We start from the raw sequence: 144,179 nt of genomic DNA on the forward strand, positions 1-144,179 counted from the left end.
CTTATATGCCTGTCATTGCAGGAAGTCATCTCTTCTGAAATCAAATCTGTGACTTAATTCTTTCTAAAAAAATATTTTGACTACTACAAATAATCAGGAAAAAAATGTCTTTAATCATAGCAAAGGGGCCCAATTAGCTTTCAAAATAGAATTTGTCACCCTGATGAGCTAATGTTACCAAATGAGGCATCATTTTCACAAAATGTTTAAAATTAAGGGGAAATAAAAATTGTATGAAGCAATTTAACCTGAATTATTAATTAAATGTAGTAATTTAATAAGCAAGAATGTTAAAAAAATTTTAAGAATTACTCCAAATGCTGGAAAATATTAGCAATATAACATAGAATAACAGATGTAGGAAACCAGAGAGAAAATTGATTAAAACTATTAAATAAACTAATTTCTAAGTTAATAATTATGTTGATAAATAAATTAGTTGTATGGATTTATTCTACTCATATATCATGTTAATAAAGTTTAATTTATCCTTTCTTCATACTTCCAACTTGTGATTAAAAATACATTAATACTCCCTTTTAAAAATTCATGTATAGTTTTATACTGCAGGGAGAAATTTCTAGAAGCTTCTATCCAAGGTGAGTTCCCATATAAATGGATAAGAGATGTTAAATAAGTCAATGTAAACAAGTAATACATGAAATGGTTTTATTTTAAAGGTTGTTTTATCTGATCAGAAATGTTAAACTTATAACTTATTTAGTTAAAATATTAAAACATTAGGAGGCAGAAACATTAAGGTATAAGTAACAATAGAAAGATAGTTTATATCGTTTTTATCGGAGACAAAAAAATCCAAATGTAAGATGTATTAACTTAGACCAAGTCTACATGTAGTTAAAGGTTATATGTCTACCATTGTAGCCTGGCCACAAATACAGAGGGAACAGTTGTACTGAAGCAAACATACCCCACTTGGCCAATTATGAGTTTAGCATAATGATAGCTGTAGAGTATCTAGTACCTGCTGAGATCAGAGCTTTATATTATTTTAATTAGTGTGACTTGCTCTATCATGTTCAAGGTTCAAATAAGGTCAAATCTCCTTTAATAACCATGTTAATCACTTGGTGCTTACTTGCCCAGATGTTCAGGAAGTCTGTTTTCTCTCTTGGGTGCCTCTACCAGGAACACCAAAGGGTTATTACACAGTCCAGCCGGGCCAGTCCTGCTTCCAAACGTCTTGCCAACAGAATCTGGAGAATCTGTTTAGTCTACTGATGGATCTTATTTTCTGAGGTTGTTGTTTCTTTGAATGCCCCTGGTTTATGCTTACATGTTGAGCCGCAGCTCCCCAAAGCACAGATTCCTTGCCAGGATAAGCCATGCACTCTGCTGGAACCAGCTTTCAGTAATGGAGACCCTGATTTTGGGCCTTGGAGTCCAGGCCAGTTTGTTCTTTCCTTCTTGGCAAGATTCCCCTTGCAGACAATCTCAACCCCTTCAAGAGAATCAGAAGCCCCAAAGGATAGGAATTGTAAGTCTCTCTGTGTTCCCCCAAGCTCCCGGTTCCCTTTGCAAATTTGCCCACCTTCTCCTCAAAACTTACCACTCCAGCTTATCAGGGAGTAATGGAAGGAGCCTACTTTGATAGGTCAAAAACAAAACAATTCCAACCAAAAATAAAAATCAAAATGAAGGAGCAGTTCTTCCTTAAACCAGGAAAATATGCTTCAGATTTTCTTGCTGGGTGAGAGGTGACCGACATTATTTAAATGGCAATATCTCTAGGTAAATTTTTCAACTCCAATCAGTAAAAACATATTCCAGTTTATCACTCTACTCCTTCTTGTACTAACCTTACTTTCTTCGAAGCTTGTGAGTAAATTATCTCTATTTTTGGATGAAAGAACTTTTTAAATACCACTCCATAACACGTTGACAAAGAATGAGGCCACCCTTATAGCTTTTTCTCAATGTTATTTTTATTTATCTATTTGTTTGTTTTTACATATGCATATAAAAGTATATATTCTTTTTTTTACGTTCTCTTCCATTATAGGTTATTACAAGATATTGAGTATAGTTCCCTGTGCTATACAGTAGGTCTTTGTTGGTTATCTATTTTATATACAGTAGTGTGTATATTTTAATCCCAAACTCCTAATTTATCCCTCCCCCCCTTTCCCCTTTAGTAACCATAAGTTTGTGTTCTATGTCTGTGAATCTATTTCTGTTTTGTAAATAAGTTCATTTGTATCACTTTTTTAGATTCCACATATAAGCGATATCATATGATATTTATCTTTCTCGGTCTGGCTTACTTCACTTAGTATGATCATCTCTAGGTCCATCCATGTTGCCACTCCATAACATATTGACAAAGAATAGGGCCACACTTACAGCTTGAAAATATATATATTTCATAGTATATACAGCCAAGAAATAACTCTTAATTTTCTATTTCTCCAAATTTAACTTCCTGTATTTTTGATATCCTTACCCAACTTCAAAGGCTCTCTCCTTGGAAGAAAATTATGAACCAAATCTAAGTTATCTGACTAAAATACAGCAAGAAATAATTTGAATTTGTTACAGATGGGTTACAATTTGATTATTTCCCTCATGTTCATCAAACTTCGGCAGTTTGACCATAATCAGATATAGACTTTCTATCTGAATCAAATGAAACCAAACAACCAAAAAAACCTCTTTAGTTTAGTTATCTTTCAATCAGTTTTTGAATATGATGTTTTTAGATTCTGTGTCTTTATGGTAGAGGCATTTAGATGTACTTTCTTAAAAACACATGTGTGGTTTTTATTCTTCTCTTAATACTCATGCTTGTACTATTTAATATCAGAGCTGGAATTTATTTTCTTCTATACCTTTCAACTTAAAGTCTTATTTTTGGGAACAAAGACTTTCTATTTCTGGTCATTTGTGGGGTCTCCTTTTGAATTTCAAGAGTTAAACATTGTTTGAAATTCACTTAAAAATTTTTTTTCTCAGTCAGATCTAGATGTCTCCAGATTTTGATGTAATATAAAAGATTGAAATACCACACGTGTAATTTTGATTACTTTATATTCAGTTTCCAGTGATTTGTTAAGTAGAATTAATAAATTGAAAAGTTTTGTAGAAGTTCATAAAAAACCACTCAGGGTAAAACCTCTGACACTGATAACTAAGTTTATCCTGACCAAGTTCTTTCGAAATATTTAGAAGTTCATTTTCAAGGTCAGAACCCCACGTATATGGTACTCTCAGACATTGACTTCTGTTGGATTTTATGTCAGAGTTAGCCCATTTGCAACACTCCATCTAGCGTGGAGGAAAGAAGATCCTCTGCATTAATTAGGACTTTTTTGCAAGTGACAGAAAAATACCTCTAACTAACTTAGACAATGAAGGGGGTTTATTGGCTCATGTAATTAAAAGTCTCAAAATAGATAGCCTTCAGACAAGGTTTGAACACACACTTCAATCTCTTCAAGAAGGATAACATCTCTGGTTCTCCAGGGTATCTTACCATCCTTCATTGTGCCCAGCAGCTCCAATGGCAAAATGATGGCAGCATTCTAAGACCTCACATTTTCATATCATACCGTATGGCATAGCTTCACAAGCCTTGGGATTTACCATCTCTTTGACCGAAATTGTTTAACTTGCCCATCCCTGAACCAATCTCTGTGGCCAAGAGAATGGAAGACGTCCATAATCTTAAATTAATCAGCCACCACCCCCTTCCCAGAGATGAGATGGATCCGTTGGGCAGGGGTGAAATTCCTGCTATACCGTGCTGGCAGGAAATTGGGATCATGGATATAGAAGAGGCAACCATCAGGTACCCATGACACTCTTCCTCTCCATGCTCTTTTCTTTCCCATTGCCTTTTAGTAGGAGACACATGAATGTAGGAAAATCTACCCAAGGTGTCGGCAGCTTATCTGACTGCTTTCAGATGGGTGTCCTCCAGGGTAACCTGTCATCTCTTTCCACAAGGCAAAAAAAAAAATGTTCGTACTCCTTCTTGTTGATGTAATTTATTCAGCCATCAGTTCATTATTTTCTTCATTCATTTGCTTACTCAATATATATTTATGTGTCAGGTGTTGTGTTTTTCTTTCCATCTCTTCTTTTAGGACTGAGTGAAGGTGCTGGGCCTGGTTGAAGGAGTTAAACCCAGGTAAAGCCAGTGTACTCAGAGGTGATTAGAGCAGAGGGGACAATGTTTGAGTCATCTTCTTTCCTAATACGCAGGCCTCCAAGAGCTTTGTTTCATGAGTTTATAACCCCACTCCCACTCTTACCTAAAAACGCCTGGAGATTTCAAGGATTGTTAATTAACTACTCAAAGATAATCCTTGGAAAACTCCTATTTTCAAACCAAGTATCTTTTAATGGTATTTTAAAATTCTCTTCTTAGATAACAAAGGCAATCACTGCCATTTATTGAACGCCTTTGAGGCAGTACTTATTCATTTTACTTACATTATTTTATTAAATCTTTACAACAGACCACATTATTTTATTAAATCTTTACAACAGACCTCCAAGGTAGGAATTATAATTTTACCCACAAAAAAATGAAGGCATAGAGAGGCCAAGTAAATTTCTCAAGGTGGAGAGTGACAGAACCAGGATGTAAAACTGGATCTGTCCAAGGCCAAAGCCAGTATTTCTTCCATGGGTTTCTCACCCCCATAGGTACACCACACCCTGTTAGTAAACATCAAGTCTTATTTTCATTATTAAGTCACCCTCAACCTCATCTATCGTATCAGTGTCTATTCAGTTCAATTCAGTAAGTCATTCTAAAACTGATATCTGGACCTGGAATGGACCTACGAGAACATGCAATAGAATTGCATTTTCCAGAACTCAGGTTTCCAGACTCCCAACCCAGAGTTCTTTTCTGGATCCCACAAAGGAGATGACACAGACTCCTCTTAAGCTTACACTCTAGTCGGAGAACAAGACTTACAGAAGACAACTTTACCTTGGTTGTCAAAGCAAATTGTACAAATACAGTAGAACATCAAATGGAATGCCATCAACAGTAAGAACTACAGGAGGAACCCCGAGTGCGCTCTGTTTCCGTGATCTCTTTTACTTTTCACAGTTATTGGGAGAAATCATCTTTCGCCTTGCCTCATTGCTCCACATGGAGGAAATCCCATCAGAATGACATGTCTGCATTAGAATAGAGTTATCTGACTGGTGGATAGCCAGGATCCTACAGATAATGGTGCAAGTTCCTTGACTGGGTAAAATTAATCTATTTAAAATCTGCAAGGCTACAACCACTGGCGATTCATCCTCTTCCCTCTCTGCCAGACCAGTGCCAGGCAGTGACCCCAGATAAGTTCATCTGCTCAGGTGGTTGGCACCATACTTCAGGTGATGGCGTGGGCACAGATGATTCACCAGCCCTGCCCTTTTGGCCACAGGCTTAAATCCATGTTCTCCAATCTGCTGCCACTTTCATCTCTATCTTTCTCCTGTGTCTTATTTTTCAGTTGCTCCAGAATTCCACAGGGGAAGAAAGCGGTGTTATTATTTACTGATCTCTTAAAACTCCCTAAATATAAAGCATCCACTTTCTTCTTCATTTAAAACCCAGCAACAATCATGGCTTATTCCTGAGTCAAAGGAACTCAACATAAACCTTCTTTATTAATACTATTTTAGTTTGCATTATAAATGCTCAGCAATGATTTGCCAAGATCTACCTTTTAAAAACATGTGGCTGCTTTTCCTCGGGCTCGTGGCTGTTTATTTGACTGTAGTAGGGGTCTGTGGTGGCCTATATCACAGCCCCCCACCCCTCTGATTTCAGCCACAGCAGAGGTGGAGGGTTGCTTGTGAGCTCAGACCATCCCACCTCAGGCAGATGCCCTGTATCGCTCCTTTTTCAACCTCAGAGCCCTCTCCCAAGCTAGGAGGCTCCTCACGCAACCTGCAAGCAGAGTCTGGAATTGTGGAGAGTCAGTGTTTGCAGGGGCAACCCTCAGGCAATGAAGGAGAGGAGTCCGTGAGTGAATAAATGCTCCAGATGCCTGTCGTTTGCATGGACAATTCTGGGAGGCATTGGGAACACTTCTCAGGAGGTCCCAGTGGAACTGAATGCCTTTTTCCCACAGAAGTGATGGATTATACACCCTTTCATTAGCATTTCCTCTTTCCTCTCTCTGCTGTCTCACTCCTGCTTCCAGGGATTACCTGTCAATTAAACCACCTGCAGTCAAATTCTGGCTGTGCCTCTGGGGAGACCCAACATGAAGCAATGAGAAAAGAGGACATAATCTGTCCAGGAGGAGCAGACTTCTCCCCCCTTGCGGTAGACGATCCCCCCCAGCCTACCCGCTACACAAAACACACACCAACACACATCACCCCATGTGTGTACATACACACTCAGGGATAGGTGTGCACACACACAGAGACATACACAGAGACACACATACACAGACACACACTGTGACACAAACACATACACAGACACATATACACACAGAGACAGACACACACACAGACACACACCCAGAGCAGGCCCCGGTCATTGTCTCAGGTCAGGTTTTGTGTCACTACCTAAGGATAAAAAGAGAGATCATCTCACCATCAAAACCATGCCTCTGAATGCTGGCCTTCCTTCACAGCCTGGGCTTGTCTAGCTTTCTTCTTGATTTGTCTTGTTCACTACAACCAAGCAACTTGTTTGAGTGCAAGACAACATCTTATAACACTGAGAAAATGTCAAGGTCTTATTTGAGCTGAATTACAATACAGTTTCAAGTTCCTGTGATGGCTTATCCTTACTTGGAACAGTTAAACTATATATACATACATACATACATACATATATATATATATATATATATATATATATATATATATATATATAAGTTTATATGTATTTGCTATCGTTTGCCCATTTTAGCCGATAGGCCTTTTCTTTTAGATCCTGACTCCTAAGTTTTTCCTAGACCACCTGCGTTCTTTTGTTTGGGTTATTGCTATTGAGTTCCCCTTGGGGTTTTTGGAGGAATACAGTTTTCTTTCTACTTGGGTTCCAGGACTATTTCTTGAGGTGCAGGATAAAACAATTACTTTGGAAGCAGCTTCCCACACAGTCTTTCCTGCTGTCTCACTGTAGCCGCAGCCTAGAATCCTATTCCTTTTGTATCCCCATAGATGGGTTTTTCTCTTAGAGTCTCCGTATTTGGGGTCCTGTGACAGGTTGGGGTCCCCAGAAGCATACACTGAAATTACCATACAATACATTTTGAAGGGAATGTTCCCAACATCAACAGCTGGGGTAGGAGTAAGGAACAGGAGCAAAACTGGACAGAGGGAGAAGATGGGGTGCAGCACAGGTGCAACAAGGCCTTACCCCACAAAGAGTCCTGAAACTAGGAAGCCTCTTTGGGGTCCTTCTGAGTTGCAGCGAAAAGCTGGCCTTCAAGATATGGAAGCAACCTAAGGGTTCATCAAGAGATGAACGGATAAAGAAGATGTGGCACATATATATACACAGTGGAATACTACTCAGCCCCGCAATAGAATGAAATTTTGCCATTTGCAGCAACATGGATGGATTTGGAGGGTATCACGCTTAGTGAAATAAGTCAAACAGAGAAAGACAACTACTGTATGTTATCACTTATTTGTAGAATCTAAAAAATAAAACAAACTAGTGAATATAACAAAAAAGAAACAGACACAGATACAGAGAACAAACTAGTGGTTACCAGTGGGGAGAAGGAAGCAGGGAGGGGCAAGATAGGGGTAGAGGATTAAGAGATACAAAGTACTATGTATAAAGTAAATAAACTAGGATATATTGTACAGCACAGGAAATATAGCCATTATTTTATAACTTTAAAATGGAGTATAACCTTTAAAATTGTGATTCACTATGCTGTTCACCTGAAACTAATATAATATTGTAAATCAACTATATCTCAATTAAAAAAAAAAAAGCTGGCCTTGATTACCTCCTTGGGGACCAGTCCTTGGATGCTGGCTGCTCTGGGAAGAGATAGTGACCTTGGGCGTGGAAGGGTGACTCAGGCCAGGCAATTCCTAAAGAGAACTGACAGCTGAGGGCTGTTGGCTGCCAACATTCCCAGCAGCTGAAGAAATAGATCCTTCAGCACCAAAGGAATGGGGTAGGGATCTGGGAAGCACAGTGCAACATCCACGCTTCCTCAACCCTTCTCTCCTTATTCCTTCACGAGTCATCCCTCATCCTCTAAGTCCCTGGCACTCAGCTCTGTCTAGAAACCTTCTGGGTGAAAATCAAAGATCTAACAATGTCTTAAAAAACAACAACAAAAAGCCCTATAAAAATTGTGGCACAAGGTGGTCCAATTTCTTAAAAAGGAAAAATTGAAACATCAAATCTTTTTTTTTTTTTTTTGTAAATGAAGGTTTATGTTTCAAAATATATTTCTGAAACCTAAGACCTTCTTTTCCAGATACACTAAACTTTGTGAATTCTGTAGGAAATGGAAACTTTGTTTTAAAAATAAACGTTGAAGCAATTTAAAAATAAAGAAGACCTTCCTTTTGAAATGATGCTAAAAGTTAAGCAAGCCCAGGGGCACTATGAACCAAACTTCCTAAGAGTTTAACATTTGAAAAGATTGCAATAACAGATGTCCTAGAGTATGTGGCAGGATTCTTCAGTAGTTTAGGGAATACCGAGCAGACGACTGGTTAGAAATTTACACGTTTTTTTTTTCCTGAATTTAAAATACATTCTAAGGTCCTTCAGACATTATAAAATCACGTGCAAGTCCATTTGGAGGTTCGAACAACTCAGTATTAAGTCACTGTTACGACCTGAGTTGTATACTCCCCCAACCCCCCAAAATAAGATATATTGAAATGCTAATCCCCAGTACCTTAGAATGCAATTTTATTTGGAGATAGGATCTTTATGGAGCTAATCAAGTTAAAACGAGGTAATTAGGGTGGTCCCTAATCCCACACTCTTGGTGTCCTCATGAAATGTGGATCTTTGGACACAGAGACAAGACACATGTAGAAGGAAGACAATGTGAAGACACGGGAAGAAAGCCATCTGCAGCCAAGGAACGCCTGAGGCACCCAGAAGCCAGGAGGGAGGACACGGAACAGATTCTCCCTCACAGCCTTCAGAGGGAACCAACCCAGCAGACACCGTGATCTCAGACTTCAAGCCGCCAGAACTGAGACAATGAATTTCTATTGTTTAAGCCTCTCAATGGTGGTACTTGATTACTGTAGCCCCAGGAAGCCACTCTGACCGCACCTTCTTCATTCAGCTCACGCTGTCGTCCATGAAGGCAGCAGAAGTTAGGTGGACTTGATCTCTGTTCAATCATTCGGGCAAGTTACTTAATTTTCTGAGCCTATTTTCTCATACGTAAAATAAGAACATTAATAATACCGACTATATTCTTTTGAGAATTAAGCAAGCTAAAATAGATAAGACCCTTCTTTTCTAGGTGCATATAAATTCAAGAGCACCACATACAGCCCATTGACCATCTTCCAACAAATGTTTATAAGTCTAGTGGTGGGTAGTCTGACTCTTGTAATTTTTACGCCCCTTGGAAATTCAAGCTCAGCATCACGTCTTCTGTCCATTAGTGCCCATTGTTAATATTGCTGTTACTTCTTCTTATTAATTTTCAATGATCAAAGCTATAAAGTCTCCTGGAACAGAACAATGAATTATCTGTATGTACTGAGGAAGTCATAAACCAGAAAGACAACCTTAGAGCAAGCACCCAGCCTTTCTTGACATGCCACTGTGAATCAGTCTGGGGACACCATAGACTAATTAGCATTACGAGTCATGGTCAAGGAGTCACCCAGCCAGAGAGCAGCTTCCAGTCTCATTTTAGGCAGAAATGTACACGGGGCTGGGTCTTAGTTCTCCCCAACCAGGGATTGAACCCGCGGCCCCTGCAGTAGGAGTGCAGAGTTTTAACCACTGGACCACCAGGAAAGTCCCTCCATACATTTTTTTTTTTTTAAATGCACAACGTGAAAGTTGCTAGTTAAGTTTTTTTTTTTTTAATTTTTATTTATTTATTTATTTATTTATGGCTGTGTTGGGTCTTCGTTTCTGCGCGAGGGCTTTCCCTAGTTGCGGCAAGCGGGGGCCACTCTTCATCGCGGTGCGCGGGCCTCTCACTATCGTGGCCTCTTGTTGCAGAGCACAGGCTCCAGACGCGCAGGCTCAGTAGTTGTGGCTCACGGGCCCAGTTGCTTCGCGGCATGTGGGATCTTCCCAGACCAGGGCTCGAACCCGTGTCCCCTGCATTGGCAAGCAGACTCTCCACCACTGCGCCACCAGGGAAGTCCCCCTCCATACATTTTTTAACCAGATAATCACCCTTGGTTTGTATGGCACAGACTCTTTCAAATAATACCCCAATCTTACAAAACTACATATAGATGATCTTTGGACTATTGTTTAGATTTGACTATCTGAATTATCTTCTTGCATTGATAGAGATAAGTAAATGTTGATTAAATCACAAGATACCATTTCACACCTATTAGGATGGCTATAATAAAAAAAAATATGGGAAATAGCAAGTGTTGGTGAGGATATGGAGATATTGGAACCCTTGTGCATTGCTGGTAGAAATGTACAGGTGCAGTGCTGTGGAAAGCAGTTTGGTAGTTTCTCAAAAGAGTTTAACATAGAATTGCTGTATGACCCAACAAATCCACTCCTAGGTATTTTCCCAAAAGAATTGAAAGCAGGGACTCAGACAGGTACATGTGCACGAATCTTCACTGCAGCATCATTCACAGCAGCCAAAGGGATGGAAACAACCCAAGTGTACATCAACAGATGAGTGGGTAACAAAATGCCGTATAGGCATACAATGGAATATTTGTAAAAAGAAATGAAGTTCTTAATTATTAGAGAAATGCAGATCAAAACTACAATGAGGTATCAACTCACACCAGTTACAATGGGCATCATCAGAAAATCTACGAACAACAAATGCTGGAGAGGGTGTGGAGAAAAGTGCAACCCTCTTGCACTGTTGGTGGGAATGTAAATTGATACAGCCACTATGGAGAACAGTATGGAGGTTCCTTAAAAAACTAAAAATAGAATTACCATATGACCCAGCAATCCCACCATTGGGCATATACCCTGAGAAAACCATAGTTCAAAACGAGACATGTACCACAGTGTTCATTGCAGCACTATTTACAATAGCCAGGTCATGGAAGCAACCTAAATGCCCATCGACAGATGAATGGATAAAGAAGATGTGGTGCATATATACAATGGAATATTACTCAGCCATGAAAAGGAACAAAACTGGGTCATTTGTAGAGATGTGGATGGATCTAGAGACTGTCATTCAGAGTGAAGTAAGTCAGAAAGAGAAAAAGAAATATCATGTATTGAAGCGTATATGTGGAACCTAGAAAAATGGTACAGATGAACCAGTTTTCAGGGTAGAAATTGAGACACAGATGTAGAGAACAAATGTATGGACACCAAGGGGGGAAAGTGGCATGGGGGAGGAAGGTGGTGGTGTGATGAATTGGGAGATTGGGATTGACATATATACACTAATATGTATAAAATGGATAACTAATAAGAACCTGCTGTATAAAAAAAAAAATAAAATTCAAAAATTCAAAAAAAAAAAAAAAAGAAATGAAGTTCTGATACATGTTACAACATGGATAAACCTTGAAAAGGTTATAGTATGTGAAATAAGCCAGACACAAAAGGACAAATATGTGACTCCATTTACATGAAATATTGAGAATAGGCAAATTCGTAGGCTCAAAAAGTAGATTAGAGGTTACCAGGGGCAGGGGGTGGGAGATAAAGGGAGTTAATTGCTTAATGGGTACCAGAGTTTCTATCTGGAGTGACAGTGTTAATAGATAGTGGTGATGGTTGCACAACACTGTACATGTAATTAATGTCACTGAATTACACACTTAAAAATAGCAAATCTTATGTTGTATACGTTATACTTTACTACAATAAAATAAAAAGAAAGAAAGGTCAATTACATAACCATTCTACTCTTTTCATGTGAAACCAGGGGCTCTATACACATTGATGATCCTATTTCATCCTCACACAACGTTATGAGGCAAGGATCACTGTCTCCATCTGACAACTAAGAAAACTAAGGCTCAGAGAGGGGCTCGTGGCCAAATAGCTACTACCTGAAGAGCTGGGACTGCACTGAAGTCTGAGGGCTTCCTTGGCGCTAAGTAGATGAGACATAAATTTTTCTACCTATGATCTATCAAGAGGCCCAAACATAAACATCCATTCCTTCTTCACAGTATCAGATCCAGGTTAGTAGTGGAGACAGTCCCTTTGGGCCCCATAAAGAAGCACTTCCTGCCTCTGAAGGTAAATTGAGCAGTTTTCTCAAATCCGGTTGATTATTTGTAAAGATAAGGTTTGCCTTGAAAGTGTCACTGGAATCTTTTATGTATTTGTGATCTCAGTTGTCTGGAAGACAGCCAAGGATCCAGAAGTGAGGAAAAATCACCTGCTAACAACCTATAGGAGAGCAGAAATGAAGGAAATTATGTTCAGCTGGCTATTATGCTGAGGCTGCAGCCTTTTTGCATATTTTTGCAAAGCCTTCTCTTACCCCAGCTTCCAATCTGCAGCTTTAGCAGAGAGGAGCTGGCGTGGGGAGGGGAAAGAGACAGTGTTTCCAAAGAGAATCGAAGGGGCTTTCCTGGTGGGCCAGCAGTTAAGACTCTGCGCTCCCAGTGCAGGAGGCCCAGGTTCGATCCCTGGTCAGGGAACTAGATCCCGCCTGCCACAACTAAAAATCCCGTGCGCTGCGACGAAGATCCCACGTGCCCCAACTAAGACCCGGTGCAGGCAAATAAGTAAATAAATATTAAAAAAAAAAAGAGGATTGCAAATGACTCTGAAGAAGAGAATCTCCCCTTCCTGGTGAGGTGGACATCCTCACTGCTCCCTCCCATGTCTGGTCCTTTCATCTTTGTCTCCTTCTTGACTCCTCTTTATCTATTGGAATTTTAGGTGTTGGTGATGCTCAGGATTCTGTCCTTCCAACTTCTCTTTCCATATTATACCCTTGCCCTGAACGACCCATACACACACATGGCTTCAGCTATGCCTGGTCCCTGATGACATCTGCTTCAGCCCTGTTGGTTCTCCTGAAATTGGGACCCTTGTATCCATTACACATCTCCAACTGGATGTCCCTAACTGTATTTATACACTTCCTCTGAAACCTCAGTTTCTGTTGGAATGACAGCACGAAACAACCCGTCACCCAAACCAGAAACCTGGGAACCCTTCCAGACTCTCTTCTCCTCTCTCTTCTTTTCCTTCATGCTCCTTAGTTTTTCTGTCTTATCAACTCTATCTCCTGTAGGTAGTTAATCCACTCCCTCTTTTCCACCCCACAGTGGTTTTTTTTGTTTGTTTAAAGTCTTTATTGGAGTATAATTGGTTTATAATGTTGTCTTAGTTTCTGCTGTATAACAAAGTGAATCAGCTATACGTATACATATATCCCCATATCCCCTCCCTCTTACGTCTCCCTCCCACCCTCCCTATCCCACTCCTCTAGGTAGTCACAAAGCACCAAGCTGATCTCCCTGTGCTATGCGGCTGCTTCCCACTAGCTATTTTACATTTGGTAGTATATATAAGTCTATGCCACTCTCTCACTTCGTCCCAGTTTCCCCTTCCCTGTCCCTGTGTCCTCAAGTCCATTCTCTACTTCTGCATCTTTATTCCTGTCCTGCCCCTAGGTTCATCAGAACCACCGTTTTTGTTTTTGTTTTTTTAAGATTCCATATATGTGTGTTAGCATATGGTATTTGTTTTTCTCTTTCTGACTTACTTCACTCTGTATGACAGACTCTAGGTCCATCCACTTCACTACAAATAATTCATTTTCGTTACCTTTTCTGGCTGAGTAATATTCCATTGTATATATGTGCCACATCTTCTTTATCCATTTACCTGTCAATGGACACTTAGGTTGCTTCCATGTCCTGGCTATTGTAAATAGTGCTGCAGTGAACACTGTGGTACGTGACTCTTTTTGAATTATCGTTTTCTCAGGGTATATGCCGAGTAGTGGGATTGCTGGGTCGTATGGTAGTTCTATTTTCAGTTTTTTTTTTTTTAACATCTTTATTGGAGTATAATTGCTTTACAATGGTGTGTTAGTTTCTGCTTAATAACAAAGTGAATCAGTTATGCATATACATATGTTGCCATATATTTTCAGTTTTTTAAGGAACCTCCATACTGTTCTCCAGGGTGGCTGTATCAATTTACATTCCCACCAATAGTGCAAGAGGGTTCCCTTTTCTCCACACCCTCTCCAGCATTTATTGTTTGTAGATTTTTTGATGATGGCCATTCTGACTGGTGTGAAGTGATGCCTCATTGTAGTTTTGATTTGCATTTCTCTAATGATTAGTGATGCTGAGCATCCTTTCATGTGTTTGTTGGCCATCTGTATGTCTTCTTTGGAGAAATGTCTGTTTAGGTCTTCTGCCCATTTTTGGATTGGGTTGTTTGTTTTTTTGATATTGAGCTGTATGAGCTGCTTGTAGATTTTGGAGATTAATCCTTTGTCAGTTGCTTCATTTGCAAATATTTTCTCCCATTCTGAGGGTTGTCTTTTCATCTTGTGTATGGTTTCCTTTGCTGTGCAAAAGATTTTAAGTTTCATTAGGTCCCATTTGTTTACTTTTATTTTTATTTCCATTTCTCTAGGAGGTGGGTCAAAAAGGATCTTGCTGTGATTTATGTCATGGAGTGTTCTGCCTATGTTTTCCTCTAAGAGTTTTATAGTGTCTGGTCTTACATTTAGGTCTTTAATTCATTTTGAGTTTATTTTTGTGTATGGTGTTATGGAGTGTTCTAATTTCATTCTTTTACATGTGGCTGTCCAGTTTTCCCAGCACCACTTACTGAAGTGGCTGTATTTTCTCTATTGTATATTCTTGCTTCCTTTATCAAAGATAAGGTGACCATATGTGCGTGGGTTTATATCTGGGCTTTCTATCCTGTTCCATGGATCTATATTTCTGTTTTTGTGCCCATACCATGCAGTCTTGATTACTGTAGCTTTGTAGTATAGTCTGAAGTCAGGGAGCCTGATTCCTCCAGCTCCATTTTTCGTTCTCAAGATTGCTTTGGGGATTCGGGGTTTTTTGTGTTTCCATACCAATTGCACAGTTTTTTTTGTTGTAGTTCTGTGAAAAATGCCATTGGTAGTTTGATAGGGATTGCATTGAATCTGTAGACTGCTTTGGGTAGTATAGTCATTTTCACAATGTTGATTCTTCCAATCCAAGAACATGGTATATCTCTCCATCTGTTTGTATCATCTTTAATTTCTTTAATCAGTGTCTTATAGTTTTCTGCATACAGGTCTTTTGTCTCCTTAGGTAGGTTTATCCCTAGATATTTTATCCTTTTTGTTGCAATGGTAAATGGGAGTGTTTCCTTAATCTCCCTATCAGATTTTTCTTCATTAGTGTATAGGAATGCAAGAGATTTCTGTGCATTAATTTTGTATCCTGCAAATTTACCAAATTCATTGATTAGCTCTAGCAGTTTTCTGGTAGCATCTTTAGGATTCTCTATGTATAGTATATGTCATCTGCAAAACAATGACAGCTTTACTTCTTCTTTTCCGATTTGTATTCCTTTTATTTCTTTTTCTTCTCTGATTGCTGTGGCTAAAACTTCCAAAACTATGTTGAATAATAGTGGTGAGAGTGGGCATCCCTGTCTTCTTCCTGATTTTAGAGGAAATAGTTTCAGTTTTTCATCATTGAGAATGATGTTAGCTGTGGGTTTGTCATATATGGCCTTATTATGTTGAGGTAACTTCTCTCTATGCCTACTTTCTGGAGAGTTTTTATCATAAATGGGTGCTGAATTTTGTTGAAAGCTTTTTCTGCATCTATTGAGATGATCATGTGGTTTTTCTCCTTCAATTTGTTAATATGGTGTATCACATTGATTGATTTGCATATATTGAAGAATCCTTGCATTCCTGGGATAAACCCCATTTGCTCATGGTGTATGATCCTTTGAATGTGTTGTTGGATTCTGTTTGCTAGTATTTTGTTGAGGATTTTTGCATCTATGTTCATCAGTGATATTGGTGTGTAGTTTGCTTTTTTTGTGACATCTTTGTCTGGTTTTGGTATCAGGGTGATGGTGACCTCGTAGAATGAGTTTGGGAGTGTTCCACCCTCTGCTCTATTTTGGAAGAGTTTGAGAAGGATAGGTGTTAGCTCTTCTCTAAATGTTTGATAGAATTCTCCTGTGAAGCCATCTGGTCCTGGGCTTTTGTCTGTTGGAAGATTTTTAATCACAGTGTCAATTTCAGTGTTTTTGATGGGTCTGTTTATATTTTCTATTTCTTCCTGGTTCAGTCTGGGAAGTTTGTGCTTTTCTAAGAATTTGTCCATTTCTGCCAGATTGTCCATTTTATTGGCATATAGTTGCTTGTAGTAATCTCTCACGATCCTGTGTATTTCTGCAGTGTCAGTTGTTACTTCTCCTTTTTCATTTCTGATTCTGTTGATTTGAGTCTTCTCCCTTTTTTCTTGATGAGTCTGGCTATTGGTTTATCAATTTTGTTTGTCTTCTCAAAGAACCAGCTTTTAGTTTTATTATTAATCTTTGCTATTGTTTCCTTCATTTCTTTTTCATTTATTTCTGATCTGATCTTTATGATTTCTTTCTTTCTGCTAATTTTAGTTTTTTTTTGTTCTTCTTTCTCTAATTGCTTTAGGTGTAAGGCTAGGTTGTTTATTTGAGATGTTTCTTGTTTCTTGAGGTAGGATTGTATTGCTATAAACTTCCTTCTTAGAACTGCTTTTGCTGCATCCCATAGGTTTTAGGTCATCATATTTTCATTGTTATTCGTTTGTAGGTATTTTTTGATTTCCTCTTTGATTTCTTCAGTGACCTCTTGCTTATTTAGTAGTGTATTGTTTAGCCTCCATGTGTTTGTATTTTTTACAGTTTTTTTCCTGTAATTGATATCTAGTCTCATAGCATTGTGGTTGGAAAAGATACTTGATACGATTTCAGTTTTCTTAAATTTACCAAGGCTTGATTTGTGACCTAAGATTTGATCTATCCTGGAGAATGTTCCATGAGCACTTGAGAAGAAAGTGTATTCTGTTGTTTTTGGATAGAATGTCCTATAAATATCAATTAAGTCCATCTTGTTTAATGTGTCATTAAAGCTTGTGTTTCCTTATTTATTTTCATTTTGGATCACCTGTCCATTGGTGAAAGTGGGGTGTTAACGTCCCCTACTATGATTGTGTTACTGTTGATTTCCCCTTTTACAGTTGTTAGCATTTGCCTTATGTACTGTGGTGCTCCTATGTTGAGTGCATAAATATTTACAATTGTTATATCTTCTTCTTGGATTGATCCCTTGATCATTATGTAGTGTCCTTCTTTGTCTCTTGTAATAGTCTTTATTTTAAAGTCTATTTTATCTGATACGAGAATTGCTACTCCAGCTTTCTTTTGATTTCCATTTGCATGGAATACCTTTTTCCATCCCTTCACTTTCAGTCTGTATGTGTCCCTAGGTCTGCTATGGGTTTCTTGTTGACAGCATATATACAGGTCTTGTTTTTGTATCCATTCAGCCAGTTTATGTCTTTTGGTTGGAGCATTTAATCCATTTACATTTAAGGTAATTATTGACATGTATATTCCTATTACCATTTCTTAATTGTTTTGGGTTTGTTTTTGTAGGTCTTTTCCTTGTCTTGTGTCTCCCACTTAGAGAAGTTCCTTTAGCATTTGTTGTAAAGCTGGTTTTGTGGTGCTGAATTCTCTTAGCTTTTGCTTGTCTGTAAAGATTTTAATTTCTCCACCGAATCTGAATGAGATCCGTGCTGGGTAGAGTAATCTTGGTTGTAGTTGTTTCCCTTTCATCACTTTAAATATATCCTGCCACTCCCTTCTGGCTTTCAGAGTTTCTGCTGAAAGATCGGCTGTTAACCTTATGGGTATTCCCTTGTATGTTATTTGTTGCTTTTCCCTTGCTGCTTTTAATATTTTTTCTTGGTATTTAATTTTTGATAGTTTGATTAATATGTGTCTTGGCATGTTTCTCCTTGGATTTATCCTGTATGGGACTCTCTGTGCTTCCCAGACTTCCTGACTATTTCCTTTCTCATGTTAGGGAAGTTTTCAACTATAATCTCTTCAAATATTTTCTCAGTCCCTTTCTTTTTCTCTTCTTCTTCTGGGATCCCTATAATTCGAATGTTGTTGCATTTAATGTTGTCCCAGAGGTCTCTGAGACTGTCCTCAATTCTTTTCATTCTTTTTTTTTTATTCTGCTCTGTGGTAGTTATTTCCACTATTTTATCTTCCAGCTCACTTATCTGTTCTTCTGCCTCAGTTATTCTGCTATTGATTCCTTCTAGAGAATTTTTAATTTCATTTATTGGGTTGTTCATCATTGTTTGTTTGCTCTTTAGTTCTTCTACGTCCTTGTTAAATATTTCTTGTATTTCCTCCATTCTAGTTCCAAGATTTTGGATCATCTTTACTCTCATTTCTCTGAATTCTTTTTCAGGTTGACTGCCTGTTTCCTCTTCATTTGTTTGGTCTGGAGGGTTTTTACCTTGCTCCTTCATCTGTTGTGTGTTTCTCTGTCTTCTCATTTTGCTTAACTTACTGTGTTTGGGGTCTCCTTTTTGCAGGCTGCAGGTTTGTAGTTCCCATTGTTTTTTTGTGTCTGCCCCCATTGGGTAAGTTTGGTTCAGTGGGTTGTGTAGGCTTCCTGGTGGAGGGGACTGGTGACTGTGTTCTGGTGGGTGGGGCTGGATCTCGTCTTTCTGGTGGGCAGAGCTGTGTCCAGTGGTGTGCTTTATGTTGTCTGTGAACTTAGTATGATTTTAGGCAGCCTCTCTGCTAATAGGTGGGGTTGTGTTCCTGTCTTCCTAGTTGTTTGGCATGGGGCGTCCAGCCCTTGGAGCTTGCTGGCCGTTGGGTGGAGCTGCGTCTTAGCGTTGAGACAGAGATCTCTAGGAGAGCTCTCGCTGATTGATATTACGTGGAGCTGGGAGGTCTCTGGTGGTCCAATGTCCTGAACTCGGCTCTTCCACCTCAGGGGCTCAGGCCTGACACCAGGCTGGAGCACCAAGACCCTGTCAGACACACGGCCAGGTATGTTGGGATTTTCTTGCCTTTTGGGAAGTCTGAGGTCTTCTGCTAGCATTCAGTAGGTGTTCTGTAGGAGCTGTTCCACGTGTAGATGTATTTTTGATGTATTTGTGGGGAGGAAGGTGATCTCCACGTCTTACTCCTCTGCCATCTTGAAGGTCCCCTCCACCCCGCAGTGTTTTGCTTAATTCCTCCTTATCAACACCTGCCAGGACCATCCTGTATTTGACTCCCTACCTCCCGTCTTATTCCTTTGCAATCTGCCCTCCAGGGAGTGATTAAACAAACAAACAAAACCATAGTTGGTCATATTTTTCTTCTGCCTAGAAGCTTTCAATGGCTAATGTTTGCTTGCAAAATAAATTTTAAACATCCAGACTTGGCATGGCCGACAAATTCATTCGTGTTCCTTACAGCCTTGTCTCAGGCCACTTTCCTACACACACCCCGAGATGTAGTTCACTTGGTCTACTTGTAATTCCAAAAATGTGCCATGGTTTACCTTGCCTTTGTGCTCAGGTATATACTGTTTCCTCCACCTAGAGCATCCATCCACTCCCTCATCCTCCACCTCTCTGCATAACCCTTATGTGTTCTTAGGGACTTAGGTAGACTGTCATCTTCTCTTAGAAGCATGTCCTGACTGCCCTGAGCTGACTTGGAGGCTTCTTTTTTATAGACTCCCCTTATCAGCCTGTCTCAATATTGATTTTCTCATATGGTACCCTTACCAGGCTAATTATCATAGGTAGGATCTGGGTCCAGCACGTGTGTGATACATAGGAGGGATAAAAGGTATGTTGAATGAAAGCTCCCTGCCTGAAAAATTATTCCTTCTCAGCCCAAATCATAGGGGGTTGATAGATAACTCCTCCCAGCATTGACAGTAATGCTCTGAGGGCTCCCTGAGACTCCAGGGTTGGAGAGAAAAGACCAGTTATTTGAGACCTGGAAGCCAGAGCCTGTTAGACAGACATTAAAGACATAAAAAGAACAGTAATGATAATGAAACTGGATTATTCGGTGTGGCTACTTGTCAGGGAAACTGGTAGACATCTCTTGTTGGTGACTTCTGGCAATGCTTTCCCTTTCTTTTTTCTTTTTTTTTTTTTTTTTGAATATTTAAGACATGTTTATTTCCATATCTTCATTTCCCACTGTAATACATTGCTTCTCCACTTAATATATCAATTTTGTATATATACTGCCTTACTTTGGTCAACTATATAACTATACTTCAGACTGTAGACCTCAATAGAACCTTAAAAATCTAAACACAAATTCTACCTCTAACCACCAAGACTTTGGGGATTAAAATAACTGATAGACCATCATTTTTTATTTACATCAGTTCAGTTTATACATGTTTAACTTATTCTAATGACTGTTTCCAATGTGAAAACCAAGTTTAAAATAACTTGATCACCTTGTTTCAAACACAGCTGTTCACATACCATACTCCAGCTCCACCCATGTAAGTCAATCCTTTATCAGAGATGAAAGCTACTTAGCATAAATTCAGTGAAGTTGAGCCTTTCACAAACAGCATGAAAATATGGGTTGAAGAAAACTTTCCAGGATGCTACTATAAGTAGCTTTTTTTCTGCAGTATTAACACAGTGAAATAAAATATTAAATTTATTTAAAATATAGATATGAGATTGTTCCATTCTGTCCAAACCTATTAAATACCTTCCAAAAGTTTTGTAATTCAGTCCTAGAAATTCTTGGAGCTGTGAGCATTTCCTGTTCAGAAATGTTACCTCTATAAAAGCTCCCAGGAAATTTCAGAAAAATATAATCTTCTAATTTAAAAGTTGATCGATTTGCCAAATGATGCAGCCACGTTTGCTTCTCTAAAAGCTTCTGATAAGGTCGGATGTGCGTGACAGACTCTAGCTGTATCTTCACAGGATGCTCCATATTCCAGTGCAAGAGCAGCTTCATTTATCATTTCACCAGCAGCTGGTCCTAGAATATGTGCTCCCAATACTCTGTCCGTTGATTTCTGCCCAAGTATCTTCACCATGCCATCTGTGTTAGCGTTTGTCTTAGCTCTGCTGTTAGCAGCAAATGGGAATTTCCCAACTTTGTACTCAATACCCACTTCTTTCAACTGCTCTTCTGATTTGCCAACCCAAGCAACTTCAGGGTGTGTGTAAATCACCGATGGTACACAGTTGTAGTCAATGTGCACAGTGCCACCAGCCATCCCTTCAGCACAGATAATGCCTTCATCCTCTGCTTTGAGAGCCAGCATTGGACCAGCAACCACATCGCCGATTGCAGAGATATTTGGAATTTTAGTTTGGAATCTGGTATTTACTGGAATGCTACCTCTAGGATCCAGCTCAATTCCAAGCTCCTCTAGTCCCAAATTCTTAGTAAAGCGTCGTCGACCAATGCAAACCAGGAGTACATCACAAGTGATAACTTCAGCTTTACCACCGGAAGCAGCTTCAATAGAAACATCAAATTTTCCATCTGACTTCTTAGTAGCACCAGTAACTTTGGTATTCAATTTAAATTTAAATCCTTGTTTCTGAAGGATGCGTTGTAAGTTTTTAGATATCTCCATATCAATTCCAATTCCACCAACATGACCCAAAAACTCAACTGCTGTCACGTCTGCACCAAGTCTTTGCCAAACTGAGCCCAATTCTACATCTATTACTCCTGCACCAATGACAACCATCTTTTCTGGAACTTTTTTTAAAGACAAAGCACCTGTAGATGACACTACTGTATCTTCATCAATCGTAATTCCAGGAAAAGGAGTGACTTCTGAACCTGTGGCTATAAGAATGTTCTTTGTATCAATAACTTGGGTGCTGCCATCGGCTTTCATAGCGGTGACCTGATTTTTCCCAGTTATCTTTCCATATCCGTTTACATGGGCAACCTGATTCTGTTTGAACAAGTGGGCAATTCCACCTGTTAAAGCTTTTACTGCATTACTCTTCTGCTCCATCATCTTCTCTAAATTCAAGCGAACTTCAGACATTTCAATTCCTCTAGATGCAAAATCTTTTCCATGGACCATATGGTAATAATGAGAGTTATTCAATAAAGCCTTAGAAGGAATACAACCAACAATGTTCAAGCATGTTCCACCGAGTGTTTCATTTTTCTCAACGCACACTGCCTTGAAGCCTAACTGGGCAGCTTTAATAGCAGCAACATATCCTCCAGGACCAGAACCTATCACTGTTACATCAGCATCAATTGGTTGATCTGCATAAGTTCTTAGTGGCACCGCAGAAACTCCTTGCAGACCATGAGATGTTCGATTGAAATGGCCTCTCTTAGCCAAGGAACAGTACACACGACTCCAGCTCTGCATCTTGCCGCTGGACTTTCCTTTCCCCCAAAGCTTTCACCTCCGCTAAGCGTCTCTGCCGCCTCGCCAAGGTCTCCTCACTTTCTTTTAATAAGAGTACCTTGGTACTACCTCCTCCACCAACCCAATCCCTGTGTTACAGGCGGGGCTGATCCCAGGCTCCCACGCCATTGGTCGGCACGTGACTTGGGCCTGTCCAGTCAGAACATCCCATTCCCTTTCCCTGATCAATTGGTTCAGAGATAGGTGCATGACCCGAGCCAGACCAATGACACTAAACACAGGACTTTCTCTGGAGCTAAATAGAGACAGATTTTTTTTGTTGTTTGGTGGAAATATAAGGTAGATGTATAAGCCTGCAGTGACTGGTTGCCAGCTTGGGCTTCATATGGGAAAAGACTTGAGAATGAAGGAAGAGTTGAGAGGCAGAAAACTAGATTGCTGCTGCTGATGTTTGACTGCCCAATCCAACCTTGCATTAAGCCAGGCCTGTTTTGTTTTGTTCTTCCGGTTACGTGATAAAATAATTTCCCCTTTTTGAGTAAGGTGATTCAGTTTTGGTCTCTGTTGCTTGCAACCAAAAGATGTTTATTAGCACTGAAATCAGGGTAGTCAGCAAATCTAGAGAGAAAATGTGAATACAGAGGACTCTGGCTCTGTGGTCATAGGAAAAGGACGTGTTTCCTTTCATCCAAGTCATTTTACCCAGTGACCCTCTAGGCATGTAGCGGAGGAAAGAGTACCCTGGAGGGAGTGGTGGGTCTCAAACTATGGCCCAACTAGATGGGATACATCTTTTTCCCCTTTCATTTGTACTTGTCAAAAAAAAATGTTTTTCAAAATTTATTTTGTTTTATACTTATTTTTAATTACTAAGCAAACATGAATACATTTTTTTCTTATAGAAATTAAAATATTTTAGAAAATGCAGAATGTCTTCTGACTTTTACTTGACCACTCCCCTCCAGAGGCTACCCTGTATTCGGCTTATATCCTTTAAACCGTATAACTCAATATAGACACACATAAGAACATAGAGGTTTCTTCTGCACGGTGGCTATGTGGGGATGGTGGCTGTGATTGTGTAGATTCTGCTCACAAATGCACTTAAGAGTGAAGTTGCATTAAAAAATCCCACCTACAGGGCTTCCTTGGTGGCGCAGTGGTTGAGAATCTGCCTGCCAATGCAGGGGACACGGGTTCGAGCCCTGGCCTGGGAAAATCCCACATGCCACGGAGCAACTAGGCCCGTGAGCCACAGCTACTGAGCCTGCGCGTCTGGAGCCTGTGCCCTGCAACGGGAGGGGCCGCGATAGTGAAAGGCCCGCGCACCGCGATGAAGAATGGCCCCCGCTCGCCGCGACTAGAGAAAGCCCTCGCACAGAAACGAAGACCCAACACAGCCAAATAAATAAATAAATAAAATTTATTAAAAAAAAAAAAAATCCCACCTACAGAAAACACCTCCCTCTAATTGTCATCCAACCCCAGGAATATCTGAAACTGCCCCCTCCTGTAAATCCCTTTTATGTATTTAAGAAGCTTTTCTAAAAGATTCTTTTTAATCTGCTATTAAAAATTTTTCTGGAAAGAAGAGAATGAGTTAAACTATATTTTTTGTCATTTTTTTCTCACTCATTTTGTAAAAATTACACACGAACACATGCTTAATGTAAAAGATTAAAAATATAAAATAAATGGAGAGTGGAATAAAAGGGAAAATCTGCCCTTATCTCACGATCTCCTCACCATTCCCCTCCCCCCTCATTATATTGTGTGTTTTCTGGTCCTTCTTCTCTGCATTTTCATTTTATACACATAGAGCAGCAATGTATTTTAGAAAACTTTTCTGTGTCCGTGTTTTAAGATTAAAAGGTTAAGTTATAAAAAACAGAGTATATGCCTTTAGGTAATGAGACACAGAATGGACAAGTTTGATGGGGGAGGGGGAGGCAGGAAATCTAGTACAATAACCCTGTATAGGGAGGTTGGGCTGCTGGGGTGTTGAGAGTTTGTATGGGACGAAGCACTTAGTGAGGTCGTTTCAAAAGTAAACCTGACTGACTGCCCAATTTTTCCATCCTTGTTTCTCAAATCTTGGGGCTGGGAGGTTAGTTGTATTTCTGGCAATAATCGGACTTTAATCTATTCTTTTTTTTTAATTTGTTTATTTTATTTATTTATTTTTGGTTGTGTTGGGTCTTCATTGCTGCACACAGGCTTTCTCTAGTTGTGGCGAGCAGGGGCTACCGTTCCTTGCAGTGCGCGGGCTTCTCATTGTGGTGGCTTTTCTTGTTGTGGAGCATGGGCTCTAGGTGTGTGGACTTCAGTAGTTGTGGCACGTGGGCTCAGTAGTTGCGGCACACGGGCTTAGTTGCTCTGTGGCATGTGGGATCTTCCCGGACCAGGGCTCGAACCCCTGTCCCCTGCATTGGCAGGCAGATTCTTAACCACTGCGCCACCAGGGAAGTCCAATTTTTTCTATTCTTAATTGCTACTTAAAGCTCAGTATTTTTTTAAAAGCATAATATCTATCCTTTCCTTTTTCAGGTGAATCAAGTTGATTATCTTTTTTTTTCTTTTTTATGTACCAATTTCAAGTATGGCTAGCTTGAGATGGATGGTCTTTGATGAATGATTCTTGTTTTGAGTTTTGTTTTTTAACTGGTAGAAATTTCCTCTTCCTCATCCTCTCCTTCCTCTTTCTTCATTAGTCTTCCTTCTCTTCCCGTATTCAACATGTATTTTTTTTTAGGGGGTAGGGGATGAATTTTCTTTATTTCCATTTTGGACTCTCATTCAATCCAGGCTCAGCCTTATCTAACATGCTAACTATTTTACACTGAGGCTTAGAGAATGCTGATCACACTTCCAAAATATTTGAGCACATAGACATTTGGTGTGATATAAACATACCCCCAGGATGACTGACACTACTGCCCTCTTCCCTGAGAAACAATGTAATGCCATGGGGAAAATCATGGGCTGGGAGTCAGACAGGCCTGGGTGTGTGTCCAGGTGCTGCCCACACTTGTTTCAGGATCTCCAGGAGGTACCTGACAAAGTCTCAGTGTTTTCTTCCATGAAACAGGAAAATGCTTCACTGGGGTATTTCCTTTATTAAATAAAATAATATGTGCAAACCACTGATTCAATACACAAGTGCTATTTTTCCATCCTAACATTTTGACTTAGAGAAGAGTCCAACAGAAATTTCACACCATCCATTTAGTTTACCGGGACAGAGGAGGAGAGAGTGATACAAGTAGAAGGTCTGTCTAAAAGGAAACACTGTATTATATTTCTCTTTTATTCACTCAGAAACCTGAGCTTGCCTGACCTAGTGCAGGGAGAAAAGGAAGCACTAGAAATACGATTCCTGTTTCACAGACAAGGGATGATAGAATATATGGTAAATGATTCTGTTTGTTTACTAAAGACATAACCACAATTTCATAATAGTAACAAGCTACCTTCCTGAGCTTCAGTGAATTTCATTTTGAAATCCTTCTTTCATTTTCCTGTTTGTATACCAGGAAGTGTGTGTTGTGAATAAGCCCAAACTAGCTTAAGCTAACACACACACACACACACACACACACACACACACACACACACTCATATTGACTTATTTTCCTGGAAAGAATAGGGGTGGGCTCAAGCACTATTAGATTTGGGGTTTCTCCCCACTGGCTCTTTCCTGAGCTGTATTGGTCTGCTTGCTGGCTTCTAAGAGAGAGTTGATCTGGACTCAGCAAACTTTAGGCTTAGATCATCCTAACTCAGCTTCCTTCTTAGGATACAGATATAAAATGCTGGGGATAGACTCCTATTGTGTCTTCCTGGATCATGTGACTGCCCTTGACCCAGTACCCAGTGACTGGGTGGGGGCATAGGATGTTCTAATTGGCAGGTTGGGTCCTGTACTTCTGTGGCCAGAGTGGATAAGGTTTGGTGACCAGTAGTTCGGCCAGGAACACACAGAATGGAGAGGGGCCCTTTCCCAAAGTCACAGTTTGGTTTTCCCCAGTTCTAATTAAAGCGGTTTGTACCCAGGTGTGATAAAGCAGGTACTCACCTGACCTTTAGTTAATGCTTTGATACTTCCACAATTTATACTAGTTTGAGAAATATGCTCTTAAGCAAGGTATGACCATATAATGAATACTAGAGTGGTGTAGTTTCTATGCAGAAACTACATAGGAAGTATATAAAACAGATAACATGTAAAACATATAAAAGGTTTTTTATTTGTGTATGAATCCTAGAAGTGTTCACAAGATCATTAGAAATTCAGCGTAAATAAAAATAAACTAGCAAGATGCAAGTAAACAATCTTCTCCAGTATTTTTTTTTTAATCGGCTGTTATGGCATGGCCTTACTTCATTAAAAATTTCTAGACTAAAAACTGTGTTTACTAAGATAAATATAAATGATAAAGGTTTTCAAGAGCTGAAGGAGCAACAGAGAAAAACCAAAATGACTTCTCTGTTTTGACTTTGACCATAATTCTAAATTCTGTGCACCTGATGCTTCTACCTTTAAGAAGGTGAAAAGAGGAAAAGAAAGGATGGAAAACTGGAGGGGAGAGAAGGAAGAGAGTGGAGAGGAGGGTATTCCAGATTAATTTTTACCTTCTCAAAAGTGGGATAGTGAAATCAAAAAACACAGGTCCTGGGGCAGATGTTATTGTGTTTTGCACACCAGCTTGCTCACCCCTCGTCTGAGGCACGTTTACTCAAAGCCCTTCCTCACTCTAAGCCTACGTGCTGCCTAACATTGCTGACCCCACTCTCAGCTCTGGGGATGGGCCATGACTAACTTGAGCCAGAATGTTTTATCTCCCAACACGTAAGGGCTGTTTTAGAGGTAGCGATGGAAATTAATCCAATCATGGCCAACACGATGCAAGATGATGTTCCTAGGATTTCTGAAAAGGATAGTCATTCTTTCTGGGCTTGATTTGGTGATTTGAGGAAGAGCTGCTTAGGGCTGGGGTAGCCATGGAAGATGAAGTCAACCCATGAAGGAAGACAGTTCCGGAGAGGCAGAAAAACTGAGGAGCCTGCCGACACATGTGTCTGGAGGAAGCTGCACCAGAAGCCAGCTCTACCTGTAGAACTTCAATTATATGACTGAATAAATGCTGTTCTTTGTGTAAATTAGTTTGAGTTGGGTTTCATTTCCATTGAAAATGAAAATGATCTTAATTGGTTTTCTTGGAAGTGCATGAATATCATTCTTCTTTATGTCTCTTCCCCCACTGGGTCCAGCATGATGCTTTTGCATACAGTAGGTGCTCACTGAATGAATGAATGAATGCAGTGGAAGCCTCTCTGGGTTGGAAGTTAAGACCTGATCGTCTAATCCTACTGTATGTAATAAAAAAAATGTGTGACTAAGCATACATCACCCACCTATTTGTATCCCATGTTCCATTTGAGATGTGAAGGGATTGGACCAGTTCCCATACAGTTGGCCCTCAGTATCTGTGGGTTTCACTACTGTGGATTCAACCAATCTCGGACACTGAGCGCTGACTGTATTCATTATACTACATCATTTTATATAAGGCCCTTGAGTATCCTTGGATTTTGGTGTCCACAGGGGCTGCTGGAACCAATCCCCCGCAGATATTGAGGAATGACTGTATTCTAGGCTGATATTATGCTACTTCTTTCTAATGTGGCATGCATTACTGATAGTTTACATCCTGGGTCTGTCTTGATTTTGTTTGGTCAGTACTTTTGCTGTGCTGGTTAAATATTTTAAATCTCTCTCCACTCAAACATATTAAGTCAACAAACATTTATTGAGTGTCTGCTACCCGTCAGGCACTGTATTGGGCACTGGGTTACAGTGGAGAGTGAAATGACATGGTCTGTTGTTTTCATGCATCTTTCTTACAGTCCAGTGCTGTGCCAATGAAACAGGAAGGAAGAGGCAGGGCACAACCTTTAAAAGAATGACGTAGCCATAGGACATGACAAAAACTGGTTAGAACCAACTAGGTCCAAGATGGCAGAAGATTCGACTTCCACTAGACCTTGAGCCTCATTATACGCTCACTGTAACATATTAGCATCTAAATGACACACCCACCAGCACCATGACAGTTCTGAGGCTAACCATAAAAGGCCAAAAAGTGGGAGGTAGCCCGATTCCTGGAAATCTCCACCCCTTCCCCTGGAAGAGTTGGAGTAATCCTCCCACTCATTAGCCTATGAAATTATCCAGCCCATAAATACTAACCATGCCATATTTCGGGGCCTCTCACCTTCTGAGGTGGCCCACACTCTGTCTGTGAAGTGTCTTTCTCTCTAAATCTACTTCTTACCTATCACTTTGTCTCTTACTGAATTCTTTGTGCCATGAGACATTAAGAACCTGAGCTTGCTTAAGTCCTGAGACCAGGTGCGTGATGGCAGTTAAAAGACTATGGGTTCAAGTCCCAATCTGAGTTCTGTGGTTTCACCAACTGCAGTAGCTGCCAACCAGAGGTGGCTATCGAGCACTTGACAGGTGGTTAGTCCAAATTGAGATGTGCTGTAAGTACAGAATAAACACCAGGTTAGAAAGAGTAACCCCAAAGAATATCTGATTAATTATTTTTTATATTGATTACAAGTTGAAATGATAATATTTGAGATAGATTGAGTTACATAAAATATACTACTAAAATTAATTTGGCTTGTTTTCTTTGTACTTTTTCATGTGGTTACCAGAAAAGTTTAAATTACATACGTGGTTCCTATTACATCTTCAGTGGCTGGTGCTTGTCTAGAGCAGGAGACTCGTGATTCTCAAATTTTATGGTTTTCTATGAATCCTTGGAAAATCTTGTTAAAATGCAGATGTGGTTCAAGCAGTTCTGGGGTGGGCCCTGAGATTCTGCATTTTTGTACAAGCAACCAGGTGACACTGATGCTGCCTTCCATAGAGAACACGCTGAGTAGACTAGATTTGAAGACTTACAAAATGGTAAGTTAAATGTGGATCGAAATATATGATTGAGGAAAAAAATATATAGGAATGAACTGGTTGCAGAAAGAATGACTATTAAGATAAACTAAATATCACAGAAGCAAGAACTGAAATAAGTGTAGTGTGAGGACAGTTTCTCAGTCAAACTTTTAAAAAATAGTTTGATGTCTTGTGAGAGATTTAAATGCACTGCAAATACCATCAGTGGTGTATGTACTCCTCTACACTTATGCATGAGTGTGCCATATTCAATAGTCAAATTCAGCAAATGTGTATTGAGCTCACTTGGTGCAGGTATTATATCTATCAGCACGTTGGGTAGACCTTACGGAATAAAAAGAAGAAGATGTGGTTCTTCTTCTCAAACAGCTAGCTCATCATGGGGTTTGAGAAAGAGATAAACACAACTGACCTAATACAGCACGAGAAGCACTAAGCTCACGGTAGTGCAATATGGTGTTTTTGTTTCCTTTCACCTTTCTACCAGTAACACGCTCTGATTTCCCTGTGGGACATCTACACCCACCGCCCAACACTTTCCCTCGTGCTTCTGAGATGTGGATTGCTGACCTCCATCCTTGGACTCCAGGCTGGAGCAGGTGAGTCAGGTCTGGACAGACAGAGTATACTGTTGTGGACATAAATTGAGCAAGGAGGGACATATAATGCCTCAAGAGGAAATGAGATTTCTGGGAGGAATGTTGGAATTTCCAGTGGGAGAGGAGTCCGCCATAACCTCCAGCCATCTTGCTGCCCCGGGGGTGGGGAAGCCAGGATGATGCAAACACTGTCACCAGGGAAGTAGATCTGAGGAATGGAGAAAGTCAAAACTACTCTTTCTGATCCTTTTGAGCTCTGTGTCAAGCTGTCCCTGAAGGCCGATGTACACCCTTTAATTTGTAAGCCATTAAACTCCAATTGCTTAAGCAAGTTTAATTTGCATTTTCTATTGCTTGTAACCCAAGGAGACCTAACTGATAAACCAATAGCATGAACAATGCAGAGAGAATGGGACAAGTAATTTTGCTTGGGATCTTCCCAGAGCACTTGACATTGAGTTGAATGCCTTAAATAACAAAGCAAGATATAATGGACGTTTGGGTGATAGGACTGTGTTCCTTGTTATAATATTTATGGATTCTGCAAATTGGGCAGGATTTCTAAAAATGCCAGGTCAAGTCCATGTGATACAAGAATATATTCCTAGTTTCTGGGAGAGGCTCTCTGGAGTCGCAAAATTATTTTCCTGCCAAAAATATCAGCCAGTTCCTCACTAGGGCTTAAATGTCACCTCTCAGAGTTGTCTCACTTGACCTCCCTATGCAAAATTGTCTTTGTTCCTCTTTTCTCCTAGTTATCCTGTTTAAATGTCCGAAGAGCACCTCCAACTCTGGAACTATCTTTTTATTTATTTATTATAATGATCTTAGAGCACAAGCTTCTTGAAGGTCAGGACCATTTCTGGCTCAGTAAGTGCTGTACTTGCGACAACTAGCACAGTGCCTGTCCTCTGGTGGCACTTAAATATCTGTTGAATTAATGTTCAGTTAATTAGAGCATCGAATCCAGGTTTGGTTTCCAAATATTTTATAATGATGGAGAGAAATTATAGCAGGTCCAGAGAAAAGAAACAAAAAGGATTCAGGGAGTGAGAAGTAAGTTCAGTAAGGAATGCTAAAAGGAATTAAGACAGATAGTTCCCGAGAAGAGAAGTCTTAGGGGTTATTTACTTATTTCACAATTATAGGAAGGCTCTTTATCAGAAAAATATAGAACAGTTTGTATTGCCAAAAACTCTCTATTGCCTTTTACATTCTTCTTTCTTTTTTTTTTTTTTTAAAGCTTTGATGTTCTTAAGGTTTTTTTTTTAGTTTTATTTAATTAATTAATTTATTTTTGGCTGTGTTGGGTCTTCGTTGCTGTGCGTGGGCTTTCTCTAGTTGCGGTGTGTGGGGGCTACTCTTCACTGTGGTACATGGGCTTCTCATTGTGGTGGCTTCCCTTGTTGTGGAGCACGGTCTCGAGGTGCGTGGGCTTCAGTAGTTGTGGCACGCGGGCTCTAGAGCTCAGGCTCAGTAGTTGTGGCACATGGGCTTAGTTGCTCCGTGGCATGTGAGATCCTCCCAGACCAGGGCTTGAACCTATGTCCCCTGCATTGGCAGGCAGATTCTTAACCACTGCACCACCAGGGAAGCCCCCTTTCTTCCTTCTTGATGCCAGCGTGTGGTTGTAATGGCTGGAGCTCTAGCAGCTATTTTATGACCTTGAATATGGACCTTGAACATGGTCCTTGAATATGGACCTTGAATATGGTCACATATGAAGAAGCCACACACTGAGAATAGCAGAGCAGAAAGAGAGAAACATCTTGGGTCCCTGATGATTTCATGGAGTTGTTGTTCTAGCCTTGGACTACCTCGTTCCATACTCCTTTTATGTGGAATAAACACCTTTGCATGGTCTAGGTGCTATTATTTTGCATTCTCAGGTACATGCAGCCAAAATTAATTCTAGCTGATACTCTAGGTTATCTCTTTTTAATCAAATATGTTGAGTCTCTGTTCCAGTACATCTTTGAAGAATAATAGAAAACCAACTATTCTGGAGAGTTTAATATAACTGCCTGAATTCAGAGTTTTTTTACAGATATAAAATGGATAGGAGAGTTATATGAATTGATAAATTACAGAGAAGGTTTAATAAAAATAATATAAAAACTAAGTATTCAGAGACTAATACATAAAACAGCAAACAAGCCCAACAATGGATTTGAAGAGACTTTTAGACACATAAGTATGTGTAGCTAATTAATGTTCACTGCCTTAACTGGAAGTTATCATTAATCAAAATGAACCAGGAATGAAAAAGTATGTGTGGTTACTTTAAAAAGCCAATTAATTTTAGGCTATTTTAATGGAATTCTGACAGGTAAGGACTTGGAATGGATTCTTTCAATATATTTTACAATTGTCAGGCCCTTGTTAAAGTTTAGGTATTCTATTTTGTCCTCCAAATGACGAAGAAAGGAGAAGAATAATAAAAATGACTAAAGGGATAGAAGATAGGTCATTTGGAAAAGAGTTAAAAAAAAAAAAAGATAGTCTAGCCTGGAAAAGAAAAAGTAAAAGTGGAATTTAAAGTATTTCATTAATATGAAGGGTTACTAAAAGGAGGTGGGTCGGTTCTTAATCACTAAAGTGGAACAAAATTAAATTACCTTAAATTGAAGAAAGAACACATCGCTAGAGTGTTTATGGAATCCAGTGTCATTGAAAGACATTGAGTTTGAGAATCTCAATCCCTAGAGATCTTTAGTGGATGTGAGGGTATCCCACTGTGATGTCTCACCCCATGATCAACATGTGCATCCCTCCTGAAGTTGATACCTGTGTTGCAAAGAACTTCCTAGAAGGACCGCAGGATTTGGATATACAAGATCTCTTAGAATTCTCCTGATTCTTTCCTTGAAATTTAGTAATTGGAAAATTTCTTAAAATACATTCCAGTTTCTTTTTTTTTTAAACAAAAGGATAATGGCAAACACTGTTGAGTGTCCATTTGTAGCAGATTCTGTTGATGCCCTGAACATATCCCCTCGGCATTCACACGTCCAGGATTTGCTGATGGCACCTGTGAATCTCCATCTCAGGGCTTTCTCCCTACCAGAGGGTAAGGCAGTAATTTGTCCCTATTGGGGCTGATACATAACCCAGGCACAGTTCTGCCAATCCTGCCTACTAAGTCTTGCTAGCACTACAACCTGAGGCCCCACAGATTATCGGCTTTGCCTTCATGGAATCTTGTGTAACACTGATCTGCAACCTAGAAACTCATTTTCCTGCAGAGTAGCAGCAATGAGCATGTGACTATAGGATCCATGGGTATTACCATATACATGCCGCCTGATAGAACTCTTAAAGGTCTCCTAAAGGCCCAGCTAAGGAGTCAGCTTGTAGATGATGCTCTTTTGGGGTGGGGCCCTGTACTTCAAAATATGGCATAGGCTTTGAACCAAAGGTCAAATGATGCTCTGTTCCCAGTTGCTAGAACATCCTCTCCCAGCCATAGTGGATGATCTATGGTTGAGCTAAGCTTATCAGGGTATTTTCATTTGCTAGTGATTGGTTTAGGGGAAGTGGGCTGAATACCTCTTGGGAAGATGCAGTTCCATAATAAACACATACTGACATGTCGGAGAAGCCAATTTTCCCTTCTGGCTTTGGATGTAGTATTGTGTAAAGACAACGTTTGGAGCAGCTGCAGCCACTCTGTAACCAGGAAGAGAGAGAACATGAAGACTGAGAATGGCAGAGTAAAGAGATAGAAGGAGCTAGGTTCTGATGACACCAGTGAGCCCTTTGAAGAAACCCTAGAATTGCCTTCCTCTGGACATTTCACATGAGATAACAGATGGTTTTATTGTTTAAGCCACTTCTAGTCAGAGGTGGGTAATTTCCAGTGATACCCACGGTGGACACTTCTGAATTGGGCTTCCCACATTTATTCCTTCCCATGGCTGCTTCTGTGTTGATGGTGTCCACCTTCCACTAGAAAGGCCAAAAATGCTGACATTTCCTGGTTTCTCTTGCAACTAGGAAATGACGTGACCCAATTCTGGCCAATAGGACTTGAGGAGCAGTCAGTTGTTAGCTTTCTGAGAAAGGGTTTCCTCCTTGATAAGAAGTGGCATTTAGGAAACATGCCCCTATTCTTTGGCCAGATGCTGTTGTGTCTTCATGTGACACTTGAAACTGTGGCAGCCATCCGTGAATATGATGGTCTAAGGATAAAGCCAGAGTGAAAGATGTAAAAGCTGAGGTCCTCAGTGACCTAGCAGAGTCCCTGGACCAATCTTGGACTTGTCCTGCCTCTTGAGTTATCTTTAAGTGAGGTAAATAAATGTCATAATTTAAGTTGGTTTTTGTTGGATGTTCTGCTCCTTGAGGCCAGCGCCATCTTAACTCAAAAATATAGTATAGTATGCTACTTCAATCACAGTCTTCCCTTCCCAATCCACCAGAAATGAAAGAACAAAAAGTTTCTGTTAAACTTTTAAACATCAGCTGGTCCTGGTTTTACCTTATAATGATTATGGAAAATGCTAGTAGTACATAGTTTGCTATAGAAGCACAAACTATTTCTATGACCCTTCACATGAGACAGATCATTAGGTATTCATGAAAATTACAAAGATATCTCCTCTCAATAGACCTGTAATTAGGAGAAATAACAAAACTGTAAAAGGAAGTGTTGGATGTTTTCATTCAGTTGGCCATTATAGTTTCTGAATTGAGTTTTTCTAAAAAGAAGGAAAATGCAGCCAAATTCCATAATTCCCTCAAAAGCTCTAAGTAAAAATATACTGAAATCCTGAATAAAAGAAAAGCAACTGTGCATATATTATTTTATTTTAAAAACAGGACATCTTAGAGACTGGAAATATTACATTTCTGTTTACCCTAAGCAAACAAGATGGGAATTTAGAGTTTTGAGTCCAAGGAGTATTTTCCTTTAAAAATATATATCATACACACACACACACACACACACACACACACACACACACTAGTAATACAGAAAGAGATAATGAAGATGTTAAGATGTTGCTGGAATTCTACTAGTCTACTTTATGCTTATTGATGGAAAAAAAGATTCCTCCCTTGTAAATTACTTATTTTGCTAGAGGCTTTTCCTGGTTCTGGAACTACCACTTTTAAGGTATACTTCCCTCAGCATGCAGAATGGTGGCGGTCTTTTCAGGTAAGAAATTCTGCATTCCATTTATCTTCAGGGTGTTAACCTTTGACAGAGCTTTGACAGACTAGCGAGCAAATGAACCTATTTTTCTAGCAGAAGAGCAGGTTGCCTGAATCAGGTATCCTTTCCTTTAGGTAGTTAAACTGGCCTGGGGCCCAAGGTGAGGGAGATTTCTTTGCTCTCAGCCTCATCACTACACCCAGCTCAAGTTCAGGCGGCTTCACGGATTTTGAGATTCTCTTGGGAAGCGAGCCCCTGCTTTAGCCTGAGGCTGGCTCATGAACGTCACCTTTCACCTACTTAAAGACAAGTTTTGCATAGCATCGAGGTTTACTATTCAAGTAGCTATTTCTAGCTCCTTCATTACTTCAAAACAAAATAAAACCCTCCAAATGTTTTATTTCCTGTGGTATCAAATCTGACTTAATGTAACTTTGTCCACAGACCAACTAAATAATATGTTGGATTAAAGAAAAAAAAAAAAAGCTCAACACCACTGCTGCTTGGGTAATGAAAGCCATCTTTCTTACAGTGTATTGTACTTGCTGTTTTAGTCATTTATGTTTTGGTTCGTTTGCTTGCAGTAAGGCAGTCTACCTGCACTCTATGTTTTTTTTCCTTTTTGTAGTGTCTAAAGTGAAATATAATGGCAAACTTTAAAATACAGAAACACTTTTAGCTTCATAAAAAGAACGTCCAAAGACAATAATTTGGGGTCAACTTTATCAGTTGAAAACAAATCTCAATCTGGTATAATTAGTGAGTGCACTGAGGGGAGATGGGTTATTTGCTGGGTTCGGTGAGGCCAAAACAAGAGACAATAAAGAAACATGCTTTGAATTTTTGAGACCCTCTCGCTTCAGACATTTCCAAAAATCATTTTATTTTACAAAATTTGACAAATTTGTGCAAGAACGAAACAAGTAATCCAGTTAAGAATGAAAATAATAACGCGCATTTTTTTCCCTGATCTATATTAAGATTTATGCATTACAGCAGTATCTGCGTTTTGTAGTTCTTTTTTCGGGGAACAAGGCGGGGGTCTTTTTTCTCCGGAACTGCCCTCCTGCAGACCCGGCCGGCCCCGCCCCATCTCCGCCCATGTTGCGGCCGCACAGACTGGCTCTCCTCCCCCGGCCGCAGTGGTCCAGTCCCTCCCCGCCGACCTGTCCCCGCCCCGCGCCGGCTGCGGCTGGGTCGCGTCCGCCCCGGCTCGGGCGAATGACCCATAGTAACCCCGCCCCGCCCCCGGCCGCCCGCGCCGCGCTCCCGGCCGGAATTCGATAGGCCCAGCCCCGCACGCGCCACCGCCCGCGGGCCAATGGGCGGCTGCCTCTCTGCATATGCAACGAGCGCCGGCCGGGGGCGCGCGTCCTGGGCGGTTCGGCTCAACAGACGCTGGCCTGCCGGCGCTGGGCCGCTACGCTGCGCTTGTTGCGAGTGCTGGGGCTGAGACCAGGCGGCGCGGCAGCTGACTGGGCAGCCGACCGCCGCCCTCTCGCAGTGAGACCGCGGCGGCTGCGTCAGGGTCCCCAGGAGGCGGACCGGGGCGTGAATGCTCTGGCGGCGCAGCCAGGCCTGCATGGGCCGGAGGAACCGGAGCTCCGGCGTCGCGGTGAGTGCGGCGCCCGTGGTGGGAGCGGCGGGGCCGTGTTGGCGGCGGGGCCTCCGCGTGCGGCCGGGCTGGGCCCGAGGGCGGCCCGGGCCTGGGGGAGGGACGCGGCCGGCCTGGAGGCCCCGGCTCCTCGACGTGGCCGCCGAGCCCGGCGCCGAGGGTGTGCGCGCTGGCGGTGCGGGCTCTGGGGCCGGCCCGCGGCGTGTGTGGGAGGCGCGGCCGTGGGGTCCGGGAAGCGGGTGAGGTGGGGCCCGGGCCGAAAGGGCCCACGTGAGCTGGGGGAACCGCAGCCAGAGCGGCCTCGCTGTCCGGGGGAGGAAGGATGCGCGGGGTCTCTCCCGGCGCTTTGGGGGCGGGGTGGGCTGGGGGATTGGCCACTTTCACTAGCCCGGCTCTGACGCCGTCGCTGGGAGGAAACTGAGCCCTGCGGTTTCGGAAACCCACACTGGGGGGGTGGGTTGCTGCGGGGTGTGAGGAGAAATTGGGGGTGTGAGATGGGTCGACCTTGGTATTTGTTCTGGCCACGATCGGTGGTGATGGGGCGGGGATGAATACTGTTGTTTTGGGGTTGGGAGTTGAAGGTTTATTTTCCCTAGGTGCGTTTTAATTATACAGCAGCAGTGGAACGTGTAATACCGAGAGAGTACTCACTACCAGCAGCCCAGTGGGGTAGGGATGATCCGGCCCGTTTCACAGGTGAGGAACCCGAGGCCCAGAGACATAGAACTGGTTTGTCCAGGCTGGATTTAGAAAATGTGCTCGAAGCTATTGTGTATATGGCTCTTCAAAAAAAGGGTAGAACAATGTCTTTGAAATTATATGGACGTTAGAGAGAGAATAGGCCTCGTGAAAGTGATTATAGTCGAATAAGATGACAAACAGCTGACACTTATTGAGTCTTTATAACATTGCAGGCGTTGTGCTAAGAGCTTTCTGTATAGCATCTCTGAAACTGTTAACAACCCGCTAGGGGGGCGGTTATTCCCATTTTACAGCTGGAGAAACTGCTGTTTGGATATATTAACTTGCCCCCAGATCACAGCAAGTAAGAGGAGAAGCTGGGATTCAGATCCGCCTGTCTGAAAATACAGAGCTTTCACATCTAAGCGCTATAGTATGCTGCCACTCCTTGGTGGCTGGCTGAATAGTTGTCACCGTGGATTTTTGTTTGAGTGGCCAGGAGAGCTGTAGTTTGATGATAACCTTTTTTGTTTCCCCAGATTAGTTCCGAGAGTTGAAGGGTGCTGCTGAGTTGCTCCTGAAAGTGTATTAGTAGGTTATTACAGGGAGGAGGAGGTGTCACCCGGGAGTGTGCCGCACAGACTTTATTCTTTTGTGTTCTGGCGTCTTCCCATGCACTTCTCACTCTTGGGGATGAGTAAGGCTTCTTTAGTCACTCTGGCATTTTCCCTTTAGACTTTTCCTGGTTTCTCTCTTTTTCTATAGAAAGAGTTGGTTCTGTAGGATGGCAGTGTTGGGTGTAGAGCAGAGATCCACTGGATGAATGGGTCACCTAGTGTCTTTGGGTCTCAGTTACTGGGTTTGTAATATGTTTGCGCTGGTTGATTTAAAGCTGAAATATTCTGAGTCATGTCCTTGAAGGAAAGAAGGAAGGAAGGAGGGATGGGGAGAATCAATCCCTGTCTGGTTTGGGAAGTCAGATCTTAAAGCCCCAACATTTTTCTCATTGCTTATGTGCTCCTCTGCTGTGTGGTTCTGCTTAAATTAACCACTCCTCTTTCAATTAATTGCTCACTTAGAGCCTTTAATTCCTATTCTATGTCAGGCACCATGTAAAGTGCTGGGAATGCAGCAGTGAACAGAATTGGTGTGAGCTTTGCCTTTATGGAAGAAACAAACATGAAGCAAATCTCATACAAATAATATATAATTACAAATTATGATATGTGTAATGTGTAATGAAGGACAAGTAGTGTGTGAACGAATATTATATAGAGGATTGTGATTTAGATGGAAATCTGGTCTAGGGAGATTTTTTTGTTTTTCCCTTTAGATGGTGGGTGACCAATAGTGCTTGTTGAGTAGACTGGGTACTATATATATATTTTTAAACTTTTTATTTTGGGATGATTTGAGAGTTACAGAAAAGTTGCAAATACGGAATATTCCTGTATACCATAACCCAGCTCCGCTGCTCTTATATTAACACGTCACATAACCTTGGTGCATTTGTCAAAACAAGAAATTGATATTATCCTCTTAACTAAACTGTAGACTTTATTCAGATATCACCAATTTTTCCACTAATGCCCTTTTTTCTGTTCCAGGATTGAGTCCATGATACCAGCTGGCATTTTGGATTCATGTTATTTTAGTCTTCTCTAATATTAAATACTAATTTTAAAATTTACCTTTTATGAGTTTACTTCTAATAATTTGTAAGAGTGGTATGGAACACTAAGAAAATAAATACACGAATATGTAAAGTAAATATATTATATGTCATTTTCCAGCGATTCCAGTTTTGTTTAAATTAAGATTGCCCAGTTATCAGTACGGTAGAAAGAAAATTGATCAGACTTAAAATTCAGGATCTGGAAAGGGAACATTTTCACTGGCATCTCTTTATCTCTGAAATTCCTTTTATTTAATTTTACTTATTTCTCTTTCTTTTTTTTTGACAGATTATATTCCATTGTAGGTTATTACAAGATATTGGGTATAATTCCCTGTGTTATACAGTACATCCTTGTTGCTTATCTATTTTACGTATAGTAGTTTGTATCTGTCAATCCCGTACTACTAATTTGTCCCTCCCCTCCTCCCTCTCCCCTTTGGTGACCATGTTTGTTTTCTGTGTCTGTGAGTCTGTTTCTGTTTTGTATACATACTCATTTGTATTATTTTTTAGATTCCACATACAAGTGATATCATATAGTATTTGTCTTTTTCTGTCTGACTTGTTTCACTAAGCTTAATATTCTCTAGGTCCATCCATGTTGCTGCAAATGGCAATATTTCATTATTTTTTATGGCTGAGTAATATTATAAACATACACACGCATATACACATCACATCTTTTTAAGCCAGTCGTCTGTTGATGGGCACTTGTGTTGCTTCCATGTCTTGGCCATTGTAAATATGCTGCTAATATACATGTACCCAAATGTTCATTTTGAATTAGACTTTTCATCCTTTCTGGAGTGGAATTGCTGGATCATATGGTGATTCTATTTTTAGTCTTTTAAAGTACCTGAATACTGTTTCCCATAGTGGCTACACCAAATTACATTCCCACCAACAGTGTAGGAGGGTTCCCTTTTCTCTTTCAGCATTTATTATATGTAGACTTTTGATGGTAGCCATTCTGACAGGTGTGAGGTGATACCTCACTGTGGTTTGTTTGGATTTGTATTTCTCTAATAATTAGTGATGTTGAGGATCTTTTCATGTGCCTGTTAGCTATCTGTATGTCTTCTTTGGAGAAATGTCTGTTTAGGTCTTCTGCCCACTTTCTGATTGGGTGGTTTGAGTTTTTTTTGATATTGAGTTGTATGAGCTGTTTGTATAGTTTGAATATTAACCCTTTGTCAATTGCATCATTTGCAAATATTTCATAGGTTGTCTTTTCATTTTGTTTATGGTTTCTTTTGCTGTGTAAAACTTATAAGTTTGATTAGGTCTCATTTGTTTATTTTTGCTTTTATTTCATTTCCCTTGGGAGACTGATTTAAGAAAATATTGCTACGATTTACGTGGAAGAATGTTTTGCCTATGTTCTTTTCTAGGAGTTTTATGGTGTCATGTTTTATATTCAGGTCTTTAAACCATTTGGAGTTTGTTTTTGTATATGGTTTGAGGGAATGTTCAGATTTTGTTGTTTTACATGTAGCTGTCTAGCTTTCCCAACACCACTTTTTGAAGAGACTGTATTTTCTTCTGGGGAGATTTTTGAATTGATATGGTGAGATACTACTAGATGACGATCTTGCATTCTGAGGCTGTAATTAAATGTACATAGAGCAAGAGTTTGAGAACTTTTGAGCAACAATATTCTTTTAATTTCAATGTCTGTTTCTACCCAGAATGTCACTCCAGCTCACATTGCAAGATATGAAAATGAGAGAGGGCATTTTTTCAGGAAGTCATTCTCCCTGCCTTTAGGGTACTTAAAGCTTAAATATTCCTGTAATACTTTCCCCTTTCAGATGAACAGTTGGGAAGCAAGAAACTTATGTGAGATTTGGACTTGAGGATGGGATTTGGATGTTTTCAGGAAAGCTAGGCCAAAAAAAGTTCACAGTTTTTTCTAACTTTAGATAAGTAGTATTATAATTATCAAAAGTATCCGGTGTAGCTTACACTTTACAGAGTGACTTAACTTAAAATTCTCACCTCTTAGGAGACAAATGATGACATGATTTGGGAAATATAAACCATTAAATGTGTGACTATTTCAGTTGAACATGTATTAAGCCAATACAAATAGCTCATTGCAGTACATTTACTGAATGCCGTGTGCATGCAAAGTACTGTGCTAGGTGTACAATGTGGAATAAATAAAAAGATGAACTTGTAAAGTCCTTGCTTTCAAGGAGATTTCAATTTAATGAATACTAATACTCAGATTAAAGTTTTTTTCCTTTTTGAAGTACTATCATTTTAGCTTATTTGATCCTCTTAAGAGCCTTATATCATTAGCAGAAATATTGAGAAAATGGAGATTTAGAAGCAAAATTGCCAGACCTGGTGATTAATAGTAGTATATGGGTTGGGAGAAGGAGATGTTGAGTGATTACTCATTTACCATTTTGACGCTACCAGTGTAGAGATTGCCAGTGGAGAGAGTAGAAAGAGAACAGGAAGAGGCCAGGGATGGAGCTGGGTATAGGAGGCTGAGCTTGCAAAGGACACAGGAGTAGTGGCCAGGGAGGTGAGAGGACAGCCAGAAGCATGTGTCCCTGCTGCCAAGCGGAAAGCTGTCAATACTGTGGAATGCCCCTGTGAGGAAAATTGAGCACCATCTGTTGTATTTAGCAACTCGGAGGTCATGGGTGACCTTGGCAGGAGATACTGATGTGGTGGTAGGGATGGGATGGGGAGCAGAAATAAGTAGAAGGTGGGGAAAATGGAGACAGCAAGAATAGGAAACTGCTTCCACGAGTTTTGATTTTTAGCATATTTAAATGCTGATGGGAGGGTGTCTGTTGAGAGGGGGAGGTCGAATATAGATGAGAAAAGTGTTACTTGTTTGTGCAAAGTTCGTGAGAAGATGGGAGGGCGTGGGATCCAAAGCAAGTGAGTCCTGTGCCTTAGCTGGGAGGAGGGACACCTCTTCTATAGTAACAGAAGATGGGCCTGTAACCACCTGACAGGAGTCAGTACCATATTATGGAGCCCTGAGCAATTTCCAGAAAATTGCCAAGAACTGTTGAATTCCTAAAAATCAGCCCAATTTTTGCTGACTCATGACGTAGTCTTTTTAGAAAACCTCACTACAAAGCATTGTGTGAAATTGATTTGACATGTGACTTAATCTTGATTTTTATCCACCTTAATATGGTATATACTTTCATCTGACTTTTGATTATAGTTTGTTTCTTTTCTGAAGAAGGGGACAATATAAACATTAAATCTTGTGATTTCTTCCCTACGTGCTATTTTTAGTTTCATAATAGTTTTCACACTGCTTCTGTTTTCCTGACATTTTAAATGACTAAATTCTTTCTATTTAAAATTTTAACTTCTGTTTTTATTGAAATATGTTTACTTCTCATGTTTCCCATTTGGAGGAATAAAGAATTATTGGATGATTCAGTGAGCTTAATGGATCTGCTAATTTTTTTTTTTTTTTTTTTTTTTTTTGGATCTGCTAATTTTTATTTTGAACTGAAGATACCTAAGAGTAACCAATGTTTTGGATAAATTGCCTCCAACTATAGTTCCCTATTTGTTTGTGAAGGTATTACGAGGATATATAGGGGCAATGATTTATTCACTTAAATATTTCTTTAGTATGTATCTTGCAAGACACTGGGAATTTGAAAATGATTAAGAGATCGTCCCTGGGCTTCTCTGGCAGCGCAGTGGTTAAGAATCCGCCTGCCAGTGCAGGGGACACGGGTTCGAGCCCTGGTCCGGGAAGATCCCACATGCCGCGGAGCAACTAAGCCTGTGCGCCACAACTACTGAGCCTGTGCTCTAGAGCCCACGAGCCACAACAACTGAGCCCGTGCACCTAGAACCCGTGCTCCACAACAGAGAGAGCCACCGCAATGAGAAGTCCACGCACTGCAACGAAGAGTAGCCCCCGCTCGCTGCAACTAGAGAAAGCCCGCGTGCAGCAATGAAGAATAAATTAAAAAATTTATTTATAAATAAATAAATAATTTAAAAAAGAAAAAAAAAAGAGATCGTCCCTGCTCTCGAAGAACTCAGGATTCATGAAAGGAAAGTATGAACATTATATGGTGTCAAGGAAGAAGGTATAAGAATAGATGCGTTACTGTGTGGTATAGCTCAGGGCAGGAGCTATACCGCAGCTCCTGTCTGGTATAGCTCAGACAGAACAGGGCAGGAAAAAGGGGAGACTTTACGGTGGAGGTGGTAGCCCAGTTTTCTACGACAAACTGGACTTTTTGCCAAGTGAGCAAGGGAGACGGAATAGAATGTTGCACCTTGAATCTGTACCAGGTGTGTGTGTACACAGATATGTACACATTGGAGATGGTATAACAATACTAAAGAATGTTGTTAGAAAATAAAAACCTTATCTTGCTATAAAAAGCTTCCCATTTGTCCGTCATGTCACGGTCAGCTTTTCTATCCCTTATTTAATTTGGAAAGTAATCACACTTAGATAATATTTTTCTGATAAAAAGCCTGGTTTTTCTTTTTCTATACTAATGGTCTTTGGAATAAAGATGATAGCCAATACCTTTACAATATTTCCTCTGGCCAGGTGCTGTTATGATTTTCTTCTCAATTTTATGAGATAGGTTTTTTATCATTCTTACTTCACACATGAGGAAATTGAGGCACAGGGAGCTTAAATGACTTACCCAAGTGTGTGCTGTACCTCATCCCAGGTAGTTAGGTTCCAGAGTCCAAGGCCCAGGCGCTGCACCTCCTCTGTGGGGTGACAGCTTGGTTTGAAGTTCATATATACCTCTGAAGGCATGATTATACCTGGAAGGGAGCTGTGATGACAGTTTATTTTTATGACACATAACTTACCTCTCCCCGCCCCCCACAAAAAAAAAGCCCTGTTTTTACAGAGGAGAATGTGAGGAGTAACAAACTAAATTGAGAGAATTTAACTAAAATTTTCTTCTTGTACTTGAACGTAAATACATCAGGATACATTCTCCTTTAACATTCTTACATAGGAATCATTAACATTGCCCTTTTAGCATTTTTCGGATCAGGAATATAAAGCAATTTTGGGTTCTGTAATCTGCTAATTCCATTTTTTTCCTTTTCTTTCTTTAAAAAAAAAAGAAAGGAGACTTGCTTTCTGTATGTCTGAGAAATATTTCGTAATATTTGATCCATTTAAAGAAACCCACTTCCTTCCCTCAAATCCTCCAGTTAACCACTGATCTGAATTTGGTGTTCGTTATTCATATCCATTGCTCTGCAATTTTACTACACATGGATGTATCCCTAAACAATGTACAGTATTGTTTTATGTATTTTTAAACTTGATATAGATGGCATTGTATGTATTCTTATGCAGCATCCTTTTTTTTCAGTCAATATCACTTAATCTATGTGGTTTCATCAGTTGAGTTTCATCACTGTGGGTACATCTCAGTTTAGCTAATTTACTTTAAACTTGTTTTACTTTCATTTTTATTTCTTTTTTTGTTCTTAGTAGATAATTTTGCAGATATATATCTAATATTGTTTCATTTTAAATTCCATAAATGACTGTAGGGATAATTCACATGTGTCCTTCCTTTTGGGAAATTTTTATAAATCTACTTTTGATTTAGCCAATTCTGTATTTGAGTGCTTGTTTAAGAATTTTCCTCTAAAATGTGCCTTTTTCCATTGTAATTTTGGTGGGTAGGGACATGGACTTGGAGTTAAGTTTTCTTGGAATTGAATTCTGGCTTATTGTGTGATCTTGGGCAGCTTATTTAACCTCTCTGTGCCTCAATTTCTTCTATAAAAAACAGATAATAAGAAAATCTGCTATATATTGTTAGGATTTATATGAGATAAGTTCCTGGCACATAGTCAGCACTCAGTAAATATTAACTATTTTAAATTTATTTATTTTTAGAATATACATTATTTTCTAAGTTCGTCCACTCACTCTTTGTTATTGCCTTACCTTTTGAAGCAGCGTTACCATCCTTACATAGACAAATACACTTAAAGGAAATGTCTAATGTGTTGTAACCTCTGGTTAATGGAGATTGGGAAGAGATATTGTAAGTACTAAACTGTAAACTGAGGGACATTAAGTAGATGTTGTTATACTTTAACGTCAATAATTCAGGATTTACCTTGTGCTTTAGTTTTCTGGAAGTGTATATATAAAGCACCTTGAAAGTAGGTTGACATGGTGTACTTCTCAGTCAGATAACTTAAGAATCTCCTTATTAGTTTTAAACATCTTTTGAATATGACCTTGATAATGGTTCAGGTAGCATTTCTAAAAATACTGTCTTAGGTCATCAACTTTGTGTTGAGTGGCGAAGGAATCATTGCCATATATGTGTGTAAAACTTGCTGTGTAAATTTGACCTGATTCCTTAACCTTTCTCAGCCTTCCATTTCAATTTCTGTAACATAAAGATGTTCTTACTTTGCAGGGTTATCACGAGGATTGAGGGAGATGACAGATAGTAGTTTAGGGTACACGGTTGACCCGTATGTTAGTTGTTAGTTATTTCTCTGCCTCCCTCTGTCTTCTCTTTTTTTCCTGTTTTCTTTCTTCTCTATCCTTCCTTTTTTCCTCTTCCCTCCTTTCTCTGTCCTTTCATTGATATATAAAAATCTGCACATATTTAATGTATACAGTTTGAGTTTGGACATGCATACACCTGTGTAGCCATCACCACAATCAGGGTAATAGACATATCGATCACCTCCAAAAGTTTCCTGTGCCTCTTTGTTTCTCGTTTTTGTTGCATTTTGATTTTTTCTGTCCTTCAGAAGCAGTCTTCTGGTAAGAAGTAACAAGGTATTCTGAGTCCAGCATGTGAGCAAACCCATCATATAAGTAACAAGCATACATCACTTAAAGGGGACTAAGGAATACTAATTCCTGAAGGAAGAGAGTGTGCAAACTGTCTGAAGATACATAAAGGATGTGGTTAATGTTGAGTGAGCCGTACAGAGGGCAGAGAGGTCATACTGGCCAGGGTAGCCAAGGGAAAGGTCAGCTGAGCAAGCGAGGCATAGATTGGATTTGAAAAAATAATTGAGTTTGAGGTAGACGAACTCAAATGGGGATGTCCAAGGGCAGTTTGGGGAAGAGCAAGATTGACAAATAAAATTGAGGCATCACCTGTTCTGGGGGACTAGAGAAGCTGTGAGGATAAGTCACATCCCTGTGGAGAAGCAAAAACACCAGAGACTTAGAGGACAAAGACAATTAAAGACCTTGCCTAAGACTCATTTATTTATTGATTCCTTCAACTCAGGAAGTACAGTTGACCCCTGAACAACATGGGTTTGAACTGTGCGGGTCCACTTACTTGTGAATTTTTTTTTTTTCCCCCCACTAAATGTGTACTACAGCACTACACAATCCAAAGTTTGTTGAATCCCTGGATGTGGAACTGTGGGTATAGAGGACTGACTATAAAATTATATCCGGATTTTTGACTGTGTGGAAGGTTGGCGCTCCTAAACCCCGTGTTCAAGGGTCAGCTGTAATTGTTGAATGAATGGAAGGTAGTAGGAATAGGAAGGGACACTGTGCAGCCAGCAAGTGAAGGGAACCATGTGGGCTCTGAGTTGTTACAGGAGGAGCATTTAGGGTCTGGCCCGAGTTGTTTCTTACCCTGCTGCTTGACTGTCAGCGCGGCACTCCCCATGCCATTTAGCCTTTGTGGAGCTCAGTTTCCTTGTCTGTAAACCTTTCTTGCTCAGCACTGTTGTGAGCTGCCTCTCCATCAGTGCTCTTTTTCTTTTACCTCCCTTTCCACCTCTTCCTTTTTCTTGGTTTAGGACTTTTTCTATTCCTGCCACGTTTCTTTCTTAGGCTTCTTTGAAACTTTATCAGTTAGCTTTGTGTGTTTCCCCCCTGTGTTTATTTATGTGTTTACTACTTGTAATTCACTGGGGTATTTGCATGGGTTTTATTAGATACTAACTACACTGACTGCTGCATAGATGTAACCTTTTGAATATTATTTTCTAAATTGGTATTGTAGGCATAAAACAGTTCATTTTTCTGCATTGCTGTTTCTGGGTTATAAAATACTCAGTTATCACTTTGGCCAGAATTAGGAAAAGTTCCTACTTCAACCAGAGAAGTTTCTTATTTTTACTTATTTTACTTTCATCAGGATTGAAGTGATCCTCATTCTGGACCCTGACTTTGGCTTTTTTTTTACTGTAACATTAAAACAATCAGAAATCTTTCTCTTCTCTTTGGAAACTGACTTGATCTCTGAACTTATTACCTCCTGTTTGGGGGAAGCTTGGGGTAGTCGAGTTCTTTCTAAAATGAAGTAAGGAGTTTATTTTAGTTCCATGGAAAACCAGAATGAACCAGAATGAATTAATCTTAGAACTGTACTTGACATTAATTGCAATTATACCACATGGACCATAATACACGGAATTATTATTTTTTACATATTCACAGTGAATACTTCCGTAAGTCATTTTCCTTTTGTACTGAAACTTTCCATATTGCTAGTGTGTTAGAGTCTAGGAATTTGTATTCATCATTGACTTTGAAACTAGGCCTGACTTCTAGCCTGATGCCTGTTTAGACTCTCCTGCATAGTATTCTCCTTAGAAATTCAAAATGTTTATTTGTAAGTCACTTTCTGAGGCATAAAAAGAATACCTGTTTTCTCCAACATCTTGAGGTGGGGGGGTTGTGAGAGGTAGTAGCTGGTTGGGAGTGAGGTGTGAGGTCAGAGAGGGGAGCTCATGGGACCCCAAGTATAAGGAGTGAGATTGGCGTGGTAGAGGGGAGTGATGCAGGGCTTGAGCTTTATGACCACATTGGCACTTGAATTCCCAAATCTAACTCCACCTTATTCTAGTTTTGCAACTACAGCAGATTACCTCCAAGTGTCAGTTTCTTTAAGATAAGGAAGGTCTCTGTCTTGCAGTGTATGTGTGCTCCGGGGTGTGCATGCAAGTCATCTCTGCAGTGCTGGAAGAAGACGTTAGAATTTTTTAAAAAAATGTCCATATTTTCTGCATGATTTGTGGTGTTTATAGTATGCTAGAACAATAACACATACGCACAATGTTAAAGGTACACGTTTGGAATGCCAGCAGTTTTACCAAAAGGCGCTTGTTGTGATCCTTAAAGTTTAGAGACCATGAGCAAGTAGATAAAAGCTAGGCCCATGCTTGGAGGCTTATTAGTTTGGGGGCAGCATTATATATAGATGAATTGGGGATGGGGTTGAAGAACATGGATTATTTGGTTCTGGGAAAAGAAGGGTATCAGATTTAGGGAGCATGTCTCTGCAAGTTCATTTGAAAAATGGTAGACATAGTAAATCTGGCATGGGTAACGATTTGAGTTGCTTTGTGAAAGTTTTAAACTGTATATTCTTACATTATCTCAGTGTTAGAAGATTACATGGTAGAAATTTGGATGGGACATAACCCAGAAAAGTGAGTCAGTGTTAGGGAATTGCTCTTTTTTTTTTTTTTTTTTTAAATAATGTGAGTTGTTTGTTTGTTTGTTTTTTAATTTTTATTTATTTATTTATTTATTTATTTTTGGCTGTGTTGGGTCTTCGTTTCTGTGTGAGGGCTTTCTCTAGTTGCGGCAAGTGGGGGCCACTCTTCATCGCGGTGCGCGGGCCTCTCACTGTTGCGGCCTCTCTTGTTGCGGAGCACAGGCTCCAGACGCGCAGGCTCAGTAGTTGTGGCTCACGGGCCTAGTTGCTCCGTGGCATGTGGGATCTTCCCAGACCAGGGCTCAAACCCGTATCCCCTGCATCGACAGGCAGATTCTCAACCACTGCGCCACCAAGGAAGCCCCGGGAATTGCTCTTGATATGCATGGGTAGTTTACCCACAGAAAACTGAGAGCTGGCTGTATGTATGTCTAATTCAATGTTTGTTTATATTGTATGATGCCAGAGGACAGGCTTGTTAACTATAGGTGATTAATTACAGTTTTGTGTTTCATGTTATTAATTTCAAATTGCTTTATGAAATAAATGTATTTGCTATCTTTTCTTTTTAGATAAGTCTAAAACATAATGTGTTTCTTTTGGGCTCCTTTAAGGGAAAGTAGCTGTTTAACGTAGAAAGTAAGCGTCTCTGAGGACGGGGATATTTGTTTGTTACTCACTGATGCACATCCAGTGCCCAGCATATAGAAGATACTCATATTTGTTGATAGAATCAATCTTTGCATCCCTGTCACCTAGCACAACAATGAACATGAGATACTCAGTAAATGTTTATTAAATTGAGTTGAAAGATTTGAACATAATACCAGAAAAGTTTTGGAAGGCCAAAAACCTGCCATCAAAATGACCATATACGTTTATTAGTGGGAGCTCAGGAATTCTGAAAGAGTAGACTTGCTTTTGATATGCATTTAAATAGCTCACTGGTTGAGTAATAGGTATAGATATAATTTAAAAGTTATGTGATAAAGAAAGCAAGAAAGTGTGATGGATGGTCTTTGGGCCAGGCCAGCTGCTTGTTGTACTTTAATATCATAACCACTTGTAGCCTTTGGCACTCCTGACAATGCCCTCATTGACCCTTACGTCTGCCTTTGGCTTCTAGGACATGCTCTTGGTTTCCTTACCCTTCTAGCTGGCTTTTATAATAACTGTCTTTAATCCTTTTATCTTATAACTGAGTATACTATTTTTGAGGGATTCCATGGTTTCAACTCTAATATGCTTAGAGTCAGTGATGATTCTAAAATCTACATCTTCAGTTCTGTCTGGAGCACCAGTCTTGTATTTCTGACAATATTGTGAATATCTTTTCTGGCCATTTCCACAGACTTAATATCCTACCCTGTGCTCATGTACTCATATGTATCTGTTCTTCTTCCTGTATTCTTCACATCTATTGCAAGTCATCCAATATTCTAGAAGTGTTGACTTTAATCTTCAAAGATCAATCTTCACATCTCACCACATCCTATTGGTTTTACCTCAGAAAGTCTCTCCAGTTGGTCCTCCTACTTCTCTATCTGCTGCCCTAAACCCTGGACCTCATCATCCTTTGCTTGGGCTATTGTAATAACTATATACCAGGAATCTTTTGTGGTTTGTTTTCTTTGTTGACCCAAGTAGTCATTCTGAAAAAATAAATCTGGTCAAGTGCCTTGCTTATTAAAACCTGTCTCTGCAACATATTTCTCTATTCCATTTTCATTTCTAACTTCTCTCAATTTCTTATGTACCAACTATCTCAAGCTACTTGTGATTCCTTATTCTCTGCCCCTTCATGCCTCTGTGTGTTAGGCAGGAGTGGAGGGAGAAATTGGAGCGCAGAGGGATTGATTTAGCTCTTGTCTGTGGGACCAAGGAGGACTTCACAGAGGCTTCAACTGAATCTTAAAGAATGAGTTTACTTTGGCAGTCCTTTTAGCTTCTTTTAATTCTATCAAATTCTTTTAATTCAATCCCAGTTCCAGGTTCTAGAGAGAATATTATTGAACCAGCACATCACTACTTTCGTTACAGGCCTCACTGGTCATAGGCTCCTGGATCCCTGTGGATGCCTGTGTTTGCCATAGTCACCGGGGGTAGAGATGGGCGTGAAGTGGCATAGTTCAAACGAAACCAGTGCTTCTCTTCCCAACAGAGTTGTAGGCCAGGCAGTGTGGGCTGTGTAGGCTACCGTGGTAGCACTGGAGATGGTTTTATAATGAGAAAAAAGACTTAGGAACAAATCCTTTTTGGGACATGGGAGCTGTGGAAGAGAGGTATTGCTAGGCTGATTGTTTCAGGGATGTGTTCCCCATCTTTCTAGGACTCACATTCAGCCATTGGCTCAATTCTGGTTTTACTTTGATGCTGTTTAATTTATTGAATAATCTATCCTTCGCTCATTGATCTGAAACGCCCCATCATTAAGTGTAAATGTCCCATGACTATTTCTGGTTTTTACAATTCTGTACCAGAACAGTTAGTGTTAGTTTTGGCATCTAATAGGCTGGTATGCACTAAGTATTCTTTTTCTCAAATTTTCTTAGCTAATCTTAAAATGTTTTCTTCTAGATAAACTTTGGAACTAGTATATCAACTAACCATCCAAAATTGACAAAGTCCTAGTAGGATTTTGATTGGGATTGTATTTGGTTTATAGGTTAATTTTGGTGGAGTTATAGTTATTCTTTCTACCCAGGACCTAGTCTGTCTTTCCATGTATGCAAGTCTTTTAGTGTCTATCAGTAGTATTATTAATATATATATATATGTATATATATGCACACACACATATATAAAATCTTTTCCCTTTTTATTTTCTAACTGGTTATTACTATTGTATAGGAAAACGATTGGTTTGTGTTGTCTACCTAGTATCCAGATATCTTAGTGAACTTTCTCTCTGGTTGGATAATTTTCAGATGATTCTTTTGGATTTTCTTGTCAGACATTAATTATCTGCAAACAGTGATTATCCTGTCTCTCCTTTTCTAGTATTCCTACTCCTCATTTTTTTCATCATTGCATTGTCTAGACTGCAGTGCTGTCCATAAGAAATGCAATTAGAGCCACAAATGTGAACCATATCTGTAGTAGTTTAAATTTCTAGTAGGTATCTTAAGTAAAGAAGAAACAGGTAACTTTAATATATTTTATTTAATCCAGTATATTCAACATATAGTCAATATAAAAATTATTAATGAGATGTTTTACATTTTCTTCATACTAAGTCTTTGCAAGTCCATGTGTATTTTACATTTAGAGCACATCTCAATTTGGACAAGCCACACTTCCAAGTGTTTAGTAGCGCCATGTGGCTAAAGACTACAGGGCTAGAGCCTTTTTAACAGTGTTAAATAATGATAGTCATAACTGGCCTCCTTGTCTTAATTCCTGACTTTAATGGAAATTTGAGTATGATGTTTGCTATTGGTTTCTGATATGCTTTTATTAAGTTGAAGTTTTCTTTTGTTTCTGAGTAAGAAGTTCTTTTAAAGCAAATTTTTTTTTTTTTTTTTAATTTATTTTATTTATGGCTGTGTTGGGTCTTCGTTTCTGTGCGAGGGCTCTCTCCAGTTGTGGCAAGCGGGGGCCACTCTTCATCGCGGTGCGCGGGCCTCTCGCTATCGCGGCCTCTCTTGTTGCGGAGCACAGGCTCCAGACGCGCAGGCTCAGCAATTGTGGCTCACGGGCCCAGCCGCTCCGCGGCATGTGGGATCTTCCCAGACCAGGGCTCGAACCCGTGTCCCCTGCATTGGCAGGCGGATTCTCAACCACTGCGCCACCAGGGAAGCCCAGAAGTTCTTTTAATAATTGACAGTGATGGGGAAATTGGGCAGCCACATGCAAAAGAATAAAACTGGACCCACTATCTTATACCGTGAACAAAAATTAACTCAAAATGGATTAAAGACTTGAGTGTAAGACCTGAAGCCATAAAGCTCCTAGAAGAAAACATAGGTGGTAAACTCCTTGACACATCTTGGTGATAATTTTTTGAATCTGCCACCAAAAGCAAAAGCAACAAAAGCAAAAATAAACAGATGGGACTACATTAAACTGAAAAACTTTTGCACAGCAAGGGAAACATCAACAAAAAAGGCAGCCTACTTAATGGGAGAAAATATTTGCAAATCATCTATCTGATACGGGGTTTATATCCAGAATATAGAAAGAACTGATACAACTGAACAGCAAAAACAAAACAAAACAAAAAACAACACAACCACAAAAACCGATTGAAAAATGGACAGAAGATCCAAGTAGATGTTTTTCCAAAGACATACGGATGGCCAACAGATGTGTGAAAAAATGCTCTACATCGTCATTCATCAGGGAATTGCAAATCAAAACCACAATGAGAGATCTCCTCATACCTGCTAGAATGACTATTATCAAATAGACAAGAAATAACCATGTTGACAAGGATGTGGAGAAAAGGGAACCCTTGTGCACTATTGGTGGGGATGTAAATCAGTGCATCCAGTATGGAAAACAGTATGGAAGTTCCTCAAAACATTGAGAATAGAACTAACATATAATTCAGCAGTTCCACTCCTGGATATTTATCTGAAGAAAGTGAAAACACTAATTCAAAAAGATATATGCATCCCCATGTTCATTGCAGCACTATTTATAATAGCCAAGATACGGAAACAACTTAAGGTGTCCATCAGTGGATGAATGGATAAAGAAGATGTATATATACACAGTGGAATATTAGGCATTAAAAAGAATGAAATCCTGCCATTTTTGACAACATGGATGGACCTTGAGGGCATTATACCAAGTCAAATAACTCAGAGAAAGATAGACACCATGTGATCTCTCTTTTATGTGGAATCTTCAAACAAACAAACAAAAGCTAAGTTCATAGATACAGAGAACAGGTTGGTAGCTGGCCAGAGGTAGGGGTCGGGGGAGGGAGAAATTAGTGAGCTGTTTTGGCAAAAGTTAATAATATTTATTTTTCTTAAATACTTAAAAAAAACATACTGACATGATTATACCTTTCTGTCCCACTTAAACTGTTAATATAAATAATGATAATAATAGAGTTCTGTGGTATAATACAAGAGGTATATAAGGTTTTCGTCCCCACTCTTGGCACAGAGCTCCTGAGACCCTTGGAATTTCCTGATTGTTAGGAGTACCTTTTATTCATAAAAGCTCCTTTGGAGCACACCCTAGTTTATGCTAATGAAGTGACTTAGGATGGGGTCCCTAGAGCATCTCAGGATGGAACTGGTCACCAGAAGGACCAAGTGATTAGAGGTTTGAACTTTCAGCCCTACTCACCGACCTCCTGCAAGGAGTGAGGGGACTGGAGACTGAGCTCTATAAAAACTCTTGAACAGGAGGATATTCAGTAAGCGTCCGGGACGGTGAGCATTTCTGTCCAGGTGCTGGGGAGGCGGCACACCTGGAGAGGGTTTGGAAGCTCTGCTGCATACCTTCCTCCCCATCCCTTGCCCTGTGCATCTCTTCCGTTTGTCTGTTTCTGAATTGTATGCTTTATAATAAACTGGAAAATATAAGTAAAGAGTGTTCCTGAGTTCTTTGAGCCATCCTAGTAAATTATTGAGCCTGAGGAGGGGTTTGTGGGAATCCCTATTTATAGCCGGCCGGAGACTTGTAACTACCAAGTGGGGAACAGTCTTGTGGGACTGACCCCTTACTTAAGCTGTGGGATATAGCTCTTATGAAATAGATTACAAAACTTAGACCAATTCTGGCTTAAAAATTATCTCTAACTTTTATCAAAAGACTGTACGCACACGGTGGAAGACTTTTTAAAGTAATTTCTTGGCAGAGTGTGTTTGTGGAATTAAATTTTCTGAGTCCGTGCATGTCTGAAAATGTCTTTATTCTACCTGCAGTTGAACAGGAATGTAGATGGGCGTTCTGGATTAAAATTTCCCTCAAAAGTCTGAAGGCATTGTTCATAGCCTTCTAGCGTCCAGTACTGCGGAGACATCTGCTGCCAGTATGAGTCTTATTCCTTTATAGGAAGGGTGGCTATACATACTGGTTTGTCTGGAACACCTTCAAATTTACTTTATAATAGTACATGCGTTTACTCTCAAAAATATCCTTCTTTGTTGATTAATTATAGAATCACCTTATTTGTAAGTGACCTGGTTTTTGTTTTTTGGAAGCTTTTAGGGTATTCTTATATCTGGTGCTCTGAGAATTCACAAGGCTGTGTCTAGAGTTCAGTTAACTTTTTTTCTCCCATTCATCCGCTCAGTACTCAGCAGGCCCTTTCAATTTGAAGACTAGTGTTCATCAGCTCTGGGATATCTTATTGCAGAATGCTTCAGTAATTTCTACCTCTTCATTCTCTTTGTTCTTTCTTTCTAAAACTCCTTTTAGTGGAACTTGGTCTTTGGGATTAATTTGACACCCAATTAGAAAAACAAAAACTTTTTAACCTCCTGTTCTCTACTTCATTGCTTTTGCTTTCCTTTCTGGGAAAGTATTCCCAACCTCATTTTCTAATACATCTATTGACTTTTTAATTTCAGGTGTTATTAACTTCCAAGAGCTTTTTCTTATTTTCAGTCCTTCTGTATACCATCCTATTCTTGTTTCATCAACAAGATGGTCTCTCTTATCCCTTTGAGAATATTAATTACATATGCATATTTAAAGTGTTTCCTACATTGTCTATCTCCATTTCATACCCTGCTCACACACACTTTTTGTTTTCATCTCTCATTGTGATTTTTTACCCTCAGATATCTGGTGATCTAGAGCTTTATCTTCTGTCTGGATTTTTGGTTCTGATATATCTTCCTGTTTCTAGTTTTTTTCCATCAATAAATTCTCAAATTGGCACTAGATTTAACATTATGAAACAGATCTGATTATCCCATTCTCTTGCATAAAAATCTGAATGGCTCTTCAGAGATTTGGCTAATGTCTAAACCACTTAGCGTGGCACACAGGGCAGTGGCAGTGAGGTACAGTGTTTTCTAGAGCTGCTGTCATGCCACAAATTTGGTGGCTTAAAACAACAGGAATTTATTCTCATAGTTAATAGAAGCCAAAAGTTTGAATCAGCATTACTGGGCTGAAATCAGGGTGTTGCCAGGGCTAGCTCCTTCCTTCTAGAGAAGAAGCTGTTCCCGCCTCTTCTAGCTCTTCTAGCTCTTCTAGCCTCTTCAGCTTCTGGGACTGCTTCAGCTTCTGGAACTGCTGCAGTCCGTTGCTCCACTCGAGGCTTCTAGGCCAGCGTCTTCAAATCTCTTTGCTTCATCTTCACTGTGTATGTCAAATCTACTGCTTCTCTCTTACAGGGACACTTGTGATGGCATTTAGGGCCCACTGGATAATCGACGATTGTCTCCCCATCTCAAAAGCCTTAATTTAATAACACCTGCAAAGACCCATTTTCCAAATAAGGTAACATTTACAGATTCCAGGGATTAGGACCTGATACCTTTGAGGTCGTTAATCAGCCTACAACATACTTAGTTTTCTTGAAGTGCCCTTTTCTTGAATACCTCTGCTTTTCCAAATACTGTTACTGCCTGCAGTTTCTTCTCTTCTTGCCTCCTTGGCCAAAAATGAATGGATCATTAAATCTTTGTTGAGATTCAACATTTATTGAGGGTCAATTGAATACTAGGACTTGTCATATTAGACAACAAAACAAGGTAAAGTAAACATGCACCTGTGTCAAACCTTCTCCAGGGCAAATTTCTCAGAAGGGATTCACTAAGTCATAGGAATGTACATTTTTAGCTTTTGCTGCCAAATTGCTTTCCAGAGTGGCTGCACTTCCCCTAATAATGCCAAGCGCGATCTTGTTTCCTATATCCTTGCGAATACTTGTGATTTTTTTTCATTAAAAGAAGTCTGATAGGGGAAAATTATATCGTTTTAACTTGCATTTCCTTGATAACTAGTGATGTTGACCATTTTTTTCAAAGTTAATAGACGTTTGGATTTTTTCTCTGAACTTACATAGCCCATTTTTTCTATTGTGTTGCCTTCTATTTATAGAAATTCTACAAATATGGATATGTATTGTTCATATATATTGTTGCTGTCCTCATTTACGTAATGAGTAAACTGGCACAAGAAATAAGTAAATTGATAAGATGCCCCCCCTCACTCCCCATGGACAGATGGATAGATGAATGAAGAAATGAATGAATGTGTCTAGAATCATAGCTATTAAAAAACAGAGCAGGGATTTTGGACCCAGATATATCTGGTTTTAAGGCCTGTCCCTTTTAAAGTACATCTGGCTGCCTTGTAGGGAATGAGGAAATTAATAGTGAGGCAGTGCTGTGCTGAATTTTGACTCAAAATACTTAACCAATACTTACTAGCTCTGTGAGTTTGGGCTGATGTTAATATATTTTTTTAAGTAACTAATGATTCCTAACCTATCTGCTTTGAAAGTGATTGAGAAAATCATTGAGATGATATACAAAAATATGGTATATACAGTGAAATACTATTATAAAGCTTACTAATTATCCTTGACCATCATAACAGTGAGTGAAAAAACTCAACATACTTTATAAAAGTTTTGGATATACCTTTTCTTAAAAAGATAGACTTTGTTTTTTAAGAGCAGTTTCAAGTTCACAACAAAATTGAGCAGAAGGTAGTGAGATTTCCCATGTGTCCCCTGTCCTCCCGTATGCACAGCCTCCCCCGGTTGCAGCGTCCTGCGCCAGAGTGGTACTGCTGTTACCATCGATGAGCCTACATTGATGCATCGTTATCACGCACAGTCCTCAGTTTACATTAGAGGTCACTCTTGGTGTTGCACGTTCCATGGATTTTGACAAATACGTAATGTCGTATATCTACCATTATAGTATCCTACAGAGTAGTTGCACTGCTCTGAAAATCCTCTCTGCTCTGCCTGTTCATCCCTTCTTTCTCCTTAACCCTAGGCAACGTTTTGCTGTCTCAGTAGTCCCAATCCTGTCTCCGTAGCTTTGCCTTATCCAGAATGTCATATAGTTGGAATCATAGTATGTAACCTTTCAGATTGACTTCTTTCACTTAGTAATCTGCACTTGAGTTGCCTCCATCTTTTCATGGCTTAATGGCTCATTTCTTTTTAGTGCTGAATAACATTCCATTGCCTGGATGTAGCAGTTACACATTCACGTGCTGAAGGACATCTTGTTTACTTCCAAATTTTGGCATTTACAAATAAAACTGCTATAAACAGTTGTGTGCAGCTTTTTTGTCTAGACATACATTTTCAACTCATTTGAGTAAATATCAAGGAGATCAATTGCCGGATCATATGGTAAAGAGTATGTTTAGTTTTGTAAGAAACTGCCAAACTGTCATCCAAAGTGGCTGTACCATTCTGCATTCCCACCAGCAGTGAATGAGAGTTCCTGTTGCTCTGCATTCTTGTAGCATTTAGTGATGTTAGTATTTTGGATTTTGGTTATACTAATAGGTGTGTAGAGTGGTATATATAACATGCTTTTTTGGTAAAAGTTTACATGATAAAATGTCATTTGCTAGTATAATAGATGATATTTCCAGAAAAACTCAACAGAAATTTTCCTGTGAGGTTTGGAGATAGAGATATCTCCAGGAAAAGGTTGATATTTGGCTCTGTGATTAACCAGATGAGGAGTAGTAATGCTTGCCTTCATGTGTTTGTTTTGATAGGTATTGAAACAAAGGCACATATTTGAAGGCACTAGTACCTCCTACCATTGTCAACTGGTAAAATGTTTAATTTTATTTAACTACAAAGTTTCTATTATTAGGTGTAAAATGTATTAAGTTAAAACCAAGTGTGGGAAAACTGTCAAAGAAAAAATTATTTTCTCTCCATTTTGTGATTGTAGAATTATGCAAGTTATGAGAAAGTAGCTTTTATACTAACTTTAATTCCATATAAGCCCATTGGAATATTGAGCCCATGTTATTCAGCAATATTATTGATATTTAACCTTCCTTTCGTCAATTTGTTTTTTTTTTTTTTTTTTAATTTATTTATTTATGGCTGTGTTGGGTCTTCGTTTCTGTGCGAGGGCTTTCTCTAGTTGTGGCAAGCGGGGGCCACTCTTCATCGCGGTGCGCGGGCCTCTCACTATCGCGGCTTCTCTTGTTGCGGAGCACAGGCTCCAGACGCGCAGGCTCAGTAATTGTGGCTCACGGGCCCAGCTGCTCCGCGGCATGTGGGATCTTCCCAGACCAGGGCTTGAACCCATGTCCCCTGCATTGGCAGGCGGATTCTCAACCACTGCACCACCAGGGAAGCCCCTTTTCGTCAATTTGAATTTCATTAAGCGTCTCTGCAAAAGTTTGAACTCAGTATCCTCTTTATTTTGCAAAGTTTAGCACTAATTAGGCTGGTAGCAGCATTTCAACACGTGATGGTCCTTTGAAATTTGTGTTTTATTTAAAATATCTAACTGGACATTTTAACAGAAATTGTAGGTTGAAGGCCAGGAAAACAGCAGTGGATTTTTTGTTGTTTTTTGTTTGTTTGTTTTTTAACGTCTTTATTGGAGTATAACTGCTTTACAATGGTGTGTTAGTTTTTGCTGTATAACAAAGTGAATCAGCTGTACATAAACAATATCCTTGTATCTTCTCCCTCTTGCATCTCCCTCCCACCCTCCCTATCCTACCCCTCTAGGTGGACACAAAGCACCGAGCTGATCGCCCTGTGCTATGTGGCTGCTTCCCACTAGCTATCTATTTTACATTTGGTGGTGTATATATGTCCATGCCACTCTAGTCTCTAGGTCCATTCACCTCACTACAAATAACTCAATTTCGTTTCTTTTCATGGCTGAGTAATATTCCATTGTATATATGTGCCACATCTTCTTTATCCATTCATCTGTCGATGGACACTTAGGTTGCTTCCATGTCCTGGCTATTGTAAATAGAGCTGCAGTGAACATTGTGGTGCATGACTCTTTTTGAATTATGGTTTTGACATGGTATATGCCCAGTAGTGGGATTGCTGGGTCGTATGGTAGTTCTATTTTTAGTTTTTTAAGGAACCTCCATACTGTTCTCCATAGCGGCTGTATCAATTTACATTCCCATCAACAGTGCAAGAGGGTTCCCTTTTCTCCACACCCTCTCCAGCATTTGTTGTTTGTAGATTTTCTGATGATGGCCATTCTGACTGGTGTGAGATGATACCTCATTGTAGTTTTGATTTGCATTTCTCTAATGATTAGTGATGTTGAACATTCTTTCATGTGTTTGTCGGCAATCTGTATATCTTCTTTGGAGAAATGTCTGTTTAGATCTGCCCATTTTTGGATTGAGTTGTTTGTTGTTTTGCTATTGAGCTGCATGAGCTGCATGTAAATTTTGGAGATTAATCCTTTGTCAGCTGCTTCATTTGCAAATATTTTCTGCCATTCTGAGGGTTGTCTTTTCATCTTGTTTCTGGTTTCCTTTGCTGTGCAAAAGCTTTTAAGTTTCATTAGGTCCTATTTGTTTATTTTTGTTTTTATTTCCATTTCTCTAGGAGGTGGGTCAGAAAGGATCTTGCTGTGATTTATGTCATAGAGTGTTCTGCCTATGTTTTCCTCTAAGACTTTTATAGTGTCTGGCCTTACATTTAGGTCTTTAATCATTTTGAGTTTATTTTTATGTATGGTGTTAGGGAGTGTTCTAATTTTATTCTTTTACATGTAGCTGTCCAGTTTTCCCAGCACTACTTATTGAAGTGGCTGTCTTTTCTCCATTGTATATTCTTGCCTCCTTTATCAAAGATAATGTGACACACGTGCATGGGTTTATCTCTGGGCTTTCTATCCTGTTCCATTGATCTATATTTCTGTTTTTGTGCCAGTACCATACTGTCTTGATTACTGTAGCTTTGTAGTATAGTCTGAAGTCAGGGAGTCTGATTCTTCCAGCTCCATTTTTCTTTCTCAAGATTGCTTTGGCTATTCGGGGTCTTTTGTGTTTCCATACAGATTGTGAAGTTTTTTGTTCTAGTTCTGTGAAAAATGCCATTGGTAGTTTGATAAGGATTGCATTGAATCTGCAGATTGCTTTGGGGAGTATAATTATTTTCACAATGTTGATTCTTCCAATCCAAGAACATGGTATATCTCTCCACCTGTTTGTATCATCTTTAATTTCTTTCATCAGTGTCTTACATAGTGTTCTGCATACACAGCTTTTGTCTCCTTAGGTAGGTTGATTCCTAGGTATTTTATTCTTTTTGTTGCAGTGGTAAATGGGAGTGTTTCCTTAATTTCTGTTTCAGATTTTTGATTATTAGTGTATAGGAATGCAAGAGATTTCTGTGCATTAATTTTGTATCCTGCTACTTTACCAAATTCATTGATTAGCTCTAGTAGTTTTCTGGTAGCATCTTTGGGATTCTCTATGTATAGTGTCATGTCATCTGCAAACAGTGACAGCTTTACTTCTTTTTTTCTGATTTGGATTCCTCTTCTTTTTCTTCTCTGATTGCTGTGGCTAAAACTTCCAAAACTATGTTGAATAATAGTGGTGAGAGTGGGCAACCTTGTCTTGTTCCTGATCTTAGTGGAAATGGTTTCAGTTTTTCACCATTGAGAACGATGTTGGCTGTGGGTTTGTCATATATGGGCTTTATTATGTTGAGGTAAGTTCCCTCTTTGCCTACTCTCTGGAGAGTTTTTATCATAATTGGGTGTTGAATTTTGTCGAAAGCTTTTTCTGCATCTATTGAGATGATCATATGGGTTTTCTCTTTCAATTTCTTAATATGGTTTATCACACTGATTGATTTGAGTATACTGAAGAATCCTTGCATTCCTGGGATAAACCCCATTTGCTCATGGTGTATGATCCTTTGAATGTGCTGTTGGATTCTGTTTGCTAGTATTTTGTTGAGGATTTTTGCATCTATGTTCATCAGTGATATTGGTGTGTAGTTTTCTTTTTTTGTGACATCTGTCTGGTTTTGGTATCAGGGTGATGGTGGCCTCATAGAATGAGTTTAGGAGTGTTCTTCCCTCTGCTCTATTTTGGAAGAGTTTGAGAAAGATAGGTGTTAGCTCTTCTCTAAATGTTTGATAGAATTCGCCTATGAAGTCGTCTGGTCCTGGCTTTTGTTTGTTGGAAGATTTTTAATCACAGTCTCAATTTCAGTGCTTGTGATTGGTCTGTTTATATTTTCTATTTCTTCCTGGTTCAGTCTCAGAAGTTTGTGCTTTTCTAAGAATTTGTCCATTTCTGTCAGGTTGTCCATTTTATTGGCATATAGTTGCTTGTAGTAATCTCTCACGATCCTTTGTATTTCTGCAGTGTCAGTTGTTACTTCTCTTTTTTCATTTCTAATTCTGTTGATTTGAGTCTTTTCCCTTTTTTTCTTGATGAGTCTGGCTAATGGTTTATCAATTTTGTTTATCTTCTCAAACAACCAGCTTTTAGTTTTATTGATCTTTGCTATCGTTTTCTTCATTTCTTTTTCATTTATTTCTGATCTGATCTTTATGATTTCTTTCCTTCTGCTAACTTTGGGGTTTTTTTGTTCTTCTTTCTCTAATTGCTTTAGGTGTAAGTTTAGGTTGTTTATCTGAGATTTTTTTGTTTCTTGAGGTAGGATTGTATTGCTATAAACCTCCTTCTTAGAACTGCTTTTGCTGCATCCCATAGGTTTTGGGTCATCATGTTTTCATTGTCATTTGTTTCTAGGTATTTTTTGATTTCCTCTTTGATTTCTTCAGTGATCTCTTGATTATTTAGTGTATTGTTTAGCGTCCATGTGTTGTTGTTTTTTTTTTTTTTTTTACAGATTTTTCCTGTAATTGATGTCTAGTTTCATAGCGTTGTGGTTGGAAAAGATACTTGATACAATTTCAGTTTTCTTAAATTTACCAGTGCTTGATTTGTGACCCAAGATATAATCTGTCCTGGAGATTGTTCTTTGAGCACTTGAGAAGAAAGTGTATTCTGTTGTTTTTAGATGGGATGTCCTGTAAATATCAATTAAGTCCATTGTGTTTAATGTATCATTTAAAGCTTGAGTTTCCTTATTTATTTTCATTTTGGGTAATCTGTCCATTGGTGAAAGTGGGGTGTTAAGGTTCCCTACTGTGATTGTATTACTGTCGATTTCCTCTTTTATGGCTGTTAGCATTTGCCTTAAGTATTGAGGTGCTCCTATGTCAGGTGCATAAATATTTACAGTTGTTATATCATCTTCTTGGATTGATCCCTTGATCATTATGTAGTGTCCTTCTTTGTCTCTTGTAATAGTCTTTATTTTAAAGTCTATTTTGTTTGATATGAGAATTGCTACTCCAGATTTCTTTTGATTTCGATTTGCATGGAATATCTTTTTCCATCCCCTCACTTTCAGTCTGTATGTGTCCCTAGGTCTGAAGTGGGTCTCTTGTAGACAGCATATGAATGGGTTTTGTTTTTGTATCCATTCAGCCAGTCTATGTCATTTGGTTGGAGCATTTAATCCATTTACATTTAAAGTAGTTATCGATATGTGTGTTCCTTTATTATCTTTTTCTTAATTGTTTTGGGTTTGTTATTGTGGATCTTTTCCTTCTCTTGTGTTTCCTGCCTAGAGAAGTTCCTTTAGGATTTGTTGTAAAGCTGGTTTGGTGGTGCTGAATTCTCTTAGGTTTGCTTGTCTGTAAAGGTTTTAATTTCTCCTTCGAATCTGAATGAGATTCTTGGGTGGTAGAGTGATCTTGGTTGTAGGTTTTTCTCTTCCATCAGTTTACATATGTCCTGCCATTCCCTTCTGGCTTGCAGAGTTTCTGCTGAAAGATCAGCTGTTAACCTTATGGGGATTCCCTTGTATGTTATTTGTTGCTTTTCCCTTACTGCTTTTAATATTTTTCCTTGGTATTTAATTTTTGATAGTTTGATTAATATGTGTCTTGGCATATTTCTCCTTGGATTTATCATATATGGGACTCTCTGTACTTCCTGGACTTGATTGACTATTTCCTTTCCCATATTAGGGAAGGTTTCAACTGTAAGCTCTTCAAATATTTTCTCAGTCCCTTTCTTTTTCTCTTCTTCTTCTGGGACCCCTGTAATTCGAATGTTGGTGCGTTTAATGTTGTCCCAGAGGTCTCTGAGACTGTCCTCAATTCTTTTCATTCTTTTTTCTTTAATCTGCTCTGCAGTAGTTATTTCCAGTATTTTATCTTCCAGGTCACTTATCCATTCTTCTGCCTCAGTTGTTCTGCTATTGATTCCTTCTAGAGAATTTTTAATTTCATTTATTGTGTTGTTCATCATTGTTTGTTTGCTCTTTAGTTCTTCTATGTCCTTGTTAAACGTTTCTTGTATTTTCTCCTTTCTATTTCCAAGATTTTGGATCATTTTTACTCTCATTACTCTGAATTCTTTTTCAGGTTGACTTCCTATTTCCTCTTCATTTGTTTGGTCTGGTGGGTTTTTACCTTGTTCCTTCATCTGCTCTATTTTTCTGTCTTCTCATTTTGCTTAACTTACCTTGCTTGGGGTCTCCTTTTTGCAGGCTGCAAGTTCGTAGTTCCCGTTGTTTTTGGTGTCTGTCCCCATTGGGTAAGGTTGGTTCAGTGGGTTGTGTAGGTTTCCTGGTAGAGGGGACTGGTGCCTGTGTTCTGGTGGATGAGGCTGGATCTTGTCTTTCTGGTGGGCAGGACCATGTTCGGTGGTGTGTTTTGCGGTGTCTGTGAACTTATGATTTTAGGCAGCCTCTCCGCTAATGGGTGGTGTTGTGTTTCTGTCTTGCTAGTTGTTTGGCATGAGGTGTCCAGCAGTGTAGCTTGCTGGTCATTGAGTGGAGCTGGGTCTTAGTGTTGAGACGGAGATCTCTGGGAGAGCTTTCGCCATTTGATATTATGTGGGGCCGGGAGGTCTCTGGTGGACCAGTGTCCTAAACTCTGCTCTCCCACCTTAGAAGCTCAGGCTAGGCACCCGGCTGGAGCACCAAGACTCTGTCAGCCACCCGGCTGAACTGTGCCCTGAAGAGCAAGCATATCTTCTACCACCTGGTTATCAGGTTTAGAAAGTGAAGTGAATGCCATTGCATTGTAGGCATTCAAAAAATGGCTTTCCGTGGATCCTTACGTGCCGGAAGACCTAGCTTCACGTGGAGTATAGACGTCGTATGCCTGTGCCTGCGCGCACTGCACTCGCACGTGTCCAGCAGTGGACTTTTTGTTAAACTGTAGCAAGATCTTCCTGTTAATTAGTTGTCATGGGGTAAAATACAGCATAGTTTTGTTCTTTACTTACTATGACTTCTGAAGTGAATTAGAGTTTGTGAAATTTTGCGGCAAGAATTTAAGGATCAGGTGTCCAGAAAGTTTTTAGCATTCTGAGAAGTGAAAGTAAAATTGGTTAGAACCGTTATAAGGAAGAGTCCATGTTGGTCAAGTACTTTGAAAATATGAGCAATAAGCGTTTTATCTATTAGAATCATGATTGTTGACATTTATCTTCTATTTCAGAAGATCGTTTCAGAATCTTTGCCTACAACTGTTGAGTATACTGATTTTACATTTTCTACTGATTTTAAGGAATTACATGAACAATGTTTATTACTAAAAACTGTAAATAGTATAAGAATGTGTAAGTAAAAGGGAAACTTCCCTGTCCCCTGTTTCTTTTGCTAGAGGTTACCTCTTACCAATTTGGAGTGTGTCCTTCTAGATTTTTTACGTGCATATCCAAGATTATCATCTTTTAATGAAGCAGGTATGATGGAGAAAGGCAAATACCTTGCCCATCGGTGTGCCTTCATTGTACATTGGACATTTCTTTGCCTACACCTTCTTGAGCGATATACTTGGCTAAATGAAGAATGCTTTGAAGTGACTAAATATATTGGAACACTGTATTTTCTCTACAAATTTCTTTTAGCAAACATAAAAGGGAAATTCTTTGGAAACCCCAAACTTTAAATTTCTAGCTAAGAATAGATCAACATAGTTTAGATTTACATTGAAGTTAAAATCGCGAAGTTAATTTACTGTGTACTGAACAACAGGTATTAAAGAGTAAAGCATTTATATAAATGATTGCAATTAGTGTTGCCTTTATTGAGGGTCACCTATATTGGGGTAGAGAAAGAAGTGGTTTTGGAATTTTAGTCCATCTATTTAGGGTGGGGGAGGGAAACAGTGCATGGAGAAAAAAGTGCTGTGGCAAAGTGACAAAGGTAACTTTGTCTCTCATAATTTTGCCTAGACTTGATCAGGTATCCAAAAAGAGGAAAGGAAATTCGTCATTTTATGTAGGTTAACTATATTATGAGGTAAATAGAATTTGATGGACTATTTGAGAAACCCAGTGTCTTGAATTATAAAACTTAGAACTCCACCTCTTCACATTTGGGAACTACTTGTATTCAGAAGTTTTGTGACTTAAGATATGATGTAAAAATTGACCTGATTCACATGTGTGCATATCCTTTGTGTAGTTGTTAGATTGAAGCATTTAAAACTCCGTAAGAAATTTGGAGAAGCAGATTTTGATTTGGGTTTTATTTTAATGCTATTTATTAGTAGTCCCCCCAAAAAAATGACATGTAGAATTTAAAAGAGAACATTAAAAAGTAGAATTGTATGTGAATAAATTTAGATTCATTATCATTGCTATTCAGTAGTGTTTTAAATCTATGTTACAGATTCACAGCAAGTTGATTACTCTTTTTCTTGATGTTCAGTTATACTGATTAAAAAAAGGGAAATTCTATCCATGATTCTAGTGATTCATACTTAAATATTTTATAGAGTAGACAAGTTTTGATGGCCTTCAGGATTTCATCACTCACTTGATCCAGTAGTCCACATCCAGCTGGTAGCAGAAAGGGTTACTTGTGCATATAGTCGTGCAATAGAGAGAAATTATTCAGAGTATTTTCATTTGTATTTCAGTGAAAATGATACAGATTATAAGTTTGCAAGGAGATGGGGACAGCAGCGGTTTTGCCACTCCCTTGGCATGACACGAAAAGGTTTCTTAGAGTCAGGCCAAATACTGCTCATAGTTATTGAAGGTGGATTCCTTTTTTTAACACCTTCTGTTTTTAAAACACAATCTAGTTTTTGAACATTGATGGAAAAGCTGCAGAGGCCAGAAGACTGAGCACATCAGAGGGTGGAGGAGAGGAGTGGGAAGACAATGCTTTATCTTAGTAGCTTTGATTTTGAAACCTGTTTAGATAAAGATTTATTAGTGGTAAAATAATTGAGGATTTATGGAAAGAAGAAAATATTTTATGTAAATTAAACAAGGAAAAAATCATGAATAAAATACAATAGAAGACTATTGACTAAAGGAAGTAGTTGAATGTTTAAACCTTATTCTTAGCTATCATTCAGATAGTATAAATAATGAAGTTGATGTAATGTTGTGATACAGGTCATTCATCCAGTTCTGTGTATTTCCACAGTGTACTTATAACGTCTAATTATGTATGTTACTTGCTTTTTCTTAAGTTTATTTTTAACTGGTATGCCAATATTTAGATAAGAAGGGCTTTTGGGGTAAAGAGGTGAAAAAGGAAATATCTAAAGAATCTTACTGAACAATTTGTAAATCCTTGAAATTGAAAGAACAGGTTATAGAGTCAGACTGCATAATTTTCAGTAGACTTTAGATTGCAAAATTATTCTAGCATTTTATTATTTTTTTCTTTTTTACTAGAAGCATTTAAAAATTATCTTAGATTAAATTATCCTGAAAAATCTTAATTTAGACACTTGAATCTCTTCATATTCCTAAAGGCTAAACTTACCTGAAGCGCTTTCTTTTCTCAAACGTGCATACTTTGCTCATTATAAGCACATTTAGTTTGCTGATGTATTTCATATGTTTGGAACTATTAAGCCTTTGAATTTTCTTTAGTTTTATTTTAAATTTTACTGTAGGGAAGAAAATAGGTAAGTTCAAAAGGGAAATTGTTAATACAGCTAAATCAGCCTTCACTTAAAAATTAGGCCATCTGGGGAATTCCTTGGTGGTCCAGTGGTTAGGACTCTTCGCTTTCACTGCGGAGGGCCCAGGGTCGATCCCTGGTTGGGGAACTAAGATCCCACAAGCCGCACGTTGTGGGCCTCCCCCCAAAAAAACATTAGGACATCTGTTTACTATTCTAGGTATGGGTTCATGTAATACTATATATAGCACTTAGCTGGATTGAGTTGGAATTATAAAGACCCTCAAGTACCAACCAGCCAAGCTGATGTCATTATATAATTTAATAGTTCATGTTCTCCTGAAATGTTTATATAGTTGGCCCTCATTAGCCATTTTGTGTGAGATCACTGGAATAAATAAGGAATAGTCCTAAAGGGGAAAACAGTCCTATTTAATATATGTTTTAATATAGTCAAGGAATTCAATTCTTGGCTGGTTAGTACTTACTGGTAAATATTGTTATGTCAAAACAGTGCTACTAAGTAGGGCTCCTAGGTTTGGTTTCTCTGCCCTACCATTTGGGTAATGTAATAGTGACTAACATGCCATTCTCCCCATTCCCCTACAATGAATCAACCTTGAACAAAATTCTAATGTAAAAAGCTGTACTTTTGTATAGAGAATTTCATTATCACTTCTTTTGGATATAATAAGAGGAGGGTATATGTCTTGGGAAGGTAAGTAGAAAGCAGAGTAGGGGTAGGCTTTCCCATAGATGAGGAAGTTGAGGCAAAATGATTCAGAACCCTGAACCTGGGGCTTGTGTATGTGTGGTTGTCTGGGCGGGAACTGTTTGGTGATCGACCACACGATAATGAGATAGATGAAGGGACTCCAGAGCCATCTCTTAGTACTTCCCTGTGTGTTGCTGGGTCCCGGTATGAGGTTGTTAAGGGTGGACCTAAACCCCTGAGAGTTAGGGAAGCTTGTTGAGGATCATATTCTTTAGGTGTATGGGGGCTGTGTAAGTTGAATTGGTTAAACAGAGTTGGTCCTGAGTTGTGTTCCACATGTATTCTCTACCTTTGGGACTGGAGTGGGATCCAGGGAGTGGGATTCAATAGTTCTGTGTTGTAAAATCCAAGGACATTTAAATTTTTGCATGGAGTACTAGACATGAGAAAAAAATATTAGTATATGTATTTTCTTAAACATAAATTTGTAATCATCTAACTAAAGCTCATGGAGAGAAATTCCCAAAACTGACTGGCTAGCTAAGGAGGCTCAATGGACTAGTACCAATTCCAAATACAAGATGTGTTAAGCGTCATTATTTTTGCTTACTATTTTATAAGGGACTTCATGGATGTATATATGGTTTCAGCTTCTTCTTATCTTTGAATCTTTATTTAATCAATAATAATAGCAGCAGCTGAGATTTCAGTGCTTATTATGAGGCAATTGTTATATTCTTTACATGTATTAACTGTTTATGTGATACAGATATTATTCTCCACATTTTACAGATGAGGGAGCTAAAGCTTAGAAAGGTAATTTACCTAAGGTGACATTTGGTAAGTAGTAGAGCAAAGTGTCAAACCCAGTGTGTTGGGACTTTCCTGGTGGCTCAGTGGTTAAGAATCCGCCTGCCAATGCAGGGGACGCGGGTTCGAGCCCTGGTCCGGGAAGATCCCTCATGACGCGAAGCAACTAAGCCCGTGCACCACGACTACTGAGCCTCCACTCTAGAGCCCATGAGCCACAGCTACTGAGCCTGTGTGCCACGACTACTGAAGCCCGCGCACCTAGAGCCTGTGCTCCACAACGAAGAGAAGCCACTGCAATGAGAAGCCCGTGCACCGCGACAAAGAGTAGCCCCTGCTCGCCGCAACTAGGAAAGCCCACGTGCAGCAACGAAGACCCAACGCAGCCAAAAAAAAAAAAAAAAACCCAGTCTGTTTTACTGAGAGCTTAGGCTGTGGAACCAGAGTATAGTTGAATTGACTTCAGTACCTTCAGAATCAGAGGGGTAAAAAGAAATTACCAAGATAAAAATATTGATATTGGTATCCATAGTTTTGTATAAACAAATTTAAATTGCTACTAAAACATACGTTGTATTTTGTAATTTATGTAGAATGCTTTCACCTACTTTTATTGTTTTTTCCTCAAGGGAGTTTTGTGAGGTATTTGTTATCACCCCAGTTTTACAGTGAACCTGAAGCTTGGGGGTGTTAATTGACTTATCCCATGTTAAACAGTGAGAATGTGGGGGGCCAGCATCAAACCCAGAGCGTAGCCTTAGTTCTGAAAGGAGCAGGTCTGTTGAACAGTTTCTGTGTGCAATCAAACCAGTGTTGCAAGGAATAGGACCTTCAGTAGGTCATGTAAAAAGTATTTAAGTAAAACAAGTACCTGTCTGCTTTGAAGCTCCACATGAAAAAGAACTTTGTACCCAAACCAGCTATGCTAATAACTAGCATTTATCATGCCTTTGCATTTTTCCAGAGTCCCTTATATCTACTGCACTTTACATTTTGTACATATGGGGAAATAAGGTACAGAAAAGTTATTTCATTAGTAAAAGATCAGACTTAACTAGTGGTGGAGCCCAGGCTATAATTGGTTTGCTTACTTGGTGAAATGATTAATTTTAGGGTGACTAGCTCATTCTGGTTTGCCTGGAACTTCCCTGGTTTTAGTACTGAAAAGTCCTGTGTCCCAGGAAACCCTGAAGTCCCAGGCAAACCAGAGTGGTTGGTCATCCTAATTTTCCCACTTTGTGGTGGATTGGGGATGGGAGTAGGGTTGCCATATAAAATACCAGGCACTTAGTTAAAGCTGAATTTCAGATAAATGTTGAATAATGGTTTACTGGATGTCCCAGATATTGCACGGACATATGTACACTGAAATTTGTTGTTTAACTGAAATTCAGCTTTAACTGGGCATCTTGTATTTTTATTTGTTAAATCTGGCAGCCCTAAGGAAGAGTGAAGGGACATTCTAACGGGTAAAAAGGCCACTTGACTGCTTTTTTTGTGTGGACCTCAGGTTTGTACATTTATCTATGTAAGGGAGCATCATCTGGCAGTTTCCTTTTCTGGGGTACTTGACTCGTTCTTTTAGCCAAGTGGACATAGATGTGAGAGGTCAGGATGAATATATGAAACCACATTTTGCCAATGCATTAAAACGTGTGTGTGCTGGGAATGTAAACAGTGCAGCCACTATGGAAAACAGTATGGAGGTTCCTCAAAAAATTAAAAATAGAATTGCCATATGATCCAGCAATTCTACTTTTGGGTATTTATCAGGAAAGAACAAAAACACTAGTTCAGAAAGGTGTATGTACCCCAATGTTCACTGCAGCATTATTCACAGTAGCCAAGATATGGAAGAAGCCTAGGTGTCCACTGATAGATTAATGGATAAAGAAGATGTGATATATATATTATTACTCAGCCATGAAAAAAACCTTGCCTTTTGTGAAAATGTGGATGGACCTAGGGGATATTATGCTAAGTGAAATAAGTCAGACAGAGAAATATGATTTCACTTACATGTGGAATCTAAAAAAACAAAACAAATTAACAAATGTAACAAAACAGAAAAAAGACTCATAGATACAGAGAACAAAGTGATGGTTGCCAGAGGGGAGGACAGTGAGGGGGATGAGTGAAATAGGTGAAGGGGATTAAGAGGTACAAACTTCGTTATAAAATAAGTAAGTCACAGGGATGTAATGTACAGCATAAGGAAGAGTCAATAATACTGTAATAACTTTGTATGGTGATAGATGGTAACTAGACTCATAGTGATGATCATATCACAATGCATAAAATATTGAATCACTATGTTGTACACTTGAAACTAATATATTAAAAAAATGGAGCCATGGGTTTGTATTTCCTAGCTACAGTGCTTAATCCATAGGCACAGTGTGCACTCAGTAACATTTAGTCAGCTGTTGATATGAGTTTTTTTCAAATAGTTATTTTAAATCTGGGTTTGCTATTTAAAAAAAAAAAAAAAAAAAAGACCAGCAATGAACATTTCAAATATATATTAATTCATGTTTTTAAGTCACAAAAAAAAAAAAAAAAAAAACGTGTGTGTGTGTGTGTGTGTGTGTGTGTGTGTGTGTGTGTTTGAGCAGTTCTCCTTTACATGGTGGGAAACTTAACCCAGATCTGCACCCCTCTTCTCTTTGTTGGATCAGTCTGTCCAACACCAGCACAATCTCACAGGTCACCCATATCATCTTTAGACTATAGATACGTTAAAAAGTACTTTTGTTGTTGTTAAGATAGTACGTTCACGTGATTCAAAATGAAAAGGAAGTAAAGACTTTCCCTACCCCTTTCTTGCAACTCTTCTTTTTCTCACCATGGAGGCAATCTGATTAGAAAATGTTAGAATTTTTTTTGAAATGAACCATTTTTAAAGTCTTCATTGAATTTGTTATAATATTGCTTCTGTTTTTATGTTTTGGTTTTTTGGCCGGGAGGCATGTGCGATCCTAGCTCCCCGACCAGGGATCGAACCTGCACCCTTTGCATTGGAAGACAAAGTCTCAACCACTGGACCACCAGGGAAGTCCCAAAAATGTTAGAATTTTTGAAATGGATTTTTAGAAGTCTTCTTGTTGAGTGTTTTTTCTTTGTGTGTGTATGTGTGTTTGTGTGTGTGTGTTTTTAAGCAGGGAACTCTTTCCCTACCCCTTTTCCCTTCACCCCCAAAAGGAGAGGGGATGTACCTTATAAAGAAGACAGAAATGGGTTCCTCAGGGCATTTAAATCTCCAGTGTTTGACGGTTGTCAGTACTTCTAAATCAGTCTGGGAGTCCTTTACATCAATAGAATATAGTCTTGAAATAGATGTAGTTGAATTCCATCAACATTAATGGTAAGCAAATTAGGATTTAGTGACTGGGACAAAGACTCATAGTAATTGGTTGCAGAGCTGAGACTGGTGTAGGTGTGTATCCGTGTATTCTTGTGCATGAATTTGTTTAAAATCCTTGTTCTATAACAAGCAGAAAAAGGTTTAAATTTCCTTGCCTAATTTCTTTGTTTCTTGTTTAATTTTATGCCGGTACCCAGCATTTTTTATTTTTTGAAAGAACATCTGGCTTGGACTTTATTTAGAAAAGGAAAATGGAATAAAAGTTTTCAGACATATATCTGTATTTTCAGATTACTTTCCGTTATAGGTTATTATAATATATTGAATGTAGTTCTTTGTGCTCTACAGTAAATCCTTGTTGGTTATCTGTTTTATGTATAGTACTTTGTAGCTTTTAATCCCATACTCCTAATTTTTTCTCCCCCCACTTCCCCTTTGGTAACCATAAGTTTGTTTTCTACACCTGTGAATCTGTTTCTGTTTTGTATAGATCCATTTGTATTATTTTACCCTTTGAGAAAGCTGAACATTTTTTTTTTGAAGTATAGTTGGTTTACAATGTTGTGTTAGTTTCAGGTATACAACACAGTGATTCAGTTTTTATATATATATAAAGAATATATATAAGAATTCAGTTATGTATGTATAAAGAATATATATACTCAGTTATACATGTAAAGAATATACATATACTTTTCCAGATTCTTTCCCTTTATAGGTTATTGCAAAATATTGAGTATAGTTTCCTGTACTATACAGTAGGTCCTTGTTGCTTATCTATTTTATATATGGTAATGTGTATATGTTAATCCCAAATGCCTAATTTATCCCTTCTCCCCTTTCCCCTTTGGTAACCATAAATTTGTTTTCTGTGTCTGCAGGTCTATTTCTGTTTCGTAAATAAGCTCATTTGTGTCTTTTTTTTTAAGATTCCACATATAAGTGACACCTATGATATTTGTCTTTCTCTGTTTGACTTACTCCACTTAGTATGATATTCTCTAGATCCATCCATGTTTCTGCAAATGGCAATATTTCATTCTTTTTTTTAAAATTATTAGCACCTTTAATTATTATTTATTTATTTATTTATTGTTTGGCTGTGTTGGGTCTTCGTTTCTGCACGAGGGCTTCCCCCAGTTGCAGCAAGTGGGGGCCACTCTTCATCGCGGTGCGCGGGCCTCTCACTATCGTGGCCTCTCTTGTTGCAGAGCACAGGCTCCAGACGCGCAGGCTCAGTAGCTGTGGCCCACGGGCCCAGTTGCTCCGCGGCATGTGGGATCCTCCCAGACCAGGGCTCGAACCCGTGTCCCCTGCATTGGCAGGCAGATTCTCAACCACTGCGCCACCAGGGAAGCCCCTATATGATACTCTTAACATCAATATATGCTTCACTTTTTTTTTTACCTTCTCTGGTGCTTTCTTCAGCTACCAATAAATGGTAGGAAATATAAATGATAAGATCAAAAGTGGCAATTATTTCTCTCTCTCTCATGACAAATGGCATATAATCTACTAGGCCTATTTGAACAAAATGTACTATCTTCAAGCTCTCAACAGGCAAAAACTAAAAGTAAAAGGAGGTGAGTAAGCAGCTGGGCTTAGAATTTAAAGTGTGAACAAAAATTCATAAGACTTGGAAATTGGCAGGCAGATTCCCAACCACTGCGCCACCAGGGAAGCCCTTCATTCTTTTTTATGGCTGAGTAGTATTCCATTGTATATATATATGACATATTCTTTACCCATTTTTCTGTCAGTGGACATTTAGGTTGCTTCTGTGTTTTGGCTATTGTAAATAGTGCTGCTGTGAACATTGGGGTGCATGTATCTTTTTGAATTAGAGTTTTCATCTTTTCCAGATATATGCCCAGGAGTGGAATTGCTGGATCATATGGCAGCTCTATTTTTAGTTTTTTAAGGAACCTCCATACTGTTTTCCATAGTGGCTGCACCAAATTATTGATATATTCCCACTGACAGTGTAAGAATATATCACACCCTCTCCAGCATTTGTTATTTGTGGACTCTTTGATGGTAGCCATTCTGACAGGTGTGAGGTGATACCTCATTGCAGTTTTGATTTGCATTTCTCTACTAATTGGTGGTGTTGAGCATCTTTTCATGTGCCTGTTGGCCAGCTGTATGTCTTCTTTGGAGAAATGTCTTCTGCCCATTTTTTGATTGGGTTGTTTGGGGTTTTTTGATATTGAGCTTTATGAGCTGTTTGTATATTTTGGATATTAACACCTTGTCAGTCTCATCGTTGCAAATATCTTCTCCCATTCTGTAGGTTATCTTTTTATTTATGGTTTCCTTTGTTGTGTGAAAGCATTTAACTAGATTCCATTTGTTTATTTTTGCTTTTATTTCATTTGCCTTGGGAGACTGGTTAATTTATTTCTAGGTTTTTTTTTTTTTTTGACACAATTTTAAATAGGAATTTTTTTTTTTTTTTTACTGCTTTTCAGTTTTTAATTTATATTTATGGCAAAGACTTTAATTTTCCTCCCTCCTTTCTTCCTCCCTTTCTCCCCTTTTCTCTTTCTTTCCTTCCTTTTCTTCCTTCCTCCCTTCCAATATATGTCTTTAGGGTCAAAATCTTATTTTCTGAGGTTAGAATAAATATAAGGCTCATAGTTTTCTTGAAAAGACCAAACTGTTATTTCCTCATCACATTTCCTAGTTGTGAATTGAAAGTTCACTTAATCCAGATGGTAATATGACTCATCCCTCTAAAAATGTCTTTAATAGACTTTCTGGTCCAGAATTTCTTGAGCTTTTTAATTTGTTGTATTAAGGAAGTACTTACATGGGTCAGTAGGCTCAGTTTTCAGCTGTACAGTCTAATTTCATTCATAGAATAGTAATAGCTGTGAGGTCAGAGTTCGCATTTTTAAATTTGTGAAAGATTGCATTAATATTTGAAGTTACATAAAGGAAAAATCTTTTTCAGTAAAGGAAGAGGTGAGAACCAATGCAGTACTGAGTCAACATAGTAAATTAGCTTATATGTTGATATTTGTAAGAATTAAAAACTTTCCTACAGTTAGGGTCTGGGTGTTTTTTTGTGTGTTTTTTGCAGCAGTGCATAGAGTCAGTGAATGTTTTAAAATCATTCTCCTGAAGCAGATGTGTATTTTTCACATTAGGATCTTAGCATTGGGAGGCAGAGAAGCAAACATGTTCATCAGAGCCAGGGTCCCGCCTCTAAAATTCTTTCCTGATAGCAAATCATAATTGCTGGCTGCATTTTCTATGACAATTCAGTAAAGCCTAGTTTTGGGAAGGAAATCTTTCTTTCTGCCCTTCTTGACCCCAGTTTCTTATTTCAAAATAAGTAATTTGGATAATTTATCAGGACTCTTGGTTTCTGTAGAATGTATGTGACTGTGACTATTGTGGAAGGGAGAATCTGTAAGTAGTGAAGGGCTTTTTATCTTTTTTTTCCACCCCTTTTTTAAAAAAGAGTTTAGGAGGTATGGGGAATTAAAAAGTTTGGGTTGGCTTTGGAGTCAAACATATTGGTTAAAATTTCACCTCATCTGTTAGATGTGTCTTTGGGCACGATCTGTTTGAAATTGGGTTTTTGTGACAATTAAATGAGATTATATGAAGCTCCCTACATATTACTTGCTTGCTTGGTACTCAGAATGGCTTCCCATTTATTGCAAGCTTGGTGAAAAATTCTAGTTACGCTTTATGCCAGCAAATACAGATTTCTTGATATTCATTGCTGTGCAATCCACTTATACCTCATTAGAGATAAAATGCTAAGCTGTATTTTTTTCCAGATATGAGTAGTTATATAGTATTGATGCATGTTTAGGTGTGTAGGCTACAAGGAAAATAGGAGGAAGTAGGATTGGGTGGTGGGCAAGGTTAAGCAAGAAATAAATTGTGGGCATCAGGATGCCCCCTCTGGAGCATTTTTTGGTCACCTCCTCTCTCTTTTGGGTCACTCCCTCTGCCCCCAGTGAATTTGTAGGAGAATTTCCAAGTTTAGGGGTTCTTCCCCTGCTCTGGAAGTTGAACCTTCAGGTGCCTTTTCTTGGTGGGGGTGAGTGTGGAAGCATAAAAGACTCTGTTGGCAGAGGGAATATAATGGTGTTAATTGACCTCTTCCCTCCTGTAGATATTGCAGATGTCTTAGATTCAGAGTGACTCCCATTTCCGTTGTTCAGTCCTCCAACTTGTGGAGGTTGATGGATTGAGATACTGCTGTGTTGCATCTCTCCTGAGCCTATGACCTTCTTGTAGATGAACCAGATCTAAGCAGGTAGAACCATGGAATATGATAGTATGAACTTGATCCCTTTGGCAGCCTATGCCCCGACACCCCACCCCATAAATTCAGGCATTTACATTTTTTTCCCTGTTACTAAAACATGTTGTCTCTGGAAGCTGTTCATATGAGAATTTGTAGCTTTTTTTTTTGGTGGGGGGCTGGCATTTAAAGAAAAGTGGGGACTTAATATAGGTTGTATGACTATGATATTACTAATACCCCTTGGTAACAATTTAAAACGTAAAATTTTATCTTAACATCAGAATTTCATATGCTCCTGAAGCATATTATTTGAAGGTGGTTTTGTAGGTGGGCATTAATCTCCATTGCTTTATGCACAGTCATTTTCATAACCCCAACTTCTGTCTTCAGTGTTCTGACAGTTAGGCACAATCCTGTCTGCCCTCCTTCCTCCTCCTCCACTCTCTCCCAGTCTCCTGTGTTCTTCTTCTCAAATAATAGAGGCCACACTTGGAGAGATTTTTCTTAAACTTCATCATTATGATTTTAAACAAAAGCTAAATAAAATTATATAAGATCTGAATAGCTTATTTTGATGTAATACAATTGACCATTTACATAAAACATTTTTAAAACATATTTCAGGTGTTTGAACCTAGCTAGTTGTAATCACACAGTTTCACATTTAAAGATTTAGTGTTGGCTAGTCTATCATTGTGTAAATAATGATGGGTCATTTTCTTTTAATGTTAAACTTGACTCATCTTGTTATTTTAATTAGCAGTTCTGAGAGCATTGTAAAGGTGGAAGTTATTATGGTCTTCAAAGATTAATGTACTTTGACCAATTATAGCTGCATTTAAATTTTTTTTACAATTAACAAGATATGTGGAAGTCCCTCTAGGTTAATTGCAGGTACATATAACTTGTTTGTAATGGCTGCATAATCGTCCACACATAATCGTCCATAATCGTTTGTAACGGCTGTAATGGATGTGTAAGTTCTTTAGCCGTTCTTTGATTTTAGATTGTTTTCTGTTTTTAGTTGTTAAAATTTTCCACAATTTTCTGATCTAGTAGGATTTATTCAGCAGTTCAAGAATTAGGCAGCATCCAATCTAGCAGACAGAAAGGAGCTCCAAAGAGCGGTACAAAGCAAGAAATTTTTGTAGATCACAATGAGCAGGAAAAAGGAAGTTACACTGGGCATTTGCTGATTGGTTAAAGCAGGCTTATTTTCCTTTATATGGTGCAAAGGGTGGTATTGGAGCTGGGTCAGGTAACTTGTGCTGAGCAGGCAAGACTTATTGGTTGACCTATGCCTGCCTTTTCTGGGAGAGCTGAGCTTAGAAACTTAGCTCAGTTTTGCTTTGCTGACGTGGGGCTTAGCATGAGCGACTCCATCTTGGGCCTAATCTGATTAACAGTTTTTTTGCCTTTGAAACAGTACTACCGCATCCTCCAAGCTTTGCCTACAGACTGTACTACTTACCATACATGATTCCTTTTTGTTATAGTCATCTATCCCCTTATTCCTTAAATATTAGAACCTCAGGCTTCCTACGACCCTACTGCTATCCTATCATGATTCTTAGCGTTTTCATTCTTTCCAGTACCACAGCCTTTCATTTCCTTAACCTCCTGTCCTTAAATGATCTCATATTCCAGTCTGCCTCTGCTTCCCCTTTCTCCGTTACTATAATCTAGACCTCCCCGTGATGGATAACCATACGCCCTCAGCAATCTCAACTTAAAACATTCTGCACAGACCATTACCTCCTGTGGTTCCAACTTACACCCTTTTAGCACCTCACCTCCAGCAATTCTGTGACTAATTCCACTGATCTGTCTCCTCATAAATGCTTTCCCTCCTGCGGCCTTCCTTTCTCAAGTTAAAATTGCCTTATCAGTCATTATACTCGCTCCCTTGGAAACAGACTTAGTTTACTTATCTTTCCTTTCTTTACCCCTGTTTTGTTCTGGTACTTGCCTGATAAAATCCCATCCTATAGGAATAGGATAAGAATCCTATCCTAGGAGCTGTCTTCCTATTCTTTCTCGAACTCTCTCCAGTTGGGCTTTGATCTTTAACCACAGTTCTTTTCAAGGTCAGTAGTGACCTTCATGTTGTTAAATCCAGTGTCTGATTCCCAGTCCTCATCTTTTATTTTTTATTTTTAAAAAATTGTAGTAAAATATACCTAACAAAATATACTATTCATTGTAATCATCTTTGAGTGTATAGTGGGCATTAAGTATATTCACATTGTTCTGCACCCATCACTATCAGCCGTTCCCCAGAACTTTCCCATCGTTCCAAACTCTGTACCCATTAAACATAATTTTCCATTCCCCTGCCCCCTCAGCACCTGGCAACCACCATTCTACTTTGTCTCTTATGGATTTGCATATTTTAGGTATCTCCTGTAAGTGGAATCAAATATTTGTCTTTTTGTGTCTGCCTTATTTCACAGTGTAATGTTTTCAGGGTTCATACATGTAGCATGTCTCAGAACTTCGTTTTTCAAGGTTGAATAATACTCCATCGTGTGGCTGCCACGTGTTGTTTACACATGTACGCGTCATGGATATTTGGGTTGTTTCCGTCTTTTGGCTGTTATGAGTAACACTGCTGTGAACTGTGGTGTGCAGATATCTGTTTGAGTCCATGCTTTCGGTTCTTTTGGAAATATACCCAGAAGTGGAATTGCTGGATCATATGGTAATTCTGTGTTTAATTTTTTTAAGGGACTGCCAGTCTGTTTTCAGTAGCAGCTGTACCATTTTACATTCCCACCAGCAGTGAATAAGGGTCGCAGTTTCTCCACCTCCATCCCCCAGCCAATGCTTTTTATTTTCTGTTTTGTTTTTTTCTTTTTTGGTAACGGCCCTCCTAATGGGCGTGAAGTCTCATCTCATTGGTGGCGTGGCTTACATTTACCTTTGTTGACAACATGTGTAAAGCGCATCAGTGCTCCTTGACTCCACCCTCCTGCTTTTCCTCTGTCAGCACTGACCCCTCCTCTCATGCTCTGTTTGCTGGCGCCTCTCGTCCCCGAGTCCTCTAAACATTGACATGCCCCAGGGTCTGCTGTTGGTACCTCTTCTCACTCCCTAGGCCATCTCAGCCAGTCTCATGCCTGAAATACCGTAAATAGGCTGAGAATTCCCAAAGTTAACCTTCCACAAAACGGAACTATATTTTTTCAAAATCTGCTCCCCCTGCAGTCTTCCCTGTCTCAGTAAATGACAGCTCAATATTTCTCAATGTCTCAGGCCAAAAACCTTAGAGTCACTTTTGACTGCTCTTTCTCTCTCACTGTATACAAGGCTGTACCTTCAAAACAGAGCCCGGTCATTTCTCACTGCCGCCTTCGTCCTCCTCTGGTCTAAGCCAGTGTCATCTCACCATCTGATCCCTGTCAGAGCTCCTGCAGCAGCTGCGTTCTCCCACGTCAGTACTGTTCTCACAGTGACCGGCCCTTCAGGATCCGGCCCCTTTCTCACAGTATCCTCTCCGACCTTGTCTCCTTTCACTGTCCCCCTCCCTCCCTGGGTTCAGCTAGAGTGCGCTTCTCCCAGATATCCACTCATAGCATCTGAGATGCCTTTTCTTACTGCTTTCTAATGCAGCAGCCCTCTCTTCCCCCAAATTCATTCCCTTTAACCTGCTTTACTTGTCTCGGTAGCTCCTGTTACCTCTCGATATTTAGTTACTTGTGCGTGGTCTGCTTGCTTCCCATGTTTTGTTCATGACTGTGACTTCATCCTCTGGAAGAGGTCTGGGTATGGAGTCTGTGTTCAATATTTATTTGGCAAGTGAATGATTGAATCTTTGTTTATATGTTTAATAAGCATTTGCTTTTCTGTAGACTACAGTCTGAATGTGGGATTGCAAAGGGTGTGTTTTGTGTGTGTGTGTGTTTTAAATATTGATACTGTACTGCTGGAATACTTCAGTGCACTCTGGATATGGTAGTCTTTTACATATTTGTGAAACTATTGGTTGCAAATTAGTATGGCTTCATTTTAATCTTGATTACAAGTTCTGGAGAATATATTATCTGTATGTATTAGCCATCTGCATTTCCTCTTTTTTGGCTTCTCTGTACATATTCTTTGCCCGGTTTTCCTTTTTGTTGCTTGAATTTTTTTTTATTTTTTTATTTATAGGAGTTCTTTGTATATTTTGTCATGGTATTTTTTTTTTTCCTAAATCTTGTTTTCCTTTTTTTAATTGAAATATATTTGATTTACAGTGTTTCAGGTGAAGAGCATAATGATTCATTCATATATATTCTTTTTCAGTTCTTTCCCATTATAGGTTATTACAAGATATTGAATATAGTTCCTTGTGCAATACAGTAGGTCCTTGTTGTTTATCTATTTTATACGTATCAATAGTAGTATGTATCTGTTAGTCCCAGATTCCAAATTTATCCTCTCCCGCCCTTTCCCCTTTGGTAACCATAGTTTGTTTTCTATGTCTGTGAGTCTATTTTTGTTTAGTAAATAAGTTCATTTGTATCATTTTTTTAGATTCCACATATAAGTGATGTATATGATATTTGTTCCTCTTTGATTTTTTTATTTTGATTTTTTAATTTAATTTTTATTATTTTTTGGCTGTGTTGCGTCTTCGTTGCTGCACGCGAGCTTTCTCTAGTTGCAGCGAGCGGGGGCTGCTCTTTGTTGTTGTGCGTGGGCTTCTCATTGCGGTGGCCTCTCGTTGCAGAGTATGGGCTCTAGGCGCGCGGGCTTCGGTAGTTGCAGCACATGGGCTCAGGAGTTGTGGCGCACGGGCTTAGTTGCTCCTCGGCATGTGGGATCTTCCCAGACTAGGGATCGAACCCATGTCCCCTGCATTGGCAGGCGGATTCTTAACCACTGCGCCAGCAGGGAAGTCTCTGATTTTTTAAATTGTGTTTCACCGTAAAGAAATGTTAAATCTTTAAAATTTATGTGGAATTAATCTCTAAGAATTGATGAGAAAATTTTGAAAAATATGGCTAGTGAGGGTCTCTACCAGCTATTTAAAGCAGTAGTTCTCAAACATAAGTGTACATTAACATCACATGGTTGCTGTTTAAAACTGAGTCTGCTAGTAGATTTCAGCTTATAGGTATCGGGAAGGAAAGGAAGGGAAGGGTATGTCTGAGGAATCTTCATTTAAAATATACTCTAAGGTAACTCTGATCTGATTGGTCCATGGATCACAGCTGAAGAAGCATTGTTGTAGATCTGTCTTTGGTGTAGTGTGGTATTAGCAAAGCAGTAGACAGATGGATCCGAGAAACAGAACAGCGTCCAGAAACGAATCCAAGTGTGAATGATAACTTACTATGGAAGATGACATTCTGGTTAATTGAGAAAAGGATGGTTTATTTCATAAATGGTTCAGACAGTTCACCTGAAAGGAAAAGTTAGCTTTTTCCCTTACACAATGGAGAAAAATAAATTCCATGTTGATTAAAGATCAAAATATAAAGATTTTGCAAATACTAGAAAAAAATATAGGATACCATTAGTTTAACCCTGGGGTTGGATGATGCCTTCTTAAACTAAATTGGAAACCTAGAAGCTGTGAAGGAAAAGGTTAATAGATTTAATGGTTCAAGTTTACTTTCTGAAAGGTGATACTCATATTCTAAGCTGTGGCAGCATAATAAAGTAGCTGTGACTGGTTTCCTAGTGTGGATGAAGAATGTTGCCTGCCGCATCAGTAAACAAAGGATGTTGTGGCCGTCAAGCCATGAGCCCATTCAGGATAGAGAAAAACAGAATACTGGCCCTACACAATTAAGGTGCATATCAAAGGAATGATTTCAGTGAGCCCAGACTCTTGCATCTTCCTATACATAGAAAAGCACTAAATTCATTAACTTGATGTTTGTTTGTTTTCTTTAATTAGCAGAAATCTTTTGATATTCAACTACCTGGTTTGTTTTTGCAGAACTCCTATATTTCCTGGCTCCTTCCTTACCTCTTTGGAACAGTCTTTCAGAGCTATCTGAGAGCCTGTCTCCTGGGCTTAAGCTCTCAGTATGTCTGTGGAATAAAACATAACACTCGACTTTTTGGATGCGCTTTTTTTCAGTTGACACTAGTCTACATTTTCTGTAGCCATTGAGCAAATAAGATGCAATTGACCAAAGTTTTGTTACTTTACCTAGTTTATCTAAAACATTTTAGAAAAGTTAAATGTCTTAATTGCATGTGACTGGTACATCTAGGCTACTCTTGACACCATTGACTCTCCCCTCCCTTGACTTTCATGACACTGCCCTTTCCAAGTTCTCCTACTTTATTGGCCTTTTCCGTGGGATTTTCCTCCTCTCAGTCTTGGCATTAGTTTCCCTCCAAAGTTTTCTGTCCTTGAACTTACCTTGGAGGTTTCCTGTGTGTTCTTTTTGGGCAGCTCTGACCCCTCTTAACTTTCACAGTTTGTGTATTTGGATGACTCACAGACATCTTAAACCCATTATTTTCAAGACTTGTATTCATCTTCTTTCCACCAATCATCCAGCCACTGACCAACCTCTTCACTGTGTGTGTTTCTGTCTCAGTTGAAGGCACCCCAGCTGTTTTCCCTCCTTTCACTGCCTCTGCTCTAATTTGCAACTTTATTCTGTTCACGATTCAGGTACAGTACCACCCTCACTATGTTAAGCAGAAAGATTTCAGTTGTTGGAAAGGCTGGAGGAACAGCTGCTACCCTTGCCACCCGATCCTGCCTCTGGGCAGTTAGGAGCCAGGAGTCCTAGCTGCTCGCTCCTTGTCACACCCACCATAGCTTGTGACCTAGGAGTAAATGATTACTTGTTACCTCTTATGTGATTTCCTTCCCTCCAGTTTCTGCTGCCTTCAAGTTATCCTCTGCATAAAGTTATTTTCTAATGCTGTGTGTTTATGTACATTGGAATGCAAACTAAGTTTCTTCCTCAGCATCAAAGGCCACAACAATTTGACCTTTAAAATTTGGGGCCTTTAATACCCTGCCCTCATCTCTCATCTCCTCATCCCTACCCTGCTCTACTGGGTGGCTGATTATTTCCTGAACACCTGCTGATTTTGGTGCTTGTTCAAGCTATGTGGTATCATCTATTCAAAATCTCCATTCCTCTGCCCTCCCTATCCCCAGACTTTTAAGATCATAATAAATTGCTGTTTGGTTCAAGAGGATGTCTCAGAAAAAGCCAGAACTAGCCTCTACCTTTTACTGTACTCTTCTTGAAACACTTTGTACTCAATGATTAGTACTTATTAAAGTTTCATAGTTTTAGTTCTTATATTTAGGCCTGTGATCCATTTTAAGTTAATTTTTTGTATGGTATAAGAAAGGGGTTCATCTTCGTTGTTTTATGTGTAGATGTCCAGATGTTCCAGCACCATTTGTTGAAAAGACTGTTCTTTCCCTATTGAGTTTTTTTGCCATCTTGTTGAAAATCAGTTGTCCATAATAGAAAAGTTTATTTCTGGACTCTCAATTTTATTCTGTTTATCTATATATATGTACTTTTTCTAGTACCACACTGTCTTGATTAATATTGCTTTGTATTAAGCTTTGAAATTGAGATGTGTGAGCACTTCAACTTTGTTCCTTTTCAAAAGTTTTGGCTGTTCTGGCTACTTTGAATTTCTGTGTGAATTTTAGGATCAGCTTACAAAATTCTCTATAAAAGTCAGCAGAGATTTTGATAAGCATCATGTTGAATCTGTACATCAGTTTGGGGAATGTTGCTATTTTAACAATATTAAGTTTTAAAATCCATAAACAGGATGTTTTCTATTTAGGTCTTTAATATCTTTAAACAATGTTTTGTGGTTTTCATAGTACAAAGTTTGCACTTCTTGTTATATCTAATCCTCAGTATTTTTGAAAGTGTTGTAAATATAATTGTTTTCTTCATTTTCCCATTATTCATTGCTAGTGTATAGAAATACAATTTATTTTTGTATATTCATCTTATATCCTGCAACCTTTGCTGAACTCTTTGTTTGTTCCATTAGTTTTTCAGTGGATTCCTTTGGATTTTCTATACTGCAGTCATATCATCTGTGGATAGAGATAGTTTTTTTTTTTTTTTTTTTTTTTATAATTTTTTTTTTTCCCCTACTTTATTTATTTATTTATTTATTTTTGGCTGTGTTGGGTCTTCGGTTCGTGCGAGGGCTTTCTCCAGTTGCGGCAAGCGGGGGCCACTCTTCATTGCGGTGCGGGGACCGCTCTTCATCGCGGTGCGCGGGCCTTTCACTATCGCGGCCCCTCCCGTTGCGGGGCACAGGCTCCAGACGCGCAGGCTCAGCAGCTGTGGCTCACGGGCCCAGCTGCTCCGTGGCATGTGGGATCTTCCCAGACCAGGGCTCGAACCCGTGTCCCCTGCATTAGCAGGCAGATTCTCAACCACTGCGCCACCAGGGAAGCCCGAGATAGTTTTTTAAATCACAGTTATTTTTAAATTCAAAATACAAACATGCAGAATTAAATTTCAGAGCACTTAGTGAGATAACATCACTCTCCTGGGTTATTAAGGTACATCTCTATTCTTTGCAGTTCTGATGTCCTGAAAGTATTCGGGCCATTGTTTTCGTTGTGCCACTTTTCTGTACAGAAACCTTCAGTGGCTCCCCATGCCCTTTCTGGCAGAAATCTAGATTCTTTGGACTCATTCTTCAGGGTACTACACAATACGTTGTTGAAGAAAAGAGCTTGGAATGGTGAACAGAGCCCAGAGATCAGTTGGGAGTCCTGGCTTCTCACCAGCTGTGCATGAGCAAATTCGGAGGTGTCCCTTTTCTTGTAAAGTTGCAGAGTTTGACTTTTAATTTTTTAAGAATGGTTTCCTTTAGTTCTCTGAACATACATATAATATCTGCTTTGATGCGTTGTCTGCTAAGTCTGACGTTTGGGTCCTCTCAAGGAGGATTTCTGTTGCCTGCTTTTCTCCCTGTGTGTGGGTCATACTTTCCTGTTTGTTTGCATGCCTCATAATTTTTTGTTGTAGACTGGACATTTTAGACGTTTTTGTAGCAGTTCTGAATACTGATTCCGCCTTCCCCGTTTCCGCACTTTCTTGTTGTGTTGTTTGCTTGCTTGTTTGCTGGCTTGGCTGACCGGTTTTGGTGAAGTTTACTCTTTCTGCAGTGTGCCTCCTCTGATGGGGCTCCTTCCAGGGCACAGCCTTGGGAACACGCACAGTTACTGTGAAGTACCTTCTTCAGGGGGTGACAGCACCGTTCTTGTAGGGCTCCCTTTAACGGTCTCTCTCCCTCATCTGCCTCTGTGTTGGCACCGCACCCAGCAAATACTCTCCACTGATAGCTAGTCGATTGCTTTATTGTTTTGCACAGTGCCCTGGGCTGTAAGTTGCCCCACAGTGTGATCCAGTTAAATTAGATGGTTTTTGTAGGGGTTGTGTTTGAGGCCAGTCTTTGAGCTGCACTGACTTTAGGAGGGCTCTTCCTAGCTGTCTCTTTCCATGATTCCATTGAACTTCTCTGGACCTGTTCTTTTGCTTGTTTCTGTTGTGGAACTACCAGCCTCATCTTAGTTGCTCACCACTGAAGTCTCCATTGCTTTCTATAGTGCCATTAGGCTTGAACTTCTCTGTTCTCTTTTCCAGCTAAGGTCAGTCCTCTTAGGGATTGCTGAGTGGTTCTGTGTTCTTACAGCCTGCTTCTCTGGCCGGGGGAGAACCTCTGTGCCATTGCTCCAGAGCCAGGGCCAGGGGCAGCAGCTTGTCCTCTGCTCTGTGAGTGGGGTCCTGGGCTTGGCTGTAGCCACCGGTCTCTGGAGCGTCTCTCCCTGCATCCACCTTACGAATCACGGTGCCCAGTAGTCTTGGTCTGCTGCGTCTGCCGTAGATCTTCTGCCCTGAGTGGAGACTGGGTGAAAGAAGGGATTCCTCAGATCTCTCGGCCACACTTTCCTAGAATAGAATTTCTACAACATGGAGATGAAGAATGCTAGAAATCGTAATCCTGGATTTAGAGCTGGGTGGAGTAATCAGTTAGTAGTTAGCTTCAGTTTTGTTTCTTCAAAAATGATATTATCACCTACCTAGCGAACAAAGCCCGTGTCCTCTGCCTCGTGTTCTTCTTCCCCACTCTCCCTCCCTCTTCCTTTAAGTCTCAGCTCAAATATCACAGGCCAGGGAGGCTCTCGTGGACCACCCACATACTAGAGCGCCTCTTTAGCCTTGCCTGGTCACCTAGTATTTCCCTTACTGGGTTCATTTTTCCCTCTTAGGGTTTCTCACCATCTGGTGATATTTGTCTACCTCTCCCAAGGAATGTATAGGTTCCATGGGAGGAGAGACTTAGATTGTTTCCTTCACTATTATAATCTCTGTACTTAGAACACTGTCTGACACATAGGAGATTCTCAATAAATCTGATAAATGCAACATATAAAATGTCCAAAGTCTGTTGTCTTCTTGCTTCACAATTTAACCTGCCTACATTGAAAAATATCTAGAATCACTGTGGGAAGTGAATTTCATATTGTTTGCTAACTCCAATTGCTTGTTGCTGCCTAGAGTGGGAGAAGGGGGCTCCCTGGGAAAGAAAGCAGTGATGATTTAGCAGTGGCTGCAAGGGTCAGGAGAGAGGAGAATGTGGCATATGTGCTAAGTGTTTGCCTTCTGTAATGTAATGAGACACTGAAGAACAGGAAATGGGTGCATTGTTGGTCTCCATTCTCTTGTAGGTCTTCTGGCTTGCTTCCTCTTCGCCACTGGGAAGTATTTGTGGTTACTTGGGGTTAGGTTGGAAAAGCCACCTGTTTACAGAATGATGTGGAAACTTTTCTGTAGAAATCCCATTGTTAATAGATATGGCATAAATGTGTATCCTGTAAATATCAGGAGTGGACAGGACATTGCTGGCGGCCAGTATACTAGCTGCTGCTTATTGGAAAAAAAATCGTGTGCCTATCTGATATGAAGACTTTTTCTTTAAAGTTATTTAAGAATGATTTTTGACTAATAACTTTCTTTCCTTTCCTTCTAGATTCTTACGGAAATCTGTTAATTCTACTTTTTGAGCACTATGAATAACCACGTATCTTCAAAGCCATCTACTATGAAGCTAAAACATACCATCAACCCCATTCTTTTATATTTCATACATTTTATAATATCACTTTATACTATTTTAACATACATTCCATATTATTTTTTGTCTGATTCAAGACAAGAAAAATCAAACCAAATTAAAGCAAAGCCTGTAAATTCAAAACCTGAGTCTGCATACAGATCTGTTAACAGCTTGGATGGTTTGGCCTCAGTATTATACCCGGGATGTGATACACTAGATAAAGTTTTTATGCACGCAAAAAACAAATTCAAGGACAAAAGACTCTTGGGAACACGTGAAATTTTAAATGAGGAAGATGAAGTGCAACCAAACGGAAAAATTTTTAAAAAGGTAATGTGGTTTTCTGTTGCCTTTGAATTCGCTCTGAATAAAATGTATGCTTAGAAATGGTGGCAGGGGACAAGCATGGCCTGCTTCTATTGGAATTTGCTCATGTAGCAGGAGAAACGGGGTAGAAGGGTACTAGACTGCGCTTTTTTCTCCTTCTGCACCCCCGGCATGGATTTGTTCCACATCTTCACAAAGACATTGAGATCACTCACTCGTGTGGGGCACTTCTGAGCCTGAATGGCTACCAGGACTTGGAATAGAATGTCTAGGGCAGTTTGGGGTTTGAAACTATATTCCCTGGTACTTCCAGAAGCACCTGTGAGCTCGAGATTGCTCTGGGTTTTGGGGTGTGACCTGCTTTTTCTGATTACAATGTAGGTTCCATTGGATACTTAATGATTTGGTACTTTGGTTTGTGGCAAGTGCTTTGGTTTTCTAAGAATTTCTTTTCACAGATATAGAACTTGCCATTATTGATTTGAAACAGAGGATAAGACCTCCTTAGAGGCAGTGTAACAGTGGTTAAGAGCCTGGACTCCAGATACAGACTATGGCTTCGAATCTCGGCTTTGCCACTTACTAGCTGTGTGTGACTTCCGAAAAGCTACATAACAAATTTGCCTCAGTTTCTTTAACATGGAGGTAACGATCATTGCTGACATTTATTAGCATTTCTTATGAGCCAGGCTGTTTTAAGAGCTTCACACATATCAGCTTATTTAAGACTTACAGTAGCCCTACGGGTTAGTGTGATCGGGATATCCTCCTTTACAGGTGGCGGCGCTGAGGCACAGATAGGTTAGGGAACTTACCCAGGGGCATTACAGCTAGCAGGTGGTGAGGCTGGGACCGGCACCCAGGCTGTCTAGCTCCATACTCCTTAAACTAACCCCAGCTCAGAGCTGTTGAGAGGATTAATAGATAGAGAAAGGGAGTGAGAGAGAATGAGAGTGTGTGTGTGTGTGTGTGTACGTTCTACAAGTGTGTGTGTGGAACAGTTTGTGGTATCTAGTGTAAATGCTCCAGCTTTTGTTATCATCTTGGGAATTCACTGGGCAAAAGTGTATGAATGAATCTGAAGACTTATATCATGGAGTAGTGCAGCCCTGTGAAGGGTAGTAAGTATAGAAATGTCATGAAAATGCTGTTTATGAACTTGGGTATGTGAGTTTCTTATAAACGGTTCTTGAAGCTCTGGTAGGTGAAAATGGAAGATAAAGTTTTTTTAGAGGCAGTAAGATGATCTGTAGTTAGTTGATAATTTGGTTAGGTTATAGGTTTAATACCTGTGTAGGCAAAGTTGTTTTTCCCTTACCCTCTTTTTCCAACTACATCCTGACTCCAGCTGTCTTTTTTCTGTTAATCATGAAGGAACTCTCAGATCTTGGAGGAGGGTCCAGATAAGCATAGCTATGGAATGAAAGGCTCAGATTTCCTCCTGTTACTGCAGAATGTGGGGAGGGGAGTGAGAATGATGTTGTTTAACTTAATGGTCCATTGATTTTGCCACTTACCACACAAATTCCAGTCGTCATCTTTCAAATGTAAAGGAGATGGTACGCAAGTTAATATCAGTAACGCCTAGAAATTAAAAAACATTATTTTAACTCTAGACAACGGAATCTGTATGTGTTCCTAACCTTCAAATGGAGTGATGTTTTATCTTGTGCCTGGAACCATCCGGACTTACACTTGTTGTTCTGGCATTAATAGTGCCCCCTACAGTCGCCAGAGTGATTTGGATAAATCCTATGGTCACTACTTTTAAGGCATTTTCCCTATTTCTTTTGGTGACTTAGTTTTGCCTCACTTAAATGATTTTTTTTTTTTTTTTTTGCTAAATTAAGGTCTAGCTGGGGTTAGTTAATAGCACATTTCGAGAAATTAAAGTCATGTAGTTAAGCATGTTTGATTACTCTTCTCTAGCCTATAGATTATAATTTGCAAAACACTTTATCATAATGGTGTCTGATTTTTGTCATATTTAGTTGCTATTTTTTATGGTGTACCATCCTTGATTCTGTCTTTGCGAGATCTGGTAGTTATAAAAGGTACTGAAAACACTACATTTTTTTTAAAATTAATTAATTAATTAATTTATTTATGGCTGTGTTAGGTCTTCATTTCTGTGCGAGGGCTTTCTCTAGTTGTGGCAAGCGGGGGCCACTCTTCATCGCGGTGCGCGGGGCCTCTCACTATCGCGGCCTCTCTTGTTGCGAAGCACAGGCTCCAGACGCGCAGGCTCAGCAATTGCGGCTCACGGGCCCAGCTGCTCCGTGGCATGTGGGATCTTCCCAGACCAGGGCTCGAACCCGTGTCCCCTGCATTGGCAGGCAGACTCTCAACCACTGCGCCACCAGGGAAGCCCAACACTACATTTTTTAAGTGCTAAAGTTTTCCACTCCTCTGCCTTCTTTTCTGTGCTTTTTGTATCTAAAATAAACATTCATTTTTGTCCTTTGACAATTCCTACTGCTATTTGAATTCAAAGATTGGGTTCTCTTACTTTTAATGTAAGCATATATAACAGAAATCCTGTTTTAGCAGGAAGCTTATTTTTTCTCTAGTATCCTGCACACACTGCAGGGTAGTGTGTGCAGGATACACACACCACATGCATTTTATGGAGCTAGCACTTTCAGTCGTCCAGTACTCACAGCAGCAGACTGGTTCCCAAGTATATAAAAAGGAGAAAAATATGGTGAATATAAAATTCTTTCTTAATTCAGGTATCAGTATAATTAGGACAAAATAAAATCCTAGAGCTATCATAGTTGTTCCTTAAATGTGGCCAGATAATGCAGTGGACACAAGCAAAGTTCTTTTTCTTCTTCTTTTTTTTAAAATTAATTAATTAGGTTGTGCTGGGTCTTAGTTGCAGCACATGGGCTCCGTAGTTCTGGCTCACTGGCTCCTTAGTTGTGGCATGTGAACTCTTAGTTGTGCCATGCCTGTGGGATCTAGTTCCCCGACCAGGGATCAAACGTGGGCCCCCTGCATTGGGAGCACAGAGTCTTAACCACTGCACGACCAGGGAAATCCCAACACAAAGTTCTTATGCCCTGTGCATGGTGTGTGTGTGTGTGTGTGTGTGTGTGTGTGTGTGTGTGTGTGTGTGTGTGAGAGAGAGAGAGAGAGAGAGAGAGAGAGAGAGAGAGAGAGAGAGAGAGGGAGAGAGAGAGTTTGTATGTGGCTCTTTCCTCCCTGTCTTGACCATGGTGCCTTTATATTCATTGTTTATTCAACAAAGAAATATTTGAACTCTAGTAGAAAAGTTAGAAGGTGAGAGAAACCATTTTCAGTTAGCACCCGTTTCTGTCTATACTACATCACTGTCAGGGGGTGTGCCTACCATTGACATTTGCCATTAACTTCGCATTTGTGATTCATCAAACTTTTTTCAGAAGTCTTTAATATAAACTCTGATGTAGAAAACACATATTTTTTCCGTTTGAAATTAGACTCGTTGGGAAAGTACGTTTTGTGTATCACAAACAAAGCAAATATTTTCTGTTAGCCTTACTGGAGAAAGTGTGCTATACCACTGGTTAGCTAAGACTTCAGTTTCTGTTGGTCTGCATTGCAACTGTAGCAGTGGTCTGTAGACTGAATAGGGGGTATCTCCTCTGTGTATTAAACTAGACTGCCCCGCCCTTGGTTTCTTATTTAACGCCCATTGTATTGCAGCAGCAGCTGCTGCTATGGAAGGATGGTGAAAAGGGGACCTTTCACAACCTGCCCTTAAGATGTAAAAGTGGAGTTGCTTAGGCAGTGTGGCCTCTGCTCAGAGTGCTTACTAAGAGTGGAACACATACGTAATCTTGATGGAGTGTATCTTCATTTAATAGTTTCCATAAATGAAGATAATCTTCTATTGGAAAATAAAGCTAGTGATTAGCAATATCTAAAAATTTTCTCCCTGTTTTGGGGGACTGAGCTTTGGGGATTAACCCTAGAGTGTATCTGGCATGGTTGAAACAAAGATACTCAAAGCCTTATTTCAAATGAGTGAACTTTGAAGCTTTGTTTCCATCTTATCCTGAAAGTCTGGTTTGAGCTTCCAAGGGAAGGTGAGTGGAAGATGTGATGGTTCCGCTGTAATTATGCCCAGGATAGTGCGTCCATCAGCTTCACCAAGACAAGTTTCCCGAGGGGCACAAACAGAAGAACAAACGGCGAAGAAACAGAGGTGGCTGTGTTCTCGAGGCTTGGCCAGCTTTTCCAGGACTGTATCCTGCTGTCATTTTAAGTCTTATATGGTTTTATAAAACTGTGGCAGAGTGAAGCGTGTGGAACGTGTGTCAGTAGCTCCTGATTACAGCCTTCCCAGCAGCAAGTGCTTGTGCTGATGTCTTTTGAAATGAATTAACAATGAAATGATCAGTTTCCAGAACGTTTTAAAAATACATGTACCTGAAATAGAACAAAGTTGCAAAGAATAAAAATAACTTTGCAGTGAAACAGAAGACACAAGACCAGCTCAAACATTTAGTGATCTAACTTTCAGAGATACTTTAGGTTTTTTTCTTATATATTTTACACACCTTAGAGAGAAGAAACTAGAAGGAATTATGCAGTCATAGTGCTTAGAAAGAGAAGTTTCACTATGACTGACATTCCTTCTAAATTGATGGAAAAAGATACTAGAAATACTCATTTCTGTTCTTAGGAGTTGACTTAGCTTTCTTTTCCTCTTCCTCATTGCCTACTTTTGTGTTATTTCTCTCTTGAGTCATGTTTTTATCCTATTTGCATATGTGTATGACATTTATTTTTTGACTTATTAGGATATTTACATAATTTATATAAAAAATAATGGCCCATCTCTTGGCCAGAATTTGTGGTTGGTTATTATATTAATACTCTCCCCAGCCAGAATGCTTGGTTTTCCTTTCCATACTTGCTCCTCTCCCTGTCATCCCCCTGTTTGTTAAAGGCACCGCTGTGTACCAGATGGCTCAAGTCAAAAACCAGGAGTCTGATTTTTTTTATTTCCCCCTTACAGCTCCCTCCGCCCCCTCCCTTTTTTTTTTTTTTTTTTTAAATCAGGTCTTCTGCTTCCACTCTTGCCTCTACTATAATCCACTCAAACACAGCAGTTGAAATGATATTTTACAGCTGTTAATCAGGCCACCTTACTCACTTGCCCAGCGACATCTCAACTCCTTTCTATAGTGCAGTTGGAGTGTTGTGATTTAGTACTTAGATTCTGGAATGAATCTGCCTGGGTTCATATCCTAGTCTATCACTTAATAGCTGGGGGATTTGAGCAAGTTATGTTTATTCTGTCTGTGCCTCAGTATTCTCATCTGTAAAATAGGGATAATAATAGTAATTGTCTTAGAGTTATTGTGAGAGTTACTTACAGCATACCTAGCACGTAGTAAACACTAGTAAAGGTTAGCTTCCCTCATCGTCGTCATGGTTATTACCAACTGTCCAGATCTCTTGAATATTTTCACTCTCTCTGGCTCCCTCACAATAATTTGTTTGTAAAGATCTTCATTTGCAGAGGGAAAGGTTAAATGAAGCCAGATGTACTTTGTCGACAGTAGGAACGTATATACTTTTGAGGTATCTCTGTTCTGAATGGTTAAAGTGAAAGTTCTAGTGTTGATAGAGGTTAAACTCAGCTACCTGAAAACTTAACCTTTATAGAATATCTCATTCTTCAGGGCCCTGACTGGTTAAGTATTGTGTGATTTTGTTTTACAGAATGTTCTCTATCTTATCTCCATTTTATTTTTATAGTTTTCTTTTGAGATAAGAGGCCTTCCTCATCAGCGTAATCAAGGTATCTAATTTCATAGGTTCCTGAACAAAGGTAAATTATTAAGTTCCTGTGTCCCAGGCAGTGATAGTCTGAGTGACAGCATTGATATTTACATATGTGTATGTCACACCTGTCACAGAATGAAAATCCAGGCAATTGAACGTGAGAGAGGAAAGTGACTGTAGGGATCGTTTAGCCCCCAGCCAGGTTTACAGATGAGGAAACAGCTCAGACTCCACGGTAGTCGTTCACGTAGCCACCCTAGTCATGCATTTTCCTGACTCTTAGGACAGTCAAACATATGTATGTCTCATGGGTCACAGGTAAGAATATTTAAGAGGTGGTGGCAAAGGATGTATGCGATTGAATGGTGATGACAACAGAGGAAGCCAAGGGAGTTAAATGATCATGTGGATATGGACCTTTAAAAAAAAGCCATCTTTTAAACAAATGAGGCTGCTGGAGGAGAGGTTGAAGACTCCGAGGCCCAGAGTGAATTGAAGTTGTTTCGTTACACCAGTCCGTTCCACACATTTAGCGAATAATCGCTGAGTGCCTACTATATGCTAGTGCCGTCCTAGGCACTAGGAGACAATAATGAACAAGACACACAGATTACTCTTTTCTGGATCTTGTATTTGTATGGGAGGAAGAGAGACAATAAATAATAAGGTAACAGATTTAATAACTATTGTGAAGAGAAAGCTGATTGGAGATCAGTGATAGCCTCTCTGAGTAAGTTATGGCTAAGTGGAGGCCTGAAGGACACGGAGGAGCCAGCTTTGTGAAGATCTGGGTAACGAACCTTCTTTGCAGTGGGACAGGATCGTGCAGTGGCTCTAAAACAGGAATGAGCCCAGCTGGGTGAGGCACTTAGGGAGCAAAGTTCATGACAGCATTCAGACCCTGAGACTGAGTGCCTCCTTAAATTTCGTGCCCTGAGCACCTGTTTTGCCTCATCGTGGGTCCTGCGCTGCCTGTTTGAAGGACAGAAAAGACAAAGTTGTACTTACAGGAAGTGAGTCAGGACAGAGGTTTTGAGATGGGCACAGAGACACTGGCAAAGTCTAGGACCCTTAAGGCTTTGTAGGCCAAGGTAAGGTTTTCCAACTCCATTCCTACTGGAAAGGGAGAACACTTGCAGAGGAGTAAGCTGATTTATGTTTTTCAAAAACTCACTACGGTAAGGAGAAGGGGCTAAAGGGGGATAAGAATGGAAGTTGGCCAGTCAGCATTCGTTAGTTCAGGGGAGAGATGGACTGCATGACAGGTGCAGGTGGAGGGAAGTGGTTGCATTGGGGGAATATCTGTTAGACATCTGAGTTGCACAATCAGGTGGAAAAGTAGGTTGGATGTCCAAGTACGGGTGGTCAGGACGAGAGGTGGAAACTTGGGAAGCTCTTCAAAGCAAAGTCCTAGTGAGTCGAGCTTTTGTCAGGGACACTCCAGCCACTGTGATACCGTGAGGGACTGCAAAGGGTATGGGTACAGGTGTATGTAGGTTATTAAACTTGGTGGTAGGAAGCTAAGGGAGTTTCTGTGTAATTTCTGGTTTCTCAGTGGAGTGTGAGATAGTATCGTCACATGGAAGTGGAGAAGGGAGAGAAAGGGTAGAGGATATTTGAGTAGAGAGAAGGTTTCAGACAGCCATTTCAGAGGGTGAGAAGATGAATGTAGCAGGGAAGCATAATAGGATGGCTGGGTGGTGAGATCTGTGATCCTGGATTTAAAACACCTGGTTGGTGTTTTCCAGCAGTGCTCTACAGTATAGGCAGGGGATAGATGCATGAGCTTAGTCTCAGGTTGGGCTAACCATAGGGACAAAGTGAGGATTTGAAACCTTTTCTAGCACAAGTCAGATAAAATTATGCAGTAGGCAGGGTCCCTTAAATGTAATCTTTATGGGAAAGATCACTCCTAGAAAATTCAGTGGTTTAAAGAATTAAATTCAGATTTTGTTTACACTTGAATTAAACTCGTGACTTGATTTCTTTGCACCATCTTTTATTTGGGTTTACGTATTTGGGTTATATAGCTAATGCTTTTTCAGAACACATATATTCTCTGAAATTTACAAAACTCATTCAGATTCTAGAATCTAGGAGGTAGCTCACGCCTATCTTTGGAGTGTGACATTCTTAATAATGGTAAATCCAGTTCCTACATGTTTCGGCCAAATTCTCATCTGCCTTCTCACCGCCACAGAGCTCCTTTTGAAGCCGTTGGAGCTCCGCGTGCTGAGCATTTCATGGGGGTGCAGAACAGGGTGAGGGTTTGGGACCCACTAAAGTTAAATGAACATTTTAATTTCAGCTGCTTTATCCAACAAAATGAAAATTTACTTCTCAAGTCCGGTTTGGAATAGGGCACTAGAGGGCAGTATTTAACTTTTTCCACTTGTATCTTCATCCAACCTCTGTTTCTAGAAATCTCTTAAATATTATAAGCATTTTTGAAAATGAATATGGTTAGATGGTTTTAAGGCATGAGAGATGTATGTTAATGACACAGCCATGTTTGGAACTGTCTGTATATTTTTGCAGCAAGAACAGCTTTCTGTCTAATCTGTCTATAATTGGGGATTTACGGTCTGATATAAGTTGGAGAAAATTCCTAAAGGTAGTTAAGAGGGGGTTGTTACTAATGTGAGCCTTGATGTCACCTGCACAAATAAAAGTCGAAAGCCCTGCCATGCCAGCGGGCATTCAACAGAGGGACTCTGGAAAATAGTATAACAACTCCCCACCTGGTCGTATAAATAGAGACTTGTTTACTTTGCTTATCCAGAGTTAGTTACAGCAGTTCCAACTGAATGGCCATAAGCATTTCTGTTAGCTTGGGTCTGCCAGGTTCTGTTTGTGAATCATGTTATACTGTCTGATATTGAAATCCAGGAATTCATAAGTAGAGGGAAAGTAAAATGTTGGTATCAGTAGTACTTGACACTAGGCTAAATTATAAACTAACATCTACCTTGTTTAAATAAATGAAGTCTATAAATGAATTATTAATATATGTGCCTTTGGCCAGAAAGTTGACATTTAAGATCCTGTCAAACCTTGAATGATTTTTTAAAAGAAAAACAACCCCCCACCCCCAAATTACAGTTAAAGATTTAGCAAAAGATTTGAGTTGTCATAGAAGATATCACAAAATAGCTAATTTTCAAAATAGACTTTTCACTTGAAACTCACTTTCCAGCTTTTCGTTAGAACAAAGTAGTTTATATACAAACACAACTTTCTGGTTTGTCAAAATTTGGAACACATCCTGGCTTCTTTCTAGAAATTAATATCTTGGTTAATTTGAAAACTATTTGTATGCTTTCTGTTTTATCAGGTTATTCTTGGGAACTATAATTGGCTGTCCTTTGAAGATGTCTTCGTTAGAGCTTTTAATTTCGGAAATGGCTTACAGATATTGGGTCAGAAACCAAAGACCAACATTGCCATCTTCTGTGAAACCAGGGCTGAATGGATGATTGCTGCACAGGCCTGCTTCATGTATAATTTTCAGCGTACGTGGACTTTCTTATCTGCTCAAAGCGTGGACCTAATGTTGTGGGAGAGATGATACTCACTTTTTATTATAAATATTTACTCGCAAGAGATTAAAATTCTGATATTAATTTCTACCTTGTATCTAATCAGTGGATAACTCTTTGTTATCACTTAGAATTATTGATCTATTTTGGAAAAGGAACCAGTCGTGGAACAAATTAAACAGTGTAGTAAGGGGACTTGAACCTGTTCAGAGGGGACTTTCTGGGTGTGGGGAGCTAGATCTATACCTGTGGGTCATTGCTCTGCTACCCCCTCTCAGAATTTTCTTTTGAAGTTAGTGTCATCTTGTTATGCCACTTCTGTCAGTAACAGCTGGTCTCTAAAACACTTCCAATACTCAAACCTAGCTGCTCTGTTAAATGATAATTTTTATGTTGTAACTATAACACAACCTGTGGAAGTTGTGATGCTTCAGTCTGTGAGGTAGTCCTGGAGGCTTAGTTCAGAGGTCTTGGTGCCAAATATGATGCAAAATATGGACATTGCTTATCCTTCAGATGAAACAGAAAAGATACTTTTATCAGATTTCTTGCTGTAAATGCCTCCGCTGTTTTTTTTTGTTTGTTTGTTTTTAAACTGGCATACCTTTTTGTTGTCACAGGTTTGGGTTTACAGTATGTTTCTTTTAAGAAGCTTTAATTATCTCTTAAAGTGACTTTAAGTCTAACTTTTTTGAATTAAGGAGAAAGCAAATAAAAATTATCTTCCTCCTCATCATTATTTAATTTCGACATTTCTAAGAATGTCTTTCTTTAGATTTTTCTACTTTAGCATGAGCAGTATTACCACTTGTTCATGCTATATTCTTAACAAGTAATATCTTAAATATGACATTCAGCGTGTTATCTTATTGGTATATTTTTCTTATTTTAGTATCAAGTAGTTAACAACTAAGACTGTGACATTTTAGAAGTCAAATGTAATTCCTTTCAACATGACAATCTCAGAATAGCATCTATAGGTAAAACAAAATAAAATAAAAAAATTTTAAATTTTAAAATATTGCAATTTTGGGGGGAAGTTACAGAAGGGTGAGTAGGCATAATGTTAGTTAATATATTAAAATAATTTAGAAAAACAGCATGATTAGATCATAGACTGTGGATCTAACAATTTAGGGTTTAGTATGCTCCATCCACGGTCAGAGGCTTTATTTAATTCCTTTTAGTATTTCCATGAAATGTCCAAATGTTTGACTTGCCCTTCTTTTCCCTGTAGTTGTTACGTTGTATGCTACTCTAGGGGGTCCAGCGATTGTTCATGGATTAAATGAAACAGAGGTGACAAACATCATTACTAGTAAAGAACTCTTACAAACAAAGTTGAAGGTGAGAACTAGTTTTCTAATAACTCTTCCATACTTTAGTATTTTCAGTGTCATGAGCTCATCATTCTTTTATGATCTTTAAAATCCTTAATATCTCTGTAAACTTTGTGGGACTATCATACTTTATTCTTCTCCGTTAGAAAAGAAAAAGTGGATTTCATATATATTTGTGTATAAGTAGCATAGAGAGCTACAAATTAATTGTTAATGTGTCCATGTCAAAGGTGAAGGGATTACAACTTTATTGTGCTCATCTATTTTCTAGTCTGTTTTCAATAAATTTGTAATTTTTAAGGGTTATTTTTAAACTAGTAATTCACTTGGTTCTGAAGCATTTGAGTCATTACAAGTTTCAGAATTTTTTAAAGGGAAGAAAAAGACTTTACAAAACTACAGGAGAAGGGTTTCTTTCGTCTCTAGACAACTCTGTGAAAACAATAATATCTGTTTTTTTTTTTTTTAATCCAAGTTTATAAGAGAATTCCCTTCCTCTCCCCCTGTATCTTTATTTGCCTCTTAAAAGCATGAGGAATGTTCGGCTACCCTGTAGTTCAGGCAGTGTGTGTTTACATGCCCATTTTTGTCAGGAACTGACTTTATTGATTAAGATTTTACCAAAGAACAAGGGTACACACAGTAAATATAATGTAATAAAACAGTAACTTATATTTCAGACCAGTAGTTCTCCATCTGAAAAAAGGGGTATTCATACCAGTACACCCCACCCTTGCTTTTTTGAGGCAAGAAATTAACAGTTTGCTGAACGTGGTAAGCTGCTTTTCTTGTGTCCTGGACTATTTGCCAAGCTATTCAATGAAGAGTAATGAAGAATACAACGAATGCTTGTGTTTTCCCAGGATATAGTTTCTCTAGTCCCATGCCTGCGACACGTCATCACCGTGGACGGTAAGCCGCCGGCCTGGTCTGAGTTCCCCAAGGGCGTCGTCGTGCACACCATGGCAGCAGTGCAGGCGCTGGGAGCCAAGGCCAGCGCGGGTATGTGGCAGTTTCCCAGTTCCTCATGTATGTTCTGCAGTGACCGTATTCTCCAGAAGTGCTCCAGATATTTGATTCTAAAGTTAGATCAGGTGACAAACTAGTTTCCTAGGCCATCACTTTGGGAAGAAAGGCCACCCTAGGTATACTGTCATCTACCCTTTAAAAAAAAAAGCTTAAGGAAAAACATGAACATTAATTTATTAAAATGTTCTAAAAGTAGTATTTGTTTGAAGTTAATTTAAAATACTTTTTACATTATACAGTTTTCCCGTTTCCCTTTTTCTCTTTGGTTTAAAGTTAGTCTTTAAACCAAATAACAAATAATGCCATTATTTGTCTAAACAAATAATGCCATTAAACTTGCCCTATGTGAATTATCTGTAAGTATTAACAGATATGTAAAGTGTCTAAACCTGCATCCCTCCTTTTACTTTCTGCTCCAGCTGTGTTGTTTCCAGAAGGGGACATCTTTCTGTCCTCCAACTAGCACACACAGGCATGGTAACTGGGAATTCCCACTCTCAAATAAGTGTCAGAAAATGTTAGAGAATATATTGATGTTTAAGGATATCACAAAAGCTGTTAGGATGGTGGGACTGTACTTCCTTTATAGTTGGAAACATAGTGATGAATTAGATGTAAACATTCACTCAGCTTGGGAATGGGGTTATGCTGAGGTTAATTTTGGACATGTTGAATTTACGTGCTGGTGAGACATTCAAATGTAGCTTTGTAGTGGGGAGTGGCCTATACAAATCTAGTACGCTGGAGTTTAATTTGGAGTTAAAGGATTTAGAAGCTAGAGACAGATTTTAATTGAAGCTGTGAGAGTAGGTGAGGTCACCCACAGAGAATGGTACCTCCAAAGGCCACCAAGAATTGGTCAGAGAAGGAGGAAGAAGACACGCAGCGTGTGGTTCGTGGGAGCTGAGTGAAAGGAGCCCCTCAGTGAGGCAGGAGTCTTCAGCAGGACCAGGTGCACTGCAGGAGGCCGATGATGCAGGGATTGCAGAAGCACCATTGGACTTCTTAGCCAGTGTCGCTTCAGAGAGAGCAGCTTCTAAGTGCTGGTGGCAGAGGAGAACAGTGCCATGGGATGAAGGAGTGAATGGCGGATTAGGAAGCAAGAACTTGAATGATAACCATTGTCAAGAAGTATATCTTGACAGGTAGGAGAGAAAGAGTTCACTTGGGAACATGTTTAAAATGTTTTCCTCATTTATTTAAGAAGACCACATCGAGGGTAGTTCCAAGATTAATTCCGGCAGATCACCAGTGCTATCCGTGGCCTACTTCTCTTAGTCTTTCTTACTGTGTCACCTCTGTAGGATGTTGGCTGCTGTTCTTAGGCTTGTGCAAATGAGGGACATTGTCTTTTAATCCAGGATTCCGAGTATCGCCATGTTAGTAACTTCACCGCTCTGAAGCAGAGAACATTTTTTAGCAAACGTCTAGGTACCCTAGTCTAACCACCCTTATTTCTTAGTTGAGTTGCTGGAATAGCCTTTTGTCTCCCTATACCTCCTTCCTTTCCTTTAGTTAGGTAGCCACACAGTAGCTAAAGTGGTCCTTGTCACAGGTGATGACAAGCCTCTGTTCAAAGTAACATTGCTTTCCACCCAGGGTGAAATCCAAAGTCCTTCGCATGGCCTCTGAGGCTGCATGATACGGTGCTGGCGGCTACTTCATCTTCATTTCCTGCCACTTTTCCTAACATCTTCTCACCTTGCCCTGCTTTATTTTTCTTCATAGCTCTTCTAACATAGATTTGTTTATGTCTGTCCCAATAGCATATGTCTCTTATGTGCAGGGACTTGATCTGTTTTGTTGAGCTTGTATGAACCCAATTAATAGTTGTTAACTCAGTTAGACAAATAGATGATTATGAAAAAGTTGGTGATACAGCTAAATTTCTCAGAAGTATGTGTGTTTTTTCTTCTCCAATACAGAAAACAAACCTCATAGCAAACCAGTGCCCTCAGATATTGCAGTAATCATGTACACAAGTGGATCCACAGGACTTCCAAAGGGGGTCATGATCTCCCATAGTAACCTTATTGCTGGTATAACTGGGATGGCGGAAAGGATTCCAGAACTGGGGTATGTCATAGTAAATAAATTTGGGTTAGCCCAGTATTTATGTCTGTTGTTACATTAATGTTTGTGTCATTTATTAGTATACGGTTAAATTAGTCCTTCAGAGTCTGTTTACAGTAGGTATTTCTTCAAGAAAAGGACATGAAAATTACAAAATAGTTATAGTTGGGGGTTTTAAAGTATAGTTGATAGACATCATTGTTAATATTTACTTGTTACTTTAAAAGTGCAAACTTTAACTGACTTAAATGTCCTTTAAATTATTTTAATCAGTTGCTGTTGTTACCTTCATAGTCATTTTTATACCTAAATATTATAATTCAAGTGAACAAATAATATATCCAATAAATGCTTATTGAGCTTCTGTATTCAGTCTCTGATTTTTCTTTTTAAGACACATTCCAGTAGTATTGGGGGAGAGTGGGTATACTGGGATGGGAAAGAGACCAATGGAGGAAACCAGACGGGAGCGAATTTTAGGGGTGGTAAAGCTAGCATTCCCAGAGATGGAATCAATATTGTGATGACTGATCTAGCGCAGTGGTTGGATATTTTTGTTGCCTTTATGCACAGAAATTATACACACACATGTTACTGTGGAATTGAATTTAGGAATGGAGAGAGAAATTTTTCTTGTGTGTGCATAACTTTCAGAAAAAAAACTAAGAGCAACTAATTCCTTCTGGGAATGGGAGCAGTTCTTGAAATATATGGATATGTATACATATACATTTTATTACGTAAGGTACAATTTAACTCTTAGAACAAGAATCTCATCCTGAGATTCCTGACAGACGGTTGTGGATCCTATTTGAACTCTCCTGTTTGATAGCCCATTAGCTTTAAAGACCATTTCCTCCTTGGGGGAATTTCTTCTGTCCTTCAAAAGAACCCTCATTTTCTTTTTCCCCCCTCCAAGCCCGTATTTCTTCTGTCCTGGCACTTTGCTTCTGCAGCACTCACAGTTAGTGAGTGCCTTCCAGGAGGACCTGGAAACAGGAGCCACTTCCTTGGAGTGTCTGCCTCCTCAGCTTTAGGTTGAGCTGTACTATAGTTCTTTTCCCTGACACCCTCAGTGTCTGTCTCTGTCTGTCTGTCTGTCTCTCTTCTCACACACATAGGCACGCACGCGCATGCACACACAGAGAGCCCAGACTGAGCCCTGAGGGTAAAGCTCGCTCCCATTTTCACAGAAACAGCGCCTGACTGTTGCTTCCTGTATCTCCCTTTGCTTTTAGGGAGAAAGATGTTTACATCGGATATCTGCCTCTGGCCCATGTGTTAGAATTAAGTGCCGAGCTTGTTTGTCTTTCTCATGGATGCTGCATTGGCTACTCTTCACCACAGACTTTAGCAGATCAGGTAAATTAAATTCTGTGATTTGAGATACTAAAAAAATCATAATTACCTTTAACACAATTTTCATTCAGTATGACAGTATACTGTAAGGCTGACAGTTAATCATTCTAAAGGAACTTGCCTTTTAAGTGCTATTTAGAATATAAGTGAATTAAAATGATGAATTTGTAATGTGTTTTTTTAAGAGTTTCATTGAATTTTTAAAATAAGGATCACTTTACATAGATAACTTTTTCTCTCTGTAGTCTTCAAAAATAAAAAAAGGAAGCAAAGGAGATACATCCATATTGAAACCAACACTGATGGCAGCTGTCCCGGTAAGAATTGACCATTAATCAACATTGCCTGCTAAAAAAGCATCTACAGAAAGTAAATGCTAGTAGAAAAGATATTGTTGACAAAGTAGTTTATGTAGGATTTATTCCTTATTCATTATCTATGTTACCTTGAGCTCTACAGTATTTATTTGATCTTGTTTTATCTTTTTTTTTCTTGTTTATTAAACAATCAACTTAGTTTCAGCTTCGATATATTATCAGTGCCTTTCCCTAAATAGCTTCTTGCTCAAATCATTTTTGTGATATCTGTTTGCTATTGGTAGAAACCTGAAGCCCAGCAGGAGATAGGAGAAAAAGTTTGAGATCACCTCCTTCTAAGCAAATCATATCTCCCGAGTCCTTGGGGAGAGTCTGGCCTAGACACCAAAAAAAAGGGACAGAGAAGTTGGTGCAACTTTGAATTACCCTAGCAGCACTGTGCATCTTAATTTAATACCAGGCATAGGGAGGGGCCTGGGAATAAGAGCAGTAGAAATGGGATAGCAATGATTTTCTGCTCCCTTAATGTAAATTTTACGAGGCTTTCTGATTTTGTTTGCAAGTGTTGGGAATTATAATTGGATACTGAGTGTTCACATTCAAGCATAATTACGTAGTTATTCCAAAGTCAAATATAAATGACCAGTAATTTTGGAGTTTCATTAGGTATGTAGTTTCCTTAGTACTATATTTCTTTAAATTTTTGGTTCACATAAATATTAAATACAATTTAAAATTGTAGAGAGAAACTATTTCAAGTCATTAAAGTATACGTCATAGGAATAGGCATAGCAAGCAAAACACAGTGCAGACAAGGAAATTTTTCATGGGTGCAGCATTAAAAATCAAACAAACAACCAAAATAACCCCATGGTCTTTTTGTGAGCAAAGAATGTAGTACTTTATATCTTTATAAGATAGAATGGTTTTTAAAATTCTCTTAATTTTATATAGTTGTTCATTTATTTAGTGAGTTTAGTTTTTAGTTCAGAATAAATAAGAGCAAAGCAGTATAAAGAATCAATAATGGCATATTACTGCCCTAAGGTTTTTAATATCTCCCTGCCCCCCCTTTTCTTTTTTTTACTACTCATGAGCATCTATTAAACATTACAGAAATCTCATTTTTAAACAAATTGTGGCTCTATTTTAAAAGTTTATTCTTGACAGAATGTGTCTTTTAAAATGCCTCTATTGATGGAAATAGTAATCTGATGTTAAGATTTTATATAAGGTAGCTGATAGCATTATTGACTGTATTAACTCATTTTTATACATCTAGGAAATCATGGATCGGATCTACAAAAATGTCATGAATAAAGTGAATGAAATGAGTAATTTTCAACGCACTCTGTTTATTCTTGCCTATAATTACAAAATGGAACAGATTTCAAAAGGGCATGGTACTCCGCTGTGTGATAGGTAAGTAAAGGCTCTCCCTCTCCTTGATAATTTGATCATTTTATTCACATTAATAGTCCAATTAATTGAGATAGTTATAAGAAAAAATTATCTTAAAAAGTCAAAGGGACTAAAAAAAATCCATCTTGCATAAGAATATGAGCAATTAAAAAAGATTGCAATGTTATTCGAAAAAAATTTTCACTAAAAATTTTACTGTGTTAAAGGTGTGCTTATGTCTCCTGTGGACACTTATATGATTTTAATTATTTTGAGAAGTAGTTTCTCTTTGCTTTTATATCTATTTCAATATGAATATAAAATGGCAACCAAATATGATTAAATGTTTTGTGTTTAAAGTGTTAAATGAGTTTTACCACACACCTGTCCCCCCTCCCCGCCATGGCACTAATAGAATAAGTAGAATTAACTATAAAATAGTTTAGAAATTAGAAAATAAAAGTACGACATTCAAATTATTTTTTATGGGAATGTTAATGTAGTTTTCAGATGTGTTTCACATTATTTAAAACTTTATAATTTTTTTCCTGCCTTTTACTTATATCTCCAGTGAGATACAGAATTGCTTTGTAAAGCCTATTTACATATATATATATATATATATAGATAGATAGATAGATAGATAGATATATGTATTTTTTAATGATTGCCTCTTGGTCTTTTTTCAAAGTTATTAAAATACAAAACAAAACCCTTCCCCCCTTTTCATCTAGGTGGTAAGCAATCTTTTTAATTAGTGTATTTTCAGAAACATTTCAATTAGATGTTTGAATTGTTTCTTTTTTTAATTTACCAGATACTTCAACTTGAATTAGTGAAATTTTAAAGAGTTAAATTGCTGTATACAAATACGTATACATTTCTAATGAAGTAAGCGAAAGCAAAAAAATAATTTACTTTTCATATTAAATTTTATGAAGATACAATAGGATTATTCAGTATTAATATAATATGTATTATATAATGATATAAAACTAATTGCTCTGGCCATAAGCACGGGTTTTCCATTACTATATAAAATTAAACGTGACAATTTTGAATTCAAATATTACTTGAAGTTCTCAAGAGAAAATCACATGTTCTTGGTTGAATAAACTTGGTTGAATAAACATTTAGATTTAAGTAGTGGGTCAAGAGAGTCTCTTAAATTGGCTTTGTGGCCTTGGATAAGATACTTAATCTCAACATCTCATATAGGTGTACCTCGTTTTATTGCACTTTGCTTTATTGCGTTTCACAGTTACTGTGTTTTTACAAGTGGAAGGTTTGTGGCAACCCTGTATTGTCAGATGGTTAGCATTTGTTAACATAAAGTATTTTTTAATTAAGGTACGTACATTGCTTTTTAGACGTAATGCTATTGTAAACTTAATAGACTATAGTATAGTATAAACATAATTTTTGTATGCACCAGGAGACCAAAAAATTCACATGACTATTGCAATATTCACTGTATTGCGGTGCTCTGGAACTGAACTCTAAATATCTTCACGGTGTACCTGTGTATCAGAATTGGAAGATTAGTCTAAATGATTTGGAAAATCCCATTCAGCTTTAAAATTCTGTGATTATCTGATTGATTTTTTTTTTTTTTTTTTAGCTTTATTTTCCGGAAAGTTCGGAGCTTGCTAGGTGGAAATATTCGGCTTCTCTTGTGTGGAGGTGCTCCACTTTCTGCAACCACACAGAGATTCATGAACATCTGTTTTTGCTGTCCTGTCGGTCAGGGATATGGACTCACTGAATCTTGCGGGGCTGGAACAATTACAGAAGGTTAGTGTTATCTACAAAGTGGTGTGTCCAACAGAGGCTGGGGTGCAACTCCAGGCACTTTTTAGTATGGGTTGTTTTTTGCAGATATATAGAAGAGCAGTTAAAATATTTGTGTAAATCCTAAGTAGTGTGATTATTGATATCAGTTTTTAGAATGTATTAGGTGTATCTAATTGTCAATAATTCATCTAGAGGAGTTTTCGAGTTAAAACTATGATATGTAGTATTAAAAACTCCTTAGCTTTCTAGAAAAGAAGTTTTCGTCACAAGCATTGGCTGTATTGTTTACATTTATCATCTTATATCAGTTTTTAAATTTCTTTTTATGTAGAAAAATTAATGTGTATTTTCTGGTTGTTTAGGTATGTTTATTAAGGCTCAAATTGAGAAATATTTATTGGGGTGGGTGGTCTGTGTTAAGTGCAACGAGGAACTAGATTCCGGTCTAGAGAATCTGATTTCCGGAGTTTATCATGGTGACGAGGTTGAGGGGGCAGTCCATTACCTGAGCGGTGCCCAGATGACTCCCCTAGTGCCTCATATGCCCTTTTGTGGAAGAAAGTTACTTTGTTCTCCAGTCCTAGATAAAACTATGCTTCTCCTTTGTATTTTCTAGATACTGATAGACACTAAACCTCTTCACTTTTCATTTTCCCTTATTTACCTTGAGCTCTTTTGTGCACCATTCTTATGCCAGGTTTATCCTGCATTACTTCTGTATTTACCAGTTTTCAGTTACGTTCTCTGTATTTTATATATTTTTGGAAGCTGCTTCTAAGTCTTGTTTTGCACAAAATAGACAAGCAATCTTAAAAACATGCATATACGGTTCCTGAAGAGCCTTAATTTCTTCCATTTTTAAGGTTTCCATTGGATGTGTGATTAATCAGTTACGGTTTATGTTGTAAATAAGTCTGTAAAGTATTAAATATCAACCTTTCATTTCTGATATTTGAATGCTCTTTGAAGAGGAAACATAATGCAGTAGTAGTTCGTAATAGTGGTGGGTTCTTTCCCAGATCCTTGAAAGTTAACAATCTTAATCTCCAGCGTGATCTCTGAACTCTTATTATATGAGTTTATGAAAAAATAGGGTGTGATAGTATAAGCTGATGTGAGGGAAGCTTCAGAGATCTCAGTTTGAAATAGTGGTACATGGGAGAAGATGGGAGAGGTTGTTTGTACTGCAGAGCTGTTAAGTCTAGTAAGAAAGTGGAATAGGTGTAAACCATTGTGTTCCTTTATCCTTTAAGATAGAGAAGACAAACTCATGAGCCAGGCAGCTACTTAAATGCGTGAAGTGTGGGCCCTGGTGTAAGAAAATGTGATGGTAAGGGATCTGGGGAAACTGGAGCAGGCCTGCTTCGTCTGATAGGGGCTACAGTTGTTGCTGTGCTGGAAATGTGGGCCCATTGTTCTTGGAGATTCCATACTCTTTTGTAAAATGTTTTGATTTTTAAATGTCTATAACCAGTTCGGATAAAAAAAAAAAAAAACCAAAACACTTCAGTATGGGCTACACAGCTTGCTTCACCAATGTGCTACTTCTGCATTTAAGGGTTCTCTGGGGATATCTAAGGTTTGGGATAAATCACTGGTTTTTTGTAGTTTAAAAAAATGAAGCAATTTATTAACTACTGTAATCAAATACTTTTTCTTATTTGCATTTTAGTGTGGGACTACAATACTGGCAGAGTGGGAGCACCGTTAGTTTGCTGTGAAATCAAATTAAAGAACTGGGAGGAAGGTAATAACCTCTTTTAACCACAGAGCATTAATTTGTATAATATTAAACTTTAGAATTGTGCTTCATTTCCTTCCTTACTTTAGAGTGTAAAATCACCCACAAGTGCTCACTTTTGTCCTTTATAATAGAAATATTTTATCTAGAGCTATATGAATGCATTTATTTTGCTTATTTCAAAGATGATTTCGAAGAATTATAATTGTTTTTATTTGCTTATTTTATTACATAAATGCAAATAAGAATTATGGGAAAAACTTGAGAAATGTGCTAAATAAATAATGCCCATAAATTACAAATGATCATATTTTGTAGAAACAAAATCATATAATTCATTCTGTGAAACTGAAGATTTTTACCTGTTTTTTCTTTTTTCTTTCTCTTCTCCGAGGGCTTCAACCCAAAATTATCAGAAGGAAATTTTTACTATAATTACATGAAAATCTATTGCTCATGCCATTTAAATACTAGTTACTTTTTAAAAATTTTATATGACCCTATTAACATGTACATATTATCTATGATTTGTTTGGGTGCACCTTTTATGCAAAGAGATTCTAAGGCTTGGGTGTCATTTTTCAGCTATCTTTTAGCAGAACTAGTGAAAATGTTTAATAAGCTTAAACTTGGAACCATTCTGAAATTATCTGTAAGGAATAAATCTTCTAAATATATAGTAATTTGATTTTATACAGAGATTTATTCTCAAAATGCACGATTTAACACTTTTATCAGTTATTAGTATGATATTTAAGAATCTCTACAGAATCCTTAAAGGAATTGACCTGTGTCATCCATATGTAATTATTTTATACAATAGATGTTGGATTTTCGAGTTTAATTTTTTTCTTGGAATAGTAGTTTGAAAGCAGAAGTGCTTAGGGTTAAGCAGCTGAAACTTTGCAACTAGTTTTATGTTGATGAATTTTGTTCGTAGTGCCTGCCGTATTTCCTTTGGGAAACCCTGACTGGATCAAAATCAGGTGTCCCTATTTAGAAACTAATAGTTTCAAATATGCACGCAGGGATAAAAATGTTGAATTAACTCTAAATTATTCTATGTTTGTTAGGTGGATACTTTAATACTGATAAACCACATCCTAGGGGTGAAATTATTATTGGTGGCCAAAATGTGACAATGGGATACTACAAAAATGAAGCAAAAACGAAAGCTGATTTTTTTGAAGATGAAAATGGACAGAGGTGGCTGTGTACTGGAGATATCGGAGAGTTTGACCCTGATGGTTGTTTGAAGATTATTGGTAAGCGAACTAATGCTCTTTTTCTTTAAGTGGATGTTTCCAAAATAGCTTTTCAAAAGAGAGACTATATATTTAGAGAAGCTGTTTAATAGTGTAAGAATTCATCTTTATGTAGTGTTGGTATGGTCTCTGCATTACCCCTGGAATATAAAAATGTACAATAGGGACTCTGTGGAATTTATAAGGCTTGACATATTATGAGGTCTCAAGGTCTGTTCAACAGCAGTGGTATTTTTAATTACTACTAGATAATCCTTAAAGAGTCCCGTTCTTAATAGGGAATATTCATTTTTGTGAATTCTTTGCTATCTAGAGGTTACTAGCGCTCTTTTCCTGTCGGAACCATGTCCTTCCCTTGCCTGTGAGAGCTAAGGAAGGCCTGGCAGCTCAGTGCTAGGACCTGTGGGTGAAAATCCCTTCCTTGCTTCTCCTCTTAGGTGCTTTCTCTCAGTTAGTGGCACTTCTATCCCAGTCGTGCCATCTAGACACTGGCAGGAGATGAGAACCTCTTCAGTCAGCTCCCCATATCTGATCCATAGCCCACTGCTTTACCTTATAAAAATATGCCTCAAGATCATTCTTTTCTGTCTGTCCCTCTTTCTGTGATCGCAGGTCAGGCCTGCACCTTCTGTCACCCTATTGCAAGAAATTCCTTTCTGTTGCTATGCTCACCCCTGCTGAATGCACCCTCTCGCTGCCACCACGTGATAACTAAACCCCCACCTCACTGGCTGCTTTCCTGCTGAAACCCTTTCCTCCTCCTGTATGCTGCAGTGATTCAGGCTGGCACGGCTCTCTTCTTTGCCAGTGTTCTTCCCTGGGCTACGGCTCAGTCTTCCCTCAAGACGCCGCTCAGGCCTCACTTGCGGGAATTCTTTGAAAATCAGCAGGTTGGAGAGTCCTAACACCTAGTACTACCGTATCGTATTAAAGTGATGTTTTTTCGTCCTGCTTCTCTCTTCAGATAGAACGTGAGCTTTCAGATGGCATTGAGTATATTCTTGACCTTTCTGGTATTAATGTATACCAGGAACATAATCTGTTTAGCAGAACATGCCTGAAGCCCTGATGATGGGGTCCCTTAATCAGAAGCTAATTCTTTAAAAGAATATATTTAGTAGTACAAAAATAAGGGCCTAATTTTATATGTGTTTTTAATTTTAGCATAACTACCATAGTGAACTTAATTGATAGCAGATTACTTAGGGAATGGCCAATATTTCTATGTATTAAAGGTATAATAATATTGTCCTCCAATGTGCCCCCCTCCCGGCCTTGTTTTTGCGCAGATCGTAAAAAGGACCTTGTAAAACTACAGGCAGGAGAATATGTTTCTCTCGGGAAAGTAGAGGCAGCTTTGAAGAATCTCTCACTAATAGATAACATTTGTGCATATGCAAACAGGTAAGAAAGTAGAATTTATGCTACTTTTACTTAAAACATTTGGTGTGCTGTTGGCATTTCCTTTCTATGCCGGCCTTCTTTGTAAAATTATACCAAGAACTCTTCCTTCTTATCCACTGTCTCTGGGAGCGGCCTGTTCTCATTACAGCCACTAGCTGATTCTTTCCTTGTGATGCTGCTCTCCTTCTCTTCCTCTGTCCCTGTTTTCTGTTTTCCATCTCAGTGCAGTGTTCTGTGTGATAGGAAGGGGAAGGAAATAAAACCCTCCTTCGTGCTGCCTTGGTACCCCTAGCCACCTGTCCCTCCGCACAGGGAGGCGTCCCACAACCAGTCCAGCGGGGAGGCGAGTGAAGCAGGAAGTCGGGGGTGGGGTCAGAGCAGTGCTCTGCTCAGTTCTTACTGCCCCCTGTCAGTTTGAGCCTGCTTGGGACCCTAGCCAGGTGTGGGCTTCCATTCCCCCTTAAGCCATGTTAAGCTGTGGCTTAATACATAGCATCTCGAGCCCCTGATGATATAGAGGCAGCTGGGAAGGAGAGTTTAAAGTTAAAATCCCAGAAATGCAGTCTTGGGAAATGTGTTGGAATTTCAGATGGGCACCCTGATTACATTTTTTCATACCAGTATTGCATGTGGCAATCATTCTCCAGGGTTAATGATCGGATATTTTGTGGCCAGCCTGGGACCCTTAATTACTACAGCAGTTGACATAATGCTTATTATGAAAAGATAAAATCTGGTGTTAGGAGAACCAATTTAGAAATAGACTTTGAGGTACAGCCCACTTTAAAGATTTACTACATTGATTTATAAATGATTCTGCCCTTTGTTAGTCATGAAGTGTTTTCTTTAGTGACGCTACAGTTCTGGATTTTCATATGTGATATTAACCAGAACTGACCTTCTCCTGATGCTGCTGCCGTTTCTTCAGGTTGCTGCCTTCAGCGAGCATACACTCAAGAGTTCCTCTAGAACACAAATTCCCATGATAACAAAGGAGAAAATATGTATAATCACGTTACTTTGATTTGTTGCCAAATTTTTTTAGAAACAGTTTCATATCTACATTAGCTTTCAGTTTTGTTTAATCTGTTGATGTGAATTACTGATTTTTTAAGGATGAATTTTCTGATTTTGTAATTTTCTTTTTTAAAAGCATAATTCATAGCAGTTATACGTATACATAGTTGAAATTTATCATGCAATGTCAGGTTCAGGTTTATTTAGCAGTGAATTCTGCCAGAGCACCGCAGCGCGTTATGAATCAGACAGCAGGCTTGGCGGTACCAGATACGCCCTCGTGCGTGTTGCTTGGGATGGTGAAGAGCTGATCGCTGAATGTCAGCGTAGCCAGTTAACCGCAGTTAACGCGGTGTACGCCGTGTGGTGCCTTAACCAAGTTGCCCTTCATTTCAGTTATCATTCTTATGTCATTGGATTTGTTGTGCCGAATCAAAAGGAGCTAACGGAACTAGCACGAAAGAGGGGACTTCGAGGGACCTGGGAGGAGCTGTGTAACAGCTGCGAAATGGAGAATGAGGTGCTCAAAGTGCTCTCGGAAGCTGCTGTTTCAGGTGAGAGAGTGTTGGGCTGATTCCGAGAACTGAGGTGGGAAGAGGCTACTTAAGCTTGCTTATCCTGTTTTTGCTACAAGGGCTTAGGTTACATTTCCTGCTCAGAAACCAGTCATATTTTCCCACCATTAGTAGGGAGAAGAACGCACTTATCAGTCCCCCACTGAAGCCCCTTTAGGGACACACAAATCATCCACGCCCACCACTGATGGACATGTTCCAGGATGTCCTCTTCTGGGCAGCTTCTGTTTTCTGGGTTGGCCCTTTCTCCACTCTTCTCAGCTGTTTCCAAGGCCCTGCTTAGCTTCCTGGACACCCCAGCCCGCAGTGAACCGTCCAGGACTACTCTTTGCTACACTGTTAGTGTGCTGGTAGTCGGTTGAACTACCACCCTGTGTGTGTGTGTGTGTGTGTGTGTGTGTGTGTGTGTGTGTGTGTGTGTGTGTGTTGAGGGGTGAGTGCAGAGAGACTTCGTTTAATGTTGTTGGTTTCATAAAAACAGATGTACCTTCTGAGTCATCAGTGTCATGTGTAATACAAGTACGCATTTTTATTCTCCTTAGATGTGTTATTCAAGATTATGAAAAATGTAAATTGCATTTAATCAGACAAAATCATTTTGACCCTTCAACAGTAATTGTGTTTTGTAGTATGTCAGCTTGAAAATAGTTTCCAACTTTTCTAGGTAACTTGAAATCCTTGGTCTGATGCTAAATTGAGTTAATTAATGGATATGAAATTAGAAACCTACATAATTTCTAAGTAAGGTAGAATACTGAAACAATAATTAAGCATAATTTAAAATTTATATGCCTTCTTGCTTTATTTTTAAATTTTATGTATATGTTAACAGCTCTGAGATATATTAAAATTCACATACCAAACAACTTGCCCATTTAGTATATACAATTACATAGTTCTTTAGTATATTCGCAGAGTTGTACAATTACCGTAATCAGCTTTAGCACATTGTCATCACCTCAGAAAGAAAGAGCGTGTCTATTAGCTGTCACTCCCCACCATACCTCAGACCTCCTCGTCCTTGGGAGCCACTGATCTTTCTGTTTCTATAGATTTGCCTGTTCTGAAGATTTTGTATAAGTAGAACCATATAATATATAGGGTTTTGTGACTGGTTTCTTTCACTTAGCATGTAGGGTTCATCCAGGTTTTCTCGTAGCGTGTATCAACACTTCATTCCCTTTTATTGCCAAGTAATATTTGGTTATCCATTCATCAGTTGACACCTGGGCTGTTTCCACTTTTGGCTGTTAATGAATAATGTTGTTGTGAACATTTGTATGCAAGCTTTTGTGTGGATATACTTATTTATTTCTGTTGTGTAGATAACTAGGAGGAGAATTGCTGGGCCTCTGCTAACTTGATGTTGAACCTTTTGAGGAACTACCAGGCTATTTTCCAGAGCGTATTTTTCTGAATATTTTCCAGACTGTTTTAAAGAATGGTGGCACCGTTTTACATTCCCGCGAGTGTTGTGTGAGGGCTCCAGTTTCCCCGCATCCTTCCCAGCACTCGTTATTGTTCATCCTTTCAATTTTAGCCATCCTGGTTGGTGTGAAGTGGCCTCTCACTGTGGCTCTGATTTGTATTTCAGATGGTGGTTTATGATGTTGAGCATATTTTCATGTACTTATGGCCATTGTATGTCTTCTCTGGAGAAATCGCTGTTCAGATTCTTTGCCCGTGTTTTAAGTGGGGTTGTCTTTTTATTATTGAGTTGTATGAGTCTTTATATATTCTAGATGTAAATCCATGATCAGATACGTGGTTTGTAAATATTTTCTCCCATCCTGTGGGTTGTGTTTTTACTTTTCTTGATGGTATCCTTTGAATCACCACAGTTTTAATTTTTATAAGATAGTTTATTTTTTTCTTTTGTTGCTTGTGCTTTTGGTGTCACATCTGAGAAACCGTTGCCTAATCCAAGTTACAAAGAAATAGCCCTTTGTTTTCTTCTAAGAGTTTTATAGTTTTAGCCCTTATATTTGGATCCTTAATCCATTTTGGGTTAATTTTTATATATGATGTGAAGAAGGGATCCAGCTTCATTTTTAAGCAAAATCTATATTAGGTTTACACCAGAAACAGAATCAGTAAGTTAAATATATTAAGAAACTTATTGTAGGGAATTGGTTTACATGATTATTGGGGGCTGGCTAGACAAACTTGGAAATCTGTAGGGCAGACTGTTAAAAAAAAAAAAAGGTGGAGTGGAACTCCTGGGCACGAGCCAAAGCCCCTGTCCACAGGCAGAACTGCTGCCTGTTTGGGGTGCCTCGGCTCTGCTCTCAAGGCCTTTCAGCTGACTTAGTCATATCTACAAAACCACTTGCAAAGCAACACCTAGATTAGTGTTTAATTGAGTAACTGGGAACTCTAGCCTAGCCCAGATGCTGCATAAAACTATCACAGCCCACCCAGTGTCAGCTTGGCACCCAGATACATTTCCTTACACCATAGTTAATTTCCAAGTAAAGACAGTAACGAAGTCAGACTGTCACCTAACATTATACACCTGTTCTGCGTGCAACTGAAGATACTTTAACCTTTTCCCCAGAAGTGGATGCAGACCCCTTGACTGATTTTTTTTTACTCTTCTCCTTTGATATCCTGTAACTTAAATACTGTGATATAAAGTGAACTTATTAATATATTATGATAAGAGAATAGGAGGGAAGAAAACCAAAATATTTGCTTAACTTATATACAAGCAGATTCACAACAAAATAGGGAAGAAATACTCATAATTATACCTAGAGTCCCCATTTCTTCACCTGGTCGTTTGGTTGTAGCTGTGTTCATTTTTCTAAAACCTGGTCTAGATGATATCACTGTACCTAAACTAACGTCATGTTGAGTCAGGTCGTAGAGTGCGGTGCCGACCGAGCACTTAACAGCTGAACGTGGGCTTCCAGTGCTTGCCTGTGAGTCTCCCCACATCTCCGTCGTGTCAGACTCCTGTCCCTTAAGAACTGTGGTCCCCGCCTTACTGCTTTTTCTCATAGTGGTTTTTCCTCTTAGAAACCACTCCTGACATATTTTTCATCTTTGAAGAATAAAACTTTGTTATTTCTGTTTCTTTTTACAGGTTAGAGTTAATATATCATTTTTGTTCCCAAGGCACTTATACCTTTTAATTCAGTTCTTTTAAGGTATATACATTATTATGGCTAGGTGTTTACCTGTTTCCTGATAGTATACCAGTTGAGAGCAGAAACTATTCATTTTTGTATTTTAAAAGAATGTTTAGTAAAGCACTTTATACAGTATTTTTTTCCTGGTAAATATTTGTTAAATGAATGCTGGAAAAGTAAATCAGTCTTTTTAAGGAAAGGTGTTTCTTCAAAACTACATCTCTTTTCCCTGTCTTCCCCCCACCCCGCCCCCCTTCATGTTTCCACTGTTGAGGACCTGCTTGGTATCAAGCAGTGCGGGCGGAGCACAGTAGTGAGCAGACGTCCTTCCTCAGAGCTCGTGGCGAATATCGTGGCTCAGTGACAAGATTCTGTGGAAAGTTTGTTATTTCTTAGTTTCTAAAGTGATTTTTTAAAATAAATTCAAAGAAAACAAGTAGGTGTAAGGTAAAAAGTGACATTCCCTTTTCCTTAATCCTGGATCCTAGCCCCCTAGAGGTATGTGGTTTATTTTGGTGTGTATCCTTGTCGTATACATTTAGTTGCATGTAAGTTTAGTGTTAAAAAACAAAACAAAACAAAACAAAACTTCTTTTAAACCTAACAGTGTATTGCAGGTATCTTTATATACCCATACCAGATAGATCTAACTCATTTTTAGTGACTGAAGTGTGTACATTTTATGCCTGTATCATAATTTATCCAACTCCTTCTATTGATGGACATGTGGATTTTCTCAGCAGTTTTTTGCTATTGTAATTCTCATACATAATCTGTTTCTTACTTCTGGTATTTCTGAGGGGTAGGTTGTTTAGAAGTGAGATTTATGAGCTGTTGGCTTTGCATTTTGTTGAGTGCTCAAAGGCTGAGGAAGTTAAATTATTTGCCAAGAATTTTAATTGTATATTTTTCATGACCTTGCATTTACATTTTTTTTCACCGTCTCAGCAAGTCTGGAAAAGTTTGAAATTCCAGTAAAAATTCGTTTGAGCCCTGAACCGTGGACCCCTGAAACTGGTCTGGTGACAGATGCCTTCAAGCTGAAACGCAAAGAGCTTAAAACACATTACCAGGCGGACATTGAGCGAATGTATGGAAGAAAATAATTATTCTCTTTCAGCATCAGTTTGCTGCAGGGAGCTCAGATCAAATAGGAAAATACTTGAAATGCATGTCTCAAGCTGTGAGGCAGACTCCATTCCTCATATAAAACCTAAACTGTTATTTCTCATGACATCACCATTTTTAACTAACAGGATTAGTAAAATATTAAGACAGCAAACTTGTGTCTGTCTCTTCTTTCTTCCCCTCCTCCAAGTTACTTTACCACCTAGGACTGCACTGGTCAGCGTGAGGACGTTTTTGAATCATCTTCGGGGAACAGTGATTTTAAAACCTCAAGTTTTTAAACATGATTTGTATGTTCTGTATAATGTTCAGTTTGTAACTTTTTAAAGTTTGGATGTATAGAGGGATAAATAGGAAATACAAGAATTGGTTATTTGGGGGGCTTTTTTACTTACAGTATTTAAACATGCAAGGGTATGGATGTGAAATTATGTAAATTTCATTCAAATGCTTATGAATCAAATCATTGTTGAACAAAAGATTTGTTGCTGTGTAATTATTGTCTTGTATGCATTTGAGAGAAATAAATATACCCATACTTATGTTTTAAGAAATTGAGACCTTGTGAATATATGCCTGACAGTGTCTTCTTTATATATTTATTTTTTCTTAGAAAAAAAATTAAGTTTGGTTGGTCCTGCATGAAACAAAATAGCAATAGAGGGTTATGGATTCATAGTAAAGAAGAAAACACAGCAAGGGTAGCACCAGTGGATCATTAATCTCTAGTAGCTTACCATCAGAATATCCAGAGTCTTCTAGTTAGCTGTGGAAACTAGGAAACTAAACTTTTAGAATTGGGAACAATTTTAAAAGTTAAGGTAGAATTAGAAAAAAAAAAAAAAAAGGATGGAAAGTTATTCTTTATTTCATGGACTTCATGTACATTGAGTTGTCTGTGAGTTTATGACCTATTAGTCACGGAAAATTATTCTATCCCACTCTACTTTTAGTCTAGCTGTTTAATGATATGTCTCATTTCCAAATTAGGATTATTTTCTTGGATAGTTTGCACTGGGTATGTGTGTCAGCCACTGTCAGTGTCTGTTGGCAGCTTATTAAAAAAGCACCTTATCTTTTTTACCATAACCTTTCTACACTAGAAAATGAAATAATTTAGAATGCTTCTAGTAATGGCATTCTTACTATGATACATGAGAATTTAACTTTATAATGAGGTGAGTTAAGATATAATTTTCAGGTTTTTAATGTCAGTGTGGAAATTATTTGTGATTCTAAAAATATTGTCTTATATATAGTACGTCTTTTCATATGTATTGCTTGTCTGTTGTTGTTTGGCTATTATTAAGAGTAATGTTGCACCAATTAAGATGTGTTTAGACTAGGATGTAAAAAAAATCATAGGTACCATGTTTTTCATGTCATATTAGTTATTTTCTTGATTCTCAGTTACTTTAGGCACCAAAAAGGCAAAACAAAACAAAAATACACATATGTGCAAAGGTATGAATGTAGATCTGCGTAGGACAGTGGGAGTGTTGAGGACCTGGAACCTCTGTAGTTTTTGGCCATATCATGAACACATCGTGTTTGGAGATACTGTAATATGGTGTTTTTTGTTTTAAACTTTTCTTGTATTCTTGTATATATTTGTGTTATGTTTTGAATGCTTTTCTTGTCATAGTTTAAATTTTCACAGAGTTTTGAAAAACTACCAAGAAGAAGTATAAATAGGGAAAAATTAAATGGAACCTCTCTAAAATGTTGTGATCTAAACATTAAAGTCAGCTTGGGTGGACAGAATTTGTTTCTGATGCTTTATCTTTAGAATAATTACTTGCTTTCAAATGACGTTTGGAAAGTATTTAGAAAAAACCAATCAGCGCTTCAAAGGAGAGGTATCAGTATAACTGTGACTTGAAATAGTGGCAGATGAATATGTAGCTTATCACTGATTCAGAATAAAAGTTGTTTCTTTTCAGAAACATCTAATAAGACTGGCTTAATCTGTACATAGTCCCATTTTTCTTTTTTTTTTTTTATAGTTCCTTTCATTCCTAAAATACCAGATGCCAGGTGTCAGATGCCACAGCAGAATATGAAATTAAATAAGTAGAATCCCCTTTCCAATTACTTTTTAATCCAAACCATCTTCAGTGACTTGAAAAATAGTACGTTTTAATGTTATCCTTTCAAAAAAGAAAAAGTTGGTTGATTTGGGGGAAAACAAAAAACACCCAAAAACTGTAATTTGATTATAAGAAAAATACTGGTTTAACCAGAAGATACTTGGAGGGAAACTTTCAGGAATTTCACAGTAAATGACTAAATCTAATTAATACACACATCTGAAAAGAGACTATAGATTCTAAAGGATGTCTTCTGAGAACTGTTGTTTCCCAGAAGTAAGCTACATGAAAAGTTCTTGAATCTCTCCTGTAAGTGTCTAGCAGTTTACATCAGGTAGATTGGTGGCCACCTGCATCCCCTCCCTCCCCTCCCACCCCCACCCCCACCCCCCAATCCCCACTCCCCCTGCTGGTATTTCTTAGCTTAAACTTCATTAGAAAGTTCTTGAAACAGAACAAAACTGTAAGCGTTAGCTACTTTTTAATACTTTGTTTTTTGTTTTTCTTTTTTTTTTTAAATTATTTTCTCACAGTTTTAATAGGAATGATTTATTTATTTATTTTTGGCTGTGTTGGGTCCTCGTTTCTGTGCAAGGGCCTTCTCCAGTTGTGGCAAGCGGGGGCCACTCTTCATCGCGGTGCACGGGCCTCTCACTATCGCGGCCTCTCTTGTTGCGAAGAACAGGCTCCAGACGCGCAGGCTCAGTAGCTGTGGCCCACGGGCCCAGTTGCTCCGCAGCATGTGGGATCTTCCCAGACCAGGGCTCGAACCCCTGTCCCCTGCATGGGCAGGCAGATTCTCAACCACTGCGCCACTAGGGAAGCCCACTACTTTGTTTTTAAGTAATGGATTTGATATCCATGATCTCTAAAGTTTCTGATATTAAAACTCAATATTTTGTTTTTCCAAAGAAAGAAAAGCTCTCTCCATAAAAGTCAAACTTAATTTGACATTCCTGAAATACTCATTGGAAAAGGAGTTAGAATTGTCTTTCTCGGCCTAGCAATCCATTTGAAGGGAGACTTTACTGGAGAAGCTCTGTTCTTGATGTACCTGCTTTGCTAGCATTCTGTTCTCACTTGCCCCGAGCGCCCTGCGTCCCTCCCTCCCTCTGCTCCCTTGGGCTTTGACGGCAAGAGCCGTGCTGTCCGCCAAGTCAGTGGTGGTAAGAGGTTTTCCGCGCGTAGAACATTCACATAGCTTGAAGTCTTGAATAGAGATGAAATCAGAATTTGGCATTAAAACCTGTGGGGCAAAGGCAAGGTGGCAGCAATGAAACTTCCAAATTTCATGCCCGCACGGAGTCCTGGCGTCATGGGAGGAAGCGTCCTGTCTCCGTAACCGACCCCTCCCCGCCTTCAGCTGCTGTTCATGTTGGTTTCTGACAAGACCGGGTGTGTGTACCTTTATACTAACGTGAACTTCTATAAAAGTAGGTCTTTGTATGTAGTCTTGTAACTGTAACAAAACATATGGCAGCTTCAGTGTTTGGTTTGAATCAGTTTAAAAAGATTATTGTGCCTAATTTCTCTCATTAACTTTGCTCAGATTATTAAACATAGGTAGGTTAATATTTCTGCCATATCAAATACACCTGTAATTTTAGGATGAGGTAGGTAGGTCTCTGTTGTCATGGAAAGATTCTTCGGACATAGCCGTGTAAAAACAGCAGGCTATGTACCTGTATTGCCTGATTTTAAGTAATGAAAATACGTTACCGTCTATCTGATTCCCCTCCAGCACTCCTGTCTCAGATTCCCTTCTCATCGGCCCACGTGCAGGCACGCAGGCTACAAGGGCACGTCTGTTTAGAAACCACCTTTCACCCCAGGGCCTTGACATGGGACTGAGTAGGTGTTCCTTAACTTTTCTGAGCGGATTAAAGTGTTAAAATTATAACGACGGATATGTGTCCACATTTAATGTTACGTGCATCTTTCTAGTCAGTTCAGGCTTCTCAAAACGCTCTTTAGCAAACCCTTCCGCATCAGTGCCCTTCTTTACTGATGCCTTTGAATACTGTTCGCTTTGGTGGGATTCATTCAGGGGCAACTTCTCCCATTTGGTGGTGGTTCAGGCTGGGCTGGAAAGGAAGAAGGGCGAGAAGGTGCTGATGTATAGAATACCAGCCCTAACAGCCCAGCAGTGTGTGCCCTGGAAGCCCCCTGTGTGGGTGCTGAGAGCTGGGCCTCTTGGTCCCGAGCCGCCCAGCGCCCTCTCGGGCCTCCCGCCCACCCCCCCACCCCCCCCACCGCCCAGGCGAGCCCGGGGCACGGTCCCCTCCTCTGCTACGTGCTTGGCCTGCGCTGCAAAAAATAGCCCTCTGCTCAGCTGCAGTGCTGACGACAGTATCGCTTACCTACCTGTCTGGGTTCCAATGATTTCTGCCTCAAGAGGAGTGTGGCAAAACCTCAGGGAGTAAAAAGAAAAAAGTGCCCACAAATGGAGGAAAGACAGCTGTTCTACAGCCACGGTCACAAGTCTCCACCGGAATCTGATTTAACTCTGTTCACTTGATCAGCAGCTCATCTTTGGAAAGCAAGATGCAGCAGAGGCTGAAAATGTTATGTTTGTTGCCCATTAATTCCACTTCTAGGAGTCTAAGAAAATACCCGAGGTGTGGATTGAGAGTTCCTGCACAACGACCTTCATTGTGACGTTGTTTACAGTAATACCCAAACAGCTGATATTATCTAACATTCATTTAATGCATTTGATTGGTTATATAGGCAAGAAAAGTGTCGCTGCAACTATCATGAAGATTATTTCATATTATGCATCATTTGGAGGGGAAGAAAGTGGGAATAAAAATTCAGGCTCTTCCGGTCATAAATCTGTGTGTTTGTATGCATGTATAAATGTGTGTGTGTGTGTGTGTGTGTGTGTGTGTGTGTGTGGTGTATGTATTTAGCATAGAGAAGAACCTGGAAGAAAATGTGCTAACATGGTGTTGGTTTAGGAAGTGTGGCTGACTTCTTTTTCTCTCCATACTTTATTAAGAGCTTTTTACAATGGCATTCCTTACTGCTGTCATAAAAATCCAAGCTTATAAGAACAACTAGTTTAAAGCTTTTTTATTTTTCTTACTCTGGCAAAATTAATAATTTTTAAGAAAAAAAAAGTCTTGAAGTTGTCTCATGTTTTGGTAAAGAAATAACCAGAAACCCTTATATTTTCTAACCTTATTTATATTAGTTTCCTAGGCCTGTCATAAAATAGTACCACAGATTGGGTGATTTAAACAAGAGGAATCTATTCTCTCACGTTTCTGGGGGCTAGAAACCCGAAACCGAGGTATCGGCTGGGCCGATTCTCCCTCTGGGACCTCTAGGAGAATCCTTCCTTGCCTCCTCGTTGCTTTTTGGAGGTTTGCATGATCTTTGGTATTCCTTGGTGGGTAGGTGCATCTCTCCAATTCTCTGTCTTCACATGGCATTCTCTCCATGTCTTCATCTTCCCTTTGCAAATATCCCTGTGTCTGAATTTTCCCTTTTTATAAGGACTTGGTCATGATTGGGTTAAGGCCCATCCTAATGACCTCATTTTAACCGGACCATCATCAATGAGTATCTCCAAATAAGGTCCCATTCTGAGATTTAGGAGCTAGGACTGCAACATATCTTTTTTTTTGGGGGGGGGGGTGGTGGAGACACAATTCAGCCCATAGCTGAATTTGTAGATTTTTTGAAAACTTTCTTCAGTTTTACTCTTGCTTATCAGTCTTGTTCTGTTTGTTCTGTCTTTATAATGTGACATGTGAGTACCTGCCCCAGTCTTCTACTCTTACATTAAACATTTTTTCCTTTGGTAATTCCTTCCCTGTTCTGAATATCTTTATTTTCATGTACTTAGTTTGATTTTTTTCCTCTTATTTACTGTTTCATTACTGAATTTTACCATAACCAAATCCTGTGGAACTTTTGTCCTCCAAGCAGACCTTTTCTAAACCCTTCATGTATATCCAATAGATTTGTTACATTCTTCTCCTTCCCCTCTAATGTGGAACTTTATCAGTATCAGTTCAGGTGGTATATTGTTTTTCAGATCATCCATTTAAATAAGTGTAGGTAGCTTGCTCATCTTTAAAAGCAGCTCCCACAAGAAATGGAAGATCAGAGAGGTGGTACTTTCCTCCTATGTTTTTCCGGAAAGGCAAAAGTTCTCCTCTGCTCTTTGGTTTTGTCTTTGGCTGATGTTCTGATTCTGTTTTATGGCACTGGTGTATTCTTGGCTTGTTTCCTCTCTGCCCCCAGGCCAGCGGCCACCCCTGTGGGATGGTTATTGCCAGTCCTTTAAAGACCAGGCCCGTGGCTACATCCCTACTGTGATACACTTTTTTTAAAAAGTTTCATTTGAAAGTAATTCCAGACATAAAACATTGCAAAAATATCATAATAGTTTTTAAAGAATTGATGATTTAACATAATAGATGAATTTATGCTCATTATAAAATTTCTAGCAATTCAGAAATATAAACTGAAAATAAAAATTCTCCATCTACACACACAGTTTTTAAAGAGCGTATTAAAGGCTGAATTATATCCCTCCCCCCGGTTCATGTGTTGAAGCCCTAACGCCCAGTACCTCAGAATGTGACTGGAGACTGGGCCTTTAATGAGGTAATTAAATTAAAATGAGACCTTTAGAGTGGGCCTTAATCCAATATGGTTGGTGTCCTTATAAGGAGAGATTAGGACACAGACACACACAGAGGGAAGAACTTGAGACAAGCCAAGGAGAGAGGCTTTAGAAGAAACAACCCTGCCAACACCTTGACCTCAGATGTCCAGCCTCTGGAATTGCGAGAAAGTAGATTTTAGTTGTTTAAGCCCCCCCAGTCTGTGGTGTTTGTTTTAGCAACCCTAGCAAACTAGTACAGAACATAAATGGACCATGGTGTATATTCTGGAACTTGCCTTTTTTTCATTGAGGGTACACTAGGCATCTTCCTAGGTCAGTATGCATAGGTTTACCTAATTAATGAATAATGTGATCTTTTTAATGGCTTCATAGTATTCCATAGCATGGATGTATTGTAGAATGTATTTAATCATTCTTTTATTGCTGGGCATTTAGGTTGTTGCAAAACTAACAAAACTAAGTTGTTGTTTTACTACTAGGATCAGTGTGACAACAGACAGCCCTTACTAACATTTTTGTGCCTAAGTGGAAACTCATCTATAGGATAGCTCCCTGATAGTGGACTGGCTAGATCAAACCTTAGAATTTTTGCAAGCTATCCAATTGGTATTTTGTTTTGAATATATATCCTAACTCCTCCAGTAAATTTCAATTCCAGAGGATGTGAGTCCTTTAGTGATTCTTTGTATCCTCCTAGTCTAGTGTAATATGACTTTCTCCTAAAAGATTCTGAATAAGTTTGCTACAGTTTTGCTTTCATCAGTTAGCCTTTAATTCAGGCTAACATGCAGGGAACAAGGGGAAAAATGATGAGCAACGTGACCCTGGCAGGCCCATCCCTGTGAGCCGCCATGGACACCATGTCGGGTTAGGTTTTTTTGGTCATATATTTCCTCCCTCCCTCCCTCTCTCTCTCCCTTCTTTTTTCCCTGATTACAAATCATAATTTCATATGCCTTTTGAGTCCTTTGTGGAATTGTTTTGTTCTGCCGTTTCCCAGGAACACACTAGTAATGAGTAACATAAAACCGAATCCAGTTCCATTAATCAAGCAGAGGCTCATGCAGGTATTTTCTGTAGAACTTAGGCAGTCTTGCCGTCGTGTATCTTGCCTTTCCTCCTCCGCAGTGTTTACGGGAAGCAGCAGGGGCTGTGTGGGGATAACTGATGTTGCTGTCTGCCACCGTCTACCACCTGTTCTCCCGTGAATCAGCAGCCCCGTGACACTGTCCAACACGCATGCTGAATGTTCGCCAGCTGCCACTTCCCGTCTTCCCAAAGTGGCGTAGACACAGAGCCTCTCTCTCTCAGACTCAGGGCACTCTGGGCAGCAGGAAAGGCTATTTCCAGAGGCAGAGAGGATGATGGATGCAGACTCACCATAGCAAGACACCCACGACCGCTGGTCATCTCCACGCCCTTGATGTTGAAACTGATTATGGATACGTGAAGAAAAGGATGGTTCTGGGATTGCAGTGTTGGTAACAAGAATTGCTTTTTGAGTTTTATGATCGGTCTCTCTATTTCCCCCCAAGTCCTGTCTTTTTTTTTTTTGCTTTAAAGATACAGAAAAAATAATTTCAGTTTTATTGGAAAAACCTCTTGAACAGCCATGCTCTGTGAGACACTAACAATTCTCATGCTTGTGGGTTCTGGAATAATAATAATAATGTAATGATAATTATTATTATTATAGTTAACACTGAGAATTAGCCAAGTATTTGATGTGTGTTAATCCCCATGACAGAGCCACAAAAAATGGGTGTCCTTATTCATCTTGCTTTACAGATGAGGAAGCTGAGACTTAACAGCAGTTAAATGAGTAAGTGACAGAGCTGGGCAGGCACTGGGTCAGTCTGACACACATTGCAAACTAGTTTGGTGGACCCCAGTCTCCTAGACTCCAGACTCTCTTGGTTAATGCCGCCAGGCCTTTCCGAGCTCTCCTGCTGGTCCTGACCTGTTGACTGGCTGTAATAGCTCCAAACCTCTCATCCCTGCCTTGTTGACCCAAGATGCTAACCGTATTCTGCCCACGTAGTCTCCCACCCTTGCTTCTCCAGGCCTGCCCGGCTGTCCAGGAGTGGCACTGACATCTTTCCTGAGCAGTCAGTGAAATGACAACCACTAGGCTGATGGCTTACTGTGTGCCCCCGCACTGCGCCAGACGCTTTATGTAGACGAGGTGTAAATGAACACATTGACTCTAGGAAAACAGGAAGACTGCTACATCCTTAGAATGGAGTTCTGTTAACTTCGGTTTAGAGCGGACATCCTAGTTATCCTGTTCCTGACACAAGTCATTCTAGTAATTTCTATTTTGGTTTGAATTTGATAATTACAGCCACATTTTCCATTCATTGGTTTCCTTTTTCTTTTTTTTTTTTTTTAAACTTTATTGAGGTATACTTTATATACCATAAAATTCACCCACTTCAAGTGTGTAATTCAGTGATATTTAGTCAGTTTATAGCGTTGGGCAACCATCACCACAATCCAGTTATAGAGCATTTCCCTAACCTCATAAAAATGCCTCATGCCTGTTTACAGCCACTCTGGGGGCTTCTTTTGCTCCCTCCTGCCCCCATCCTGGACTTTAAAATACTTTCTCAAGGAGGGGAGTCAGAACTTGCACTGTGGACCGTCTGGGATTTCCTTCTCTGTTAGCACGAGCTGTGGTGTCTGGCATCAGTGCTAAAAGTCTAGTTGGTTCTCTAAACCTTGGTGGCTTCAGATGCTGGCTCCCTCAGGGGGACCTCAGATATCTGCAGCCTCTCCCCTGGTGACCTCACCCAGAGCTTTTTGATATGGGGATGCAGACACCTACTGTAACCCCAGCAGGATCCCTCCCACCTCCACCCAGACTTTCCATGGGGCTCTTTCACCTTGATGGGGAGATTCTGTGGGACGAAAGAGAGCTGGCATGTCCTTGGGTACTAAGGGCAGCCTTCTCTGGGTCCATGGTCAGCACAGACCTCCCCACTCTACCCACCTCTGCTTGGGGAAATGGTGGTGGCGGTGGGTGAGTTTGTTTCCATGGCTTCTCCTGACACTCACGTGGTTGCAACGTCATCTTCCCATGGCCCTTCCTCAGGTTTCGGCAACACTGGAGTGGTTTGCCAGTCCTGCTGTTGAGCAGAGCGCTGGTGAGATGTAAGTGCGTCTCGCACCTCACCAAGTGACAGTGTGCTGTGCTCCTTGCAACCCTAGACCTCTCCTCTCTGTCCCACTTTATGTATTTGTTTGTTCGCAAAAGTTGCCAAGGAGATGTGCCTCATATGAACTGTGCACTGAGCTCCTCACACCAGGAAGTGCAGAGCTATGTAGAATATAGAATCTTTGCTGCCACTGGGAGCTTTGTCCACAGCAATCCCTTCACCTTTTGTTTGGGTATTTCACACACCAGTGTTCCATGTAATATACAATCCTTAGGTTGAGAAAAATTGAGGCTCAGAGACATTGAGTAAACTGGACATGGTCACACAGCAGAGATGCACACAAACTAGGTCTTGTCTGCAGACTGAGGAGTAACAAGGCGCAAGGAAGAAATCTTGTACCCAACACCAGGGACGTAGATTAAAATGAAGGAACAATCCTATGATGGACTATTAATGCAGTTATTTAAATTCCTCTATTTAAAAATATTTAATTGAGCAACGGAGGCAGATAGAAACTATGGACAAAATGGAGCTTGTGAATATGCAAAGTGAAAAGCCCAGCGTGAGATGTGTAACATGCTCACTCCACAAAGCGATGCACATTATAAGAGCACAAGCAAACAAAAAGGAGAATGGGGATAAAACGAATGAATAAAAAAAGTACTGTTGACAAATATAGACTCTGTGAAGCACAACACCCCTCTGGCACCATTCCCCTTACATTTCTAGGTCTTTCTTTGGCTTCTGTGTGGGTGTATCCTCCTCTAGCCAGCCCTTTAAACAGAAAGGGTTCATCAGGCTCAGCCCCAAGCCCTCTTCTCTCCCCAGGTGATCTCGTCCAAGCCCAAAGCTTCATAGCCAAAACACGCTGGTAACCCACACATTGCTGTCTCCAGCTCTGTCTTCTCTGAGTGCCAATCCAGTGTCTCTGTTTGCCGAACATCTCTACTTAGATGTCCCAAAGCACCTCTAAATTAAATGCGTAATAATCCTGTCCGTAAAAGCAAGCTTGGTCCTTTCAGCATGCTCTGTCTTAGTGAATGCAATCATTTATCCATCTAGCTACGACCTGGCTGCCATCTTGGACTCCTCCCTTGCACTTATTTCAAGTAGCCAACCAGGCACCAACTCCTGTGTATCATGCCTTCTAAATCTCTCTTGGATGGTCTGTGTCTCCACCTCTACCACCACCACTGTAGTGCAGTCTGTCATCAACACCCACCTTGATTGTGAAAATAGCCTACTCACTGGTCTTTCTGTGTTCATTTTCTATATTCCTGATTTTTCCCATGCTGCTACCACGTTGATCTTTCCAAAACATAAATCTAATCATGCCTTAAAAAGAAAGTCTTATTGAGATATAATTCACATACCATACAATTTACCCATCTCAAGTATAAAATTCATGCTTTTTAATATATTCACAGAGTAGTGCAAACATTGCCACAATCTAATTTTAAGAATATTTCCATCACCCCAAAAAGAAACTACGTATCCATTAGCAGTGACCTTCCATTACCGTATATTCCCAGGCCTAGGCAAACACTAGTACTGTACTTTCTGTCTGTATGGATTTCCCTATTCTGGACATTTTCTATAAATATAATCATACAGTATGTGGTGTTTTGGGACTGGCTTCTTTTACTTAGCATAATGTTTTCAAGTTTCATCCATGTTGTAGTATGTATCAGCCCCAGTTGAATGAAAGAATGATGGACTTGGGGCCTGAGGATATCGTGGGTGAATTCTACTCTAACACCAACCAGCTGTGTGATACAGTTGTCCCTCAGTATCTTTGGGGATTGGTTCCAAGAGCTCCTCAGATACCAAGATCCATGGGTGTTCAAGTCCCTTGTATAAAATGGCGTGGAATTTTCATATAACCTACACACATCCTCCTGTATACTTCGTCATCTCTCGATTACTTATAATACCTAATACAGTTGCTGGCACATAGCAGATTCAAGTTTTCACCTTTGGAGCTTTCTGGAATTTTTTTTCAAATATTTTCCGTTGGTAGTTGGTTGAATCTGTGGATGTGGGACCCATGGATACAAAGGGCTGACTGTACATCACTTCTCTCTCCCAGGCTAAGTGTCCTGATCCATAAATGAAAGCTGTGAACTGGTTGTGATGATTCCACTGGCTACAGTATAATGGGCTTAGACTAGTACCTGGAGATGCTGATGCTAGAGAAATGGTTGTTGAATCTGAATCTGTGCATTTTCCATGGGCACAAACCATGATCTTTCCTGGTCTAAACTTACTCACAGGGCTTTGTAACTGGCAATCTCTACTTCTCCCCGTTAAGTCAGAAGCCTTCACATCCTTCCAGGTTGAGCTGAAAACTCCCCTCCTTTGTGACATCTTTCCTTACTAGCTGAATCCTTAGTGATCAGTCCCACCTCTGACTTCTCACTGTCTTGTATCATTTCTTTGATAATTTCTTCTCCTGTGTTCTCTGTTTCTCTTTTTCTAGAAGTCTTGTTAGTCTGATATTGGATCCATTGATTGGTCTTCTAGGTCTGTTATCTTTTCTGTCATCTTTTTTTATCGCTTGTGTTTTGGACCTGATTTTTGGGAAGTCATCTTGGTTTTATTTTCCAATTCTTGTGATGAATTTTTCTGTTTGTAGTCATTTAAAAATTTTCAGTAGTTCTTAGTTTTGTCACAATTTTCCTTACTTTCCTTAGCATACTATTTTTATTTTATGGTGCAATTACTGATTAGAGTTTTCTTTTTTTGAGTTCTCATCTATAACTCATTTTTCTTTAAATTTGTTGGAGTCATTAAAAAAATGAAGGTCTCTATGCTGAATGGCTGGTCATACTTGCGTTCATTCAAATTAAAGTGTGAGGCAATAAAAATGTCCTGTATGTGGGCAGGACCTGTCAACTGGAGGGCTTTGGAGTTTGAGAGCATCCTGAATGCCAGAATGCAGAGATGTTTCCAGTGGGGCCATTTGATTTGTTTTGAGGAGAACTCTCTGATGGTTAGACTGGAGAATTGGGTGGGTGTGGATGCTGTCTGGTGGATTCCAGGTGTTTAAAGTGAGTGCAGTGGGGCAATGCAGCTGCTTCTTGTTCACAACTTCATTTCACTGTATTCATCATTCCTGTTGTTTCTGAGTTCTGAAACTCACCAGGGTTTGGCAGAATAGACAATCTTTTTTTCTGGAATGTATTCCCTTCCACACAGACTCCAGGCTGTGATTTCCTCTTATTTTCATTTTAACATGCCTTCAGCCATCCTCTGTCTTCCAGACATGTGTTGAATTTTCATTAACCGCCTCCTCTCTTTAATTTTCTTTACTGTTGTTGGGTTTATGTCCACTTAAATTTTCTGGCTACCATTTTAATATGAACTCAGGAGTGGGAAGGAGTTAAACATATTCAACTTTCCATCGAGAACTTTCTATACTACTTATTTAATTAACTATTCAAATCAAGATAATTTTCTGCTTATGAGACTGGATTGTTGGGGATCATGTTTATTCTTTATTTCATGAAGTCTAGCTCAGTTTCTTCTATGTGGGTGCTCAATTGATATTTCTCAATTGAGCTTTAACATTTAAGCTCCACCACTTTACTTCCTGTTTCACGTTTTTATCTGTCCTCACAAGCGCAATTTCTCCTAAGATGGACTCACATCTGGAGAGCCATTTGCATCTCCATTTTATGGCCTTTTCTATTTTTTGTCTTGACTATGTACTTCTGCAGGATTTGAAAGAGACGAGAAAATATGGTGAGTACCCTAAGTGGAGAGATTCATATTCTATAACTCGTCTTCAAAGTGATAGTCCTCTTGGCTTACTTTCCTTCCAGGGAAAGCATAACCTGGGCATTTTATCCCTTATCTCTTGCTTGTTTTGGCTCAGTAGGAAGAGTAGGTTATTTCCTCTTGTAAGTGCCAGAGTTCTCTGAGTTGGGGGGCGCCTTTCCCTCCTTCCCCATGGCTCTGAACACGTGGGCGTGCACACTTCCATGCCCCCCCCCTACATACCCTAGTATACACTGGACATTTTTCCCCTCAAAAGAAAACCAAATTGGTACTTTCGTCTTATCCAAGTAAAAATCATCAAGCGGAGCAGCATGACATGGTCCTTAAATCCCATAGGTCATATTTTTGGCAAATAGCTGTGTCCTGTAACTGTCATTCCCATAATGTCCAGCTTACTCATCATCGAATGCATGACATTTTCTTGGTCTTGGAATGCTCCATCTCAATTAAAATTGGAGGAAAAAAGTCATTCTTCTACATTGTACATGGAAAAAAAGTACATCATGGGGGCTTCCCTGGTGGCGCAGTGGTTAAGAATCCACCTGCCAATGCAGGGGACACAGGTTCGAGCCCTGGTCCGAGAAGATCCCCCATGCCGCAGAGCAACTAAGCCCGCGAGCCACAACTACTGAGCTACGCACCGCAACTACTGAGCCTGTGTGCTGCAACTACTGAAGCCCGCGCGCCTAGAGCCCCTGCTCTTCAGCAAGAGAAGCCACCGCAATGAGGAGCCCGTGCACTACAATGAAGACCCAATGCAGCCAAATAAAAAAATATATATATATACATCATGGAGACTTTTCTCATCGAACTATAGAAGAGAAATTGGTGCCCTGCTGGGGCCTCCCAGGGGAGATGACTGGTCCAGCTCAGGAGGAAAGCTGGAAGATTCATGTATTGTGTACTTGGAAAAATTCATTGGGATGTTTTTTTCTTTTTGTGCTTCAGTAATTAATAAAACCACCCCAATTAATTCACAGCATGTATTCAACACAGAATAAAATTGTATTTGCACAGAATAAAATTTAACAAATCCATAATCCAACCCATTTGGAATTAGACAATATAAGAAAGAACATTGATTTTTGGGGACTAAGAAAGACATGACTTTGAATAGTAACTCAGAACCATCTTCTTGCTTTCTATCTTTCTATCTATTTACTATTGTGGTAAAATATATATTAGGGCTTCCCTGGTGGCGCAGTGGTTGAGAATCTGCCTGCTAATGCAGGGGACACGGGTTCGAGCCCTGGTCTGGGAAGATCCCACATGCCACGGAGCAGCTGGGCCCGTGAGCCACAATTGCTGAGCCTGCGCGTCTGGAGCCTGTGCCCCGCGACGGGAGGGGCCGCGATAGAGAAAGGCCCGCGCACCGCGATGAAGAGCGGTCCCCGCACCGCGATGAAGAGTGGCCCCCGCTTGCCGCAACTGGAGAAAGCCCTCGCACGAACCGAAGACCCAACACAGCCAAAAATAAATAAATAAATAAATAAATAAATAAGAAAATCCTTAAAAAAAAAAAAAAAAAAAATTTAAAAAAAATAAAAAAAATATATATATTAAATTTACCATTTTAACCATTTTTAAGTGTGCAATTCACACATTCACAATGTCGTGCAACTATTACCACCTTCCATTTACAGAAGTTTTTCATTATCCCAAACTGAAACTGTGCCCATTAATACTAATTCCCCATTTCTCCCTCCTCCCCTCCTAGTAAACACTGTTCAACTTTTTGTCTCTATGAATTGAATTTGCCTATTCTAGGTACCTCATTTAAATAGACTAATTTACAAATTAGGAAATTACAAATATTGTAATAGTACAATATTTGTCCTTTTGTGTTTGTCTTTTTTCGCTCAATGTAGTTCAGCTTTTCAGGGTTCATCCATGTTGTAACGTGTCAGAATTTCATTCCTTTAAAAAGCCGGATCCACTGTCCGTATAGACCACATTTTGTTTATTCATTCATCTGTTTATGGGTATTTGGGTTGTTCCCACCTTTTGTTTATGGTGACTAATGCTGCTTTGAATATTGGTGTAGAAATATCTGAGTTCCTGCTTTCATTTCTTTGGGGTGTACCCCCAGAAGCAGCATTGTGGGACCATAGGGTAATTCTGTGCTTAAGGCTTTAAGGAATCATCACAGTTTTCCACGGCATCAGCATCATTTTACAGATGAGGAAAATGAGGCTTGGAGAGGTTACCTTACTAGCCCAAGGTCACATAGCTGGCCTCTAAAGAGAGTTATTAATTTAGGTAAATAAGTGTGTAATATGTATAGAGCTTGCCATAAATAGGCTGTCCATAAATGTATATTCTCTTGCCTTCTCCTTACAGTTTACATTTACTTAGGACTCCACACTCTTTCGTTTTCTTTACAGACCTCACAGAAACAAACAAACCCCTGCGTCTTGGCTAAAGTGATTCGAGAAGCTTCTCATGTTTCAGAAGTGCCAGCTCCTTTCAAGCAACTCATGTGCTAATTACAAACCACCCATCTGTGTCCCTAGCCTTTTCTCAGACTTTGGTGACTGTAGTTAATTTGTAGTTTGTGGCTCTTGAGAGTAATAGAATTGCTTTATAAATTATTTTAATGTCAAATTTTCAGAAATGAAGATTGATCTGCCCCTTTTCCCCTGCCTAGTCCCAAACACAAAGGTTGAAAGTAGTGAGATCACTCTGTGTGTAGGCAGACTGAACATGAAGCAAAGAGTAGGGTGTGTGAAGTTGAATTTGGGGGCTCTGTTGACCTTTCTTTGTCACAGGCTCTGCCCCTTTGTGTCTACCTTTAGACTTTGTCTTCTGGGTGACAAGTGACCTTCCTTCTCTGTCCTCACTCTTTAATACCTGCCTGTAGGTTGTCTATCAGACATTTAAGTTGGTATGATTGGAAATCAAGCCGCACTTCTCCCAGGGTGATTTACATCTAAAGCCTGAGTTCTGATAGTGAAATAAAAGCATATTACAGAACTCCCAACAGGCTGGTGGGTGCTGAATTTTGGAAACTGGGGCTGAAATGGCCTTCCACGATGACAAGGAAAGCATGCCTCGTAGGAGAGCAGCTTTGGATATGACACACTGACATTACCTGCAGTGTTTCCTGACTTAAGGACTAGAATTGGGTGAAGCTTCTAAGTAGAAGAACAGTTTGGGAGAAGTCAGAACCTCAAGCACCCTCAGTTCTCTCCTTTTTGGGCCAGGAGGAAATTGATTTTTTTCCTGAAAGAGTGAGATCACCATTCTAAAACACTCCCAGTCATGGAGGAGTTTGGGACGTCAGGAAGGTGAGGAGAGGAGGAGTTTTATTGCTTTGGGGGCGGAGAGGAGAGCAGTAAACAGAAGCAGCATTTCACACACGCTGGGACACAGGAGGACCGGTTCAGGAGGTGCAGTTCCGAGTCTGTCCACAAGATGGTGCAGGAACTCCGCTCAGCCTCTCCTCTGAGGCATGATCTGTAGTCTCAGCCAGACTTCTGGTAGATTGATAAAATGGTTAGAAGGCACGATGAAGCCTTCACTGTGGCGAAGATACCTTTCGACGTTTTAAGCATTCAGATTGAATATTCAATTAGAAATGGGTCGAGTTCCTAATAAAGTAAATGAAATTAGGAATGTGTACAAGAGCTCCTTGTACAGTGCCTGCCTATACGAGGGATCAATGTCAGGGAGAAGCAAAAGGAGACATGGGCAAGATGCTGGGTGGGGTGATGCAAAGCATCTCACGTTCCCAGAGAATCTTGAAGTCTAACTGGGGATTCGTTCCTTTGTCCCACTGGGCATTTACTGCAGACAGCACTACTCTGGGTGCTGTGCAGACAGCAATGAAAAAAATCCCCAGCCTGTGGAGAGCTTGCATCCTATTGGGAGGATTAGACAAGTTAGATAAGAAAAATATGATGATATGCGCTGTGGGAAAAGTATTAAAACCGACAAGGGGGGCTTCCCTGGTGGCGCAGTGGTTGAGAATCTGCCTGCTAATGCAGGAGACACGGGTTCGAGCCCTGGTCTGGGAAGATCCCACATGCCACGGAGCAGCTGGGCCCGTGAGCCACAGCTGCTGAGCCTGCGCGTCTGGAGCCTGTGCCCCGCAACGGGAGGGGCCGCGATAGTGAAGGGCCCGCGCGCCGCGATGAGGAGCGGTCCCCGCACCGCGATGAAGAGTGGCCCCCACTTGCCGCAACTAGAGAAAGCCCTCGCACGAACCGAAGACCCAGCACAGCCAAAAATAAATAAATAAATAAAAACCTAAAAAAAGTTAAAGATTTAAAAAAAAAAAAAAAAAAACCCGACAAGGGGAGGTGGAGGGCTACAATTTTAAATCATGTGACCTCTCTGAGACGGTGACATTTCGATAAGACCTGAAAGATTGATGGGGCAAGCCGTGGGGATTTTAGGGGAAGAGCATTCTAGGCAGAGCGCACAGCAAAGGCAAAGGTCCTGAAGTGGGCATGTGTTTGGCTGGCCAGTGTGGTTGCAGAGGGAAGGAGGAAGAGCAGTAGGATATGAGTCAGAGAGATGCTGCTGGGGGTAGAGAGGGGATTTTGTAGCAGATGGATCATGTGAAAACATGTAAGAATTATACGAACTTTGGCTTTTATCTTGGCATGGATAGGAGCCATTGAAGATTCTGAATATAGAAGTGACACGATCTGATTCATATTTTAAAAGGATCACCCTGGCTCCCGAATTGAGAAGGGGACAGACGTAGGAGCAGGGAGACCAGCTAGGAGACGAGTGTGATGCTCTAGGTCGAGACATGATGGTGGCTTGGGCCAGGGTGATAATTGATTTTGGATATATTTTGAGTCCGTAGGATTTGATGGTAGATTGAAGGAGTGTTTGAGAGAAAGAGAGGACTCAGAGATGACTGTGAGGTTATTTTCCTGAGCAACTGAGCAGATGAAATTTGCATGAACTGAGGTTAGTTGGAGAAACAGGTGTTTTGGGGGAAAGATCAGGAGCTCACTTTTGGATGTGCTGAGTTTGAGATGCCCCGGAGACGTCCATGTGGAGATGTTTAACATCCACGAACCTGGAATTCAGAGTCTGGACTGAGATGCAAGGTCAGGTCTCGGTAGGTCTGAAGATATTTAAAGGCATAGACTGAAGTGAGAATGGTGGAGGGATGAAGTCCAAGGACCGAGCCTTGCACACACCAGTGTTTAGAAGTCGGGGAGTTAAGGAGGGACCAGCGAGGTTGGAGGAAACCCAAAAAGTGTGATGTCCTCGAAGCCAAGTAGGAGAAAGGGCAAGAGGAAGGAGAGCTCAGCTGTGTCAGATGCCGCTGCTGGGCCAGCACACAAGTCACCCTCAAGCAGGGAGGCTTTCTCGGCCTCAGCGCTGCTGATGTTTGGGGCTGAAAGTCGTTTGCTGTGGGGCTGTCCTGTGCATTGTAGGATGTTTCGCAGCCCCCTGGCCTCTCCCCACTAGTTGCCAGTAGCACCTCCCTCCTGGCCGTGACCATCAAAAATATGTCCATTGGGGTGCATGTGTCTTTTTGAATTAGAGTTTTCTCATAGAAGCACTATTTACAATAGCCATGACATGAAAGCAACCTAAATGTCCGTCGACAGATGAATGGATAGAGAAGATGTGGTACATATATAGAGTGGAATACTACTCAGCCATAAGAAGAATGAAATAATGCCATTTGCAGCAACATGGATGGACCTAGACATTTTCATAATAAATGAAGTAAGTCAGACAGAGAAAGGCAAATATTGTATGATATCACTTAAATGTGGAATCTAAAACATGATACAAATGAACTTATTTACAAAACAGAAACAGACTCACAGACATAGAAAACAAACTTATGGTTACCAAAGGGGAAAGGTGGGGGGAAGGATAAATTAGGAGTTTGGGATTAACAGATACACACTACTATATATAAACTAGATAACCAACAAGGACCTACTGTATAGCACAGGGAACTATTATCACCATCTTGTAATAACCTATAATGGAAGAGAATATGAAAAAGGCTACACATATGTATAACTGAATCACTTGGCTGTACACTAGAAACTAACACAACATTGTAAATTAACTATACTTGAATTAAAAAAATGAATCCAGACATTGTCACAAGTCCCCTGAGACACAAAGTCACCCCGCCGTTGAGAACCATTGCTCCAACTCAAGGTCTGAAGAACTAACGTTCAGGGGAAGGAAGACCTCCTCTAACCGAAGGGGGAGGACGTTTCTGGGGAAGCTGGCAATTTTTTTTTTTAATTTTTAAAAAATATTTATTTTTATTTATTTGGTTGTGCTGGGTCTTAGTTGTGGCAGGCGGGCTCCTTAGTTGCGGCATGCGAACTCTTCGTTGCGGTATGCATGTGGGATCTAGTTCCCTGAGCAGGGATTGAAGCCGGGCCCCCTGCCTTGGGAGCGTGGAGTCTTATCCACTGCACCACCAGGGAAGTCCCAAAGCTGGCAAATTTGAATTTGACTTTAAAGGTTGGGTAGAATATTGACAGAGAGTAACTGGGACAGAGTGGTCGAGGGCATCTCAGCCAAGGGACCGTTCCTGAGGCTTGATAACCGTCTCTGTATGGAGATCAACATCTCCTTTTGGAGTCATGGAAACAGTCCTATCATTTTCACCATCTCTTGCTTTCGGCACAAGCATGGTTTCCATGACATCTTTCTTCCTCACAAAGGAAGACTGGAGGTTAAAGGATTTTTTTTCTCTAAAATACGATTTAGGGAGGTTTAATCACGGCAATACATGTTATACCATTTACAAACCGTGATTAAAAAAGAAAAACTACTCTCCCACCCGCCTCACCTCTGCTGCCTCCCCACCCCTGGCATCTTTCCTAAGTGATAAAAGAGAAACTTGTCTTTCCCCCAGTTTCCAAGTACTGGGTCAGATTGTTTTTCCCCTTTGGAATACATGACTAATTTATTGCTTTGCTTAAATCTGATTCAAAATCTCTCCGCCCCTACAACACACACACACGCACACTGAACTGAAATAAAACAATCTTTTTTTATTTTTTGAAGCAAAAAATCCATGGGTACATTAGGACTTTTACTGGGCACCTGTCAGAGTGATTATTTTTCCATGATTTTTTTGCTGGACTGTCATATTTTAGCCACTATGTTTCAAGGACAAACTCATGTCGCATTTACAAGACTCTCAACAGGTAAAGTCTTCAGCGTGAGAAGGGGTAAGTTGGATTCCACTTTGAGAGCAGGGAGGTTCAGATACAGCTCAAGGTAAAGACCAATTTAAGCGGAAAGCATTAGCGCTTTGGCAGGAGGGACTTTTTGCAGCAGAGGAGCAGGAAAACCCCTGGATAAGTAGAAGGAATGGGCTACTGGCGTCACGTTATCTTCTTGGAACTTGCTGGACAACTTCCTGATGGCGAGTTCCAAGGACAACCAATAATGTGGACATGACATTCCGGTGCAGGCTCTGTAAAGCTGGGCAAGGAAATGGCCTATTCCAGCGGTTGCCAAAGTTGGTTACCCATCACAATCATCAGGGATGCGTAAAACAATGGGGGCCCACCCCTGGAGTCCTAGGTCAGTCTATGTGGGGTAAGCTCACAGCATCTGTAATTTATAAATGTTCTCCAGGTGATTCTGACCAGCCCTGGACTCCCCATTGGCATTTGGCAATTATTTGCCCAATTTTAAGAGAAATGAAGGCAGGTCGTACACAGGAAGGGGTTCTATAACTTTGTGACTCTGATTTCTCCATTTTTTTAGAAGTCAACCAATTGGTATCTAAATGAACATGGTAAGATCATAGCAGATATATAGCTGAGAGAAATGATTTTCTGACTTTTTGTTTTAGGGAGATTCCTGTTGAGCATCTGGCAAACTTTTTCATTCCTCTTTTTAAAAACAATTCTTCCACTTCCTCTTGGTCATGAACCCTATCATCTAGCACTATTGTACTTTGGTCCATGACGCCCTGTCAAATGAGGCTGGTGCCTAGGTCAGGCCCAGGCACTGAGGCTCTGCTGGCCAAGCTAGTGTATACATGCTGATGTGCATCTGTCAATCACCTGAAGTGACTAACTTCATGCCTTCTCTCTTTTGAGATCTATCAGCCTCAAAAAATGCCCATCCCTCATGTCGTCCTCTTCAGAGTATCCTTGGCAATCTTGGCTGTATAACTCCATTCATCAGGGATGGGAAAAGCCAAGAGTTTCCTAATGAATGGCCACTGTCACTCCACCCCTTTTTCATTAATAATGATGCAAAGTTTGTAAATCCCACTCAGCTTGCAGGGTATTACTTCACTGCTTTGTGTCTGCCATCCCTATTTTTATGGTCACATCCCAGAACCAAACCAAGAGATCTTTCTCCACCAGCAGTGGAAAGAACATGACTGATGGAAGACCAGTCTTCAAAGATCTTGGTTACTCTGGAACCATAAACATACAGTGACGTGCAATGCTTAAGGAGTGTCTCCTTTGTAGGATCTTAAAGGCTCCCCGCAAAGTGCTAACTAGCCTTGATCAAAGAGTTGTCTTCTAAGCTTGAAGGTAGAAATCTGTACATGTGCCCAGCTGATGTGTGGTTTTCCACCATCAGTAAGGGCCCCTTCTTCTTTCCCTGGCTGGAGTGATGACTGCAAAATGGCTCATTCTCTGTGAAGAAAGATGGTTCACTTACAAGGCCTTTTCAGAGATTAATAAACATAATGTTAATATTGTTTCTGTCAGTACTCATCAGCGACTAGACACTCCACCAAGCCTAATCTCATTTAATTTTCACAACAATCATGAGGGAGTTATTAGCATTATTGCCATTTTACAGATAAGTAAGACTGAGGCCCAGAAAGGTTAAGAAACTTGCACGAGGCTGGTAAGGGGAAGAGCTAGGCATCAAACCAGGTCTGCTTGACTCTTGACTTCAGGTTTTTTGAATGTCTTTGCCATGCTTTGTGGGCTTTGGACATAATCTCTGCACAGTAAAGGTAAGAGGCAGTTGGCCAACACAGTTCCCTGCATGTCTTACCAAGAGCACCACCTGTACATGAAGGCTGCTGGCCTCACCACGGCTGCTGTTGGGGTGGTGGTGGAGGGAGAACACAGGAGGGTAGAATCTGTGATTCCTCCTGCTTTACTGCATTGTTCATATACCCGCAGAAAGGATCTATCAGAGAATAAATGATCAGTCTCCCTGCTCATCATCTAGTCACCACAGGAAATCAGGTTAAAGATTAAATCCTGCATACACCAATATTATTAGTTATCGCCATCAAGGGCTTTAGACCATTAGGTAGCATCAAGCCCCCGCCATGTCACTGATTTTTTTAACTATTGGCTGAAGAAGGGGAGACCAGCCCCAAGATTCTGTGTTGTCCTAATTGCCAGTCAAGTTGCTCTCAGATGGCATGCTCTGTATATTCTGGAAACTTCATACTGCTACCAGAAATTTCATGATCACCTAGGAAACTTCTAAACATCTTTAAAGGATGTTATTTTCCTGGAAGTGTTATTTCCACTAATGAGCCCTGAGGGCACGGTGACCTTGTCTTTCTCCTTCAAAACGCCATCTCCATCCTTCGTTGTCTGCTATTTATATTGCCACAAGGGCTGTCTTCACCTGCTCTCTGTGTCACTGAAATGTCTTCTTGAATTTAAACAATTTATTTTCACTTCTCTCAGAGAAGCAGCAATGCCTCAGGCTCAAGAAGGTGCATTTCAGTGTCACGGGACATCTGCAATGTGGGCTCTCCCCAGGGGTCTATTTTCACAGCAGAGGTGTGCTCAGGCCGCCATCACACCGGCTGCATCCGCGGTCAGTGAGGTCCAGGTGGAGGCAGCCCTCCGGAGAGTGGGTGTAAACAAGATGAAGAGAGCTGGTTTCTGTACTTAGGGAATTTACAATCTAATAAGAAAAGGGAAAGAAAAGTATACAAATAAACACAAAACAGGGAAGAATATAATGGATGTCTTAAGAAGGCTTTTCACCAAAGTACTATAGAAATCCAGAGGAGGAAAGGGTCCTTTCATAGAAGGACCCACGCATTGGGTTCTTCAGGTGCATTGCAGGAATCCATGCTTTCTCTAGCACGGTGCTAAGTACACTACTTACCCTCAACTCAGCCTGATTCTAATTCTTTCCTACCGGTGATCATATGTTGAAAAACCAAAGCTGTTTCACTTGACCATAGGTGTTTATCAGTGTTGCTTACCCTTCATTCAGCTCCTTTCTTCTCTGCATTTGGCCTGGTGCCCCTGAAGGTCACCCTCATGTCTGAGTCAGGGTGGCAACATGCCCTCAGCAGGTGGGGACAAGCTATTGAGTGGCTTTTCCCGAAGGGTCTAGAAGAATGGGTCCCCAGCTCACCCTGGATTCTGATGGTGGTGCCCGGATATGACCCCCACGTACCTTGAATGGAGACTTGATGATTCTCCGGCAAGTTTTTAAATCACCAGCTGATTTCTAAACCTGGTAAGAAGACACGACTCTTCTGTGTAGGTTATGTCCTGTAATGAGGCTGGGGAGTCTTTCCCCCCATCATCCTGTCCCCGTCCTTCTTTAAGTCATTAAGATCTACTCTCAGCTGGCTTCCATGCTCCTTCCTATATTGTTTTCCTCCCCCTTTTCTGCGTTCTTGGGAATTCCGGTATTTGAGGGATTTTAAGACTATCTGAGGCAGTGATGATGAAACGGAGCAGGACCCTATGGTCCTCTCCCCCAACCCCGCCCCCCCTACCTTGTCCTCCACCTGCCTTTTGTCTGTGGAAAAACTTTAACCAAAGAATAAGTTTAATCAGAGAAGTAAGAAAATGCAGAAACAAAGGAAAACAGTCAAAGGAGACCAAATAATAAGTTTAGTCATGAAGCATAGTCAAGGACCTTTAGTTCCTTCTCAAGGGCTATAGATAATATTCTGAGCCATATCCTGTGAGCTGTCTTGTAGATACTGAAATCCCCATCAGGTGGAAGAAGTTAACTACATGATGGCCAGACTGTAGCCATGACATAAGCTGCCACAATTCCAAGAATTGGCCTCAAGAAAATGGGACAAACCAACCCTGGAAGTGAAGACGAATTGTACTTAAAACAATCAAGATGACGCTGGTCAGACCACCGATGACCAATTTCAAGATGACGGTCAGAGCTGACCGTGCTGTTTCTGCCCGTAGCCCCCTCCCTCTGCCTGTAAAAGCTCTTCCCCACTGGTTGTCACCGTGGGGGGGCAGTTGGCCTTTGGACAGGAGTCCGCCCTCCAACCCCAACTCTGGGGTTGCTGGCATCCAAAATAAAGCAAACTTTCCTTTCCACCAACCTTGCCTCTTTAAGGGCTTTTGAGTGGCAAGCAGCCAGACCCGCACTTTTGGTAAAAATGAATCCTTGGGGGTTAAAACATAGTCCAGGACTGTTTCCACCCAGAAGGCCCTTTGAGTCCATGGTACTTTGAAAGTCTCCTTTTGTTGCAATTTATATTATTACCAGCAGAGATTTAGGCCAGGAATATATCTGGATTCTTGTTTGTAATCTTAAGGGTATGTGCTAAGTTTATTTATGTTATAATGTCAAAGATTCCTTGACTTTATGAGGAGAATTATCACTTAGTCCACTTTCATGAATGTGAGTTATGCACTTTAATTTAATTTTACTTTAACATAATTTTACTTTAATTTTTCTGTGTACTGGGAGAAGCTCACGGCTCCCACTAAGCCGATAAGCTCTTATGATGTGTACATATCTTTCCCCTTCTTTGTCTAAATCTTTGAATTTGATGGGCTTTTAAGAAATGGAAGTTTATATACTTTAGAATCTTTTTTTTTTTACATTTTATTTATTTATTTATGGCTGTGTTGGGTCTTTGTTTCTGTGCGAGGGCTTTCTCTAGTTGTGGCAAGTGGGGGCCACTCTTCATCGCGGTGCGTGCGCCTCTCACTATCACGGTCTCTCTTGTTGCAAAGAACAGGCTCCAGACGCGCAGGCTCAGTAATTGTGGCTCATGGGCCTAGTTGCTCCGCGGCATGCGGGATCTTCCCAGACCAGGGCTCAAACCCGTGTCCCCTGCATTGGCAGGCAGATTCTCAACCACTGCGTCACCAGGGAAACCCAAGAATCTTTTTAACCTCTTATATTCTTAGGCCCATACAACACCTAAAGATATCTAAAGTTATATTCTATTGGATTTTGGATAGTTTATGTGGCTTTGTCTGAATTGAGAGCAGAACTCATTGGATCATTCTATTATTATTCCTGCTTGAGTTAAAACCTGGTTTTTAATTGACGTGTTTACATTTACTATTTCTGTTCCTGGTTGATACATTTAATGAATCAATTCCATAAAGGTGATTGGATAACAAGACTCAACAGAAATACATTAGAATATTTCATTTTCTTTTAGAATGTTTTATGTTAACTTTTTCTCACTTTTTTAGAAAAAATATTTTTCTAAATACTTTGTTTTGTAAACCCCCTTGAGAATCTGATAAACTATTGACTCTCTCTCCAGAAAAATACACGTACACGTGCCATTTTGTCCTGGTTCGTAATCACTGGTCACTACTGGATTATATTAACTTTCTAATCTGTACTTCACTGTTATATTGTTGTCTTCCTATGATTATAGTTCCTCATTAATTTGTTCATTCAATCAGGTTTTCTTTCTTTCAGTGCAATATCTAAGTACTATAACACAGTTTTGAGTACAGTGATATGGGCACATTAAGTATTGATCAACCAACTCCATTCTGGGATCAGAGAAGGTTGCAAAGAGGTAGTGATGTCCTTGGAACTAAAGACTGAGAGATGAGCTGAAGTCTCCCAGGCAGAATGCATTGGGGGAAAGACTCCTAGTCAGATGGAACAGCATGTACAAGGGCAAGAGGTGTGGAAAATTTTGGTGAAAGTTCAACTAGAAGGAGCAGGGTAGTAGATGAGCCTGGAGGTGTTGTTGGAGCAGTAAAGAGAAGACATCAACCAGAATGCACATAAGGAAGCCTCTAGCTCTATATTTAAGTTCCAGCATCATAAAATCAGCAGATCTTTCTGTTCTTTGGTTTGGATGTTCAGCAGTGTCTGCGGGTGACCTAGTTGAAGGCGAGAATGGCTTTCAATAATGGTATTCTTGTCTCTGAAGAAACAACCTCAAACCTTTTTTTGTTCAAAATAAAGATCTTTCCAACATGCAACAGCTATCAGTTTTTTGTGTTTTTTAAAAATTAATTAATTAATTAATTAATTTTTGGCTGTGTTGGGTCTTTGTTTCTGTGCGAGGGCTTTCTTTAGGTGCGGCAAGCGGGGGCCACTCTTCATCGCGGTGCGCGGGCCTCTCACTATCGCGGCCTCTCTTGTTGCGAAGCACAGGCTCCAGACGCGCAGGCTCAGAAGTTGTGGCTCACGGGCCTAGTTGCTCCGCGGCATGTGGGATCTTCCCAGACCAGGGCTCGAACCCGTGTCCCCTGCATTAGCAGGCAGATTCTCAACCACTGCGCCACCAGGGAAGCCCCAACCTCAAACCTTTTGAAGGAATAATTGGTGTTCAATTCTAATTCAGGGGAGTTT

General features: G+C 39.7%; 2 protein-coding genes across 4 annotated transcripts; one reads left to right on the forward strand and one right to left on the reverse strand.

Annotated features, from left to right (window-relative positions):
• Positions 1-20,856: 20,856 nt before the first annotated feature.
• LOC103015895 (dihydrolipoyl dehydrogenase, mitochondrial-like) lies at positions 20,857-22,597 on the reverse strand. Its single transcript, XM_057551431.1, has one exon. The coding sequence runs from the start codon at positions 22,527-22,529 to the stop codon at positions 20,997-20,999; it is 1,533 nt and encodes a 510-aa protein (XP_057407414.1). The 5' UTR covers positions 22,530-22,597; the 3' UTR covers positions 20,857-20,996.
• A 14,042-nt stretch (positions 22,598-36,639) lies between these two features.
• On the forward strand, positions 36,640-117,560 carry ACSL3 (acyl-CoA synthetase long chain family member 3). Of its 3 annotated transcripts, XM_057551399.1 has the most exons (16): positions 36,641-36,883; positions 37,480-37,579; positions 87,696-88,112; positions 97,225-97,402; positions 98,667-98,776; positions 99,633-99,771; positions 101,724-101,874; positions 103,110-103,233; positions 103,476-103,547; positions 104,830-104,969; positions 106,570-106,742; positions 108,415-108,489; positions 109,557-109,748; positions 111,038-111,152; positions 112,566-112,723; positions 116,827-117,560. In XM_057551399.1, exons 3-16 carry the CDS (start codon positions 87,735-87,737, stop codon positions 116,982-116,984), a joined length of 2,163 nt encoding a protein of 720 aa, XP_057407382.1. In that variant the 5' UTR covers positions 36,641-36,883; positions 37,480-37,579; positions 87,696-87,734; the 3' UTR covers positions 116,985-117,560. The 3 variants fall into 3 exon arrangements, with proteins under 3 accessions (XP_057407383.1, XP_057407382.1, XP_057407381.1); XM_057551400.1 differs by lacking the exons at positions 37,480-37,579; positions 116,827-117,560 and adding an exon at positions 114,070-116,820 and having other exon boundaries at positions 36,640-36,883; XM_057551398.1 differs by lacking the exon at positions 37,480-37,579.
• Positions 117,561-144,179: the final 26,619 nt, after the last annotated feature.

The sequence above is a fragment of the Balaenoptera acutorostrata genome, chromosome 8 (genome assembly GCF_949987535.1).
Source record: "Balaenoptera acutorostrata chromosome 8, mBalAcu1.1, whole genome shotgun sequence".
Taxonomy (NCBI): Eukaryota; Metazoa; Chordata; class Mammalia; order Artiodactyla; family Balaenopteridae; genus Balaenoptera; species Balaenoptera acutorostrata.

Coding starts and splice junctions, on each gene's coding strand:
- LOC103015895 (XM_057551431.1), bottom strand. CDS start 22,529: ATGCAGAGCTGGAGTCGTGTGTACTGTTCCTTGGCTAAGAGAGGCCAT.
- ACSL3 (XM_057551399.1), top strand. CDS start 87,735: ATGAATAACCACGTATCTTCAAAGCCATCTACTATGAAGCTAAAACAT. Junction 98,777..99,632: donor TCTTACAAACAAAGTTGAAG/GTGAGAACTAGT, acceptor GTGTTTTCCCAG/GATATAGTTTCTCTAGTCCC. Junction 109,749..111,037: donor TGGTTGTTTGAAGATTATTG/GTAAGCGAACTA, acceptor GTTTTTGCGCAG/ATCGTAAAAAGGACCTTGTA.